General features: G+C 38.9%; 1 protein-coding gene across 2 annotated transcripts; it reads left to right on the top strand.

The window, feature by feature from the left end:
* Positions 1 to 12,059: 12,059 nt before the first annotated feature.
* LOC124170827 (ligand of Numb protein X 2-like) lies at positions 12,060 to 113,890 on the top strand. Of its 2 annotated transcripts, XM_046549809.1 has the most exons (10): positions 12,060 to 12,214; positions 62,392 to 62,498; positions 82,309 to 82,431; positions 84,472 to 84,574; positions 87,823 to 88,031; positions 91,798 to 92,145; positions 92,854 to 92,976; positions 93,795 to 93,982; positions 102,265 to 102,423; positions 105,125 to 113,890. In XM_046549809.1, exons 1-10 carry the CDS (start codon positions 12,103 to 12,105, stop codon positions 105,258 to 105,260), a joined length of 1,608 nt encoding a protein of 535 aa, XP_046405765.1. In that variant the 5' UTR covers positions 12,060 to 12,102; the 3' UTR covers positions 105,261 to 113,890. The 2 variants fall into 2 exon arrangements, with proteins under 2 accessions (XP_046405765.1, XP_046405766.1); XM_046549810.1 differs by lacking the exons at positions 84,472 to 84,574; positions 87,823 to 88,031.
* The last annotated feature ends 5,458 nt before the right edge of the window (positions 113,891 to 119,348 follow it).

Here is a 119,348-nt window from a genome sequence, read left to right as displayed (position 1 = left end):
GAGTTACGTTCGGCAAAATAATTAAAAATACTATAATAACTACACCTTTGGAGAGAACTGCTTTTCAGTAAGCCATTACAATGCACTTTAAGCACTGAAACAGCTTGAATTTAAGTTCGTAGCATCAGATAGCTCAAAGTAATTGGATTTATGTCATTGAAATAAGGAAATTTCTTTTTGAAATGTCGGTATTTGTAACTTTCATTCAAAATAAATTAATGTTTATGAACTAAAGAACTAAATTACATGTCATATATGATTTTTCCCTCTCTTATTTAAAATTTCGAGTGATTGCTTGCTAGATAAGATTTTCTTTCGTCTAAACTTATTTTCTCTTGCATTTACTGAACATGAATCGCGATTTTGGGTAAACGTACACACTTTTAATAGAGCTTGCAGAGTAAAAATTCACATATTCTATGAGCATGGATTGATCTTAGAAAACAGTTAAACTCCTTAAAAATGGGAACATAGTTCATATCCGATGAAACTCAAATCAGAGGTATGTGAGGTTTGACATTCTTCCGACATGTCCATTCCCTCATGCTCTAAAAACAATTATTCAGCGCGAAACTTTATGCATAGGATAATACCCGGTCCAAGGGAATTTTTCCCATTGCAATTTAAGTGATTTTCACCGCCGTTCTCTAGGGAGACTTGAAATAAGACAAAAGAACTGCAGCGTTAAAAATGGGTTATGCTAAATAAAAAGCACATGATTCATCAAGCTAGACTGCCGCGATGGGCAACATTAGATATTCTCTATCAGTAAGCACTTATTTTTGGACAACTTTTTCAAACACCAAATATTTGCATCGACATTTTCGTTTGGTAGTTTACGAATTTGTTATTGATACTCTTATTACCAGGATGTATGGGAATATTTTTGTAAGCGGTCAGGATACCCTAGCTATGATACTGTAAATGCTGCTCAATTGTATTTACTGTATTGAAATGGAAATTATAGCAAACATGAAGTGTTTATGTTTGCTCGTGAGGGCTAACATTTTAGGTGATGAACACGTCAACGATAGCAAAACTATCTGCAACGACTCTCCTGGTAGTAGCGCAGGGAGGCTTTTGGAGGTTAAACCCCCCACAGAGCTCAGAGAAAATTTTAATTTTAATCCATTTTACTTAATTGGATTGATATTACTAATAGAATAGTGCAAGGAGTAATAAAATATCCCCCAGAAAGCAGTAAAACTCACCTTTTTGAACCATTTAGCTTAAAATTCAGCAATTTAATAATCTCACACCTACTGCTGATCCTGGTGGGTATTCCATAACCCCACAGACCCCGGTATTAGTTGCACCTAAACCCCCCCCAGCCTTAATTCCTAGCTGCGCCCCTGTTTCCTGGTTTTTGTTGACACAGAAATTCCGCGAAATATTGATCAGTTTTAGACTCAAACGAAACTGTTCATTAAATCAGCATAATTTAATCCCACATGGATTATTATTTCTTTACTCGAAACATATTTTTTAAGTCTATATCACCGGAAGACAAGCATGAATATTTTATTCGGGAACAGCCAGTGTGTTTTTTCCATTTGTGATAGTTAAAGATAAAGAGATAAAGAAATGTTTATTGTTCTTGGACTCTTGGCCGAATAAGAACATACAAAGGTATACATTAGTGTCAGAGCTCGAGTGCACAGAGAAATTGGATACAGGCAATAAATGATATAATAATGGTAACAGGGAATACGAGCATATTGGTAAAATTAATTTTTATCATTTTATGTATTAGCATTTTATTGAAAAGTATATTTTTGAAAGACATCAATGAATTGAAGTTTTTAAGTAGTTCTGGCGAACTATTCCAAATCCTTGCCCCAACAACAGAATAGGATTTATTAAAAGTAGTGGTTCGATGTTGTGGATCAATTAAAAAATCTGGTGACATTCGAGTTGCAACATTTCGATTTTCCTCTTTAGACTGAAAAAAATATATGATACATTCAGGCTGTTTACAATTGAAAAGTTTAAATAAAAAGGAGGTAAGCATGTATAATTCCCTCCTTGTTTTAGCTTTAAGCCTTTTTTACTCAGAAAAAAAAGTGTATATATGTTCATCTTTTTTAAGGTCATAAATGAACCAGACAAACATATTTAATTGCCGTTAAATCAGGGTGTTAATCTCCTCAATTAGGTCATGATACACCAGACAGCAGTAATCAATATGGGGGAAGATTAGCGAGGACACGAGTTGCTTGCGGGTATGCGGGGGCAAAAGGTTTTTATGAGTTTTTAGCTGAAACAGGATCATATTAATCTTATTGCTGATGGTTTGAACATGGTTTTGCCAAGGCAAATAAGGCATTCATATGACCCCAAGATTTTTAACGGAGTTGGCATATAATATTTCGGCATCACCAACAATAATCTTTGGCAAAACATCAAAGTCAACATGTTTGAATTACCGAGTAACATAGACTTTGTTTTTCTAGGGTTAAGCTCAAAGTTATTGTCTTGAGCCCATGAATCGATGGCTTGAACGTCCTAACTGACTTTGGAAATTGCATGATTCAGCTCATGCAAATGGCAGTGAAGGTAAATCTGTAAGTCGTCAGCATATAAATTACATAATACTTAATAATTAAATTATATTACAGTTACATGATTAATATACGTAAAATTTCAGTATGAATGCATCTGTGCTATCATCACGGGAGTATTGCGCACTAAAATACTTTTGTCTGATTTTTCGAAAGCTAGCGAATTGGTTATACTCATATTCTGCCGGATGAAAGGTTTAAAACAAACGATATGGAAAAAAGATCAGGAAATAATTACATGATAACCTTTCATAAATATAAAGAGTGATCGATGAAGTACTACACAATCAATCATCCTTCGCCTTTGCTGCGATTCGAACCCGAGTCTCTTAAACCCTTGGATAGTTCGCTACATTTTTAGTAAAAGTGGCTTCCATGACACCAAAACTATGACGGTGAAGACCTTCTTGGCTTTCGTTTTTTTGACGTTTCATCATTTGTTGTGTCTTTCAGAAGCTAAATATTTAAAACACTGGATATTTATCGATATGTTTTACTTTGAATGTGGCGTCGACAACAAAGTAATGGAAAAGTGAAAGTGACGTTAAAATTAAAAGTAAGTGGGTTTTTGAGAATGGTCACGCGATAAAAACTCATTAAGAAAGAGCGCATATCAACTATAGCGTGCCCATAAAAGATTAAAGGGAGGGATTAACAAGCAGCTAATTAGATTAATTAGATTAGGATAATAGTAACGGTGAGCAAAGGAACCGGAAAGATAACTTCAATGTAACATAATAATGGTTAGTCAGCTTAATACTTGGTAAAATGCGGATAAATATTAAGTTAATGTCAACGATTGACCTTCATTCTTCATTTGAAAGATGAACCAAATTTGATGGCTCTTTGTGACATATAATTTCTAAGTTAAAATACTATCATCGTTTGGCAACGATGCAGGTAAGTACTGTAATGTATTAAAAGATGAGAGGATATTGAGAATTTAATTACTGCACTACTTACTGAAATTACATGATGTTATCCTTTTTAGCCTCAAAAACTTCATGAAAGGTTGATATCTCAATAAACAGTTCGTCAGATTTTTTTCTTCAGCGTTTACTTTGACATAAAGTTCAGTTTCATCCTTCTTGAGAAAATATTAGTTCCTCTTGAGGCTTAGTGGCAACGCTACACGACCAAAGGAAATTGACAATTTTATTCAGCCGCGTACCAGAAGCGTCTTAAGGCGGGTGGAGCTCGAGGAGTGTGGACGAGCCCAGAGTAAAACTCGGGTCCGGTAATTTTAAAACATATTCACCTCTCAATGACTTCTTGAAGGCGATGGGAAACATCCTTTTTATTTTAAAATGCTTTGAACAATACTTTTTCTATTAAATTTTTTGTAAATTCCATTTTTTACTCAAATTTTAAACAGTGTTTATGTTTTGGCTAGGTTCACCATTGGGAGGAGGGGCTGAAGCCCGTAACGCCCCCTTCCCCCCGGATATCCCGGTGATTTTGGTGCCCAAGTCAAGTACCCCTGCGGGAGGGAGGGGATCCAGATGAAATTAATAATGCTTTCTCGGGGGTTTTCATCCGAGCGAGAGTGCCCATTTTCTCAATCGTTTCGAGGTCTGACATGCTGGACGAAATGGACACTCCCACCCGACTGCGAAACCCAAAGAAACCTTGTTCCGTCACTGAGAGCGCACCGGAGGCCCGATTCTGGTTCTTTCTGGCTATAGCCAACGCGATTTGTCGGAAATATTAGCGAACGGCGAATGAATATGAGAATACGAATTCGTATTCTCATTTTCATTCTCAGAAAATTATGTTTATATGAGAATATTTGACTGTATTCCTTAACTATTCTTCCCTAAAATCTTATCCTTGCCTTACATAAGTTCCTTAGCGTAGGAAAGGGTGGTTATCATTTTCTTCTGTAAGTAAACCATAAGAAACAGATATCTATCTTATTTTGTCCCATCTGGGTTAGGTTAAAATTGAAAATATTAACCCATAAGTTTCACCGAAGTGACTTTTGAACTCATTGTTTACATCCACGAAAATGATGACAAACAAAGAGATCGGTTTTATGTTACAATGTAGGTTTCCGCGGCGATGGTGTGATCTCTGCGTTTCTTCAGGGTCTATAAACAAGCTGACGCGGAAGAAAACCCTGAATAAATCCAGAAATTAGATCGGTTTTATGTTCAACTATGGAAAACGGCTAATGAATAAGCAATAAGAATACAACAATACGTAATGAACCAATTTGATAGCCTCACGCAATAAACAAAGCATGGTATAATATATTCTAGAAATATTATTTGAACGTACCAACGTGCTTCGTGCTCTTCAATTGTTTCGGACTGCGGAGGCAGTGCGTTGATCGCTAAAATTTTATCGTGCTCATTGACTTATGGCTACTCGCCATTGCTTACGTCACAGTATTTCGCCATGAGAACGAAGTTACTCGAACCGAAGCGATAGGCGGGGCGAAAAGAGCGAGAATAATTGAAGTGAAAATGTTTGCTTCGCTTCGAGTTGCCGTAGGAAAGGAGAACGAGAACACCGCCCATCTTTCTTCCATCCCGATAAAGTTGACAGCTGCCACTGCCAGTCTCCAAGAAAAGTGGCGATAGGAGGCATGCCATTCTTACGATAAATGCAGGCGAGGGGAACATGGGCGTACTCGGCGAGGGGCGGGAGGGGGCAGCTCCCCCCACTCCCCGGAAGGGAAAATCGCAAATGTCTTTAAGGAAAATAATATTTTTTCAAGCAAATAATTTTAAAAACTAATTAATTGCTGTTACTGTTTCCTTAAAATGTTAATTTCATTCACCTTTTCCATTCTTAAATCTTACCTACAACTTTAACAACCATGGCTCCCCCCCCCCCCCAGTTTTGATCCTGGATACGCACTTACGATAAGCCCTGGATACGGAGGGGAATGCATACACATTACATCGTCTTCAATTTTCACGTCACAAGTCGGAGACTGCGAGTGAATCGTTTGACCTTGGCCTAGCGCAGAATAAGGTTAGAGGAAAAGAAGTGGAAATAGGAAAGGAGTGGTGAACTTAAGGTGATTGCATTGAGGAGGCCCAATTGCATTTCAAAGAAGGCTGAATTCTGTTGCCACTTCGGTTGCTTTTTAATCGGCTTTGAAACATGTCCTCGGCGCGGTGATGAGTGCAATGCGATCCACTTTTTTCCAATATTTTGCACTAAAATGTTTGTAATTGCGGGGAATGGCATTGAAAAGTTATTAATTTGATAGATTACGTCAAAATGTGTATAAATTTCGATAAATATCCGTAATTACCCCTTATTTCCACGTGAAACTCGGATCAATTTGTCCGTCAGCGACGCGAGTGGCGACTTTTGTAAACCCATTTAAACGCGCGGTGGGCGACAACACATTTTGAGGCCGATTGAGGATCCTCTTCTGTAATATTCGTGAACTTCTGACGTAGAGCTGAATGGAACATTTCAAAAGCCTAAAATAAAACTTATCTCATTGCGTTCCCCGATTGTCGCAATCCGGGCTCGCCGGGTTCCCGACTTGTATGTGGAAGGCGATGCGATATGCCAATTTTTAAATATTTAATTTATTTGTTTCTATACTACCGGAAACGGCATTATTAGGCTTTAACATCGGGGTTACAGACAATACACAACAGTCAATTTCACACACACTTCCATGCCCAATATAAGGGGAACTTACCCAGACGGGACTCGAACCCGCGACCTTTGATTTGGCAGGGGAGGACTTTACCCCATCGCTACCGAGGCCGGCAATGTAATATTTAATTAATATTTCCCCAGTGCGAATTTGGCCGGAGATAAAATGCCATTAGAGAGGAAGCCTATTTTCTCGCTGACCGATTGTGGTGCCTCCACTTTTTCCCCATAGCAGCATGGCATTTTCTTTTTCCATGAACAGGTAGTACCTACCTGTTCATGTCCACAGTGTATTTTCCAGGGACCCAAGTCTCGAGCCCAATAGGGTGGTTTCCTGCTATTTTTTCATTGCCTAAATCGAAAGATTATTACTCCTGGAGTGCGCATTTCACACTCTTATATTTTCGAATGACGATATTTATTTTTCGCGAATAAAGGAAAAGTGAAAATTTTCAAGCGCGCGAAAACGCGACGGCTAAATAGGAATGATGAGAATAGTCCGTGGGACGTATTTCTGTCGGCGTGTGAGGTGACCTTGGGGCGAGGCTTGAGCGCTGATACGACGCAGGATGCTAGCAGGTAGCGCTTGGCTTAAATAAGGATTATTAATACCTTATCAAACGAAGGAAACTTTCCGAACTTAGGTAATTTTAATGTGTGATTTGTAAGAGATGTTTCCCTGAGCTCTGTGCTTCATGCATGCATTGGTAATCTCAGACAATGTAAAACCCCTATCTACTCGCATAGAAACTAGGTCCCTGTGACGTCACGTGGAGTGGAATCGCATGGGCACCAATCAGGGCTTTTTCAAATGAGGTTAAAATTGACCGTTGCCATTCGTCTCAACTGGAATTTCTAAAACGAAATAATTTGTATATTATGAACACACTAATGGTGGGTCAGGAATCGCAATCAATGCATTTCGTTTTCTTTGATGAAGGAAACTACCCTATTGTACGCGCCGGGAAGGCATTTGTCCGCTCTACGCCCCCGAGTCCGCTTAAACACTCTTCCATCGGGGTCACTACACTTCGACAACAAATCGCGGCGACACTTCCCGCCCCCCCTCACCCCCTCATCGCTCCCAAGACTTGCTCCGCATCTCTAATGAGATTGGCTCCAAAATTCAAATGCAACGGCCAACGCTTCCGTCAATAACGACAAGCCGCACGCACCGCCACGATGACGCTGGCTTCCGGAATCTCACTTTATATCGTAAATCGCCCGGTGGCCGTGGTGACGCGTTCCGTCGTTCGAGTTTGTCCTTTCCTTTCGATGCATTTCATAGTATCCTCTCCTTTTATCGATTGATTCTGGATTTTCTAATGGAATGCACGGTTCGACGGATATTGTTAACTGTAGAGTACGTACGAATTATTTTTATTCCAAGAGTTTATTTGTGAAGTTTCATTGCTAGGAGTGGGTGTGGCTGAAAATATCTTTTTAACTTCCAGGGGCGTCCCTTATTATTTCAAATCTCTAACCCTGCGAACATAGACCATGGTAGGGAGACGAGCTGTCCACCAAACTGTTTCAGTAAATGAAATATCGGAAGCTCTTACCCACGGTATCGCGTGAAGTAAAAAGCACTTTTTCTTTTCCCCTTTTTAAAAATTCCCCGCAGCCATGATTCGATCAATTTTAGTCATCTTCAGTGACAACTCCGGAAAAAATATCCGTAATTTCACTTTATATCGCAAATCTCCGCTAGCCCAAGATATCGAGGGCGTGGCTATATCGAGTCCTTTTGCTTGAGTTTTTCGATTCCTTGGGCTGCAATGTTTATCATCAACTACTTGTTCCGAAGACTGAGCCTGGCTTGTGTAGTGAAAGGCACCCTTAAACTGTGCACGTGACTCACTATGGTAGACGCATTACTTCCCATTTACAGGATGTATTTTATCTTTTTCGTGACGGATTGCTTGCTAAAACCTTATGCTATCCGTTTGACATTTCCAAGCAATGCAGAGGACACGCGAGCAATTATTTTTCAATATCACAATTATAATAATGTCACATATGGAAAACACTGATTTGGAATTTCCATATTTGAGATATAGGCATTTACTGAAGTAAGCATCTACCCTATATGACCTGAATGTTTTCAGAAGATTGTATATGTAGAAAAGAAGTTAATCATCGCAAAATAAGACCAGTGGAGCGGGAACTCTCAACCACAATATCACGAATGGTAAAGATACTTTAGTTCTTTTACAAACTCTGCGACAGTGCACCACCACCAAGTTTTGGCACCTTGTGTCATATGAAGCTACAAATAACCCGGAATCTCACTTTACATCGCAAATCACCCGCTAACCTATCACATTCAAGGCTACCCGTCGTGTCACTTGGGTTTTCTTATTCCTTACACCTCCTTGGTCGGCATTATCTCCTTCTATGGACGGATTTTAGCAAGTTTAGAGGAATTTACACCTCAATCTGGACAAATGTTGTGCCCGAAGAGTTTATTTGGGAAATTTTATCTTTAGAAATAGGTAGAGCTTAAAATTATTTTCACCTTCCAAGACAGACAGTGAGATCCTTCCCCAATCTCTGCAGATTCTCAATTCCTGCGAGGACAAACCGTTGAAGGGCCGAGAAACTTAGCAAGCCATATGTGTGCATGAAATATTCGAGGCATTTATACACGATATCACGTACATAAAGATATTGGACTGTTTTTACCTTTCATTAATAACACGGCATTACCATGATTTTGACTCCTTGTGTCATCTAAAGGTACAAATAATCCACAGGATCACTTTGTTTAAGACCTTCCGACTATGAAATAATTAAATTAAATTAATTATACAAACAAACACTCTTAAAGGTGACAGATGAAGTCTCTACGAGTTATGAGAACTTCGAACCTATCGTGGGGAACAAATATAAAAAATACTTGAGAAGGTAGAGCCCTGGAGAAGATAATATTAGTCAAGCGTGTTGTGGAAAGATTTTTGGGTAAAAATTAAAAGAGAGGTGCTACTTCGCAATCGTCCGTCCATATCTTGAATATGGAGCGAGTATATGGAATCCTGAGAAGTAAGACTCAATAATAATATAGCAATAAAATCATTTATTATTCTAGGTGTTAAATTTTAGCTCAGGCCACAGCCCACTAAATTCTGTGGTATACTGGTACCGGTACGTTGACGATATAACTGTGCTCTGGAATGGTACTGGTCAGCAACTTGATATGTTCTTGAGTTTTCTTTAATGATATCCATCCTACAATTTCATTTACTTGTGAAAGAGACACCAACCATTGCTTAAATTATCTGGATCTGACAACGCGTGTATTTTGCAAAACGCCTCAGATTGCCCGCTAGCACTTGACAACAGGAGAGGGAGTAAAGCGACCTACCTGTTGAAAATAAGGAGTTGGATGAAGCCGAGTATCAAATGGGCGTACCGCTGAAATGGTGTTTGGTAGATAAGAATGTATACATCAGACAGAAATCCATCGTTGCAGTGTAAATGCCTAGACGGCATGAAATCTTTTTTCGCGAGGTGGTGTGTCCCCTTAGAAAATTTAAAAGAGATGTTAGTTGAATGAACTGTATGCCCAATTGTTTCCATAAAATTAAAATATTCTATTAATCAGCTTAATTCCTGTTCGAATCCTTTAAAGGAAATTAAAATTACTCCCCAAAATCTAGTGTTTCCTGCTGCATAGGCAACTGACAAGGGGAGACCACGAAACTTGCACCGCCTTTTTCAATGCCGTATTTTTTATGGCCTTCGGAATGGTGAACACATCCCTGAGCTAGTAGTGGTTCCGTTGAATGGGCCTTAGTTAGGCTGTAATTAATTAATTTGCATGCGGTACTTTTCACAAGCCGCGTATAGTTTCATGATATGCCATTACCCAGCAGGCGGGTCAGATGGGGTAATGGTTAGCGACTACCACCCGGGGGACCAGGATTCGATGCTTCGTGATGACTGTGTATTTTGTTGTCTTCATTGTGATCATACGGCGTCAACTTTTTCATTAATTTTAATTGTAATAAATGTAAATAGTGGCTGTAGTGTAATTTGTAATATTAATAATGAATATCTTTGAAAATATTAAAATATAAAATATTTAGAATATATCCATGTTAAGTAGAAGCCAATTACGCATGATCATTTGGAGTATTCGCTTGTTAAATTAGCGTACCTTCTATCGCATACGCGTTGTAATAGTTAAATAGCTTTTTTGAAACCATTGTAAAAAAATACCCTATTTTTTTTAAATTTCTTTTTAAATTTCAAAGCAATATCCCACAGCCCTACCCTCGGACTGCGCCCTTTCTTAAGTTGAAGGCAGCGCCCATTTAGAGGTCCCAGTCCGGCCCTGGTTACAACGTTCGTGTATTTACAACTAGGGTGAAAAAGATCCATTTAATACAGAAGGCTCCCATATTCGAGGACATTGGACATAAGAGAGGACATAATTGTGTTATCTCCTTGATTTAAGATCTAAATAGTAGAGCCTTTTAAATGCGAGGCAATGTGTTCATCTCACCGCAGATAAAGGTGAATATCACACGGGAGTCCTACAGACGCTGTAACTTAATACTCAACAACTCAGTACAGTCATTGTACACAAGACAGTAGTTTAGGTGACGAAGTATTACTGAAGTAACTAGTTTCTTTTTTAGCTAAAGTGCCAATAGATTTTTATGGATTGATGTAAAATTGCATTTATTTCGTTGAATACCATTGTCGTGTGTTCTTTCCAGGAAAGAGTCATGGTTATAAATGGTAAAGTTAATGTGAGCCCTAATTTTTTTCACACTGTTACTGAACGGTATGCTCACTTCCTCGACCATTATCATTGGTAGTACTGTGACATTTATATCCGATACTGTCTTTTTGTTACCAATGATAATGGATTTAGTTTTTATGAATTTTAACACAAGAAAATTTGGCTCGGCCCATGAGGCGATAGCAGATACGTCTTCATTTACCTTCCTGATAGTATCACCGATTTCATTTGGAAGACAATGGCAAAAGATCTGCCAATTATCTCCACAGATTATTTATTTTAAGCGAAAAATATAATTTGGAAGGTATCTATTGTACAAGGTGAACAAAAGTGGCCCTAGAACTTTGTGGTACTCCCCTTAAATATCGTTAACCAGTTCGACATGTCTCCTTTAGAATCTTTGATAAATCGACGACGTTCATTTAGGTAGAAAAAGAGCCAGTTAAGGGATTAACTTGAAAATTTGAGATTTCTCATTTTTTATGGGAGAAGGGCTATGGAATTTTTATATGCCATATTTACGGGAAGATCGTGGTTTACAATATCGTAAGCTTTACGAAAGTTAAACAGGGCCTACATGATCACCATCTTTTTATGAATGGCGTACTTAATATCTTCCTTTCTACTAAAACGTGGAAGACATCATTAGAAGTCTATATGTGTACAAGACGGTCACTCGAAAAATTCTAGATAAAAACTTAGTCATGTTGGGTTGAGGCGACGGTCTCTTCTGAAGGTGAAGTATACGAGAATGGAATTACAACATAATCATCTGGCAATTTGATTATTAACATGAGTAGTCGATTACTGTCTGCGTATCTGGTAGAGTAGCAACGTGGTTACTCCGTATGAGTACTTAATTACCAACGTGGGTTCTCGATTACAATCTGGCTACTCGACTGCCTCTCTTCGAGTGCACTCCGAGCCTCAACTTTCTTCATATCGCGCACTACATTGCTCGAATATTGTTTCGCACACACATGGCACGTGCTCGTCGCCGCCCCTAACCCCACCGCTCCCCTCCCCACCCCCCTCCCAAGCCCCCCCCTCCCTCCGCCGCAGCGCGCATGTGCGGCGCTCCTCCGCCGAGACTCTGCCGAGGACTCAGCATCCATCGATCCCTGGCCAGTCGCGTTGGCCGAGACGCGGCGACTGCCCACGAGGATGACCGTGTCCGCCGCCATGCACCTGTCGGACGCGCCGTACTGGGCTCGCTGCCCGCGGGACGGACAATGGGGCCAGCGGAAGAGACTCGCCATCAACGTCATCAGCGACGGTGAGTCCCGGCGTCGAATCGGCACTGCGCGCCGTGCCACAACCACGCGCCCACTTATCCGTGTTGACGAGTGGTATCAGCAGACCTTAACGAGAAGCATCACTCCCTCGTAATCTGCCTTCATTCGCGACGAATTACTCGTTCATAACTTATCATATGCTCTAGTCATTTTCAAAATACAACTAGTAGTAATAGACTTCAGCTTTTCTCGATGAGTATGTTGTGTGAAGCACTTACGGGCTTCCGGCCGGGTTAGAATTCACTCCATGCCGACGTTTCGACAGCTGATTTTGCTGTCGTCCTCATGGACTGAGTGAGTTCCTAGATTTGATAGCATTACCCTATGTCTAAAATATCGATTTTCAACAGAGGAAATACTGAGGTAACAGTCATATTTAAGATTGCGCTAAATGTTGACAAACGCCTTATCTATTTACCCAAGGCATTCTAAAATAAGAGCTTAGGATAAGAACGACTAACTCTTCTCGAAGAATAGGGGTTGAAAGGGAGTGATGCGCCCCCTTAATGCATTTACTTGTACTTGTTTGCGTATCGTGCTTCCGTGACTAGAAAGTTCTTTGCTGTGTCATTAGCGTGCGCGGTATAGTTTAATTGCTTCGGATTTGCAATTGCCATCGGTTACGCGATGCAAAGAGGCACCACATAGTTATGAAACGCTATAAAGCTTTCAGATCAACAATTTTTGTAATGCAGAAAACAAACTGTCACTTCTGACTTAGTGGCGAATTTCTACATGTTTTCGCAATCATGTAAGTAAAAGTTGTTAAAATGAACTATGCGTTTTCGCTGTTCAGGAAAATTTGTTCCCGTCGTCAAGGAATTAACTCATACATGGTAATGAGTTTTTCGTGAAATGTTTTTGCAGAAAGGAAATGTACAATTGCATCAATCGAAATACAGCAACCTCTCCTCATTTCTGTACGCACTTTCCTACAGCCAGGGTTGTTGTTGCATGGTGAACTTTTACCAAAATTTTGCGGGTATAGAGAGACTTGTACGAGTTTATGTATAGTGCTACCAGGATTTAAAGGGTCTTCGTTTTGTCATAGGCATTGAAGAAAGTGTTTCAATACTCCTGCTTGCCATTGTTATCACCCCTTAATTTGTAAATGGAAAGCGGTGCCTTGGTGATTCTCCAGTAGAATGCAAATATAATCAAGTTACGGATCAGAAAACGGAGTCTTTATTTTTTTAAGGCGAGTGTCATTGGATATTTTTTGGAAAGCAGCTGAAATTAATGTTCAACTAATCAAGTGAACTGAACGTCAACTGGAATCCATAACATAAGGACTTAACCGAAACTGAGTTTAAGTGAACGATGTTTCGTTGCTTGCAGAATTATTCTGTCGAGTGTTGCATTCTTCGTGAATCACTAGGTGCTGTACTTCTAATGGCCCGCAAGAATCACTGAGTTCCTACAGGCGGTATCATAGCACGTTTATCAGCCTCAATACGATTAAGATACCATATTAATCATTGTATGCATTGTCATATTGTATTATTCTCGATTTTTTCTTTTTATTCCATCACAGTATAAAATGCGTCAATGCTCGCAACTATTTTACGTCAGTACCTTTCCACTGGGTAAGGATATGCACATTCCTGGAATTAAAATGAGTCAAGATACTCGCTCAAAGGGGTTTTCCCGTGCTAGTTATATGTTTACAACTTCCGCCATTACATTGAAATTTGCAGGGCATATGGAGTCAAAATTCGCGTTTATCAAAAATGAGGAGGAGAGGGAAAGCACGGCGTAAAATGCAGGGCTGATGTGATTGCACGCGGTCTCGTGACCCTTTGGCTCGTGGCTTTCCATGGACCACGGGAGGCCAATGCATCCCGCCGCGCCGTCTGCTCTGGGGCCGTATTCTGTAACTCCAAACCGATCGGTGCGGCACCGATTCGTCGGGTGCGACGTCACACCGACTCCCGGTAAGAAGTCGTGCGATTCTGTACGAACCCGGTCGGTGCTGCACCGACGAGAGGACGGGAGATCGTCGGTAGCCGTACCGACAGCAAAGAGGTGTCGGTACGGCCACAGACTAGTGGGTTTCATGAATTCCCCGGTGCGCATTGTACGTTTTATTTTGTTTTTACCTCATCACCGAGTAAATAATGAGGTTTTCTCCAATGTTATCTTTTTCTGCCCCTTCGAATACGCCTCTATAATTCACTGTGTCATCATCTATATTAATTACCTTGACAGAAATATAAGATAATGGTTAATAAAAATGAGGTTTGCTAACATATAATGACTTTCTCTCATTTATGTTACCGCACTTTCACTCGCTTGTAATAGGCTTTATTTCTCTCTATCATCATTTATTTGCTCCTTTGACATAAAAAAGATATTTTTGATTAAATATGAGTTTTGCCGCAATGTTATCACTTTATATTACTCTGAATAGGCGACTGTTATTTCACTCAATCATCAATTTGGCGTTTCTCTCGGCATAGAAATAAGATCTTTTTATTTAAGTATGAAGTTTGCCACAACGGTATCAGTTTCTTTCATTTGTAACGGGCAACTATATTTCATTTCATCGTCAGCCATTGATTCCCTTGACGATAAAAGAAGATATTTGTTAATAAGTATGAGGTTTACCGCAATATTATCATTTTCTCTCACTTGGAATGCGCAACTTATACATTTCACCCAATCACAATTTATTTACTTCCTCGTCATTACACTTCTTTTAATTGCACCCAGATCCATATTTTTATAACAATTTCCTAACTTGTTCCTCTAATATTACATTTGCATTTGAATCCTACGTTCACGTTCTATGGTATGCTATTTTCGTCTGCTACGGTGCCAATGGCATAACCTTCCGTTGATAACATTTATACGGAACTTACTTAATGACAACTATATTACCAAATCATGAATAAATAGCATTATATGGAACCAATATTTAAAAAAAGAAACTACGATCTCAAGGATAGTTTCAATAATTCATTCCAGCAACAACAATCTCCATCACATACAAACTTTATTGTGATGTTGTAATATTGTTTCCTTCGATTCTGTAGGTACAGCATTACTACCACACATTATATAAGCATTGTTAACAACTTATCCAATATCGTTTATCTTAATCTAGCAATAAGTCGTAATTTCCGCAAATAAAAAGATTGAGAATGACGACAACAAACTGTGCCAATGAGTCTTCACTTTTTTTTACCCTTCTTTCATTGGTGGAGACACGTGAAACTTCGGATATATTCGGATTTTCCCTGTTTGGGAAGGAAGGGGAACCGTACCGACTGGTTTGAAACCGACGACCTTACAGAATCGCTGAAAGTGTCGTCGTCGGTGCGGAATCCGTTGTCGGTACGGTTTGATGTCCAGTCGGTGGGCTTGAAAGGGAAACCGACCGGTGCGGCACCGACGAAATACAGAATACGGCCCCTGGCCGGCTCCTAGGCATCGTAGGGTGCCCATCGCAATAACGGCGCGGCGAATCGTGCGTTTTCGCATTGTTGGAAGGAGCTTGCTACCACGGCGGAAAGCGGGAACTCGGAATGTGGTATCAGCAAAGATTGTTTTTTATGGAAGTATTGACAACGAACATCGTTGCATTTATCCTAACAAAGTTACGGTATGGAATATGCGTACAAGTCAATTTAATTAATGATGTGGAAACGAGGTGACGTAAAATAGATTGGAGCATGGGGTCGTACAATCCATTACATCAATGTAGCTGTATTTTTCATGAAGTCAGTATAGAACACGGCTTTCACAAGATGAAGCACCAATTATAGCCGCTATATCGTGTTCCCTTTGGCCACAAAATCTACATGAAAAAATGTTGAAAAAGGAATAAAGATTGTTGCAAGTTTACTTTTCCCCAGCATTGATGGTGAAATGAATAGCATCTCATGATGATAGGATTTCTTCTGTACTTGCCGTCGTAATAGTGATCCCTCTGAAATCCCATGGACGATCCCATCGGAATGAAAACGAAGAAAAGAAAATGACTGAAGCATGCATTTACTCATATATATATATATATAATACACACTGCACATTGCACGGTAAGGGCCAGTGAGCCAATGCCGCGAGAGAATATTTCCCTTATTTGACAGTAAATAAGATGCATTAATTTCCTTGCGCTTTATATTAAAGACAACTTTTTTTGCTATAGTTATTTTATCTCTTTGTAATTTCTTCTTCCTTTTCACTTTGTTCGATTTAAGCGTTGAACATTGATTCGTTGGTTGAAATGTGAGTAGGTTTTTTCGTCATTATTCTTCAACCCCTTCGTCTTCGCTGTTGTGGCTTTGTTGGCTTAGCTTGATATCTTCTGGCTCACTCTTTATTTTTAAATCTATCACGTTTTCCCTGAATGACATTTCCCTATTATCTTTTGAACAATTTTCATCTTAGTCGCACATGCTAAACACATCATGCTATTGAATTCTTGGAGATTCCTCCAACTTTCAATGAACCCAACTTAGCCCCATTAGGTGTATTTTGTCCATTTAAATCATTAAATTTTATATTTATCCTTTCCCATTCAATGCTCGGCCATTTCACCCTCGTGAGATTCTTCCGCGAACCCGTGTGGATTTCATTTGCGTGAAACTTTAGAAAAACACCCATCTAATTTTCCTCCACCGTCTAATGTCCTACACTGGCGAGATTTCCACGCTAAATCTTTTGGATATTATATTGCAAGATGGGGGATTTTCTATAGATGGCTATGATGCTGCTTGCATGTACGGTGAAAAATATAGATTTCAGCACGAATATAGCTGACGTTATCACTGAAACGGGTGTAAGATGCGACATCGCGTAAGAATCGTGAGACGTGTCGAGAAATATCTCCATTGCACAGTGTCGTGTCAAGGCATTTCACAAGGCTGCACATGAATCAATTCAGTATGAAGGCACCTTGTACTACTCTTCTGGGTTGACGGTAAACTGATGCTGCAACGGCACCCAAATTAATACAGTATTTGGATGACATAATCAATGCTGGGGACTCAAAGGATTGAATCTAAAATGTATGCATTGAATGTTCCTCAGTTGATCTGCTCTAATTTAAGCTTTAAAAACCAAGGAATGGCATATGTGAAAGCTAATTATATCAACTATGTTAAGCGATTCACATAATCGTAATAAAAATCCCCGTAGGAGGCTAAGCAAAGATTCGGATTTTCAAATGAAATGTTGAGAAAATATAGCATGAAATGCTTATACTTCTATTTTACTTGGACTACCAGGTACTTTCCCGGCGAACAAGGTCGTTAAAGATGTCTCAGATTTCGCACCGAGTATAATTCTACTAGAGCAAGTCGCTTAAATTTCCCCCAGGCGATGAGCAAGTGCCGCACTGAAACGTGGAGATGAAAACATGGAGAATCAAACCTGGCGCGAAACATCCAATGATTCTGATATTTTTGGTCAACTAAGTACCATGTTTTGGTATTTTCACGAAAATATTTGTTCATTTTCTGATCGGGGGAGTTTCATTCAGGAAGAGAATATGAGTTCCCCCTCGTGCTGAAGAGGGATTTCGTGGAGGTGGTTGGTGGGTCCTTTTCAAAGTGGGGAGTGGGGCGTGTGTACGCGGAAGAGCCTCGCTCGTGTCAACAACCCTCGGAGGACGCTTTTCCTCCAGCCACTCCACCGGCCTCGGAACGGCCCTTAAACGACTCCCGTTATTTCTTTTCCTCAAAGAAGTCCCTCATTGTTCTGCATCCAAATAAACACTATGCTCGGATGTTAGCGATAAAATTCATTGATAGTGAAGAAGCCATGGTCCTGTGCTTCAACAATAATGGAGATAAGAGTTTTGTCCATCTTTATTCATTTTCGTTCGCTGCAATTAGGAAGACGACTTGAAAAGGCATCTTCACCCATAATTTTTTTTAGTGTCGATGAAGTAGAATTAGATGAGCTGAATATGTCCTGCTTTAAAACCGAGAAATCTGTTGTTCTATTGATATAACCATGGCATTTAATCCATCATTGGAAGACATGAGCTGATTTAATACTTTTTGCCTCAAATTACCGATGACAAATCGATTGCTGGGAAAGGAATAGTGTGTCGCTGGCCATTGTGATTTGGGATATCTGCACTTTGATAAATTCCACTCTTTTCTGTGAAAAATTAAGTACAAAACCATGTCTCAAAACTCAACCGCCTTTCCAGCTAATATAATGCTAAACGTAAAACTTTAGACGCATGAATAGCCAAAATTATTTTTCTCACTAATTAGCCCTCTTTCCCTTTTAAGTTAAGCTCAGTGGCTAAGATAAGATATACTTAGCTTGCTGGAGCGAATAGCGTAAAACACGAGATGGCCTGTAGTAATAAACGTATCGAATCGTAAGGAGAATAAATGTAATAGTGAGTGTTAAGGCATCCTCAGAATGACGTTCTGAATATCAAAACATTATTTTTATCGATAGTTAGCTCTCTTTTCTTTTGAAGTTACAAAATAAGCTTGGTTGAGCAAATGGCACGAGATGTCCAGGAGCTTGAGGCTTCTCTTCGTAGAAATAGCTAACATTCACTGTGGAATAAAATATGTATTTTTCTCCGCTGTAAAATGAATATTTTTAATGATGTTAGATGAATTACCATTAGATGCGAATATTTTGACATTTTCACGGAACTTCTTCTTCAGTTTTTTCGGCGAGGGTTCTACAATCAGGAGGAGGAAATGGGGCTCCATTCACGCTTCGAGAAATTTGGTCGTGACTAGGCTCCCTTTCAAGGGCTCTGCGTGCGTGCGCGCTCCCGTGTCAACAAGCCTCCGTGGGGCCGACCCGCCTGTCCCCTTTCCTCCGCCCCCTCCGCCAACCCACCATCCTGTCCCCCCCCCCCCGCAATTCAACTTCCAGGCAGCGCAGCGTCGCCGCTTGAGCTCCTCACCCCGCGGGATGCACGCCACAATTTTGCATTCAGCGAAAGAGGGAGACGGTTTGGGCGGTCAAGGAGTTTGTCGCATCGAGCAGAACGCCTCCGCGGGAGAGGGATAAGCATCGCGGCGAATGGCGCGTCACTCCCACCAACGAATCCGCACAACCTCGTGTGCATGCTGGAGTGTTGCACATGAAAGTCAGTCTACCTGTCTGCGTCATTGTTCTTCGCACGAATATCCCGCGCCCAATCCAGTGGATATTTTGCGGAATTTTCTGAAATTTGGCGATGTGAGGAAATCCAAAGAAAGTCGTTAATTTCGTGAGAAAGGCCCAAGGTTCATAACAAGCCCTATAATGAAAATGCTGTAATCAGTACAAATATATCTTCATTTTATCTCCTAAGTGCTAAAGTGGCATCTATTAGTATGCTATTTTCACAGGTTGACGTAAAGTTTCCTATTTTGACAATCGATTGTAATCCATCATAGTTTCCCCATATCATTAATTGTCCATCGTATTAATTTAATAATATTGGTAACAATGAGTCCTCGATGCTACAGCAGAAGTGCTTGTAAAATATTCGATTTCATTGACACCTTGGCTGGACAGCCCTCCGTTCTCATACACAGAAGACAGTGATTTCCTCGATGTCTCGTTGGTCTTTTTGCAATTGCTGTGCTCTGATTGGGCTGAAAGTTTTTGGAGAAAATGGCAGGCAAATTGATGGGAATCAAGATTAGCATTTAACTTTGGAGAAAATCGTAATTGATTCAGATTTTTCTTCATCCCCCCTTTTTAAAATATTTGCTTATTTTGGATATTTATTATATTTTTCAGTGTATGAATGAATGGATGATGTTCCTCATTTCATCCATAGATTTTCAGTTTTACACATATTTCCAAAAATTTTGCATTTATTTCAGCAAACACGTTGATTTTTTTCTCAGAAGCTATCAACAAAATATTTTCTAATCACGGCATTAAACCCATGATTGGAGGGCATGAGCTGATGAAATCCTTTTTGCCACAAAACACCAATGACAAATTTATTGTAACCAAAGGAATATTAGTGGTGTTTCGCTAGCTATTGTGATGTACTTATTGTATCTGCCGGATAAATTCAACTATCATCATCACTGGTCAACAATCCTAGGATTGGTTTGACGCAGCTCTCCACTCAGTTCTCCTATCAGCTAATCTTTTCACTCCTACGTATTTCTTCTCTTTCACATCTCTCTTTACTTGTTCCATATATTTTGTTCGAGGTCTTCCTTTTCCATTTTTGCCTTCCACCTGTCCTTCGACGATTGTCTTCATCAGGCCATCATGTCTCAAGATGTGGCCTACAAGGTTGTTCCGTCTTCTTATTAAGGTTTTCATGAGGCTTCTCTTCTCTCCTACCCTTCTTAGGACTTCCTCGTTACTAACTCGGTCGATCCATTTGATTTTCATCATTCTTCTGTAGCACCACATTTCAAAGGCCTCTATCCTTGCTTTCTCCGCTGCGGTCATTGTCCATGCCTCGCTTCCATATAGGAGCATACTCCAGATGTAGGTTCTTATAAATTGTTTCTTTACATCCATATTTAAGTTTCCCGCTGTAAGCAGGTCTCTCTTTTGGTGGAATGCTCTCTTCGCCTGGGCTATTCTGCTGATAATTTCTTTCTTGCTTCTCCCGTCACTAGTTATCTTGCTTCCCAAATAACAGAATTCATCCACTTCTATCAGTTTTTGCCTCCCTATTTTAATGTTGGTCTTGACTTCTTCTCTTCTGCTGCATACTAAGATCTTGGTTTTCTTCGTGCTTATTTTCAGTTGATATCTACTCATTACCCTACCCATATTAATCAGAATATTTTTCAAATCCTTCTCTGTTTCTGCTATAACGGCTATGTCATCGGCAAATCTTAGCATGCTTATTTTTTCTCCATGGATATTCACTCCCAATTCCTTTTTTTTTATTTCATTAATGGCTTTTTCAATGTAAACATTGAAAATTACGTGTGACAATGTACAGCCTTGTCGCACTCCTTTCTTAATTCTTGCTTCTTCACAGCTGGGCCCTGATTTTATCACGGCTACTTGGTTTTTGTATAAACTGCGGATGATTCTTCTGTCATTATAAAGAACCCCAATTTCCTTTAGGATTCCAAGCATTGTGCTCCAATCCACGTTATCAAATGCTTTCTCTAAGTCCACAAACGCAACGAATGTTGGCTTGTTCTTTTCCATTCTCTTTTCTATGAGCAGTCTTAGGGCCAATATGGCTTCCCTTGTGCCTTTGTTTTTTCTGAATCCAAATTGGTCCTCATCAAAGTACTCTTCTGCTTTTCGTTCTATTCTTCTATAGATGATCCTTGTCAGTATTCTTTGATGCATGTGTAGTAAGGCTTATGGTCCTAAAATCTTCACACTTCTCCGCTCGTTTCTTCTTAGGAATAGGGATTATAATGTTCCTCTCGAAATCCTTTGGTATCTCACCTGTCGTATACATTTCACTAATGATTTTGTATAGCTGGTTCAACGTCTTCTCTCCTGAATTTTTAATTAGTTCTGCAGGAATGTCATCAATGCCAGACGCTTTATTCATCCTGAGGTCTCTTACAGCCGCATCAAATTCCGATCTTAAAATTGGGGCTCCCATGTCATCGGCATCCACTTCCCTCTCGTTTTCGATAGAATTCGTTCTGAGGCGACTTCCTTTGTACAAATCTTCCAGATATTCCTTCCATCTCTTCCCTTTTTCTTCGTTTTCAATCAATAGTTCTCCGTTTTTGTCCCTAGGGGTATTACATCTTACACCCCTTTCCTTAAAGTGGTTCCTCACTATCCTATATGCGGCCTCTACTTTTCCATGTTTAAGGTTGTTTTGCACGTCTTCGCAAATGCTTTTCATCCACGTTTCTCTAGCCTTCCGCGCTTTACGACATATTTCGTTCCTTATCCTCTTGTAACGATTCTGTCCTTCCTCTGTTTTCGCAGCCTTGTATTTTCTTCTTTCTTCAATGAGATCTAATACTTCCTGCGTGATCCATGGTTTTTTCATAACGACTCTTCTTTTACCAAGAACTTCCTCAGCTGCCGCCTGCAGACCACTTCTAATGGTTTTTCAACTCTCTTCCATTGGTTTGTTGGTCGGATCCTCCCCTATTTTATTTTCTACAGCCTCTTTAAAAGCCAGTTGATGCTGAATCTCCCTCAATTTTTCAACCTGCCATATGTTTTTCACGGCTTTCTTCAACTTTTTAAATTTAAGGTGGCATTTCATCATAACTAGGTTATGGTCACTATCGATATCTGCCCCTGGATAGCTTTTGCAGTCCTTCACCTGGTTCCTGAATCTTTGTTTCACTAGAATGTAGTCGATTTGGAATCTCCTGGCATCTTCCACGTGTATCTTCTTCGCAGGGGATTTTTGAATAAAGTGTTGGCAACCACTAGCCTGTGCTCCGTGCAGAATTCAAGTAGCCTTTCTCCTCTTTCATTTCGGTTACCCAACCCATATTTCCCAGTTATTATTCCGTCTTGACCTTCGCCGACGACAGCGTTCCAGTCCCCTAAAATAATAAGATTTTCTTCCCCTCTTACCTGCTTGATAACTTCCGCTATATCTTGGTAGACATCTTCTACTTCTTCGTCTTCATAATCTGACGTAGGCATGTAAACCTGTACCACTACAGTAGCTACGGTTTTAGTATCTATCTTCACCATTACTATCCTTTCATTAAACTGCAGGTAGCTTTTAACACGCCTCCCGGCGCTCTTTCTAAGCATTATGCCTACTCTAGCATTACCATTTAGCGATCCCGTGTGTATCATTCTGTAGCTTCCACTCCAAAAGTCTCCTTCCTGGGGCCACTTCATTTCGCTGATGCCTAATACATCGAGGTTCATTCTTCGCATCTCCACCTTCAAGTTCTCTAGCTTACCGCAGGTACGAAGTGATCTGACGTTCCATGTTCCTATCCGTAACATTCTATCTCGTTTGACCGATGTACCCTCTCGAGTAATCCCCGCCCGGAGATCCGAATGGGGGACTAGTTTACCTCCGGAATATTTTACCAGAGAGAATTCCATCATGTCATTATATAAATTGAGTGGAGTAGCTGTGACTCCTCGGGATGATAATGTGGTGGTTTCCCCTTGCCTTCCACATCGCAGTACTACAGCCGTTAAAGTAAATGTTACCACGCCCGTAGTGGAATGTGTGTCGCTGTACCGACCAGTATGGTCTCCACCTTCGCACATGTGAAGAAGAGCTGCTGCCCTCTTCCCCGGGTGATGAGAGGCATAATTATTGGCGGCCCCCAGTCGCCAAGTCACGGTATCTTCACAGGTTTTGGTATCTTTTAAATGGCCTACCTTACCCAAGGGTAGCCCAATACCCCCTCAGAATACCGCCGCTTTTTGTCCACGACTGCTTATTCGACGAGAGAACTCGCTTATCTCGCAGCTAACCTCTATATCTAAAGGTCGACCCACCATCCGCAACCCGGTGGACGCACTCGGTGGCTTTAAGCTCAGCCGCGAGAATTCAACTATATTCTGTAAAAAATGAAATAAAAAGCCATGTCAGAAAAATTATCCGTCCATGCTGCTTATATGATGCTAAAATAATAAAATTTGACTTATGAATAGAAAAAATTATTTTTCTCGCTAGCTAATCTTTTTTATGTCAAGCTCAGTGGTTACACTCTGATAAACTAAGCTGGCTGGTGCGATTGGCGTAAAAGACGAGATGGCCTGGAGTGTGAACAGAGGCTTTGCTCATCTTTGTAGAAGGCAGAGTTTCTTTGGTGGCAAGAGACACCCACCTCTTCCGTCTTTACATTCGCGGCGTGAAGGGACGAGAGATTGAGTGAGTTTTGACTCGAGCGCAGGTGTCCAAGATGTGTGTCTTCGCACAAGAAAACAAGTTGTCGCTGTTTGTGGCGAAGAGGCACGACAGCCCGGCTCCTACTTCGGGCGCATCACTCCACCACAACCGGTGCCATTTGCACTGGCTGCACTGACTGGATGCTGATGCATGGATCGTTCAATATTTCAGGTATCATCCCGAAGTATTCATGGTCTCACGTCAAAGTGCGACTGTTTCCCAAATTCCAAATATTTACCTGTATCAACTGAAACCGATGAAGCGGTAGTGATGTGTCTCGCGCAAAAGTTCAATAATGAGTTTAGTTACTGAGGTTTTAAGAATTTTTCTTCTCTATATATTTGCATTTTAGTGAGGACAACGGTAAGAATAAATAAAAACGTTTTATTAGAATTATTAATTACTTACAGAATATTGTAGAATATTTCAATGAAGTGGTGTTACGTTCCACATCCCAATGTACCTTAAACTCAGATTTTTTTCAAGTGCACTCACAAATTTATATCCGAAATTAGTTCTGTAATTATCGAGTTTTTCAATAATCAACACTTCGCAAGGAATGACAAGATTATCTTTTAAAATTTATCTCATTTTCGTACCATATATTTTAAATGGGGACCCTTAGAATCCAAGAAGGATAAGTGCAATTTTTTGGAGATAATTGCAGATAATGGTTGGTGGGTACACAACATCGCTGAAGCAAAGAGGTACATTTAAATCGGTGGTTCTGTATGTATATACTTATCAGTGATTCACTTGTATTCCTTTGCCACATCAGCATTGTGTACCCCACAAACCATTATCTGTACTTATCTCCAAAAATAAAAAAAATGCACTTATCGCTCTTGGCTTCTAGGGTCCTCAATTATCGTATTGTATTTCATTTTCATTGTTTGCGTAGGCGATATCTACGCTAATCACATAAGAGTTGGCTCATGGTTGATTTGAATCATATCATCAAGGATGTGTACTTTTCATATTCTAAACTAATAATATCATCATATTTAAAAAAAATAGAAATTCTATGGGTAAAAATTGAAGCATACACTAGTTTTCATCTAATTTATATCATCTTGTGGTACACATTACAATGCGATCAGTTATAATAAAAAAGTTTTCCCCTTATTAGTAGCCTTGATTTCGTTTATATTCCACCCGATAAAGTGTGCAACTACTCCTTTTAATACTCTCGGTACGAAATGCACACATTTTCAACTTAATAGAATCACACTTACTTTAATTTCTACCATTTGACTGCACATTTTGTGCACACAGAAGATAACCCATACGGTAATTCGTAAAATCAATGTCAAAATTAACAAACTGATAACTTTTCTAGTCAAAATGTATTTGGCCAACCTAACCCGTCACAAATGTGATGGCAGAAGTAAGATGGCCGAGCGTTTTGGCTACTGACCGAAGGTCTTGGGTTCCAAACCGCGGTGAAGCCTTTGCACGCCCTAGACAAGAATGGTCGGCCTCTACTCTGAATTTCACGCGCTTGTGGCATTAGGGCCGGTAGCACGGCACATCCACGCGTGCACATTAATGTCTTGATAGAAGAACGATTTTGGTGGACCGGAGCAGAACATGTACAAATGCATGGACCACATTAGAGCTGGTTCTATTTTTTGTTCATGTATTCGTTTAGTTCTGGCGGTTACACGGCGCAGTTTTGCGTTCATTCTCGCGTTCATACATTTACACATTAACTCGTGTATGTTAATCTATCGTGTAACCAGGCCTTTAGTCTACGGCGAGCCCATCTTCCACCTACCCTTACCAATATTCGGATCGTATTCCTGGGTTAGTGAAAAAAATCCAATGTGGAAGAAATAGGTATGAGTATTTTCATTTAGTCATGGATTTTACACTTTGCATAAGGCTATCCGTATTATTTCATACCCATTTCATATCCTTTCATATCCTTTACTATCGTGAAATGAAGGAAAGATTGCTGTTTGTGCTCAAAATCCGGCCATTTATAACGAAGAGTCAGCGGAAACGGCAAAGCCACGACTGCGACCGAATCAATGAGTCAGCCACTTCCCTCCGCTGCCATGTCTCTCTCCATTGACGCACACATCGTTTCCATAATTTAACTGTGACACGGTAGTGATTTTTATCCTCGAATCCTCCCCTCACAATGGACACGATTGTACAGATTACATTAGTCAAAATATAGTTCATTGAACGTATTTTCGATGCATTCAACATTTAGCGCACCACCTTCTAGATGCAGAAAAGTTTCTCAGGTTTTCCACCGATTGATGTTTTCCATGTCTCCCGACGTTTCGATTCGCGACTTGCTGTTCTTCCTGAGGGGATCTTCCGAATGCCGCTCTTCGAAATTTCACAAGTATATATACACCCCCTCCCTGGTCAAATTTCGAAGAGCGGCATTTGGAAGATCCCCTCAGGAAGAACAGCAAGTCGCGAATCGAAACGTCGGGAGACATGGAAAACATCAACTGGTGGAATACCCGAGAAATTTTTCTGCGCCTCATACGGCGGGAAAACCTAATAAAGATAATAAACCTTCTGGATGTTCTGCACATAAAAATATTGTTTAATGTCCTTATGAATTCCAAATAAACACACTCATACCTCCTGCTTTTCAGTATCTTAACCTTTTGATGCGAAAGGAGATGAAAATATAGAGAATACACAATGAATTCACTGGAGTAGCCTTGAGTGGTAGACTTGATGCATTTTATCGAAGCACGCGCATCATCTACTGAATCACTCGTTCGTTTCAATGTTTTGCCAAACGCTTTTTATACACAGACTCGCAGCACGATTCACTTTTGGCCCTCGGTGGCGCAAATTTTTGCATGATGTGGACCCTGGTAATATTGTTTCCATACTTCTGTACTTGTTTGTCCAGCTTGTATCTTTTTGCAAAATATCCTCTTCATCTGGGATACATATCCTGCTGACAGTTTCTTCCTTGTATCGCTGTTGGTTTCTTGGCTTCCCAAGCGACAGAACTGTTTCAAGTCTTCTTGTTTCTATTTCCCTCTTACTTATTCTGAGCCCTCACCCCTCTGCCACTAACTGGTATCTAGGTTTTCTGATTAAGGATGTAAAGGCAAAAGAATTCCTAGCTGGAAACGAATTTCTGGTATTATATTTGAGCGGAGAGCTGAGGTAAACCTATGCTATGATTTTTTCCCAATAATGATGATTTAGAATTTGGAATCAAATGGACTCATGAAAGTATATTTCCATAAAAAAATAAGTCGTGATTTTGAAATTCCCTGCTAGTTTAAAGGCTCAAATACACGAATTTAACATGAGTTGCCATTTTATCATTTATCTACTGCTTTTTATTTAAACAAAATATAGATTATATAAATAAGGATTATATCGATTCATAGCCACGTGTGCGTAGTCCTGTTGATTTCACTTCATCTTTTACATTCTGCTTGAATCATCACGTCTTGGGGTCAACCTTACTTTACCCCGACGTTACGAAATCGCAAGGATTGTGCTCAGAAAAACACTTGTAGAATATGATTAACTTGTGTGATGTTTCGTGATCATGCTCGCCACGGAAGATCCAAGCTTACATTACATTTCTTTTTTTTTATTATTACTTTCTCAACCGGTTCTCGCCTGACCCCATAGTCTAATAAGTCACACTAAATTATTAAATATCACTAAGAAACATAATCAAGCTCTTGCGTCTTTTAAATATCATAATATTTAACTGTAAAAGGAGAATCACAGCCAAAACGTGCCTGACATCAAAAAAAATCATTTCATGCTCGGCTACCCATGTTCATGAACTACTTATTCTCTGCGACCCATTCACATAAATACTAGAGCTTAGTAGGTGAATGAGATTGATGGGGTAAATAGCTCTCCGCGGGCTAATTTAGGTTTTTGCCATTTCACTCGAGAAATGGAACTCTCGACAGAAAACGAATGGAATTGCAGCCGTTGAATGAGCTAATTACGGGAAATGGCTGGCCAAAATGAAGTGCTTCCTGATTGGATAAGGGATTTCACTTAGCTGCAATTTCTATCTCGTTCTCCCCATTGGAAAACTACCTTTGGCAATGGACCACTAATATGACATGGATGCCACTTTTTCTATTTCAGAATTTTTTTCAATGTTGCCAAACCGGATTTGAACTTATTCAGTCATGCCTAAGACCTTGAAAATAAATTAAACTTATATGCTATATACTCTTGTATGTATATTGGGTGTATATTGGGTTCCACTCATAACGCTATGAAGTCTTTCGTAGCACCATGAAGGCCTAAAAACAGATGGTGAGTAAATGAAAAGTGCTAACTCGTTTTTGAATGCATTGTCATTTCGTGCTACAAGTGCGCACTCTTGAATGATTGTCATGGATATTAAGTTGCCTGAAAAAAATAAGCCGTGATTCTGGAATGCCCTGCATGTTTAAAAGACTAAGTTAACGGTAAATAGACATGAGTGTAGCTCGAGTCGCTAATTTGGTTATTTATCCAATGTTTTGAATTTAAACAGAATGAACAGAACTCAAAGACTCTTAATTAAAAAACTCAACTGAAAAAACCAAAAAGTTTTAAAATTTAGCATTAAATTCATATATCAAAAATTTTCAGACATACAATTAAAATATTTTCCTTTTATGAAAATTTTAAGTGACATTTTGTCTAAATTTTCTACCAAAATCATCAAAACCATGATGCTGGGTTTTCACAGTGATACGTATGTTCTATATAAAACATGTACTTATGAAAAAACTTTTAATTTGTCAGCAATTAATACCTTAAACTTATGACAATTATTTATGCAGAAAAATATCCGTCTTTAGATAATATGAAACATCTCCCACGGTCTCTAAACGTTTACCATCCCAGGATAACGACCATGTTGCCTAGTCAATTTCTGAAAAGAAATTAGAATTTACGAGATACTACGTCCTTTCTGTCCACCATTGGTCAAAGGAAAAATAAATTAAGGAGGCCAATTCCTGCAAAGATTAATCCTTTGAGTTGGCTCACCGTGTTACTTTAGGAAAAGAGACAGTAGGTAATGGAATGAGCGACTGAAATGTACGACGAATTACAATTTATCTCAGCACATCAATGTCTCCTTCCCGTAATTCAGATATTTATCTGATGACAGATTAGCTCCTCTCAATCCATATTTTAAATCAGCATTCGTGGATTTTAGATACGTGAGATACGTGGAAATAGCGCTTTCATTTAAATTTTATAGCAATTTGTATTACAGTGCATAGCATTTTGTAGAATCTATTTTTTTCTTTATTTTCATAATTTAGCACTAGTAGTTGACGACAAAGTGTGATGAAACACAGTTATTTTTAAAAAAATACGGAAAAGTTTAAGCAATTATGGAGTGTAGCAAAAATAAATTAAGGATCAAGACATAGATGTTATTTAAAAATGACATTAGTAGCCTGAACATCATTTGCACTAGTTGAACATCAACATTGAACAAGTTTCAAAACACTCTTCCTCCTTCAACCGGTTGCGTCTGTCAGTCGCAATTAGATTGTACAGGCCAAAAAACCTCTCTGCATCCACTTTGCTAGCTGGTGTCAGATTGCGTGGATTTCGGCATTTCAAACTCGGTTTTTTTCCTGGCAGATTTTTAGAAATATTTCCTTAACATCGAAGAAGCTCCCAGGGTTCAACCTCTCTGGTGGCGGCCGATGAAAAGACATGTAACCATGTGTGAAACGTGTTGCCCAGCGTCCAATGGCGTGGCAAGGGGCGGGCTCGGCACTAAATTTACGAATTTTGCCATCGAATAGGCAAATTTGCTGTTTAAATATCATAAAAGTCCAGTCATTTGTCACAGTTATTCACGTGTATCGCATCAATATCGCATTTATCACATATGCGATTTTCACGTGTCACTAATCATCATCAGAGGTCACCAATCCTAAGGTCGGTTTTACGCAGCTCTCTACACAATTCTTCAATCAGCTAACGCCTTTCCACGCCTACGCATTTTTTTTTTTCCAAATCCTTCTTTGTCAGCTCCATTAATTTTATTCGAGGTCTTCCTTTTCCATTCTTGCCATACACTTGTGCCCCCACCATTGCCTTCATCATGCCATCATACCTCAAGGTGGATGCTGGAGCAGAAAGTGATCCGTGCATGAATCAGCGTGTGAAGCATTTCCTATTAAATTTCCGCCTACTTTCATTTACGTAAATAAATTGCTTTTATCCTGAACATTATTTCCATGGGACCAATTTCCAGCTAAATGAATTTCAAGAGATTGTAAAATTGGCAGCATCGACCCTCCAACGTCCATTTTTCTGAATGCTTCACACATATCTATTCGGTATACCATTCAATGCTCGCATTCGTGTAATTGTATTAAAATTTGAGCGAAATAATTGATTTATCTACGCTGCTTCTTATTAATTGATTGATAGCCGTTGACTGTATTACTGAGCAGGAATCCTTTTCAAAAAGACACTATTCATTTTGAAATCGAGATCAATCGTTTAAGATATTTTTAAATGATATTTTCTAGCACAAATGTGCTAGATATATGCTCAATTTTATGGAAGAAACCTTATGAACATATTATAGCTAAATTATTTTAATATGGACTTATGGTAATTGACTGGAACATAAGGGAATACTTTTTAGCCTGAGTCCTTTAAGTCTATCAATGCGCAAAGGCTACGCGGGAGATTGGCATGCCTAACTAAACCTTCACATTCAGTGAAATAAGCAGCAAGAAAGGGCATATTTCGTGAGATTTAAATTTTTTAACGGTTACTCTCAAGGCTATAGCTCATCACGTCTCGTAGCATTTAAATTCGATTCGTCTTTGATTACTAATTGAGTACCTATTAACATATCATATTCGGCAAATGGATAAAATGAATAAAGCAAATAGCTATGGCTAATTGTCCTATCATTATTTTTCGCGACTCGATTTATCTCAGTTAGTTCATATTTGCTAACTCTGAAGAAAGACATGGTGTTCACCCGGCGAAATAACTGAACGAAATTCCCTCGAGTTTCCAACAGGGTGAGAGAATGCATCTGGTCGGCCTGGTGATCGTTTCCAGGTCCTTTGCCATGTCCGTTCTGAGAGAACTTTATTATATATTTTAATTTCCGGATGCACCGAAACGGCGCGCAATGGCCTTTACATCGAGGATTGTAACAGTTACAACTGTACAAGCTTGAAAACCCATTCCCTGGATGAAGTTAACTAGCCCAGGAGGGGCTTGAACCCACGACCTTTCGGATTAGCAGGCGAGGACTTACCTCGCCGCCACAGAGGCCGGGAAATCGCCCTGCACTGTATCCACAGTTGTTCGCTCTATTTCATTTTATTTCCTGGAATACGGCTATTCAGAATTTTTCTTCGTTGCAGCTCGTTGTTATTTCATCAGGATTCGATGCGCTTCCAGGCGATCTCGGACAGTTGGTGGAGGTGGCTAGGGATCGGGATTATTGCCTCTGAAAAAGTGAATAGCGGCGTCCGCCGTGGTTTCCCGCGCTCCGTAATAATAGAGGTGGGGGTGGGCGGGGCGGGGGCAGGAGGATGCTGGCGAAAGACGCCTCCGTGGCATCGATCCGACCACTCTGTATCCTTTGCGGTGTGTTTTGCATACATTAGCGTCGAAAGGATTCCGAGTTTTTGTTGGTTTCCCTGGATAATATGAAGACCAAAGAGTAGTGCAGAGAGTCTCCTATTAAAATGCAATTGCGTACAAAAACATTTTCAGATAAAAAAAAACAAATGTACAAGAAAATATTCTATAGTGAGTGGGTAATTGAGCCTAGTTGGGTAAGATTAAATTTCCTTTGGTTAAGTAAGAAATAAAAGAATTACTTTTATAGAAATTTATTATTTCTTGTGGAATGAATTCGATACTATTTTGATAGTAAAGTACAGGAACATGTGAACAAAGTACATAGTTGCGAACGGAGTAGCTTATCAAAAGATACTTCATAATGTACCTTCTTTCCTTCCATGATTTAAAATTTCTACTTCTACATAATGCCCTGAAACTCATTCTCAAGTGTGTTTTCTGGGGTACGTTGTAGAAAAGTGTGCATTTAGTCAGGTAAGATGCCATTAATTTTGAATATAAAGGAAAGAAAGGCATATTCGGTGGATGTATGTGTTTACCACTCCGTAAATGATGGGCGTCATGTGCCACTGACGCATAATGAGTGCATTTAACCTTTGAAGGTTCAAGGTTCAAAACTTCACTGCAATGGCATCCGTGGATTGCGAATCGATGACGAAGCCATGCATGCCAGATAATGGCTGAGCTGGCTTCACTAGTCACTTCTTTGAATTGTTGGGAATGAAGTTATGAATCATCAGAGCTTAATACTATCGGTAAGATGACCTCACCTTTACGGTGAAGATATCCTTTTACGATGCCTGCATCAAATAAACCTAATGACACGTAATACATCTGGCCGTGGCCTATGCAGAGCATACCACGTACTTATGGATCAACCGACAAATAATTCATTCAAATTGGAGGATGTGGCGAAACTCTTGGTCACGAAGATGAATGAATTTATTTTTTAATATTTCTGTTCTTCATTACTTGGTACATTGGCTGTCTATTGCACTTGGGACCTATATCCATTGTGTCATTCGGGAAAAGCTCATTGAAATTATTGTGAATGGATTTAAATAGATCGTCACTGCTTTTGTTGAATTTCTTAGTAAGAAAATGTCCCCTAATGAATGGGATTTACATTTTTTTAAGCATCCAATATTAATTGTCACATAGTAATAAAATGGCCACCAACCTTCGGTTATGTACTTTGCAATCAATATTATTGTAAAATAATCCTATTATGTTTTCAATCTTCGCGTGGGGTGTCCTAAAAACAAAGCGGACAAATACAGCACTGAATTCCAAAGCAAAATTAGTGCCAGGGATGGCAAGTGAAACGAATTGGAAATGTTTTGTTTCGACCTGGAACTTTAGTTTCGACCCGGGACGAAACTTTACTCCCGGGAACGAAACTAAATTAATCAAAGCCCCGCTGCTCATAGTTAAGTTTCGATCCCATAAGTTGAGTGGAGGGGAAAAGAGGGAATAGTTTCGACCCATTGCGGGTGAAATACGTGTAGAGAGGTTGAAGCATTAAGCTTAAAAATCGTTTGCGTTTATCGTTCTGCTGTCTGAGGTCAAAATATGAGTCCCCTACGCATTTAATGGCGGCAGGCCGAACCTCTACTACATTCAACCATACGTGGTACTTGGTGTGTGGGTCGAAACTAAACTGTTCGAAGGTGAAGCACGTGGTCCCTCAGGTGCGAAACATTATCTGTGTTTCGTTTCGTACCAGAGGTTTAGTTTAGTTTCAACCCGAAGTAATTTTGACTCCGATTTTGTTTCGACCCCGAGTTTAGCTCCCCAGGTTTAAATCCATTTTGTTTCTACATTTAGTTTCCGGGAACGAAACTATTGACATTTTACTGGTTTCTACTTTCGTTTCGTTTCACTTGCAATCCCTGATTAGTGTCCCCGTTTCATACTGGAGCGCTATATGACTGCATTGGTTGAACATATAGGCTTACGTAGAGTACCTGACCATATTCATTCCAACTTTTATTTACTTTATCCCGCAATTTATTGATTTTATACATCACGCAGTAAAATACGCAAAATCGTCTCTTCTTCTGTGTTTAACACGTTTTGTTCAAATGTGTAGTTTGGCATTTAGAGGAGGAGGCCGACATTTGGTATGTTGCGCCATGATAGAAGGCTAGGAAAGGAAGGATGGAGGAAAACCCGGCGTCAGCATTAGCCTGCCCCTGCTCTTATCGGAAGGCGCCAAGGGGACCACGGCTTAACGTACCATTCGACGGTCGGAGAGCTATTCCTGAATTGGCCTCCACATAACACTCACGCAGGGATTTGACCATCTTTGATAAATCTCCACTCAGGATTGGAACGCTGACCCATAAGGTGGGACGTCAACACTCTAGCAACTCAACATCAACCCGATCCCTTCATTCAAATGTATTTGCTAGTCTGTTCGTTGTAAGTTTCCTACTAGTAGATAGCCGTGGTGTCCTCTCCTCTATGTTCATGTTCTAGGCCTAGCGAAATTCCTCGAACGTTGCAAGTAAAGGAGAATGTCTATGACCTTTGCATTAATCTCTACGTGTATTCGTGTGATGTTATCGTGGCTGTGGCCCCTGTGATGGGCAAATGGAGATTCCTTTCCATTCGGCTCGTTCGCCACTTTTGTGTTTTCGTTGTTTGTGATTCTTTGACAGATACTTGAGATAAGTATTTTTCTGTTTTTCTATCCGACGCCTACTCCTTGAGGAATTGACGGAGAAACTTCGAGGGCTTGAACCCTTCACTGATAAGTTGATGGCGTCACTGACTCTTGCTGAGCGGCTCACCGCTTCTTCTCGTCCAAGCGCATCCGTCTCGCGTCGTTCTTTTTATTTACACTCTAGTGAGCGATTCTTCCCGTTAAGGATGGGGACTCTCTGAACGAGTCAATGAGACATCTTTTATCACGTCATCAACTCATGAGAAGTGGGCGGCAACTTTTGATTTTTTTCATTTTACGGACACGGGGCAATGATGACTGAAGGAGGAAGACTTTTCTCGTCGTGGTAACAATATTTCCCTCCCATTCATTCCATTCGTTGGATGAATTGCCATTTTGGGCCTTTGTGAACGAGACCATTGCGCAACAGACATGAAAATCGGTTGATTGCAAGTACCTTGTGACCACCATCATAAATCATGTTTAGAAACTTAAAAAAAAACTCCAATTTTCGAATGATCTAATTTTCATAGAATTATGGAAGATGAAACTGAATTAGTATGAAAAAATTAGTCAAAAATACTCTGACATTCTGTAGCTTAAGTGAAATCAACTGTGTCGTAGAATTTAACTCTCACCATTGCTTCCAATTAAGTCTCCTGAAATGTTAGCCTCGACTCATTTGTGCTTTTGGCATATTATTATTATCTAGCGAGCCCTACTCTGATTAGATAATGGTGGCTTACGATGGGACTCCAGAGGTAAGGCTTTTGGATCGGAGGGTCCTTGGTTCCAGCCCTGGTTGAAGCCTCCGCACACTTTCAAAGTGAAACAATTCCTCAAGTGCGAGGTGGCTCAGAGAAAATGCATTCGAAGTCCTCAGGATTCTCCTCCCGAACCCTGAATGCGTGAAGTTCATAGACGTGTGACGTACTTTCAAAAGATTTTGGGCAAAGTTAGCGGTCCACTTCTGCTTCTGTAAGGTATTTGGTTTTCCTTATTCCTTTTGTTACTCTTTTACATAGAAACCAAGAATGAAAAACGGGGCTAGTACATAATTAATGCACACGAAATAATCATTAAATCAAAAGGAAACCGAAATAGAGTGATAAGTTTGCTTTAATCAAATAATTTCTCCCGTCGAGTGCGTAAATCTTCATGCACGAGCGAAATATTTGCGGTGCGAAGCCAAAGACTAGACAAGGTATAAGGGTAACTAAATTTCCTTGAGAAGCACAAATGGTGCCCCTAACTTTGTCCTAAAATTTTTGAAAGTGACTGCAACTCAACCCCCACCTACCCTAGCCAACCTGCGGGTTTCATCACTGACAATGAGTGATTGAGCTACACTCTCATTTCTTCGATTAGTAACAGTGCTATTTGAATTTGTGAGTGTAAGATCTATTCCTGACCTTCGTTGCGACGAACTTCCCTGAGACAGCCTTGTCAGGGTCTTTACGTGGCAGTGCTTACACGGCTCCATCGTTCAATTTTAAAACATGATCCAAATTTAAAACGCATGCATGGTTTGATCCTAGATTAGTCTTTTTTTCGGCCCAGACTCATGATGATTGACTTCTCCAAAACCTTGGTAAATATTTGTCTCAAGTCCTTCCCTATTTTTGGATCAAATTTTCATTCCATTGTAGCCGTCAATAATGAAAAATTCTGCTCCGTTTCGTGTTTTTAGAAGAAACACAGAATTGTATTAAATATTTTAATTTCGGAGAAATATGTCATAGTTTATTATACGCCACGCGTATAAAGTCGTTGAAAAACTCGGAAAAAAGCACCTATCGATCGACTATAAATCAATAGTTACTCTCATGAATCACCGTTAACTTATCTAAGTAAAAGGGTTATGTCTTTAAAAGAAATATTATTGATTGCAGCACTGCTGGTAGCGTTTTCAGCACGCATTGAGACGGGATTGAGAGAAAGCCTTATACCGTCTTGAGGATATAATTTTAATTTTCCAAACGATAAATCTCTTGTTTTTTTAGCGTTTCGCAGAGTCACCCTATATTATTGTAGCCTCACACCTCAAGCCGCAACTAAATGGGCGAAGCAAGAAATGCCTCGGTCCAAGTTGGTCTCATACTCTGGTACAAAACTTTCGCAGATGACCTGAATACGTGAGAGTGTATTCTTGGTCGTGAGAGAGTGAGGCTTACATTTAGCGATTAGGTTCTCATAGCTCGTCACCGATGGCTGCCGGTCTGCTCGCACACTCTTCATTGAAACTCACACAGACGATGGGCTGGTAGCTAATAGTATTGGAAGAGTACTAGGAGTACTTGGAGTGTCTTGAAACGGCGGGGTGGTGGCGGCGATAGGTGGAGTCTCATCCGATGGCACGAAACCGAATCCACTCCTCCCTCACTAATTGATGGGCGATTCATCCCATGGGGAGATATGTCATTCCAAAGCTGGCACAGTTTTACACGAAGGCGACTGAAAGGAAAACTTTGCCATTGTCGTCACCTCAAATTGTATTAGAAAGTAAAAACAAAGTATATTAGTCAGTAATAAATTTGGTACACTAAAATTATTGTTATAATATAGTTGAAAAGGTCATGTTAAATGGAAGACTCAGGCTTTCATGCTTCGCTAGAAGTTGACAAGACGTTATAAAATCGGCTCGCAGATTAGGGAGAAACGGAAATCTCTAATTATTTTGTGGCCGGCTCTTGGAGTGGGTAATGCTTTTCGATAGGCAGAGGAAAACCAGGGTTACGAGAGCATTTCATGGGAGCATGCAATAGTTGACTCGCAACTCGTGGTAGTGGTACATATTATTTTATGATTTTTTACATTCGCTTTTTATATCAAGGTTTACTTAGCATGAATTTTGACATCGGGGGAATAATGTCCTCATGTCATTAAAGCATGAGTCCTGACTCAAAAATTGGAATTTCACTAGATTACATGGGTTTCTTGGTGAGGGTGGATCAGAAAAATCAAATTTTTCGATTAAACATGGCCCATTGGGTAAAAGTTAAGGAATCAAGCTCAAATAAGGCCTATAACATCAGAGGCCTCTAGATGAACTGTCGACCCTCGCTTCTTGACCTTTTATGGGGAGTTGGGGTTGAAAATCCGTTATTGCTTAATTAAATAGCCATCCCCAACATATTTAACCATGCTACTGTTCTCTGGGCAAAACATATGTCTATTTTGGCGTATCTGCGACGATTGAGCGCAAATCCAGACGCAACCTAGACGCAACGCGGCGCTCATAGACGAATATTTCAAAGCCCCAAGCCAAAATACCAATAATTGAAAAGTGTTTTGAACGCTTTATAGTCATTTACAACTTGAAGGTGGGAAAACTAGGACGCTATTAGCAAGTTTCCATCTCTTTTTATGATTTTCTTGAATTTAGACAGCACGGGCTGGTTTCTACTTTTTTATTTCACTGTATCCGGAAATCCTAGAAAGTGTGGTTTTTTCATGGAGCCTGCAAGGCTACATTCCGTTATTTTGAACTCTAACGTGTATTTCCCGTAATCAAATCGAAATTTATTTAGTTATTATAGCTATTAATCCTTTCCCTTGGGCTACAACCTTGTCGCGGTAGAAAGGCTTGCGCGTTCCAATGACCCCTAGAGCTGCACTGGCAGGACTATTTCTAAATTATTCTCGGTAGGGCCACCCATGCCAGATAGGTCGAAGGGTAGGAGCCAGACGAAAGGTAGTCCACGTGATGGTGTCACGTGAAAAACACTGTTGGAATGGAAGTGGGAAACCCTACCAACTATCTCTTCCCTGAACACATGGAGTACAACCAAATGAGCCTCGGAATCTCATCGCCCGGGACCCGTCCGCAAAGGGATGGGTGTCGGGCACGGCAGCGAGGTCGGCAAGGTCCTCGGGGTCGTCAACATGCGAAATCCTTGCAGAGAATTATCATCATCAGCAGCAGCAGCAGCAATGAAGAAGGAAGAAAAGAAGACCAAGAAGATGGAGATGAAGAAGTCGGCTGTAAATGTAGGGACGTGGAATGTGAGGACTATGATGAGGGCGGGGAAATTAGAAAATATCAAAAGGGAAATGGATAAAGGGAGGATAGACATCTTAGGATTATGCGAGGTGAGGTGGAGGGATGGGGGGACTATTGGAGTGATGGGTATAGGGTTATATATAGTGGAGGGGAAGAAAGCCAGCGATGGGTAGCATTAGTATTAAACGGGAAGATTGGTAAGCGTGTGGTAGGTATAGACCAGGTAAGCGATAGGATTCTGGTGGTAGAAATTGAGGCGCGGCCCACCAACCTTGTGGTGGTCCAAGTTCACATGCCCACTAGCAATCATAGGGAGGAAGAAGTAGATGAGGTGTATGAACAGCTCGAGGAAATAATTAGAGACACACAGGGTAAGAAAAATCTGGTAGTGATGGGGGACTGGAACGCCTCAGTCGGGGAAGGGAGGGATGGAAACGAAATAGGAGATTTTGGTCTAGGAATACGGAACGACAGGGGAGAGAAAGCAGCAGAATTTTGTAGGAGAAACAAATTATTCATCACAAACACGTGGTTCAATCATCATAAAGGGCGAAGGTACACGTGGAAAATTCCAGGGGATGCGGGGAGATATCAAATAGACTACATCATGGTAAGACAGAGGTTTAGGAACAGTGTGAAAAACTCGCGCAGCTTCCCTGCAGCGGATGTGGATTCGGACCACAATCTAGTGCTCATGAAATGCAACGTAAGATTCAAAAGACTTATGAAAGTTAGGAAGGCAAAGAAATGTAACGTAGAAGCCCTGAAGGGGAGTATGAGGAGAGAATATCAGGAACTAGTGGACATTAGTATACGGGAGATTGAAAGTACCAAGACGGTATAGGAAAGATGGGATAATATAAAAACGGGAATAGTCAAAGCGGCGGAGAAGTCAATTGGTTACGTTGACAGTAGAAGGATAAAGAAGCCGTGGATAACGGAGGCAATGGTAAATTAAATGGAGGAGAGGAGGAAGTGGAAGAACGTGGACACAGAACAGGGCAAAAGAATGTATAGGGAATTGAATAATCGATTACGACGTGAAACTAAGAGGGCAAGGGAGGCTTGGTGGAAAAGACAGTGCGAGGAAATGGAAAAGTTTCAGAAGGATGGAGAAGTAGGCGCGTTGTATGCCAAAGTTAAGTCGCTATCGGGTGGCAAAAGAGGACAAGCCATGTCTAAAATTAAGGCTAAAGATAGGAGAATGCTAACCGAGCGAGAAGAGGTACAGAGTAGATGGAAGGAATACGTGGAGGACCTGTATGACGGAACGAACAGACCAGAGAGATTGACTCTAGAGGAGGAAAGTGCATCTACATCTACATCTACAAATTACCCTGCGAGCCACCTCTAGGGTGTTTGGCAGGGGGTGATCAATCACCAGCATGCAGCATGCATTTGGACTCCCACATGCACACCACACCGTCCAAGAAACGTCCCGTATAATAACAAACTATACTACTATATGCTGTTAGAAATAGAATATAGAATAGAAATTCAGAAACATGCATTAAGTTTTACATAGGTTAGTAGGCTACACTACAAGTCATGCAATCTATTTACGCGCTCTATTGCTGCCGTTATAATCTCTTATTGATCGTGGAAAAAATGACATTCGGAATCTGTCTGTTCTGCAATCTATCTCTCTTATTTTATTTATATGATCTGATCTTCCGTAGTACGTTGGCGTCCGCAAGATATGGTTAACTTCGTCAGAAAAGACACTGCTATTGAATTTATCTAAAAGGTTTAGTCTATTTTTCAATCTACGGTCCGACAGAGATTCCCATCCGATTTTATCTAAGAGATCAGTTACACTAACAAGACTATCGTAACGACCTTTCACATACCTGGCAGCTCTTCTTTGCACGCGTTCTAACTCTGTTATTAAGCCTTTTTCATGAGGGTCCCAAACACTGGCAGCGTATTCCAAATGTGGTCTAACGAGGGAAAAGTAGCTAATTTCTCTCAATTTGTCGTCGCACTTTCCTAATATTCTTTTAACAAAACCCATTTTACGATTAGCTTGACCGGTTATTTCTCGAATATGTTTATTCCACGATAGATCATTATTGAGTCTAACCCCTAGATATTTCACAGATTCAACTGCCTTTAACTGCGTGCCCCGAATGACATAGTTACGCTGTAGGGAGTTATTCTTCTTCCAGAAATTCATTACGACGCATTTTTCCAAATTTAATTCTAACTGCCAAGCATCGCACCAAGCTTGGATAGCAGCAAGGTCATTCGTTAGTTCATCTATATCTTTGCTGGAACGGATTTCTCTGTAAACTACAGCGTCGTCTGCAAATAATCGTAACTTACTCTGCACTACTTCGCCAATGTCGTTTATATAAAGAAGGAATAGGAGTGGGCCAATGACACTACCCTGAGGAACGCCAGAAGTCACTCTAACCTCATTGGAGACTGCACCGTCTAATACTACTCTTTGGACGCGGTCGCTCAAAAATTCTCTAACCCAGGAAATGACATCTTCGTCTAGACCATAAGATTTCAGTTTTATTATTAACTTTCCGTGGGGTACTTTATCAAATGTCTTTTTGAAATCAAGAAAAATCGCGTCTACTGGAATGTTGTCTTCCCCGGAGACTAAAATATCGTGGGCGAAAAGCGCTAAATGAGTTTCGCAGGATCTGCTTTTCCTGAATCCATGTTGATTTCCCATTAATAAGTTTTGCGCGTCTAGGTGTTTCATTACCGAGCTGACTACGATGTGTTCAAGGACTTTGCAAGAGATGGACGTTAAAGATATCGGCCTGTAATTAGTTGGTTGTTCCTTGTCTCCACTTTTAAATATAGGCGTTACATTAGCGATTTTCCAGTCATTAGGTACTTCGTGTTGCTTGATGGATTTACTGAATATTAACTGCAAGTAGGGGGCAAGTGGAGGAGGATAATCTTGGGCCGGAGATATTAGATTCAGAAATAGAGAGAGCACTCCGTGATATGAAGGCTAGGAAAGCAGTAGGCGTGGACAACATCCCGTGTGAGCTTCTGAAAAATCTAAGGAAGGAAGGTAAGAAAAGGTTTTTCGAACTAGTGCGCAAGATCTATGAGGAGGGATGTTGGCCGGAGGATTTCGTGAAGACTGTTTTAATTCCGCTTCCGAAAAAGAAGAAAGCTGTGGAATGCGGAGATTATAGGACTATCAGCCTAATATCCCATGCGGCGAAATTAGTGCTGAGGATATTGAACAGACGAATGGAGGCGAGGGCAAACGAGTATTTGGGCGAAGATCAGTTTGGTTTCAGAAGAGGGAAGTCAACTCGTGATGCAATAGCAATAATGTGGTCCCTCGTGGAGAGGAGGCTAGAATATGACCAGGACGTATATGTGTGCTTCGTGGATTTTGAAAAAGCGTTTGATAGGGTGAACTGGGTAAAGTTAATGGATATTCTCAAGAGAATAGGTGTAGACTGAGGGATAGACGACTGATTCGTAATCTGTATATGGCCCAGACTGCGCAAATGAGGGTAGCGGACGGAGAATCTGGGTGGGCAAGCATTGGTCGAGGGGTGAGGCAAGGCTGTCCTCTATCGCCGCTGCTCTTTAACGTGTATGCTGAAGAGATGGTAAGGGAAGCGTGGGATGAGTTAGAAGCTGGGATAAAAGTGGGAGGAATGATGTTCAAATCAGTGAGATTCGCGGATGACCAGGCGTTGATCAGTCAGTCAGCAAGGGGGCTTCAGGCTCTAGTGGATGCGTTATGCGAACGTTGCGAGGAGTATGGGATGAGGATTAATCACAAGAAAACTAAGGTAATACTGTTTTGTAAAGCATCACGAGCGAGGAATGTGAGACTCAAGATAAAGGTGGGTGGTGAAAAACTTGAGCAGGTTGAGCAATTCAACTATTTAGGCAGTACGTTAGAGGAAAACGGATACAGTAGTAAGGACATCAGGAATAGAATAGCATTAGCGAAGGAGGCGTTCATGAACAGGAAGGAGCTTCTGAGAGGATCGTTGTGTAAGAGTTTAAAGAAAAGGTTAGTGAAGAGTTTGATTTGGAGTGTAGCTCTCTACGGTGCGGAAACGTGGACACTGAGGAAAGAAGACGAGAGAAGATTGGAGGCATTTGAGATGTGGGTATGGAGAAGAATGGAGAGGGTGAAATGGACGGAGAGGAAAAGGAACGACGAAGTGCTGGATATGGTTGGCGAGGAGAGGCAGCTTTTAGATGAGATACGCAGGAGACAGAAGGTTTGGATAGAGTTAGTGCTTAGCGGTGAGAGGATGTTGAAAATGGTGTTGGAGGGTAGAATGTTGGGGAAACGAGGGAGGGGAAGGAAAAGAATAGGATTTTTAGATAGATTGAAAGAGAGTAGGCCTTACAGTGAATTAAAGAAGGCAGTGCAGGAAGGAAAGGGAGGCTCCCAGATCACCTCTCAAGTACTCCATGGAAACCTATCTTAATCGGTAGAATACTATAATAATAATAATAGCTATTAATTATACATTGCTGAATTTAATTCTGTTTTTTTCCCTTGCTTGAATATATTTCTTCACTAAGAATTTTTTTCTACTTATGTTATGAGCATAAAATAAAGTCTATGCGGCTACTTATTCACAATTTCAGTGATTTTTTATGCAAATGATATGATATTAAATCAACTAATGCCACTAAAAATGTCGGAAAAAAGAGAATGATTTGGATTGACCCGGCAGTGCAAATTTCAAGTAATAGCATTCCTTTCGTTTCATCTGAAGTCAAAGCTCCACATGAGATATAAGTTGAGTTGTAAGCTATTAATTGCATATATTTTGAACTAATAAGCATAATGATTGTTTTACATCATAGTTTCTCAGTTATTTCCATGTTAAATCGCTTTGTTTTATTGGGATTTTGTGGTTTTGGGCATTGGCATTTCGGCGAATTGGGCGAGTGGCGAGCGTGGAGTGGCCTTCCGTCCTGTTTCCCGTCAACGGAGTCGTGCTGCGCGCGCATCTCGTGACTAATACGTGGCAAATTGAGTTCAAGGGGAACAGCAATGGCGGAAGAATCATTTGAAAACAATTAATATCGCACAAGTCTTGAACATGCTGGAATGTTGACCTCCGTTCACGCAGTATTTCCTCCCTGCCTGCTTATACTCGTGAGATTTGGGTGGTCCAAATAAGTACAAGTCTTAGTTTCATAACAATTCATCATTAAATGCAGCTCACCAGTTTCATCAAAAATGACTAAAAGCTATTTTTACAGAATATCAGCTGTATACGACCACAAGGAACTGCTGTCCGCGTCATTGGGCATTTAGTCGTCAGAGCAGGAGTCATCGTTCCAGCAGTATTTTATTCCTCTGACTGACTCTCATCTGGTGGTTGATATCAAGGTAACTCGTCATGGTATTTTGATATGTTTGTTTACAAGAGATGTCAATTATCGAAATAAAACCGCGTCCATTTAGAGTCATCCATTTTCCTCGGCCGCCATCGACCACGCCACGCGTGGTGGAAAAGATCTTGTTACCCGATCTAATGCGCCGTTTCGTCCTCGGCCTCTCTCAGGTGACCGACCCATCAGACCCTTAATCCCATTTCAAAGCCTGCATAGTACGTACCATCCCTCTAAATTTCTCGTGGCCTTTATTGTTCCTCGAGTTTTTTTACGCCCTTACCTTTCTGTTCGTAAAGGTGGAATGAAAGATTTCGGCCAATTTCATCTCCTGTTTCCCGTTTTATCTCGTCCCTGAAAGACCCATCAGTCGTGAAAGGTATTTTACCGTTTACCCATCGTTGAAAGAATAAGTCGGTCAGCTCTTTATGGAGTAGTGTCCACCAGTATTTTCCTTTATAAACATAGTTATATATTCGACATATCTTAAGCTTCGTATTCCTGATAAAAAGATTTCTTTATTTTTTATTTAGCTATGATATGTATCGTGTGTAGGCAACAGGAATTGTATCAAAGATAAAGATAAAAAAGAAAAGATAAATTGATGAATTAATATTGTAAGTGCTCAGTGTGCTGCCAAGATCGACCATTTCTGGTCTTCAAAGGGGCAATACACAATTTGTAAACGACTGCAATGCTTACCAGGGAAAAGTTAGGATATTTAATATCTCTTTTCATTGACATCCATTACCATCATTTTTGCTGTGCTCTATTAATTTTTTAACCCAGTGGAGTATAAAAATACTTACTTAACTAGAATTTGTTTTTAACTCATAGACGAAAGTCAAATTTGAATAGAATTTTCAACAATGAAATGTTAAAAAACATATAAATCCATTCACGAGTGGTAATGGGACATGTTAATTTCTCTAGCTGTTTTAGTAACAACAATTTTTTTCAGCTCAGAAATTTCTCATCAAATCATAAATAGGTATCTTTGAACAGACTGTAGAGATTGTAAAATTCCTTTAAAATAAAATTTGTTTCAATTTAAAAAATTGGCTAAATACACCTGTACTGGTATTGATTGAATAACAAAAAATATTTAAAAATATATTTTATGTTTAATAACTTATTCAGGATAATTGGTATACTTCGGTCACATAGTATTTGGCACATTGAGCCGCGTCAGTAAAAAGTTTAAAGCAGCATTCGTGTTCCAATGGCAACCTATGGTGTTTAAAGTGAAAAAGCAAATAGTAATTTGATTTATTTAAACCCTTTCAATTCCCAAAAGTAGTGCTAATTTAATATCATGAAGAACCTCATAAGACGATGTACCTCATGCTTCTTCCGTTCATGTCATTAAATGATCGTACTCTATGAAAACAGAGTGAGATGGTATTAGGCATATTCACATTGGTGTGAGACATGGAAGTAGTGTTAAAGCATACAATGAATGCATTTTTTCACATTTTGAATAATGGAATGATAATATCACTAAGATAATAATATTAATATGAGGATGAACAGGTGCCAATTTAACTCCAACGACTGCGTGAGCTTAAAAATAATTTTGTGCTAAGCATAGAGTAATTCCATCTAAAACCGCAAAGCTACCTACTAACACTTTGATTTATTCCATCAGCTACAGCTCATATGTAAAATCAGAATTGAAGAATTCAGTGAACTAAAGCAACAAAGGGGTAGAGAGAGGAATATTTTCATACGCGTATAGTAGTAAGCAGTTACATATTCTCCGCTTAGAAATGGGGACAACACTGAATTTTCAAGTGTGAGAAGAATGTTTCCTGTCAGACCCATGCCCCCCCCCCCCCCCCCCCCCCCCCGGATAAAAATCCTGGATCCTCCCCTGCCTGGGCTCATGCGTTTGGTGTCGGGAAGCGAATAATAATACACATGTATTAAAGATTTCGTACCCTGAGATTTTTTCAATACAATCAATTCAGTGAACAAATATCAAGTAATGAATTTGTGCGTCCAGAATATGATCAATGTCTGGTGATGAAGAGAAGTTGGAGGCGATGACGCGGGTGGGGATGGAAAGACCAAATGACTCCCACCCACAGCCTCTCTTAGAGGCTGCTCAGTCCGTGAAGTCAATGATAGCCGATGACTGTCCGAGGGGAGACTGGTGAATCACTGACCCTTAGCATCCCTTAACGTGCAACATTCTCCGGATATCTAAAAATCGAAGCATAAAATAAATGCCAACCAATTTGCATTTTCAGTTTCATATTAAACATGCATGCATTCAGGCTTGCACGTTGAGCTTAAAGCCCTGGAATTAACATCGGAAACCTTCTAGAAAGCTTACTTTATCACCTTGAAAATGAGAAAGAATTTCGAAACCATGGTCAGTAGTGGAGTTTTATATCAAAGTGTGGAAACTACCATTTGCAGTTTTTACCATGGGTATAGTTATGGTTCAAGGAGGAGAAGGTTATTGATTACTCTATAAATTTTCATGCATTAAGACAATGTATAATAGCTGAGCTTTTCACGGTGAATAGCATGGGTGAAAGCTTCTCGGGTTTCCAACCGAGACTCTGACCCGGTTGGAAACCCGAGAAGCTTTCATCCATGAAGTTGAAACTTTTGAAAACACCATATTTTGATAGTGACAGAAGAACGATGAATAAAGAAATTTGTTCTGGTGTAGGTTAAACATAATTGATAGTCTACATTTATAGCAAAAGTAAATATTTGCTTCGTTACTCACGAAGATAGATGTTTTCTGTGAAAATGACTGTCTCGACCGAGATACGTTCTCAAATGTCTCTGTAGCTTATGGCATATTCAAATGTTTGAGAAATACATCTCATCTTGAGTCTATAATGATGCGCTAGAATTAGAATAGAGGTACTAGAATTTTTACTTCATCGGGAATGAAATCTGCTTTGTGGTTCATAGGATGGTTTCATGGTTCAAAATAGAGGTATTTTATCTCAGCAAATGGGACAGAATTCAAGGAGAAATGTGTCACACATATCATAGATGGAGCTTTTCATAAATTGCTTCTATTAATGTGAAACAAATAAGAGTATAATGTGGCTTCATCGATGCTCATAGTTGTAAAAGAATGGTTTTTCGATCTTCATGTGCCGGACGTAGCCCAGTATCTACTTAACTAGTATGAATTAATGTCAATAACAGCATTGTTAATAATTAAAAAAGGTGGAATGGTATGTTTTCATTTGATTTTAATCATGATGTGAATTTTAAAATGGACTTTATATAAGATTTTCTTTTATTTTAACGTTCCGTTAACGACAATTATTTTGTAATCAACATGTTTACTACACTCCTAGAATCGTCGCGATTACAGCTTATGTTAATGTTATAATTTTCAAATGCAACATGACAAAATAAAGCATGGAAAGGCAATTTCTAATGCCAGGGGACGAAGTACTACCAGAAGTAATATTGTTATTTTCGCAGGCATAACATTTTCTTCATTTCTTAATGAATCCCAATTAACATTTTTATTTAACTTCAATGAAACCGTTAATTCCATCACTCTCTCTTCGGCTCTTTCCTACTAGGCGGACTCATTTCTAGGAGAAACAATTAAACCCACCTGCAGCTTCATTTTTCTGTACACACAGTTTGTAAGACATGCATGGTACTAAATATCGTATACTATTTTGTGAGAGGCTTACTGTCATCAATAAAGCGGCTAATGGGAACACATGTGACTCGAGATCATACTAAAAGGTCATCCTTAAATCATACTTATGGGAACGACTGCATAGATTATTTCCTCCACGATCATTCAATAGCTTTTTGGGTCCATTCTGAACTTACTAAATTACCTGCTGCCTCTCCGTTCTATTAGCGAATTGGGTCAAGCCTCGCATTTGCTCCGCCATTATTCTGGACATTTACCCACGTAAGCTTGTTATTAACCGTAGGGACGTAAAGAATGGGTGTAAGGAAACCACCGATTGGGTTTTTTTTATGTTTTAATGGCAGATAGAAATGAAACATGGCCGCCTATCCTGCATGCGTATAGCTCACACGTCTGCGACTTACTCTGGAGCGAGCTCTGCCCTCGCTCATCGTCTTCAAATGCAACCACTGGAAGTAGACATGGAGTGGAGGGGTAATCGAACCACGGACCACCTTTGCCTTTCCAGGTAGAGCGTAGTGGGCTGCGTTGAAATCCAAAAGTCCTTGGTTCGATTTCCAGTCTAAGGGAATATTTCCCATGACGATTAGTAGTGAATAGAGAGATAAGCCTTTCACCGAAGGGTTCAGTATTGGGCATCAAATTCAAACCAATCTTCAAGCTGAACTTGAGAGTGAGGAATTTAGCATTTGAAGGCCAAAATGAAGAATTTCATTGGCTTCCCTGCTCCACATTGTGCGTAATACGAAGGGAAGTGAACGTCTCGCTCGGATTTACGACCAAAGAACTATTTTAATTATGCAAATATATAAATTTTTAACCAATTTTAAAGCGAATCTTTTTTTTACCTGAACGGAACATGTATCTACATCTACATACTACCCTGCAAGCCGCCTAAAAGGCGTTTGGCGGGGGGGGGGGGGGGTGACGATACCAGCCGCTTACACATATAAAGGAAATGCAAAATCACGATTAGCATTTATTGAAGTCCTTTATGGTTCGGGGGAAAACGAATTCCCATATCTATCCGTTCGGCTAAATATCTCTCTTAATTTATCGCTTCTATCGGACCTAGAAATGTACTGGGGCTCTATTATTATGTTCTCCGTGTCACTCATAAAAATATCTATTCTCAATCATTCAAATAATCTAAGCATAGCGCGCAGCCTCCGAGTCTCCAGCGGCTCCTGGCCTTCTTCGCTTAACATCTGGGTAGCGCTGTATATACGCCCGTAGCAGTTTTTGGCTAACCGCGCAGCCTTCCTTCGTACTTTATTCAGTTCTCGGATTAAGTCTTTCTGCACCAGATCCCATATGGTCACTGCATATTCAAAGTGCGGTCGGACTAGCGCGAAATAGCACTTCCCTTTAACTTCTTCATCCGAAAGTCTTCCCACAATACGCTTGACGAATCCTAATTTCTTCAAGGCTATGCCGCAAATATTCTTTATATGTGTTCCTCACGGGAGATTATCGGTTATCGTAACTCCCAGGTACTTCTCTTCGTTTGTTGCCTTTATTTCAATACCATCCACAGCGTAAACATGGTTATAGTTGGACAAACTGTGTAAAAAATGTACCGCCGTGCATTTGCTCGGATTAAGTTCGAATCCCCGCTCTTGGTTCCACAAATTAACATTGTCTAAATCCGATGATAGAATTTCATAATTATAGTTATCACTAATTTTGCGAAGGATGACAGCGTTGTTAGCAAATAAACGTATTTTACTGCTAATTCGGGAAAAGAGGTCATTAATGTATTTAATTAACAAAGGGAGCCGATTACGCATCCTTGTGGAACACGTGATGTCACTTTAACTGTATTAGAGCTATTTTTGTCAACGATCACTCAGAAAGTCACATATCCAGTTTACCACTGTTTCGTTTAATCCGCATGACTGTAATTTGTACAAAAGTTTATTGTGAGGTACCTTGTCGAAATCTTTCTTAAAATCTAGAAATAATGCGTCAACTTGTCTTTTCGATTCCCCATATTTGAGAGCGTCGTGAAGAAAGAGCGCGAGCTGTGTTTCGCATGATTTGCTTTTTCGGAATCCGTGCTGACAGCCATGGAGGAAGTTACAACTGTCCAAGAAAGTCATGATATTGCATACGACGATATGCTCAAGTATCTTTCCTATAATCTATGTTAATGAAATTGGACGATTATTTCCTGGGTCATGTCTGTTTCTTTTTTTGAATATCTGTGAAACGCTTGCAATTTTCAAGTCTACCGGTAACTTTCCTTCAGACAGTATCTTCTTTAATATTAGGTATCGCTAAGTAAGGTGCGATCTGTGCAGCTAACTCCTTAAGGACACGCACGAGTATTCCCTCCGGAGCCGGAGATTTACTATCATTTATTGATTTCATTGTTTAGATATCCCATCGCGTTGCATAGACATTTCTTCCATAGGTACATGAGATGTCTAAATTTAATTCAGTATCGTCAGTAGTGTATACATTTTCAAAGTAGGACTTCAGCGTGTTAACTTTGCCAATATTTTTGGTAACAAGTCTACCGTCTTTATCAAATAACGAATCTACGGTTGAAGATTTTCCCGGAAGCTCTCCCGCATACGGCCAAATACATTTCGGATTTCCATCGAGTATTTCTTAACATCATTTCATCAATTTTCGCAGTGCAGTTCGCATTTATTTCTTGGTTATTGAGCGTTGCGGAGTGTAAATTCCTTTGCTTCAAGTTCCTTCAATTTATTACCTAACCCATTGGACTTTTTGTGCAAGTTGTGTAGTTTTCTGTGTTTCCTAAGGTCCCTTCTGACACCATCGTTGTACTAACGTGGTTCTTTATTATCACATTTCAGTTATTGCGGAATATGTTCGTTGGTTTCCTTCGCACAGAATTATTAAGATGTGTAAAGTATGAATGCATGAACCAAATTAGAACAGCTTCTACTGTCTTTTCATGCATTCGCACCCAAATTCGGGTGCATTTTAGTGAGCATTCTGGTGCGTGTGTACTTAGACATTAGCTCCTTCGTGATAATATATCCTGTGACCAGGCCTTAAGCCTGTGAGCATGGAATTAGCCTCTGAAATATTAGGTACCTGGCTAAAGAAAGCCAGAGTACTTAATGTACAGATACTGATAAGGGTCCTTACATTGCCAAGGAGATCCGTGGTAATTGACAGAAAAGTTACTTCCAGAAAAAATAACAGTTGCATCGAATTATGAGTTGATTACCATATTTTTTATATTTTCATACATTCATTTTATAAATTTCAGAATACGATCTCTTTTGGTTGAATATGAAATACAAATTATTGAAGTGCATCATATAGCTAAAAAACGTACAAGTCATATATCTATATACAAATGCAAAAAGCTTAATCCTCTTCAATTCTAGATTAAAATTCGTTTTTTGCCCGATAAACCACGTTGTCTTGTAAGCAGGTTCCATGTAATATAAATAAAATTTACATTGTTTTATTTGGGTTTAGGTATTTCTTTAAAAATTTCGAAATTATGTATATACTTAGTCTTTACAAGATGTCTTTGTCCAGTAACCGTGCTTTGGTTTTGTATCTTAACCTCACTCTCACTCACTGAAGTGAGTTTATTAAGGCTCTGGAATTTCATTAAAAATACTTAGGACTCATACATCTAAGTTTCAACTTCCCAAGTTTGTGTAAAATCATTTAATTTTGTTTTTTTTACTGCCACTTAGAGCTGTACTTAGCTCATTGTGATCTGGATTGTTGTATATGGTTTTGAAGTAATTGTTTACAATAGAAACACATTTGTGTGGCTCGTCAGTATGATCGTTGATTCCTGAGAAATATTGGTATGCAAGACGAAAGAATTGTAAGATTACAAGATCCTTCCCGGGCCACTGTGTCGGCGAGATGAAAGACCTTTCCTGCTTTGCCGGTGCGCGGCTTTCAGTTTCGTGTGAACGTTTCTCGACATGGCGCTCGACCTCCTCATGGTGGTTCGATCTGAAAGACATGGGTGGACAACCAATCGGCTGATTATGGAAAGTCAATTAATCTGTCAAAAGTCTTGGAAATCGGTGTTTGTAATCGCTCATAGTTGTAAGTTGATTTAACCAACTAATTTAGAAGGCTTGGTTTCAGCTGTGATTCAATTACAAAGAGAAGTAGCTATAAATTAAATGAATAGAACTCTTAAATAATTAGTTTGATTCAATGGACCGCAAGTATTGCACGAGAGGAAAAATGTAAACTAAAATACCACTTCTTAATTGAAGGTATTCTCTATTCATCATTTGAATGGAGAGGTCCCCTGACCCGTCTACTATCTTATCACCAGTGGTGTTAATCAAGGAAATGAATCTCCTCTCATATTTTAAGCATAATGTTTGGGTGCATTTAAGCCATAAGAAAGAGAAGGCATTACGGACACGTACTCCCGATCGGCCAGCCTTCTCTCGTCACGCATTGAAAAATTCATCATCTCAAAATTTCCGGACAAATCAACGCGATCATTTTCAACATCTGCCTCGCTCAAAATTGAAGGCTTTTCTGCCATATTTTTTAAGATGTAATATTTATGAATTTGAGCTACATACAAATTTAAACAAAAAGTAAATACTTTGAACATGTCAAGTTGATAATTTTATCTGGAAATGAGTCATTGCGATAAGTCGAGAGGGAGTGATCTATCCTCTTAAAGTAGTTAAATATAGCAAAGATTTCAAAGTAGAGGAACATTCTTTAATCCGAAATTAATGCAAGATTCGACTTTTGAGGGGGGAAAGCGTTCCCCAGGCTACTGTGCGCCAATATGTCCTCTCCGTCATTCCTGGACGCGGATCATCGCTCATGCCAATTACACTGCCGCGCAACTGCCCCTGAAAAAGCCCCCCCCCCGAACTCATTCCCACCCCTGTACCCATATTCCGCCCCTTCCCCCCTCATCCCTGCTCAAAGTCATTCGTCGAATCTCCAGGATTAATGACATACCCGCCCCCCCCCCACGTCCCTCTACGAATTCCACCCCTTCCCTTGGCCGTGATGCTAATCAATAGGCCACATGGCTTCTTGGCCCATATCGCACCATCGCGCGCTTACTTCCTGCCATTGTTCAGCGCACAGCTGTCTCTAGTGATGAGCTGTCCATTGGTGTTGCCGTTGACGGATTCGCGTCTCTTCGTGGGAGGGCTCCGCCGGGTGACGGCTAGTCTATTGATGGCAGTAATAAAATAGATTCGATTACCATGCGCTATTATAATGACAGTTATTTTACCGGTTGAAGTTGCAGGCTCTAATCTTCCACCTCCAGTAGGTCTGCCAGTTCTGCCACCGCAAATTGGTTTTTACGTTTGCAACCTCTCTATTGTAAAGTTCATACTTTTAGTTTACGCATTAGTTATTGTGAGCTTTAGGGTTTTGATAGTGCGGAGATCCTCGGGTAGGGATGCGTAGGATGATGTAGACCAAGCTGTGTTGCTTACGGGATGTACTCCACGTGTCTTTTCATTCTCTCGCGCGGCAGTTTCGCCGGCGTTGTAGTTCGTTTCTTCAGGTCAGTGTCCCCCGACCGAGATCTTGTAGGCGTTCGGAGAAGCAACGGCGCGGCGCTTCTTCTCAACTGTAACATTTACAGAGCCCATCAATGGCGTACCCTTGATCAAAACTAGGGGGAAGGGGCAAGCCATGGTCGTTCAAGTTGTAGGTAAGATTTAAGCGTGGAAAAGGTGACTGAAATCAACATTTTAAGGAAACTGTAACCGCTCTTTATTAAAAAATATTACTATCCTTAAAGACATTTGCGAGTTTTGCTTCTAGGGGAGGCAGCTGCCCCCTCCTGCCCCTCGCGGGGTACACCCATCCATGCATAACCATTTGCATAACGCTTACTCTGCATTTCTACATGTCTCATCAGTATTATGGACGCCTCGATCTCAATTGTCATTTAAATCAAACGGTATCTTTAATTGCCTCTCTATTCCCTGGAGGCGGCGCGCCGATGATGTCGCCCTTCCATGGATCGCGGCTGAAGGAAATCAACTGCGTGCCGCCGCCGAAAGAAACAATACAGGCAATTTTCCAAATTTATTCATACATTTGTACAATTGTGGTGGATCGTGGAAACGCGTGTGGTATATGTGCCACGTTCACCAGCCAAAACGCACTCGGGAGGCCTCGAAGTCGTAAATGAGGAAAATCCTTCATAATAAATAGGAATTCTTTCTTAAAAGGCTTCGTAGGTATACTGAAATTACGACGCGTGGAGGCTAATGGGTGCAGAGCATATTTCTGAAAACATAATTGAGTAGGCGAGGAAAATGGGATGGAAGGAGAAAGGGAAAATGTCATAGCGGTATGTTGGATGTTTTGATATTGCTCCCCGAGTTTACTCACCCCCGCCCCGGCTGCCTTGCATGGCGTCGTCAATGCTTGAATGCAAAGGGGAGCTCCCATCACTGGGATGCAAATGGAGAAATATCGGAATGTAGAAAATCATTGGGTCAGTATGCAGATAATATGCAATGAAAAGTAGAAAAAGGAAGAGCTGTGATGAGATCAGGGTGGTGGTTCGGCTGCCAGGGCATGAGGCCAGCGTCACAAGATCACTCAAAAAGCTTTCTTTGGTTTTCCCAAGATGTAATATTATTACCACCGAATATTTGACAATTTAAAGGTCTAGTGAAAAAGTTTATAAATCAGTTAAATAGTGAATCTTCGCGACATTTCGAAAATTATCGACCTTATATGCGAACATGAACTATCTCCTTCATCGCGAAGTTTCTAGATACTTTTAGAGGGCGTTAAGCAATAGCTGCATACATTTAGTAGAATGAAAATATACTGTTTAAGTATATTCTAAAAACTAGACCCTATGAGCGTAATATTAATCTCAAGATATTTTTGCAGTATTTTTCTGTTGATCAGATTGGAAACAGGCAGTTTTTGAGTAATATTAGGATTCAGCTTATGGAAAAGTTTTTTCGACACAAGACAACGGGAAACTTTACTTCAATCGCGCCTTCATCTCCACATTAAAAGTAACACGTTGCATCATTTATCGATACAATTCAACTAGTTCCTTAATAATGTACCATGAAATATACCCCTAAATTATCTTTTTACGCTTCAAATACCTTCGGCTCTTTTAATCTCAATATCTATCCCTGTTATGCACAGGGCACAATTCACCAGTGCGCCATTGACGCCGCGCCGCCGATGGAACACTCGCCGCTCATCTTGGCCTCCGCACCGCCGACCAAAAGGAAAAAAGGCGCTCATTCCCAGTGTTGACCAGTAATGATGGTCTCCATGGAGCATGTTGTATGTCCCCGGCTTTTCCTCCCTCCCACACTGAAATTCTCGGCTTTGATCGTGGGTGCTCGTAACCATCTGGTGATTTCAGTCTAGAAGACATCGAAAGCAACACAATCGGTCTGCATATCGGCGCACATGGACCACCAATTTTTTTTCAATTGAGGAATAGGGAGTAAAAGTAATGGAATGCATCTCCATTGAAAGGACCATTGAGTTGTGATAAAAATCGATGGTTACCCAAACCAATGTTGTGTTTCATCATGATTATGAGCTGGATAATCTATATATATGAAAGAAGGTGTCTGTTTATCTATCCGCTATGCGTTTCTACACTGCGGCGCGAATTGCGACCAAAGTTAGTACATAGGTTGGTGCATCTCATGCTCTCGAACCCCGTAGTGCTACTTTTGGTTGCATCTGACGCGTCGTTTCCTTATTACCCTTTATCACGTCACGTCATACAACTTCTGTGGTTGAACATCCTGCCGGGTATGCACACCTCTGAACACGCTCAAAGAGAAATCATACATATCCTGTTAAAAAAGTTTCCTATAACTCTGGGTACTATCTGTGGCACTTTCGAGAACCTCCCACCAGAATGTTCCGGCGAGGGATGTATATGTATACATCCCACGCCAGCGACCAGTTTTGCCTTGTACCGTGACAGTGCCACAACAACAAAAATCTTTTCATCCCCCGGCGCAAGTGAGTAATTTGAAATACCATCTCCCACACTGGTGACTCCGACATGATATGAACACGCAACCTTCTGATGTGTAATTTAAAGTGCCTTCTCCCGCATAACCTTCCCAAGCAACGGCGCGCCGGGTGTACTGCTAGTTAGCAGATAAATTATTAATTTCTAATTTTAATGTTTATATGCTGGCCATAACTCCGTGACACTTACAAGTAATTTAAAATGATTGTTTGGGGAGTGCGTCTCCCGCCGCCTGCTTGAATGTGTGGGTGCGGTTGGCCGGCGGGCCGTTCCTGGGCGGTGAGAGCGGGAGGGTGGACTTCCTTTTTCTTGGCAGTCTACAGTCCGCTCTCGAAGGGACAGCACGTGAAAGAAAGTGTGGAAAGTGTCTTATAATTTCTGTATCTGTGTGCGAATAAATCATCGGGCCACTGAACAAATGGTCCTTCGGGCCGGATCCCTATTTATTCGCGACTGTGTGATAAGTGCTGCATGAGGCTACAATTGCAGAGGAACAATTGTGAATTACACTGCCATTCGACCGGGGAGGTGCCTGTGAACTTCGTGCCGTCGCTCCGTCACGCCGCAATGAGTTAACCCGTACCCAAACTTTTGGATGGTGGACTTTGTACCTCACTCCTCCCACTGGCTCCCTATCCTCCCTCCTCTCGCAAAAGCCCCTACTCCTCTTCCCGCGCGAATGAGCGTGCTGTACTTCCCCTCACCTCGCTGTCTGTCTCTCCCCTCACTTCTCCCACTGACTCCCTATCCTCCCTCCTCTCGCGAAATCAGCTGTGCGCTGCTCGCCCTGGTTAGCGAAGTTTCTTACGGGGCTGTTACTCGTCTGTTTTGCGCACTTTTTTAGGCGCAAAGTACTTTAAGAGTTTATTTTCCCACGTCTTCGTTTTGATCATTACTTCAATACCGGCTACCCGTTAGGATCCTAGTAAACATTATGTCTATGACGAAGAAGCAACTGATTGCGCAGCAGGAACAACGGGATCGTGCAATTACTAGGTTAGTGCCGAATTTAAAGAAGAAGGGTGCTGCAAATATCACTAAGGAAGCCATTCAGAGTAGAATCGACTCCCTTAAGCAGTATTGGAACGATTACACTTCCACACACTTTGAGCTGGTGACGCGGGAAGATGTGTCGAAGGAGCGTTATTTAGTGGATGGACAATATGCGAAGACGGAAGAGATTTATTATGATACGTGCGCTGAACTAAGCCATGCTCGCCCAGTTACCTGATGTACCTACGACCTCATCTGGACAAGGTGGAGCTGATCAGGCCGATCACGCTAATTTCCAACTTCCCATCCAGCTTCCGAGAACAACGTTGCCGAGCTTTTCGGGTACATTTGCGGATTGGGAATCGTTCTGCGATCTATTTACAGCAATAGTAGATGGATTACATCGATTTTCTCCTGCTACAAAGTTGCAATACTTAAAGATGTGCCTAAAGGTTTCTGCAGCGGAGTTTGTAAAAAACATCTCTGTTACAGACGCCAACTACAAACCGACCTGGGAGGCCCTGAAAGCCAGGTACAGTAATCCACCACTGTGCTTGCACACTCATCTGTCCACTCTAATGAATTTGCCAACGATGATGAAGGAGTCAGCATCGGAATTGCGGACTTATGTTGACCGAACGATTCAGGTGGTTCGAGCGCTAGAAAACCTGAGCCGTCCAGTGGCAACATGGAACGACTGGCTTGTCTTTATCACGGCTCAGCGTTTGGACAAAGAATCGCCAAAGTCATGGGAGTCGCAACTGACCACCAAGGACCGGTTGAGTAATCTCACACCAAATAGTGAAGCGAATCCAAACTTATTTCCCAGTTTTAGGGAGCTCGTAGAGTTTCTCGAGGGTCGTATCCGTGCCTTAGAGATGATAGCTCCTCTTACGAGTTGGGTCAAAGGAAGTAACACGACGCCCAAATTTTCCTCGTCTGGGGCGAAGTCTTTTCACGTTGAGACTAAGCGACTATCTCCCACAAGCACCCATAATTGTCCTATATGCTCAATGGACCACTATATAGCCGTCTGCTCCAGTTTCCTAGAAAAGACTCCTGTTGAACGAAGAGATGAGGCTCGAAAATCACACCTCTGCTTCAACTGTCTGGGTCGTCATCGCTTCAAGGAGTGTAAGTCTGTTAAGCGCTGTGTCACTTGTCGTGGACGACATAATTCTTTGTTACATACAGTAACGGTTGGTAACGATTTGTGTGCTGCTAACGATACTGAGGCTGAACCTCAATTAAAGTCTCCAGTTGAGGCAAATGGCATAGCAGTCAACACACTCACGGCCAACGTGGCTGCTCCAATCCACTCCGTAATTCTCGCTACGGCTCAGGTACTGGTCACAGGTCCTCGAGGGGTCCAAGTACAAGCTCGGGCGCTGTTAGACAACGGCTCCAAAGTATCCTTCATTACCGAGGCCTTAGCACAGCTTCTTCATTTACCCCGTCAGCGAACGCAGATTCCTCTGTCAGGTATCAGCGCAGCTGAGGCTGGCACTGCACTGAACATCGTTCAACTCTCACTGTATTCCGTTTATTCGCCATCTTTCTGCCTTGAAGTTAAGGCATTAGTACTACCGCGGCTCACGAATCAATTACCTACAAGAGAGATAATTGAGACAGATTTGTCTTTGTTCTCCAATTTGCAGATGGCTGACCCACTATTTCATAAGCCTGAGACCATCGACCTCATCCTTGGTGTAGATGTGTACGGACTATTACTACGCCAAGGGCTGCAAAGATCCCCTCACCGACAGATCATCGCTCAGAACACTGCTCTTGGATGAGTCATCTCGGGACCAACTTTAGGGAGCGAGTCACGGCGGGCGGTATCCACTCCAAGACGGTCTCCCGTCTCATTGCATTGCGCGGCTGTACAGAATCTTCAGCGATTTTGGGAAGTAAAAGAAGTTCCTCCCTCCACGAGAACTTTGCGCCCCGAGGATGAGCGATGTGAGAAGCTCTTCAAGGATACTCACTCTCGTGGGTCGGACGGGAGATATATCGTTCAGCCTCCAATCGTATCAGAGCTTCCTTTAACTGTAGACGAGACTCGTCGAACGGCTCTTAGTTCACTTGCGTCGACTGAGCAACGATTCGTTCGGGAGCCCGAGATAGCCGCTGCCTACCGAGGCTTCATGAAGATGTATGAGGAACTTGGGCACATGGTAAAGGTTCCAACTTCCGATTCTCAGATAAAGCTGGCTTGGTACCTACCTCATCATGCTGTCATTCATACCCCATCTTTGAAGCTTCGAGTTGTGTTTGATGCATCTCGTCGTACTTCACAGCACTACTGTCTGAACGATTTTCTTCTATCTGGTCCTCCTCTGCAAATGGACCTCGGGCTGGTGCTAATCAACTGGCGACGTCACCGCTTCGTATTTACCGCTGATATTGTAAAGATGTTTCGTCAGATATGGGTACATCCTGCTGACCAGGACCTGCAAAGAATTGTCTGGCGACCGCATCCTAACACTCCAGCGGTGGAGTACCGGCTCACCACGATCACATATGGCACAGCCTGCGCACCACTTTTGGCGATGCGTTCCCTTCTTCGACTCGCCGAAGATGAGGAGCACCGGTTTCCTCTGGGAGCGGCCTGCCTTCGCGAGGATTCATACGTCGATGACATCTTCTCGGGAGCAGATAAATTACTCATGGCTCAAAGGATCGCCACGCTCCTAGTGAAACTGCTGGCCTGTGCAGGAATAGAACTAGACAAATGGGCTGTCAACCATCCAGCTCTTCTGCAACGACGTGCCTCACAGCGTCGTGAAAGCGAGCAGGAAAAATCTATGGACTCAAAGGAACCTATAAAAACTATTGGCCTTATATGGGAGCTAACAGCTGACCTGTTTGGATTTAACCTTCGAGTAACAGAAATCCACACTATGGCTCTCACTAAAAGGACGGTGCTCGCCAAGATGACGCGTCTCTTTGACCCACTAGGCTGGGTCGCTCCAGTCACTGTCGTCGCAAAAATACTCATGCAAGATATGTGGATTTTAAAGATAAGTTGGGATACACCATTACCTACGGATATTAAGGTTCGGTGGACTAACTATTTCAATGCAATTCCTAGACTTTCGAAGCTGCAAATTGTTCGTTGGGTGCAAACGACGCCGACCTCAAGATGCGAGCTTCACGGCTTTGCAGACGCATCGGAGAGAGCATACGCTGCAGCAATTTATCTACGTGTACTTGACGACGCAAATCAATATTGAGTATTTCTTCTCGCCGCAAAATCCAAGGTTACCCCAGTTAAAACTATAACAATACCAAAGTTGGAGATTTGCGGAGCCGCACTCCTTGTTCGTTTGGTCAATCATTTGCAGAAAATAAAAGCATTCTCGTCGCTACCAGTCTTCGCGTGGTCGGACAGCCAGGTAACTCTCGCCTGGCTTCGAAAGCATCCTATTTTTGGAAAACCTTCATTGCAAATAGGGTGTCATTTATACAAACTGTGCTGCCTTCTGCTGTATGGCAGTACGTATCTTCAGAGCAGAATCCAGCTTACCTCCCAAGTCGAGGCTTAGACCCTGATGCTCTTATAAATTCATCTCCATGGTTGCGAGGACCAGAATGGCTGCTATCTACCCTGGAAAATTGGTCAAGACAACCTGAACCTGTTATTGTTCCTCAACTATTCGTCGTTCAAGCTGCAGAAGAGAATGCAATATTGAAACGGTTCTCTTCGATAACCAGGCTGATTAGAGTAATGGCCTACTGCCTAAGATTCATTGCGCGCTGTCAACGATCACGAATTCCTAATACCAACTTTCTGTCAACTAGCGAGCTCGCTGCCGCTCGTTGCAAGGTGCTCCAGCTAGCACAATCGTTTGCCTTTTCTGAGGAATTGAAATTACTACGAGCGGGCAAGCCTCTGCCCAGGCGTAATCCGCTACGGGGCCTGAAGCCTTTTCTGGACGAAAACGGTATTCTTCGTGTAGGGGTCGTCTAAAAAATTCCACTCTTTCATTTTCTGCCAAAAACCCATCCATCCTTCCGAAAAGATCCCATCTAAGCAAACTTTTAGTCCAATTTGCTCACCTTTCCTCGCTTCACGGCGGACCTACCCTTATCCTCAATATTTTACGGAGCCAGACTTGGATACGGGGGACGTGGCACTTGTTAAAAAACTCACGCGGCAGTGTGTGATATGTCATCGTGCAAAACCACGCTTCGGCTATCAGCTGATGAGCGGCCTTCCTGCAACGCGGACGACACCAGCGCGCCTCTTCAGTGTAGCTGGACTCGACTACGCAGGCCCATTTTACCTGCACAATACCAAAGGCAGAGGACATCGCTTATACTAGGGCTATGTAGCACTGTTCGTGTGCTTTGCTACACGAGCAATTCATCTGGAAGCCGTCAGCGACCTCACAACTCACTCGTTCCTGGCTGCCTATCGACGCTTTGCTGGACGTCGAGGTGTTTGCCGCTCGCTATACAGCGACAATGCAACCACTTTCCAAGGGGCCGCCAAGGAACTGCGGAGGATGTTCGGCGCAGCTTCGGATTTCTACGCCGAAGTTGCTTCAGTCCTGGCCAATGATGGAACAAGTTGGTCTTTCGTACCACCGAATTCTCCACATTTTGGTGGTCTACGGGAGGCTGGGGTAAAGTCAACGAAAAATCACCTTCTCAGAGTAGTTGGTGAACATACCCTCACGTTTGAAGAGTTCTCAACAGTTCTCATTCAAATTGAGGCCTGTCTCAACTCCCGACCTCTCCATCCATTGTCCTCTGATCCAGATGACCTAAATGCTCTGACCCCAGCCCACTTTTCAGTTGGTGGTACTTTGTTTCTAATTCCAGAACCTGAGTGTCCCAATATTTCAGGTAATTGCTTATCCAGATGGCGTCTTCTTCAACGGCTGCAGCTGAACTTTTGGAAACGCTGGTCACGAGAGTACCTTCAACACCTGCAGCAGAGGACCAAATGGCGTGATCCAAAGGAAAACTTCACTGTAGGACAGCTCGTGATCGTCCGAGACGACCGCTACCCACCTTCCAAGTGGCCATTGGGCCGCATAACCGAGGTTCATCCTGGACCGGATGCATTAGTTCGCGTTGTAACAGTGAAAATGGCGAATACCACGTTGCAACGTCCGATCGTGAGACTCAGTCCGCTGCCAATACCAGCGGGACAGTAGCCGTGATACCGGCCGATCATGGCGGGCGGACTGCTCCCTGTGCACTGCAGACAGTTCTTTCGTCCTTCAGACGAGGCGGGCGGAATATTTGGGGAGTGCGTCTCCCGCCGCCTGTTTGAATGTGCGGGTGCGGTTGGCCGGCGGGCCGTTCCTGGGCGGTGAGAACGGGAGGGTGGACTTCCTTTTTTGGCAGTCTACAGTCCGCTCTCGAAGGGACAGCACGTGAAAGTTTCTCCTCCGAACCCGAACGACACGATGCCGGGCATTAGAGACCTTAAAATGTATGTATTGATGAAATAGGAGCCAATGCATGGAATATATTTATTTAATAGTTCTAAGATACGTAATGCAGTATGAGTACGAGGGATAGACCAAGGTAACTAAAAGATATGAAAAGCAGGGGAAAGGTCTCCCGTCTGCCGAAGAGATTTAAAAAAAAACAAGGGATTGATCAGCGAATGACTAATTAAAAACAGTGCTGAGGACACAGTGTATGAAGTTGACTTCGAGTTTTTCTTTAGGTGTTGGCCTTAAATGTTATTATCTAAGGTTGTTAACGTACTCAATCCAAGTTTTCTTCGTGAGTATTAGTGCACAAGGTGCTCTAGCATTTACGTAATTAAGGAATATTTTAGGGACTTAAAGTTTAACTCCAGTACATAGACTGCTGTAGTTCTACGAACAAATGCCAAAGAATTTATTCATCTAATGCTATGATAAAAATTGTCCAATGTAAAAATTTTCCACAAAATATCTTCGCCATATCTACAATTTTGAAGAACTAAAGCTATTTTGTTGAAAGAGAATATGTATTCCCTTTCCTTATGATATTTTATGTATTTTATTTTTACTCAATATTCCTTCCCAATAGTTTTCTGCAAATATCATGCATGAAGATCTAATCTTGGAGTAATTTCCTCGCTCTTATGATAAAAAATGTCATTGTCAACTCTTAATCTTTGAAAATATACTTGTTTTCAGGGATAACCAGGCTACCAGTCCTGGAAGGAGAAGTCTCTCACATTGAAATTCCCCGCATTTCAAGCTACTTGGGTATCACCATCGTAGGAGGGGCGGACACAGCTCTAGTGAGTACCATAATACTCTTTTAAAATACAATTCACTCTCAATAATTGATGTCTGACCATCATAAGTTGGCCCTTGGGCATTGAAACCTTCGTCCAATAGGATGCCAGCTTGCACAGCGTCTTCGGTCGCGGCTGACGTCTCGTAGCCTCTATCCCAGCGTTGTTAGTTCTTGAAATGATTAATTTATTATAATTTCAATTGTTTTCGGTAGTTTTTATGAAAATGGTAATTTTATTAAAGCAAAAATAGCTTGAAAAATATTAATTAATACGGCGGAACAATTTTATGCGATAGTCCAAGTTTTGTATCACCACATGAAATAAATGTATATGTAAAATGATAAATGATTCTGTTGTATTTCGTTAATATTTTTATTATTTGATATTTAAGAAGCCATACAGATACAACCATTACAAGAACTTAATCAACAACAACAACAACAATATTTTTACCGTAACATGGTAACCTATAAACATATAAGAAACATTAAACATATGAGAAACATTAAACATATGAGAAATTGCACTCTCTAACACTCCTCCTCAATTTCTCATTCATCTCTACCCTTATCTTTTAATTTTATTCATTTAACACAATATACAACTTTACGTCATTAACCTTCAGTCAGACCAAGTTCTGCTCTGTGTTTTGAAAATGATGTATATGGTAACCCTTTGGTGAAAATGTCTGCTACTTGACAATCAGTAGGTATATATTGAACATCTAACAACTTCTTATTGACTAATTCTCTTACAAAATTATATTTTACATCAATATTCTTCATTCTCTTTTGATCCCATTTTGACAAAGAATTAATACAAGCTTGATTGTCCTCATATATAACAACTGGATGTTTCACCTGAATTTTCAATTCAACTAGTAAATTATACAACCAAAGCAGTTCTGCAGTAGCTGAAGCTAGGGCATAAAACTCAGCTTCAGTCGATGAAAGTGCAGCTGTGCGCTGTTTTCTTGAGGCCCAAACAACTGCATCTCCATAAACTTTGAAAACATAGCCTGACACAGACTTTCTATCATTATGATTAGCATAGTCTGCATCAGCATATCCAACAACATTGCTATCATTAAGACCTTTGAAGATCAACCCATAGTTCTTAGTTCCTTTTAAATAACACAGAACTCTTTTCAAACCAGTCCAAAGAGCTTTCCCTGTCGATTTCTGTAACAATAAAGTCTGTTCATTGTCTGTCAGTTGGCTGTTCGTTCCCTGTTCCCTGACCAAGAGAGAACAGGCAGGCGACTGTTCGTAGAATGTAAATTGGAACGCCTTGTCTGTTCCTTGTCTGTGAGAAAAGGGTTACTTGTCTGTTCCCTCCCTGTTAAGAAAGCGGCATTCTCTGTTCCTTACCTGTTGGACCACAGACAATGAACAGGCAGGGGACTGTGCGCTGTCAGTTCATTGCCTGTTTTCTTAGGTTGTTTGTTCCCTGTTCCTTGACCAAGAGAGAACAGGCAGGCGACTTTTCGTAGAATGTAAATTGGAACGCCTTGTCTGTTCCTTGTCTGTGACAATGTGGGAAGATGGTTATTTGTCTGTTCTCTCCCTATGCGCATACTTTGTTCCTTAACTGTTCGCTGTTGCTAAGTTGGACATAATAGACAAGAGATAATTTATGTTAAAATAGAATTAAAAGTTGAAATTCATTTGAATGATTGTAAGAAAAAATTTTATTGTGCTTTTCCACATATTCCATTAGTTATAAAAATCTTGAATAGTTGCAGAAAAGCAAGCTTTGTCATCATTAACAGAACAACCACTACATCAACAAATATTTCACATGCCTTCATCAAAGAAATATGTACTTCCTTAAATTAATACAACTCGGATTCTGCACTATGTCAATATAATACGTGTGATTTTGAAAGAGAAACACGCCTTTAAAGAATATTTATGAACACGATGATTTCACTTCTCACAAACAAACCTACAAGAAAGACAGTCCTCTGACAGTGTTTGTTGGTTCTTATTGGCGACGTAACGCACATACGCATAATACAAATACAATACAAATCTCAGTACTTGCTCAAAAACTTAAGAGACACAATAAATTATTAAATAAACACACTCAAGAACAAATATCACTTCACGACTTTCACTATCACTGAATGGATGCACGAATTACTTAATTCGTCACTGCGGGCATTTAGCACAGGTTAAATAATAATCAAATAAATAACTGTTTTCTCCGCAACCAACACCTTCACCACAACACAGTCGACCATGTGCTCGTAAACTGTCCGGATAACGGTATCGGTTATTGGCGTCCTTTGCGTTTGCTATCTTCTATAGGTAGGTAGCAGCACCACGCTATCTTTCCGTCCTTGTTGAGAACCTGTTCACTAGCTGTTCACTGTTTTCTGTTCGTACCCTGTACCGTGAAACGGACTATGAACCGGCCCTTGCCTGTTGACTGTCCGTTCACTGTTGTCTGTTCGTTCACTGTTGTCTGTTCGTTCCCAGTCCGCTGAAACCACAGAGTACATACTCTTTGGCTGAAACATACGGCCCCTGCCTGTAATTGGCGAAGTAAAGTATTTAACGTGCGTAAGCCGAGCAGATAGCTAATATAATTTGCGTGCTCACTTCAATAACCGTCATCCGTGGTTGATGGTATTCGTGATAATGAATTCAACCGTATATAATTACTGTTTAAGTAGATGATATTTTCTTTGGATTCAATCAAACTTCCTTGTACTCAATTAAATTTGGATTAATCCAAATTGTTGTCCAAATTCCGAAACTTAAAACAATTGTTCGTACGTTGTTCATAATCTGTTCTCAAAATCTCTAAAAGGTTCCAAACTGACAGCGAACAGGCATCATTTTTACGTAAATCGTTAGGGTGTTTAGTGTTTGTTCTCTGTTGTCTGTTCATTCCCTGTTCGGTGAAACATACTACCAACCGGCCCCTGCTTGTTCACTATTGTTCCCGAAATGCTTGTTGCCTGCCTGTTAAGGAACAAGCTGCAAACAGAGTACAAACTGTTGGTAGGCTGTTCGTAAGTTGTTCCTACTTGTGAGTGACCCGAGATTGTTCGTTGGCTGTTTATACTCTGTTCACTAATCTCCAACAGGCTATCAACAGACTTCAAACGGACAGCGAACAGGCATTGTTGTTTCAGAAATCGACAGGGTTAGTGGGATTGGTCTGATATTGACCATAAAAACTAATTGATGCCAAAATATCTAGCCTTGTTGCTACACATGCATACATAAGTCCTCCTATCAACTCTCTATATCTATTATGTTGAATTGGTTCTGATTGAACATCACAGAATTTGCCAAATGCCAAAGGAGTATCTCTTGGATTTGCTGTAACCATATTAAATCTCTCAAGTAATTTTTCAATATATTTAGTTTGACTTAGAAACATACTTCCCTCTCTTCTTTCTATCTTTATACCCAAGAAACAGTTTAATTCACCAAGATCTCTCATTTGACATTCTTCTCTTAATTTTCTTACAGTACTCTCAATTGACACCTTTTCATTACTGGCGACAATTATGTCATCTACATACAACAAAACATAGTCAATAGTAGAGCTTAGACATCTTACATACATACATTTGTCACTTACAAATTGCTTATGGTTAAGTTTGGTTATAAACTCATGAAATCTAAAGTTCCACTCCATAGGAGCCTGTTTAAGTCCATACAATGTTTTCTTTAACTTACAAACCAAGCCTTCTTTAACTTTCAAACCTTCAGGGGGTAACATATATATATCTTCTTTCAACTCTCCATTTTGAAGGCGTTCTTTACGTCCAATTGATAGGAATACATATTTTTATGATTAATTACACTTAACAGAGCTCTAAGTGATGAATGCTCAATCTTGCTCGAATGATGCTCAATCTTGCTACAGGTGCATATGTCTCTGTATAATCTATACCTTGTTTTTGTGAACATCCCTTTGCCACTAACCTAGCTTGATATCTAATTATTTCTCCATTACTATCTCTTTTTAGAGCAAAAACCCACTTGCATTTAATCGGTTTTCTAACTGTTGGACATTGAACTAATTACCAAGTTTTAGTTTTCTGAAGTGCATTCATTTCTTCCTGAACAGCCCTCATCCATTCCTTTTCATCGATTATGCCTTCTATCTCATCAAACGTTTCAGGAACAATCTCGGAAAAAGCTATTGCATTTAAAACTAAATTAGAATTTTCTTCAATCGCGTGAGTTAGAGGTTTAGTGTTTTCATCAGTAAGAAAATGAGTCAACAAGCAGTGATCTATTTTATCTTGATCCTCTCTCTGAATCAAGTCATTATAAGCTAATGTCACATAACCTCCAAGATAAGTAGGTCTTTTTACTACTCTTGTGCTCCTCCTCAATCCTTGATCTTCTTCCACATTTTCAGTTTCACTACCGCTATCTTCTACATTTTCATTCTTACTCTCACTCCAGAGTTCTACATATTTTTCCCCATCAAATTAATTTTATTTTCATTAAATATAACATAACATGCCGAGATCATTTTATTCTCAGTCAAACTCCACAACTGAAACCCATTGGGACAATAACCTATAAAAATACATTTCTTAGTCTTTTCATCAAATTTTCCTCTAAGTTCATTTTTGTTCTTTTGACATAGGCAACACAACCAAAAACTCTCAGTTTCTTCAAATTTTGACGAGTGCCATACCAGAGTTCCGCTGGAACTTTTAAAGGATCAATAGCCCTAGTCGGTATTCTGTTAATTAAATACACAGCTGTTAAAGCTGCTTCAATCCAGAAAGATTTCTTCAAGTTACTACCAATTAACATACACCTAGCTTTGTGCTTAATTGTTCTGCTCATAGGTTCAGCTACTCCATTTATTTGAGAAGTATAAGGGATCGTAAGTTCCCATTGAATCCCTTGTTCCTCAAAGAATTTAATCAATTCATCATTTACATATTCCCCACCATTATCACATCTAAAGTGAACTACTTTACAATTGAATCTACTTGTTGCCATTGCTACATACTGTCTTACAAATCCTGCAGCTTCTGATTTCTCCTTAAGTCCATATGTGACACAAAAATGGGTAAAATCATCAACAAAGCTGATCAAATATCTGACTCCAGTATAGGCAGTTGGAGTAATAGGGCCAGTTAAATCAGACTGAACTCTTTCTAGTTCTCTTGTTGCTCTATCTCTGGTTTGAGTATGTGGAACACTAGTTTGTTTTCCTGAAATACAAATTTCACACATATCTTGACATACCTTATCAATGGAATCAATACCGTCCACACATTTAACTAATTTCTTCATTACTCCATCACTGATATGTCCAAGTCTCCTGTGCCATAAATCATCAGAAATAGTAGCATTATAACACTGGCCCCGTAGATTCAACTCTAATTTATACAGACTACCATCCCTTGTACCAACCCCTACAACTCTATTATGTTTCTTATTAACTATTGTAAATTCACCATCATCAATGAACATTTTATTACCTTTGTCTTCAAGTTTAGAAATAGAAAGCATATTACACTTCAATTGGTCAACCATCAAAACGTCTAAGAAATTAATATTTATAATCTTACCATTTACTAGTGTGGAAGCATGAATGTCACATATCTTTTCAGCAATTATAAAATCTCTGGTTCTAGCAATGAGTATTTTTACTGGTTTTTCAAGAATTCTAATATTACTAGCTAGGGTATCAGTTCTCACCAAATGTTCAGACGCACCAGAGTCCATAACCCAGTCATCATTAGATGCATTCTCCGTATCAGCTTTACCCTCAATACAGCATGCTTCAACTTCAGTAACAAAATTATAAGTTACTTCTTCAGTATTTAGTTCATTAGTTTGGTTATTTGAATTGGTATTAACTCTCATATTTGTAAGATGAGCTTGATGACTACCTCTATTATTATTATTCATACCACCTCGGCCACGATAGCTGTTTGAATTCCGATCCTGATGGCCACCGCTGCACTGCTGATGCTGATTCTCACGGCCTCTCCGAAAGGTACCGCATCCCTCACGTCCACTGCGTCCTTGATGCTGTCGATAGGCACCACCTCCTGGTCGGAAGCAGTCAGCAATTATGTGTCCAACAATTCCACAGTTATTGCATGGGAATCGGAAAATTGGCTTTGGTGAAGTCATACCTCCTCTTCCTCTGAAACCAGCAAACATCGTTGGCTGGAAATTCACATTGTTCAGTCTCTTCTTTCTGTCATGGCCTTGCTCATATTCTTCTATTTGCTGTCTCACTATTTCCATATTTAAATCTTGAGTTGCAGCAACAGTTCGTAATGAAGTTACCACACTGTCATATTCACTTGGCATAGTAATGAGAAAATGGATAATCTGTTGCCTTAGATCATACTTGGTTCCCACTTCATAAAGTTCACGAACAGTCTTATCGAATTCTGTACAAAATTTCTCAAACGTGTTTTGGTTAGGCAAATATCTTAGATTTTGAAATTTCTTGGTGAGACTAATTACACTCGCCATCGACCTTTTCTCGTATCTATTTTTCAGTGCAATCCACATTTCGTGAGCAGTAACGAAACCTTTAACTATTTCCAAAAGCTACATTTTGATTCTTTCAGCCCTATATCTCTTCGTTCTCTTATTATCTCTCTCATATTCTTCCAATTTCACTTCTCTTAATTTCTTATCTGCTGTGGTTTCACCGTCTGGGGCAGTTGCGTAAGTCGCTATTATTTCTGAATACGGCTTCTCTATTATATACCTTAGGTTCTTTTCGTCCAGTATTAATTCCATTAAGAATTTCCAACTATCGTAATTCTTCCCGTCAAATTGTTGCATCTCAAATCTGTCTTCTTCTTCCATTTTTAAGGTCTCCAGTCAAACAGATCTATGTTCACTATCTTCAATATTCCACAAAACGCGCGAGACACCGCGGCCAGGCACTGAGTTTAGCAGATCCACATAAAACTTTTCTTCTTTTATATCGTGACTGGGCCCGTAACCTGTTGTATTTCGTTAATATTTTTATTATTTGATATTTAAGAAGCCATACAGATGCAACCATTACAAGAACTTAATCAACAACAACAATATTTTTACCGTAACACGGTAACCTATAAACATATGAGAAATTGCACTCTCTAACAGATTCGCCATGATAAATTGTGAAAATTGACATTACAGAGAAATGGTTGAAGATTGCCCGGGATATCCGCAGTTATCGTCGTCAAGGAAAGGCAGTCATTAGTGCAACGCCAAATAGAAATACGCTGTTGTTGAAACTTGCAGCATTTTTGATTTGAGGTTATTTCCTGCTTAATGTATTGTCATTCCCCACGCTTGGTACAAAATTCACGTATAAGTGAACGCTCTCCAAATTTTTTAATAGTTAATCATGCGTAATTTATGTGAATTTTACCTCCATTGACACGGCAGTATTGAAATAATGCACACCATCGGAAGTGCTAGCATTATCGCTGATAGAAACGGAAAGGAGATCAACAAGTGCGAAGGAAATTCAAGAAATTTCTAGCAACAAAAAAGTAATAATCGACTTGTAATCGGAGTGAAATAAAGGAAGTACATTTTCATGTAATCAGTTAGGCGAGTTGACATGCAGTCATCCGCTTACCTGTACAGGTAAATACATCACGATCTTTTAGCGCACATATATAGGCGATGTAAGAAATCAAAATTGCTTGTTAATACAATTTTAAAGTTTAACTGCGCTACCTTGACGGATAATTCTTTTTCTCGAGAGATAACGGAAATCTAATTAACGTTGACAGTATTACCTAATGTAAACAACACATGCCATTTTTGCTTTTCACCTCATTATAGCGGCATCCTAATCTCAATGCGCCTGCACAGGATACAAGGAGTATATTCTGAAATTTTCATCGCTCTATCTTCAGTAATTAGGACTCTATGTTGATGAGTGAGTAAAGAGGTCACTCAAGACTCGTAGCACTATGCACGTGTTAGCAGTCGAAGCACTTATGAAATCGTCAGTTATGATTGATACACTAAACCACTGCTTTCGTAAATGTGAAGTCATACTTTAGCCTTCATTATTCGTTGAAATTCAACGGATTCCTTTCGCCTTTATTTACAATTTAGCCTTGTTAACATCATTCTTCAAATTTCTTGAAACAATAAGCTGTAATTACACAGTTTCACGAGTCGTAACTCCGCATTCTTAAAGTTGTGGAGCAAAATATTAGGTTGAAATATTTCTAGAGCCACGTTGATTTACTAATATAATTCCTAACCGAGAGATTTTGGTGAATGCTCAATTTCCTGAAAGCGAGTGGAAAGGGAAAATGGTCAAAATTAAAGCAAATCCATTCACAAAGTATGGCAGTCCTAGCTCATTTTCATGTTTTAATCTGTATACCGTGCACGTTAAGTGTTTCGGCGTAAGTATAGAGACACGTCCGTTGGTATTATGAACTTAGGTCTTTAGGTTAGGGCATTGAACTGAAGGTCAACGAGACGACGACGGACGAAGTTGGACTGCTGATCAAACAGTCACTGTCACTCGACACAACAAGCCTCGTGATGATAGGTGGGCCAGGAAGGAATTGGCCTTCCCTCCCTAGAAGTGCGACCTTCACACACCTGTGGCTTAGTACGAAATAAGATCTATCCTCACCCATTGCAACTAAACTTCGGTTTTGAACCGTCATTGAGACTCAGCACATTTAATCTCTTATCTAAGGACAGACTTAATACGTTCGTAGGCTTTCAGATAACTGATTGACTTTTTTAAGCTTGTAGGGGTGGATTATTTCTGTATTGCATCAAAGTGGTGGAATGGAAAAGAGAGGATAGTACGAAGTATGGAGTGGTTGAAACCGAGGGATAGGAGAGACAATATGACGATATCCTGATACTCGGGATAGAAATGAGTCACCGGACGCGCCTCTATGGAAACTGAACGCGGAAATCTGCGAAGCGCCTGAGTGAACATACATTTCATTATATTTTCTCATTGAACCTTCCACACTCGGCCCATCGAGAATTGGAAATTAAATTAATCGGAAATTTAAATCTAAATTTTACGTAATCATGGACTTCTTATGAGGACAACAGCATACTAGATTTCTTTATTTAACTTCGGGTTGGGTGAGTAAACGAGTGAGTCTTGTGAATTTACGAGAAAATTTCTTCGCCTAAATAAATATAACTTTTACGAATCATCTAAAACATTGTATGCTTAATAGAGCATAATGTTTTTGCGGTTGCATGTTGGTGCTTATAATACCAAAAGACAATTATCTTTAGTGGTTCGAGCAGCAATACTAATCATATCTCTTCCATCTGTCAAAATTTACTCGAAATGGACTGCTCTGTAAGTTATCGGTAAAATTTGATTCATTTTATATTTACTAATATTTTACTTCTCCGGAGTCAATGTATGAGTGACATCGTAAGCTTTCGATGTTCGTTGTGAGAGTTTTCCCCTCGGAAGTGTTCGGAATGTGTATCGATGCACTCATGCAGCAACTCCGCGTCACAACTTCCATTAGCGTGATGGGTTTCTGTGCCACCGTTGCTGGGCATATCTGTGCTCAGCTCCCCTCAAACATTGCATATCACCGATCTCCATTCACTGATCACCCTCAAATCAATTGCTTTTTTCATTAAGGGATGAGAACTTACGTCAATTTCAAGATTAGTTTATCCTTACATATCGCTCGTATGTAAAGTATTCTGAGGTGGAAACTCAAACAAGTATTATTTTACTAACGAATGACCTTGCTGCTATCCAAGCTTGGTGCGATGCTTGGCAGTTGGAATTAAATTTGGAAAAATGCGTCGTAATGAATTTCTGGAAGAAGAATAACTCCCTACAGCGTAACTATATCATTCGAGGCACCCAATTAAATGCAGTTGAATCCGTGAAATATCTAGGCGTTAGACTCAATAATGATCTATCGTGGAATAAACATATTCGAGAAATAACCGGTCAAGCTAATCGTAAAATGGGTTTTGTTAAAAGAATATTAGGAAAGTGCGACGACAAAGTGAGAGAAATTAGCTACTTTTCCCTCGTTAGACCACATTTGGAATACGCTGCCAGTGTTTGGGACCCTCATGAAAAAGGCTTAATAACAGAGTTAGAACGCGTGCAAAGAAGAGCTGCCAGGTATGTGAAAGGTCGTTACGATAGTCTTGTTAGTGTGACTGATCTCTTAGATAAAATCGGATGGGAATCTCTGTCGGACCGTAGATTGAAAAATAGACTAAACCTTTTAGATAAATTCAAGAGCAGTGTCTTTTCTGACGAAGTTAACCATATCTTGCGGACGCCAACGTACTACGGAAAATCAGATCATATAAATAAAATAAGAGAGATAGATTGCAGAACAGACAGATTCCGAATGTCATTTTTTCCACGATCAATAAGAGATTATAACGGCAGCAATAGAACTCGTAAATAGATTGCATGACTTGTAGTGTAGCCTACTAACCTATGTAAAACTTAATGCATGTTTCTGAATTTCTATTCTATATTCTATTTCTAACAGCATATAGTAGTATAGTTTGTTATTATACGGGACGTTTCTTGGACGGTGTGGTGTGCATGTGGGAGTCCAAATGCATGCTGCATGCTGGTGATTGATCACCCCCTGCCAAACACCCTAGAGGTGGCTCGCAGGGTATTATGTAGATGTAGATGAATCCTTGGAGAGTCTTCAAAGTTTGGAAATATATGCAATTTATGCTGTATTAATTTTAAAATTAATTTTAAATAAGATACCGTTATTGAGGTGTTATCAAGCTTTTCAATCAGTCAAGGATATCAATGAGCATTTTTGAGGCCGGGATAAGGCTTTTTTAATCCAACGCTTGTAATATTTTAATGCTGTTACAGTCGGATCACATCCTAGCGGTATTCTCAGCACAAATGACTGGTCCACGCAGTTCTGATTCTCCTTCTAATCATCCAGGCTTCCTCTTCTTCATAACCATGAATATAATGAATATAATGAAATGACCGTGACTATAATGAAATCTTTTAAAAGATCTTTTACAAGATTTCATTATAGTCACGGTTATGAAAAAGATCCCGTAAAAACGAAAGACGTCGCATTTCTTGCGAAATCTATTAAAATTACATCGCAACACGCTATATAGATAAACGAAACACACAACCTTTTTACGTTTATCTGTCATTTATTAATAATAAATAACGATGATAAGTTATTTATCAAAATTACTAAGGTACTAGCTAATAAATGACATATAAACGTACCGACGAAGGAGCACTTACTTACTACACGTGTTCTGAAACTTGAAAAACTACTACGAGGAAAACTTTATTTCTCAATCGACCCAACCCACTTGGAGTGATGACATGTTATTGAAGTTATATTTGGGAATCAATAGATGCTGTTTTGCTAATGAATATCAAATTTGAAAAAAAATTATATTTGTGGGCCTTTATTAACCATAAAAATGTACCTATTACATTAAAAATAAAGGAAAATTTCTCTATAACTTTGAACGTAGGTTTTCGCAGCGAGAGGCATCGTTGCTAACGGCTTCCGGGTGCAGCTGCATCAGTGTTGCGCTTTGTCGTGCAAGCTTTCGCGACCGTTACAGGGCGCATCATCAGGCGATGAATGAATGAATGAATGAATGCAAGATGAATGAATTTCTCTATAAATTCAAATAAAATTTTTCAGTTCATTATTTCTTGAGCCCATTCAAGAAGGTTAAACGATGGCAGAATCTGCGAGTGGTAATCGTGTATAAATCGTGTAAGAGTCTATTCACACCATCGCGAGCAATAGGATCAGACCACTATAAATATAATCACATCTCACCCAGAGGTGGATCCAGGATTGATTTCTGGGGGGGCACAAGCAAGGTCGTATCCAGGATTTTGTTCTGGGGGAGGGCCTAGGATACCTCGTAATACAAACGAACGCAATGATAACGGGACCGTATTAAAAATCTTGCACATTTTCTAGGGGTCTGGGAGGGGCAAGTGCCCCCGTGCCCCCCCCCCTCCTAGATCCGCCTATGAATTCTCACGTATAAAAACATTTAGATGTCTCAGGTAATGCATCAGAAATAAAGGCCAAGACACATAAAATGGTATTGTATTCTCTGTGCTGCCCTACGTAATCTAAAAATTATGGCACAAGAAAGTTGAAAATTGAGCCTCCCACCCCTTTTTACGGAATAACAATGAATTAAATTGAGAAAAATTTGCTCAAATATACCATACAATTTCCTTGATGAGGTTTTTTTATTTTTTCACATTATATTATTCTTTAAACACATATCTCCCTTAACAAAAAACTTGGTTCTCCCACATCAGGGAAATTTTTTATCATTTTGAAAATAATGTATTTTTTATTACTTTTAGTTTTTTTTCTATGTCATTTGAGTAATTAGTTTTAATATGACTAATCCATTAAGGAATCGTATGACCTGAATGATATAGGGTTTCAAAACGTAAAATTAGCCTAAAAATATAGAATTGCATTGGAGGACTATTTTCTGGGTAATTTTTCATGGCATAAAATATTTTCTTGAAAACTCAAGCGCAAGTAATTTTATACACCGATGTTACGGCGCTCCTCAATACAGCCACAGGTGCGCTTGGGTAGCGGTGCGGTTAGCTCCATTGCACCACATGTGCACCCCGCGCGGAAAAACCCTTTGACGGGCTCGTCGCATCTCACGCAGCTGGCTCACGCCTTCTCGAGCGTTCCACGTGACCCGCTCGTCTCTCCTTTGAAACGGCCTTTCCGGTGCACGGCATTATCATCATGTGAATACAGAGATCTACATCTGCATTATTCCCTGCGAGCCACCTCTAGAGTGTTTGGCAGGGGGTGATCAATCACCAGCATGCAGCATGCATTTGGACTCCCACATGCACACCACTCGGTCCAAAAAAACGTCACGCATACTAACAAATTATACTACCACATGCTGTTAGAAATAATAATAAAATTCAGAAACTATAATTAAGCTATAAATAAGTTATTAGGCTACACTACAGGTCATCTAATCTATTTGTGAGTTCTAACGCTGCCTTTACAATCAATCTTTTATAGATCGTGGAAAAAAAGACATTCTGAATCTGGCTGTTCTACAGTCTATCTCTCTTATTTTATTTATATGATCTGATCTTCCGTAGCATGCTGGCGTTCGTAAGATATGGCTAACTTCGTTAGTATAGACACTGCTCTTGAATTCATCTAAAAGGTTCAGTCTTTGTTTCAATCTACGGTCTGACAGATTCCCATCCGAGTTTATCTTATAGGTCAGATACACTGAAAGGACTATTGTAACGACCTTTCTCGTAATAACAACGACTTTTCACGTATAATATGCCCTCAATGAGACTGGGCGATCCAAAATAAATAATAATCAGTTGTCATGTCATCCCAAAAAAGACAATGATGCTTTCCCGGCGAATAGAGTCAAAGAAGGCTATTCTAGCTCCCAGACGTTTCGGAACTCGATTTGTCGGCAGAATGGAGAGAGAGCACCCGGCTGAAAGCCCAAATAGCCTTCTTTGACATAAAAGGCAATGTTCAGAAAAAATTGCAGAGAGCTCGTGCGATACTATGGGAAGCTTTACGTAGCCAATGAGAGAAATCAGTGGAGAGATTCCCTTCCCAGAAATCACAGTTGCTTATTTTGTTATAATTACAATACAGAGGTCAAAACAAAAAAATAATTTTACACTTCAGTTTTACAATGAACCAAATAAAAATACGATAAATACAATAAAAATTCACATAATAAATTATGCAAATGGTCGAAACTCGGTTTCGTTAGTCGCCATTCAGCTGTCAATTGTAGAATAAAAAAATAACTATTGGCTTTACATTCTCTAGTGATAAGCTATACACCAGGTCCTATACAGGAATGACCTTTTAAAGAGGGATATTTTTGGTTTAATTTTATTTGCATTGCCAGTTTAAATAACGGACGTGATGGAATTTTTTCAGATAAAATATTTCGGAGATAAACAAGTACCCCGGATTTTGTGGATTTTCGGGCGGAGACGACCCGACAGGGACATCGGTCAACTGTGCGGAATTTTTGAGGATAAGAATATAATGTGAGATCACTTAGGACCTGCAGTAAGCTAGAAAACCTCAAGGTGGAAATGCAAATAAAATGAACCTCGACGTGTTACAAATAAGTGAAATGAAGTGGCTTGAAGAGCGAGATTTTTTGAGTGGAAGCTATAGGGTTATACACACAGGATCTCTTAATAGTAAAGCTAGGATTGCGATAATCCTCCAGAAGAGCACCGAAATACGTGCGAAAAGCTTCCTCCAGTTTAACGAAAGGATTAGTCATGATGAATACTATGAGACTAGTTAGCTAGAGACTAAACCGGTAGATACCCTAGTGGTCCAGGTCTACATGCCTACGACTACTACCACGAGGATGAAGAAGTTGAAAACGTTTACGATGATATCAGGGAAGTAATAAAATATGTAAGGGGTGAAAAAAAAAACCTTTTAATTTTAGGGTCTTGGAACGCTGTCATCGGCGAAGGTCAGGATGGAGAAATAACCGGAAAATATGGATTAGGAAATCGAAATGAAATAAGAGAAAGGCTTCTGGAATTCCGCACAGAACACAAATTAGTGGTTGCCAACACGCTGTTTAAGAATCATGTGAAGAAGGTTACATGCAAAATGACAGGAGACAAAAGAAGATTTCAAATGGACTATATTCTAGTGGAGCAGAGGTTTTGGAACCAGATAAAGGACTGCAAAAGCTACTAGGGGGAAGATATCGACAGTGATCATAATCTAGTCATGATGAAATGCCATCTGAAATGCAAGATATTTTTGGAAAATCGGTGAAGAACTCTTGGAAATAATAGGCAGTAAAGGAGCCAAAGAATCAGTAATCATTTTAAGAAGTAGTGGAGGGAAAGATAGGATTAGATCAGACTGAAAATCAGTGGACAGTCGCTTGAAAATACCAAAATGGGCTTAAGTAGCCCGCTTGAGAAGTTTTAGGGTAAAAATATAGCAAAGAAAAGCCCAAAAGAATTACTAGACATCTTTATAGAACAGAGAAAGTACAAGGATGAGAAAATTGATGGAATACCGGCTTAGTATAGGAGAATAAGAGACGAGATTAGTCGCAAATCGAGGAAAGCTGGAGAAGCGTGGGTGATGACCCTATTCGAGGATGTGCGAAATAACCCCGTACAAGGGAAACGGGAAACGGCCAATAGAATAGCGAGGAACTATTTCAAGGAACCGGGTACAAGATGTAATTCCATAAGAGACAATTATGAAAATATTTTAATGGAAAACGAAGACAAAGCCGAAAGATGGAAAGAATACCTGGAGGACTTATACCACGGAAGCAAACTCATAATCGGAGAGTTATGTAGAAAAGGATGGAATGGGAGCCAGCATGTTAAGATCGTATTTTGACGCTGCAATACGAGACCTACAAAAGAATAAGGCTCCAGAAATAAATAATATTCCAGCAGAGCTTATCAAAAATGCAGGGGAGAATACTTTAACGCAACTGTACAAAACCATCTGCGATAAGTACTCAATAGGGGATATATCTTGTGAATAAGAGAAGAACAACATCATTCCCAATCCCAAAAAGACAAGAGCAGAGAAATGTGAAGATTTTAGGACAATCTGCCTGACGAAACATACGTCGAATATGCCAAAGAGAATCATCTACAGGAGAATTGAGCGAAGAGCAGAAGAATACCTGAATGAGGACCAATTCAGATTTGCGAAATGCAAGTGCGCAAGAAAAGAAAGTTGGCTCTTTGGTTACTTATTGAGGATAGAATAGAAAAAGTAAGGAAACGATACATCAGATGCTCCATATGAAGCATGTTTCTCTATGGAGGCGAGGCTTTCACATTGACAGCAGCACAGAAGTCAATTTTAAAAACATTCGAAATATGGTGCTACCGAATTATGATGAAGATAAAATGGATGGATCGAGTAAGTAATTAGGAGGTGCTCAGAAGAATGGGTGAAAAGAGAAGACTTCTAAAAACTGTAAAGAGAGGACTTATTTGGATACATTATGAGGCAGGATGGCCTGATGATAATGATCGCAGAAGGACAGTTGGAAGGGAAGAAGAGCAAGGGACTGCCCCGAATAAGTTGCATAGGGTAGGTTATAAAGGATGTAATAGAGAAGAAATACGTCGCTATGAAATGCAATGTGGATTTTCGAATTCTATGCCTATAACTTAAGCGTGGGAAGCTATATTAGTTATTATTCTTAGTCTTCAGTCGATGAAGTTTAATTGGCGGAACCTATTTTGAAGCATTCATGAAAGTGAAGAGCATTTCCTTTATCGCACCTATCACCTTAATAATGATAAAAATACTTCTCCATTGATATCAAGCGGTCAAAGTTGAATGTTCGATGAACATTTTCATGGTTTCAGCATCTTCGTTCGTTACTGTCAAACGCGTGGACTATGAGGACTCTCCTTATGAGGATTTTTGCATTTTTGATCATAAATTCAAGGTCATGGGTTCTGAAAATATTAAAATAACTTAAGAATTCTGTAAAATCCACGCTACATTTTTATCGGCCAATCTTTACGCAGGTACCTATCGAGTGACATCGATAGTACCAGTAAAAAATTGCTCCACGATTCTTTCTGATATTTTTTAACAAACTATGACATTTGAAAGCAATTATCGTTTGAATAATTGACTTTGATGAATATTTTTTTCTTTCTTCGGGCTGTTTTTCCATTAAATGTTAAATTTTCTCGATTGATCTTATGTTTTAAACAAATTGTATCATTTACTTTTGTTGAATCGATCAATTTGGTTTTGTTTGCATTTTTTTCAATTTTTTCCAGTGTTTAGGTTGATTTAATTTTGCCACAAAGACAAACGTCCATGCAATTACGCCTGATAATGCTAGGTTTGTATTCATAGGTGTAGCCAGGATTTATGGGAGAACTCTGCAGAGGGTTGGGTGAAAGAAGTTTGCGCTCGGCCCCGCCCAACAGGTTGTGAACGCAAAGTATCAAAATGCTCACGTTTGGTGCCTTGCTCACCTTCACCTCCCTTGTCCCTCCCTCCCTCGTCTTAATCCACTCACTTAGCACTGAAAGCTCCATTCAAGTTTTCCACTGCTTTGTTTCATGAACCTTGCGAGTGAGCTTCTTCAAATATTTTCCCCATCTCCTCTCCAAATTCCTCACTCACTTGGTGTCTCTGGACGTTTTCTCTCTCTCTCTGAATAAACGAGAATGATTCCAAACCCGATGATACTTTATATTGAGGCGGCTATCTTGTCTCTCCCATATTTTATATTATTGTTTTTCCTTGGTTTAAAATGTCTTTTTAAAATGAAAATTTTCGTTGTTTCGCTATTTAGCATTGCTTCTTCAGGGCCAAAAGCATCAAATCCTCAAGAAATAATGGCATGATTTTTTTAATATGAAAGAACTCGGGGAACAGAGGTCCAGTTAAAAGTTGTGTAATTACAGCAGAAATTTAAGGGCAACGTCATACTTGGTTTAATTCAAATATTCCATCGTAATTAGTTTTCTATCCTTAAAAAAGATGAACTGTCAGGAATTGGTTCAAAAGCTATCGAAAATGTGTAAATATTTTAACAAACTACGACATTTGAAATCAAATATAGTTGAAACAATTGACTTTAATGAATATGTCTTTCTTTCTTCGGGCTGTTTTCCGTTAAATGTGAAATTTTCTCGACTGGTCTTTTGTTTAAAACGAATTTTATCATTTACTTTTGTTGAATTGATCATTATGATTTTGCTTACGTTGTTTTTCAATTGTTTCATCGCGTTTTTGTAAACTGGATTATTCCATGGTTTTTTTCGAGTGACTAAATATTTATGAGCGGGATCGTTCTCAAGCCTTGTGAATGGATATCTCGTATCGGGCGTGTTAAAAGAGCCTCCTCTTCTGCGCGCCTGCCTCCCCGCTCGAGTGGCCTTCGGAGCCTATGTGACTTTGTGTCGTGTCGTCGCGCTCACCTGTGTTGATGTGGCTTGAAGGGTGCTCGCTCTGCAAATGTGCATGAATATTTCAACATTTTTCCTTCCTTTCGGTTGAGAATAGGACAAAGTCAAGTGAAAAAAGTCGGAGAATATTAATTTTTTAATCGCTGCACGTGAAAGCGTAGGATAATGAGTGAAACTCACAGAGCGCCTGGTTTTCTCCTAAGCATCTCTCCTATTAGCTTGGATGACGCTGTTTTCTTATTTCCTCGGGGATTATTTCATTTCGGTTGGACGTCAATGTTTGTGATGACCTGATTTTTCACCCTCGAGTCCTGCCTCCCAATTACAGAGAGGTGGCGTTACCACGGCCCGCGTGCATGCATCTATTGTTCGTTCGCTCTCTCGGCTCATAAATTTTACAAAGAACGTATGCGAGAAGTGCGGAGTGGCTCCGCTCCTGATGTTTGCATTGAAGGGGTTGGGTGCCTACAAATTCTGCACTTGACAGAAGTTATTCTTTCTTTAAATTGTAGACTTTGCGACACACCATAGTTTCCAGCTCAGCATATTTTTCTCAAAAGGCTCGTACTTGTGTTGTAATTTACGAGCGAAAATATTGTGGCCGAAACGTTTTATGGCATTAATGAAGAGGAAAGTTTCCATTTTAAATTGAGTTCATTTTAATTTTTTTATATTTAACAAGCATGAAATTGCCCATTTCCGAGATTTACTTCTTTCGACCTGTGTCTGAATAGACTTCGTTTAAAAACATGAAAGAGAGTGACTTAATAAATTATATGTACCAGCAAGCATTATATGCCATGAAGGCTGTCCCAATTTACCTCCTATTACATAAATCACTAAAAACCCGATGGTGGATATAGTCATAGCAATTTTTAATTCCAAATCCTCTCATTTTCATCTAAAATCATTTCCCAGTAACTCCATACTAAATATATTCCCAGTAACTGCAAACAATTTTTTCAGGAATATCCATCTTATAGACGTCCAGGTATCTTTGCCATTATACACGGATATCCATTCTATTTTTCCTGGATAATATATTATAACTATTAATAAGTACATTTAATCATATAATTTGAAAGAATTTGCTCATAATTTTAGGAGTCTAATCCGTGCGGCGCGTTGGCTTGCCTATTAGCAATGAACGGAGCAGATTCCTGCAATGATCAGGATTTCTCAATGCCGTTTTAATATTAGCTTTATTTTTTTGGAAAACTACCAGTATTCATGATTTTATTCATGACTTAATGGTATAATGGAATTTCATGCGAGAGCTAAAGATTTCGGATAACATTTTCTAGTACTTATGTGTGATTTAATTAGTAACTGTTATTTTATTTTTATGATATTGTATTGGAATAGTGGTAAAATAAAAAACATATTACTGTCACGCAGGCATATAATGGCGAAAAACGTCGCACTTTATTAACTGTGGAGAATAACGCGGCATGTTTTAAATAGGATACCTTCAAGTAGCGTCCACTAACGTCAACTTGGATGCGTTGGTCACATTTTGATGGAAAATTGTGGTATCACGGTTTTTTTAGTCATCATTTATAGCGCTTCCTAAATCATCTTCCCGGTCATAAGACAAAACATTCTGAGTGCATTGAGGTTTTGAATGATGTTTTAACTGTAACTTCTCATAATTTGTGTGAATTTATATTTTTTCCAAGTAAAATTTATAGCAAATAGTAACAAATCGTGAACATTTTTATTGCTTAGTAAAATTAACTGCCTCATTCGATGATTAATGTAGCTAAATGCGTTGTATGAACATTTTTAATTTTTGAAACCTCCTTGTAATTGTACTTGTGTAATAAGTGTCTTTTATTTCTTTTAGCGGTGCATAGTTGTACAAGATGTGTATCCGGAAGGCCTTATTGGACAAGATGGAAGGCTAAGACCAGGGGACCAGCTGGTGGAGATAAATGGTGCTGATATGACAAATACGTCTCATTACCAGGTTTGTGTTTTCCTTCTGGCTCTCTCTCACTATCAATGTGCTCATAAAGTCGTTAGTTCGTTACTCATTGATCATAATATTAATATTTATAACAACAGCCCGGACAAAAACAACTACGCCTAAAATCTACTTCTTATGGATGATTTAAAATTATACGGAAACCCACCAATTGAAATACAAAAAGATACTTAGCAACAAATTTACTAATGTCGTCAGGATGGAGCTCGGTATGAAAAAATGCAAATCTACGTTAAGGAAAACTAACAGCCACAGATGGCCATAATGTCCAGAAAGCACACTCCTCCTAAATTAACAAATTACACAGAACTTGCTGCAGAAATTAAGTCAGGTGGAAAATGCGGTCAGAGGATGCTCAATAAAAATGACAAAAATAGGAATCACACCATATGAAGTGCTACAACAATGAAAAATAACTAAACTTGGAAACCATGTTTCCAAAAATAAAAATATCCGTCATCCTGGACACCCGCTATTTTGTCCGACGGTTCCTTTCCATAGAATAAATGGATAAAAAATAGTTGAACTTAACATGGTCCGTTCACTGTGTCTGTTCACCTTGCAAGATAGCAAGATGGTGAAAGAAAATAATAATAATATTAATAATAATATTTTCCAAAAGTAACAAAACACTGAAATTCTGGTTTTAAAATTTCATCAAATTTTTTGGGAGCATCTAGGTACACCCAGAGCACATTCTGTACCGGAGTTACTATCATCTAATTGGTATTATTAAGTTAATATCTAACATCGTATGTCCTGGCTCCTATGCGTCTGGCCCTGTACACATTATTTTTTCTTTCGTCCAGTGGTTAAAGATCATTTTCACCATAGTATGCTGAAAAAACTAATAGTCAACCATAAACAAACTAATCAAGTTTTTCTTTTTCAATTAACACTGAAAACCAGCATCAAAATTTAATCCTAAATACTGATTAAAAACGTATCTTTATTATCTCGCTGCATCTTTTGTCCCTCTATGCTTGGGTATATCTAGGTTATGGTCACCTTGATAATTTTTCTGAAGGAATCCTATGTTGCTGCTACTTCTTTCACGGCTGCACTCCTACACTTTCTTCAGTTAAGTCCTGATTTCAATTTTTTCAATTAGGAAAATTAATATGCATTTATTCCATACCGTTATGTAATGCACACCGGAAAGAGCATTTGTTTTTTATTCTGAACACCCAGAATGAAAATATGAGTGCATTGCTTTGTTATATCACTCAATTTTGAAGGTTCGTATCGAAAAAAAATCCCGCTAATGTAGAATATTCACACACCGCAGAATCTACTTTCAGCTAGCGTTATGTTGCTTATGCATTCTATTATTTTTAACTGCTCTGGAAAAGGTAATGGAATGAAATACTTTACCTGACAATGTATAAATGAGCGTTATTCAAGCGGATAATGCTCGCTGCTTTTTTTATTTTTGAGGATATTTTTAAGAAGAATAGAATATATGCGCGCGATCGCCGAGAATAGAGAGTACATTTTATATAAATCAAAACACAAAAACTCTTACCTATTTCGACGTAAGCGTACGTTTAATGCGTATGCACGCTTTTCATCGTATTATTGGTAATTGATCCGGAAACCTATGTTTTTTTAATATACGCAGCAAAAACCTAAGAAATTCAGTTCAGAATGCGATAAGTTTTACGCTGCCAAGCCTTGCGGTTAAAAATAGTACTATCGAACATATTTTATTCTTGGATCTCTAGGGATAAATTGATTATGTGGGAGTTTATAATTCATATTTAAAGTATTATGAAACTTTTTAATGACTTACCTTGCACAGGAGATCGTAAATATTTTTAAAATTATCATTGGCCATTTCGCCAACATTGTCTGTTTTGAGGCTGTATGAATAATTGCTTACTTTAAAAACTTCTTCTATATTTTTAACTGGACATTATTTCAGTAGATTTTTACTTATATCGTTAAACAAAAAGCTTGCCGTTCAACATGAATATGACATAAAATGTATTTGCTCAATTCAAATGGGATAATTTTTTTCAGGCTTGCCAATCCCTTAGGAAAATTACCCCTGTCCTTCGATTAGGGGTGTACAGGGAAAAAGTGGAAGCCTATAATACTCGCTCATCTGGAATGTACATCGAAGGTAATCATCCTCTCTTAAAATTTTTGTACATAGTATATGCCATTTGATACCCCTCAATTGCCAAATTTCGGATTCTAACCCAAAATTTGCTTGCTCTATTTTTTTCTAGCCAAAGCAATACCGGTGTTCTACGATTTTTTTCATATTCAGTATTATTTCATTCTGTTACGTTAATTATTATTTCCAGTTTCCTTCATCCTTTATCTCATTGCATCGATTATGAGTGAAAATTTCGGTACAATTGTTTATTTATGCATTGTATTTTACATTTTTCACAGGCGTGCGAAGACAATGAAAAATATAGGAAATCTGCGTAAATTTTTTTAATAAAATAATGGAAATTTGCATCTTCCAAAACAGGAGAGGGGAATCTTAAAATGTATAGACTGGTCATAAAATGAATGCAATGAATTTTGACTCTGCAGATATGAGGCTGTGGATGCGATCCGATTTTTTTGCGAGAGGCTCGAGGGTCAGAGGCCGGATGTGTCGATTGGGCGGCCGCCATTTGCGAGAAAACCCTGAGGAATTCGTGAAAAGAGGGAAAACTATATCGATTGGCACGCTGTCGTTGCGCTTACGGCTCACGATGATTCCCAATACTTAGGTCGGATGCAGGATCAAGTCTGGAGGGGGAGGGAGTGTGTTCTCTCAGTGTGTGCCGAGACATCTCCAGGCACATGCATTCTCCTGAAAAAGAGGAATTCAAGTTTAATTCCTCTTTTTCAGGAGAATAATTCCTTTTTTAAGAGAGGAGATTTGGATATTGGGTTTCTGTGGTGCCTTTTGGCCCGGGCTCAAATCCCGGCGGTGGCAGAGATTTTCCATGGACGACCCAATCCCTGCATGAATGCATTGTAGAGTACAGCTATTCCCAAGGACAGCTCTTCGTCCAACAGGTGGGACACAAGGTCGTAATCCCCTGGGCGACTTAAATAAAGAGCACGCTCTTTCTGGCGCCGGGTTTCCCTCCACTCTTCCTTCCACTAATGTACAAATGACCTGTGCTGTCGGTCGCCTCTATATACCTCCCTGCCTACGGAATCCTGCGAGATGCTGAAGCTGTCTCTTCATACTCAATTCTGACTGTGGGTGGGATGGTCGCCTTTCAACATACACCTATTTAGGTAACTTAGCATTTTCCGTCGGGGGATTTGTCCTTCTTGCCACCTCCTATTTCCCGATATTTGATATTCTTAAATAGAGATGTAACCGTGTATCGATAGAATTTGCCTCTCCTATTTATGCTTCTCATGACCTGTGGCAGCTTTGAAATCCATTATTGTCACCAATTAGGCATGATTTCCTAGTTTTGGATAGGCCGTTGAAATTAATCATTTTCGGGATAAAATCTTTTCTAAATAATAGTGGGCGATCATTTGGACCTAAGATATACATTTTTTTGAAATCGGGTAAAATTAGCAAATGCCGCGGGAGCCCTAAAGTTTAGAATATTGTAATATTTGGGGGGAATTTGCAAACAAAAACCTAAAGAGAAGCAACGATTCCAATATTTTTCTGAATTATAACGATGAAATTTTAAGTTTTAAATTATTTAAAAAAAATTATGTGGCTTTTAACTGTGTGAGAATGGTCAACAAATTTTAACTGTAGCCAGCCCGATTACTATCCTAAATTTCTGAGTATGGTATCACCTCACACTTTGTCCACTGAAACCCGAATTTGCGGTATGTTAGATATTTTTTCCAACATTATACCGTTAAAATGATCCAATGATCCTTTGGGAGTAAAGCAATCCCCAATACATTGTTTATTCTGATGCAAATACAAGTTAGGGCGAAACACACGACATTAGGTAATAAATTTTAACTTTCTCACTGCCTTAAAATTTATGAACGATCAACTCCGCAAAAAGCCATGTCTCTTTCGTCTCTTTTGGCATGCAAGGATCTACGTGCCAAAATAAACGTAAGGCATATTTTGAGTTACAATTGCATACAGAGAGCCTAAAATACTGCTACAACAAACATAGCATATATGCAGTCGAGAGAATTTTCCTTGAAGGAATTAGGAAAAACTGAGATCAATTAAAGGTTTTGTTCCATAAAACGTAAAATAATATATAAATTTCATTTTGCTCTATATTTTATAATTTTTCTTGACTCTTTCCGACAGCTGAGTAGGCTATTTCCTCTGGCTATAAGGCATATGGTATCCTTAACATCTGGCGATAATTAACAAGTACTAGGTATGAACTCGACTAACAATTCAATTCAGTCGAAAGACTGTAGGATAGGCGAGTAGCTGGCCTTCACTCGGAACCCGATAGTATCTTCAGTCGTGTTAGATATGGCACAGCCTTTCCTTCCTATACACCATATGATCTCAAAGAACGCTGAAATTACGGAAAATCACCGTCAAGAAACTTTCCAATGAAAATTGCAGCCTTTGAAGTATTATACAGAGCGAGGAGTTTTTGGCACTCATTTCTCTATCAAAAGCCATGCTAAAATTTGATCGCTGAAATAATATTTGATTTGTTGTGTACCCTGCATCCAAAGGACAAAATGTGAAGTGATGACACTAGCCTTTTGGGTGCTACACGACTTGCCTACACTCTTAATTTGTTGATCATTCTCACAGACCATAATATTCATAAAATTAGCTTTAATTTTGCTAATAAAATGCAGATCCATAATGTGCTTTATTCATTCATTATTGGTAATTGCGCAGTTTTAAGACTACTTCTGAACGTGTCTTTTTTCTAAAAACCACTTGAATGTCACAAAATTTTAAACTGTCAAGCTTCGGCGGCATTATTATATTATGGCATTATATTATGCGATTTTGAAAAAGAAATTGAGTCGGAGGCCCTAATGTTAGTACATTGGAAAAATGAGAACCCAAAAAAATGTAACTTTTTGGAAAACCTTAATCCTCATTCAAAGTTGGCCGTAAAAGTGAAAGCCAAGAATTTTAACGTCTCATTTTTTACAATTTTTTTTATCTAGAGAATTTCACCATATTATTGAATACGTATTTTGAGTTTGCAGCCCAAAATAGAGATGTTGAAGCTATCCCTATCGGAAAATTTCACTTTCCTTCGTGCATGTAGGTCAATGCATCTTTGCGTGCAACTCATGACCTTGCATGGTGAAATTGCATGCTTTTCATGCCCCTGTGTCACTCTCCCTAAAGCTTGTGTGTTCAGCGTAACCGTAGTTTAGCCAATAAGCCTTTGCTTAACCATATTTCTTACGTCTATTTCAAACGAATCATTCTTGCAGAAATACACACAGTTCAGGTAGATGGAAACTCTGGAGGAGCCACGGGTATTAGAATATGTGACTCGTTGTTAGACGAACCTGCCTTATTCATTGCTGAAGTGACGGACCCAAAGCTTCTTCCTCTCGTGCAACCGTATGACCGAGTTCTCTCAATAAATGGACAAGATTCATGTGATATCAGCGCTCAACTTGCGACTCAAAGAATCCAGGTATGCCATAAAGTTTTATCATAATTATAAACATTTATAATTCAAAATTTATTTTAGCTAGATTAAAATTTGGTTGTGCCGCATGAATTTTGATGATGCATGCACATGTGTAATGAAAATAAACCCGAACTGTCGACGAAATATTTCAAAAGCATATTTTCAATTTAATATAAATATATTTTATATAATTCAGATAACATCGTGGTATTTTCTATCTTCTCTATGCCTAGAGTGTGGACTACATTTTTAGTAAAATGTCCCTTTCCTTAAGTTTTCACCATTTGCGAATGTGCTTCATTTAAACATAATTACTAATCGCTGGAAATCACAGAGCAAACTATGGACTGCGTTTTTGTTCATGTACGTCAATAAATCTCGTTTTTAACTCTTTCACTTACTTGAAGTCAGATGAAATAATAGATGTTTAGGCGCTGTTTTATGTAAAAATTTTCCAAGTATCTAGCATGTATGGAGTTCTCGTGCATGTGCAACTCGCATTTATAAAAGTTGAACAGACGCATCCCCAACTATACTCATGTAATTATGGAATTTCCCACATTTACAGCCTCCTCCGTATCTTCCTTGAAAGAGCAAAGAATGTTGGAAAAATATTCGAGGGGAAAGTGCTCCTCCCTTTTGTTTGAGAGGGACATTTGAAGAGAAGATCGATTGCTCCACTTTCGCGACTGATATTTACTTTTTGGAAATGTTTCTACTCAATCGGAGAATAAGATCAAGTCTGACTTCATAACTATTTTAATCAAATATTGAAAGATGTGGTAATCAATACTGGTAGACTGGTGATATTAATGACTGCACTTGTAAATAAGTAAAAGATTCGAGAGAACAGCGCTTTTCCTAACCTAAAGAAAACCTAAAGGTAACTTTTGAGAAACTCCTCGTTAACTCCTCCACGTCTACGATTTTCAGTGCGACCAGTTGTGCCCTTTTTCATTATAATCATCTGAGTTTTTGTGATTTACTATTTTGCCCTGAGATTTTAGATGAAGAAGTTCCCTACATTTTTTAGCACAAGTATTCATCACTTACACACCAACAATAATCGTGACGTTTGCTTTATTGCTAAAATCCGATGGTACATGTGCGCTGTTTTGTTAATGGTGATCCACCCTGGCTTTCATGCGGCACAGAGCAGCTCTTCTTGTCCTTTGCGTCGAGGATGATGCATGCTGTATGCTTTGCTCAACGTCTGGCGCTGGAGTCTGCAAATGAGCATATGAGTCATGAAGTAGGATTCATAGCGACACTTGCCAATACCGATACCCTTCATCCCCTGGGTCACGTCAGTGTGGCAATATTCTTCAGTATTCTGATATTTTCATACTTTTAAACTAGTAGCGTCTTTATGATGTGATTTCAAGGTGTATCAAGGATTGTGTGGGGATACAATCCTGAGACCGGGTATACAAATCCAAGACTATTTTGCTCCGGAGCTCGGGTAGGGGTTTAGGGAAGGGACTAAGAAAGGGAAAATCCAGACACATATCCTAGATGACACATTCCTACTATCAGCCAATGTTGCGGTATCGCACTTTTCTTTGAAAGCTTCATCATCCGCTCTGTATATTTTACCCGAAACGTCTTTATAAAGTAACAACACTTCCCATTTGCTGCTACAACGTCTTATTCTCTCTTAATTTTAGGTTTCTCAAATCAAAATGCATTCATTGAAACAATTTTATTTAATTTTGGATTTTTAAAAGCTAATATAATCAATCGATTTCAATATTTCTCTGAGAGTTATCCCATGTTAAATACAGCCGCAGATAATCTTTGATTTGCACTAACGGAGCATTAGTAATATTTGACTGTACCTGAGAACAGGCCCTACGACAGCTGATGCAAAAGCTCAATTTATAGTGCAAAGAACTTAAGCAGAGAAATATGATGAAGAATTTCAGCCAAATTAGTGTAAAACCTTTCCCAGCGAAAACAAAATAACCCCGTATTCCGGCTCGCAGTCGAACTACGAGAATGTCAGGTGTGAGAGCAGCAAATCCCCTTAATCCTCGTGGCCACAATCGGTTCCACTTTAAGTCCCCGCACCTGCCTCCAGCAATTGCCCCAATATTTCACCCCATATTCTTCACTCCTCCTCCCACCCCTATGCCCCCCACCATTTGCATTCTCTCCCGATGAACTCCTTGATAGAATTTTCCATCAATCGCATTTCTATCCAAGAGATGGCTCGCGAGACGAGCACTATTTCGCTGGAAAATCATTTCATGTCTAAAATTATTGTAGTTGATCAAACATAATTAAGAATATCGCATAAATTATCAGTCTGTGTCAATTTTAATCGGCATAAACCTTGCCAAGAGTCGTTTTTCGAGCGTCTTTTTTATGCAGCAAAGCATAACGGAAACTTCAAATTTTGATGCTGAGCTTCAAGTTATTTTTTTACTCATATTAATTTTGAAAAACTATAAAGTTTATTAATAAATATAAATCCACTGTACTAAAAACCAACCAGACGCCCAAGACTGGGGCATTGGCTACGAGACGTTTGGCTAGTTTGACTGTTGAAATTGCCAACTTAGAATTGCCAATAGATTTTGCTTTCCATACTTCACAGGGTTTATTAGTTCATTTGTCATCATAGTTAGTCAATCACTCTCAGATAGGTTTGATGCAGCCGAACTCATTTATACTACCAGCCATTTTTTCACACGCACTTCTCATTAACTTCACTATTACCTGTTCCTAATATATTATCCGAAGCCTTCCTGTGCCATTCTTCCCGTTCGCTTCTCCGACAAATGTTCGCTATTTTCATAAGATGTGCCCATGAATACAGAGTCTTCATGAGTACATCTTACCTATGGTGTGGGCAATAGGGACTCCCGTCTTTTCCTTAGGTTTGATAGATTGTCTCTCAGATTTCTAGCGTTGAAAAATGCATCGACAAACAGCAACGATATATTATTCGATGCTGATGGTGTAATTAGACTTAAAGACTCAAAACTAAAATAAATTACTGTGACAATAATGCCTCTTGTCTCCCTATATCTGAAGACGTACTCATTGCTCACTCATCCGATCAGTATGGCCGTTGTCAATTTTCTGTAGCATCACATATTGAATGCGAAAATTCTTGATTTCTCTGCGGCTGTTATCGACACACTTCTGTGCGTCCATGCCTGAAGTCAAATTTTTCTCTAGTATACCTCTGAGAAAGGATAACGGGTTGACTTTAATCTCAACAGGTGGCTGAGCACGAGAAAATATCCTAACGCTGTCGCGCACTCTGATCTGGCAAGCTGAATAACGTGGGTTCTGGTCTTTTGAAATGTTTACGTCTTTCGATGTTCTCGTCTGTTAATTTTTACCATGAGTTTATAGGCATTGCTCCTCAATTACCCTAAGGTGACGTTACTGCCGGCTGTAATTAAAAATCTAGGTGAATCATAGCGTCAACATTCTTCATTAATCCATTCATTGAAAAAATCATTCGATGCACAAACAACTATGTATCCCATTTTGGATAAAATAATGTGAAGCAGAGACATAGTTTACATATTTAGCATCCAATTATATTTTCATTTAGGATATTTTTATTAATGTAGACTATTTTCACCAATTTTACATTTCCGTCTCATGGAAATTGGTAAATGGTATTTATCAATGCTTCAAGTTTAGAAGAAAATCATTTTATATACAAATTATGCACCTATTTACTTCTTATTTCTAATCCTTAAGTATTCCATCACAATGAAAAATTGAATCTACGCCATTCATCTTTCAGGAAGGAAGGAGTGTGACTTTGGTGGTTTCAAGAAAACGATTGGATACAGAAGATATTTTTGATGTGAAATCTAAAAATAAATCTGGTGATACTTTTTTTAGTAAAGAGGAGACCTTTAAAAAATACAGCGAAGGACTAAAATATAGTGGCAGTGGTGATGCTAAGAAGACTTCTCATCCTAAACTGACGCCATCTCATTCAGCGCTTTCATATGAATATTCGAAGAACCATAATCTTTTAGCGTTGAAAAATGTACCGACAAACAACAACGATATATTATTTGACGCTGATGGTGTAATTAAACTTGAAGACTCAAACCTAAAACAAAGGACTGTGATAATAAAAAAGGTGAGATATTTTTAAATAAATGTTGACTGATATTTTTGAGGCATAAAATTAGAGAGACTCAGTCATCGTGTGGATTTCACTGTTGCATCACATGGCTGTTCTGTTATTAGAAAATAAAACTGATTTGGTTCCTTTTTTATTACGAAAAATAAAATAATTTGTAGAGATAACCCAAAGATCGGATTAAAAATTAAATGCCGCTTAAAATGCGTGGGAATATCTGAATCAAAATCTTACTGCGTTCAAAGATGTTATAATATTTGTTGGTGCACAATGTACACAAAATCATTCATTATTTTATTTATAAAAAGTAAGAAACAAATTCATTGCCTCTTCATTTTCTACAGTGTATTCTTGCAGAATTTCAAGTAACGAGCAATGGTTTTTATCATTCCTCGGCTTCACCTGCACATGTAAATACGAAGCATTCTTTATTGCTAATTAAATATATACGGCATTGCTAATTTTTGCAGCGAGTATCCATAAACGGAAACCTTCTATTTCTCTCGAGGAGTTTAGCTTTGAAGCCAATGCTAAGTCCTATGCCTCTCTACCGATTCAAGCCGTTTTTGATAAATATTTTTGACTTTTTCCCTCCCATGGTCTCCTATGTTTTGTCAAATAATGGAGTAAGCGGCATTATAAATTCATCAATCATGAACTGGCCGTGATTGAGCATTGCATTTCCTTCTGATTTCCGCAATACAGGGTGTGAACGAGAGTCTGGGCATGAGGATTGGCGGTGGCATGGGGAGCAGCGAAGGCAATATCCCAATTTATATCGCCAACATTCACCCGCAAGGATGTGTCGGCAGGACGCAAGAGATCTTGGTGAGTATTTGTTCAACCCTCGTGTATAAAAAATTGGTTTCCAGTTCGAGTCATACGGTAAAATTGTTGAATTGGCCCCCGTATTACAGCGTCAGCAGACGATAATATTGAATTATCAGCCTATTTTTTTCATTTTCGATATTTTGAGATTTTATTTCCTAATAGCGTATCATTGAGCAACATTTTCCCTAAAAAATGAACAAAAGGTGGTTTTCAGTCTGTTTCGAGGACATAGAACAATTTGACACGATCTATAAGCAGAGTTCTGAGTATATTCCTTAACTCTAATTTCTTACTTAATAATTTTATTTAAGATTCACCCCTTTTTATTGTTTTTTACTTTTATTGCTCACTGGTTTTTATCCATAAGGCGAGCATATGCTCCACCATTTTCGAAATAAATGGCTTTTCAAATAATATAGTGCGTTCCAAATAAGGCGGAGTCCATTTGCAAATTATTATTGTGTAATTGAGTTGTAGTCTGATGGTGGGATGGTGCCGAACTGTAGCATACAAGTTGAACCAAAATACTGCATGCACTCTATTTCCTCAATACATTTCATTGAATTTTGTGTACAAGTTCCACTATTCATTGCACTCACGCAACGCTGTAACGGTGTCTTTGTCATCGAAAAAGGAAGTTATTGCTGTATCCTTGATTTCATTTTCCCCTCCACCAGGGTGTTTCCAATGTAATTAGGTCAACGAGGTGGATTCTCACTTTTCGTTTACTCAATTTCTAATGATAGCATAATTTTTAGAACTACTGTGTAGTATAAGCAGCAAAAAATGTCAATGTTTGAAATACTTTTTTTCAGAAAGGAGATATTCTGCTCAGTGTTTGTGATACGAGTTTGATTGGGCTGACTCATGGCCAGGCTGTAGCTACTCTTAAGGCAACTGTTGAGATGGACCAGGTTAAGTTAACTATACTGGAAGGCCCGGAAACATCATTAGGATCATTCAACTTTATACCATCGTGGCTATACTGGCAAAATCTGCCCACGTATGTATGCTTGAAGCTTATTTCCTTGTCATATGAAGTCACCCTACAGGTGTAAATTTCATATGTGATGGCTTATGTGTATCATATCTCAGTTTCTCGTTATTAATTCCACGGTTCAATAATGACACAATGATCACGTTTTCGTAAAGACACATTTTTTTACGCGATTATTTGTTATGTTTAACGTTCTTGTTTACTAATTCACTTAGAGATGTTACAGAAATGATTTGGAGCCCTTATATATTGGAAAGACAAAGAAGTATCTATTAGCTCTTAGAGATTCTTGAAAGTAATTTTTTGGATTAAGTGATTTTGTTCCAGCGATCCATTTTTGCTAAATAAGTTTTACGATAGAATTTTAAAAGTAGTTTTAAAAATGTTGATACCTAGACTGTATAAATTAATAGCAAGGTTCCAGTGAACTGCATTCACCAGGATACGTGAACCCAGAATGTTTGCCTACAGGATTTAATTATTAAATAGTGCAATCCCACCGCATAATGTGGAAAATATGTTGTAATATTGTTCTAGCATCTCCCCTCCATGTGCTTGTTGGAACATTAGTGTTTCTGTGGAGCACTGAGGTATTTCTTACAATGCCTCTGACACTACGAAAATAGAGGATGTAGTGGTGTCTAAGAAATACCTCAGTTTAACCTCCGATACTTATTTATAAATCCTATATCATGAAATATTTGCAATCCATTGCATACATATATTTCTCGAATACCCTTGCGTCACGTGGATGATGCTATTTTCTCTAATAAAAACAGCTCTAATGTGCTTTAAACAGCTTTTCATCCCTCCTTCTCCCTCCTTTCCTTTCTCCCCTCCATAACCACGTGACCAGAACGGCTCTGAGTAGTTTCACTTCAGCGTGCTGAGCACGGCGAGGCCGCCCTCACAATGGCCGCCATCACTCTTCTACTGATAGTTGCAGCGACATATGCCGTTGCGAAAATATCTTTTCGTGACATCACGTCTTGTCATCTGGGTATATGTCCATTAGTTTTAGTGGTCCTTCCACACAAGCCAGATGTTGTTTGCGCGTCTTAGTCTGAGCGTTTTCTGTAAATTCCTTGGAACCTTCAGTTTTTTCGAATTCGATCTCATTAATTAAACCGAATTCGATTTAGTTAATCTTTGCCAATTATTAAGAAATGAAACTAATTGTGTTCTTTATTTTATCAGCGAATGAGAAAGTTAAATGATATACTAATAGATGGAGGAGCATCCAAAATATGTATTAATAATTAATAACAATTTCTTATATACTTTACAATTAATTGAAATCATTAATTTTTGGAAACATAAACCTCATGGTTTTGATGCGGAAAGTCGAAGTGTGTTCAGCCCAAACGATGAATAAGAGGATGCGTTGAAGGGAGACGCATTCGGAAAGACGAGCGACTTGCCCAATGTGAAGGAGATTGTTTCTTAACGATATTTCAGAGTCAAAATTGATTTTGGTAATTCTAATATTGAGCCTTAAATCTTTAGGGCATACAATTTTTCAAATCGGAGAACTATCTGTAGATCGCATGTGCAGCGTCAAAGAGCGGCGCACAGTGGTCCCAAATCGAAAAAAGCTGGCCAATATTAATTACGCTGTTTTTTTACGTATATATTTCATATAAACAATTATATCCATAATTTTTGATCCGCTAATTCTGAATTTTTAACTATTTTCTATGCATTTGAAATACTTTTATTGCTATTTCACATATTGTTTAAAGAATTAAAAACTCAAGACAGCCAATGCAATTTGAGATTTTTTCCGCGATAGTAGATACAAATGATGCATCTTGTAAAACTGAATTAGAAATTTAAAAGCATAGATTTAATGAATTCCACTGTTTATTTTTGGAAAATGTTTTAACTTTGAATCTTTGAATTAATGGCGAATGAACCAAGAGAACATTTTCAAATTTTCCATATGCTTTATTGTATTTCATACTAATTTAATGGTATTTGGAGTTTATATTGTAAGAATATGATAATTATTATTGTACTGCATTAATTATGTAGATATTATAATAACTAATTATAATAAAGTACTCGGGCCTATACTATAATAAAGGGCCAAGGGATTTGGAAGCACTTTTAAACTGGGTCCTTTCTTTCACAATTTTCAATGAAGGCATAAATACAAGTATTTAAGTGTCGTAAACGATATTCCATAATTCCTATGCACTCAAGTTAGACGCCAAATCTAATGCTATGATTGCAAAGAGCTCTTTTCTCGGAGGGGATTCAAATTACCGGGCACATCATTGGCTACGATAATTTTAATGAGATTTTCCATTGAATTGAATAATGCCCATAAATATTGGATTTTCTGGAGCGCTACCACGCGCCAGCCCGGCCTCCGCCCGCATCAGCGCATTGCATCATTGTAGTTAAATCAATGCTGAGGTCAGGGTAGCAAACAGTAGCAAAAATTTTCTTCTCTGCTACGCTGCATATACTATCACCTTTGTATTCATGTAAAAGACACTGCGACGGAAAGTGATGCCTAAACGGTATTGTACATTTTATTTGAAAAATTTACTCTTATACGGTAATGTTTATATTTATAGGTGAAAATGTTTTTTGGCAAAATATATATTGCGAAAAGTTTTTCCCCCACGAAACTGAACATCTTCGAAGTCGTCCGGTTTTACGCAGCTGTCATTTTTACGCTGAATGCTCCATGTTTGACAGGTCCCTGTAGCCGCTCTCATCAACGAAAATTTCACCTTGTAGACCATATCCTGTAGAATCCGAATACAACATTCTAAAACTCCTTACCCCTTAGCTTCGAAAAAATGACTTTTGGCCAGTTTTTTCGATTTGGGAGCGCTATGCGGCGCCCACGTCGTTGGATCCGGCTTCCCCAGTAGTCTTCCAGAGTAAGTACCATGGTGTCGTCGGCATTAATCCAACGAATAAGTTGCTCATCTATTTAAAATAAATTCCCTCGTGATAGCTTTTTTTGTTTGATTTTCTTCTCCTGTAATTTCGGTATATTTGTCAGGGATATTTTAAAAATTATCCTAAGTACGTTCACGATTAATTTTAAAAGCGTGTATAATACAAGTATGGCAATTAATTATGACATTCTTTCCTATGATGAGAAAATATTCTGGTGTCAAGTAATTCTGGATATATTAAAATGACTGGTCTTCTAGATAGAGAGGGATTTCCCACGCAGATTGAGAAAAAATTCCGTGTCACTATCCATTTATTCACACCTGACAAGAGCTCATGATTTCCCGTACCCTTAATTTCAGCCTAATGCTTCAATATCGTGGTCACCTGATTGAAGATGACATGTACTATTACCATTTCAAGCATTTGTTATGCCACTCACTTTGCAAAACTTTATGTGCCACTTAAAATAGTTCAATTTACTCCATTTTCCAGGTAAAATCACGTATCAAGAGTGTGTTGTGTTGTGGTGTGAAATGAAAAAAGCATATCTTATCCTTTGAGCTGAACCATATGCGAGCATGTTCTCTCTGATCAAAACTAACTCGCCTCTCTCAGGTCCATGAATCTATGTCCACCACCACCTCTTCTGTTGGAAGTGCCTTGTCATGTCACCTCATCTCCTTTCAGGGCTCTCCCTCACTAGCCGCTCGCTGTGCCCCTTCGCCCTCGCCGTCTCTTGACGTCGTCACGGGACAAGTGAGGAGAAAGTATTCTGCCGACACTTAATCAGATTCAGCATCCAATATTTTATAGCTAGTCTGCTCGTTTCCCGAAATGCTTTCTAACTATGTTTTGATCAGATTGAATTGAGCAAAGTCAGTGAGCCTGAGATACGATTCTTCTGTCCTCTCCATTCTAGTCTGGAATTTCAAAGGTACACGCAGGTGCTGAGACTTACTTGCTCAATCTTTTATTCCATTTTGTATAGTTGCTTTTTTACCCTTATGCCATGTCAATATGCTTGCTTTGATATCACCCACGCTAGCACTATATATATTAAAGTTATTTTCATCTCCATGAATCTCCTTTGATGAATCAGTTGCCCTCTGTCATGGGTTAGGTATATGCATTCTCTCTTACCTATTAATTACTTTTTTAGTCTCTAATTATTAATTTTTATGTGGAAAGCTTTTATTTGTTTTGGATCTATACGTCATTTGTTTTCTTTTTTATGGCATTTTAGAGTCGTTTAAGCATGGTTGGCTACAAATTATCCGTGTTTGTGTTTACTTCTGAGCGTAGTAGGTATAGTATAGCTCAAAAGTCCAAATTGACCAATTTCAGTAGGAATAGCTGGAAAGAGGAATTTCAATTGAGGAATAAAATCTTTCCTCAGTTGAAATTACTACTTTGTTATTATTTTTGTTGTTGTGAAATGTGATTTAGGACAGCTTAGAATAGAACATTCTTATGCCAATTTTGAAGGACTAGGCTGCTAGGCTACGTATAGAAAGTTTTCAATAATTTTTCTGACCTCATTTGTGCATTTACACTTTGCTATTGAACGAGTACAGTAACATTTAAAGTGAAAAAACTGGGCCATGAATTGTGTTAACCCCATGAAAACATATTTACAAGACTTTTTAGATAAATGAAGGAAATTATTCGCATAATTGTGATTGAGAACAACATATTGATTGATGACTTGATTTTCTCCCAAGCTCCTTTCCTCAACTCTTTCAGCCTGCGAGTTTTTCCTCCCGTCAAATAACCCCACTGGCACTTCAGCCCTCAATATCTGGTCGTTTTCACTGCTTCGGGCTTATTTCCTTCGTATTTTGATGTCTTATATCTTGTAAATCACCGTTGGACTTTAAAATACTTGTACTTTTGGAGGTTACTTTTTTGGAAAAGTTTTGGGATTTTCTCTTATTCCTGAAGTACTGGTATCTCTAGTTAGCCGAGAACTATTTCATCGCAGTTTGAAGTTCGAAACCACTGAGGCATGAGGCATTCTCTCCAATTCACTATTGCTTCACCAACTCTCGAGTTGACTGGAGGTTGGAAATAAACGGGCCATATAAGTTTGAAAATGAAATGTTTTCAGAACTTCATGAAGCACATCAGTTCAGGCTGAGAAAAAATTTCAAAAACTTTGTTCGACTGTTCCCGGACTGACTGAAGCATATTAATGAACTCCGCGAGAAATTTTAAAGAGCTGCGCAATAAAAAACGAGCTTTTTCAAACAGAATTCAAAGTTTTATGTTTTTACAGTCTTGGAGGAAAACTATGTCACGTAATCTTCTTCTATTCCAGACCGCAAAAATGTAAACATGAGTAATTCCACTGTAACTCGACCAGGAGGGTGTTTTCCTATTGGGCCATCGACTTCGATCAAATTTGACAAATCGTCTTCATTTGACTAGATTTCAAAGGCCCATTGTAGTTTTTGTAATATACCCAACGGTTTACAGGATATTGAAATTTTGTAAAATTGGGATTTAACGAAGCCCTCTTCGCATTGTACAATCGTTTTCAAAAGTATGTAGACACCCAGGAGTCCCACTTAACTGAGGGGGCCGGGTCGGTGAAAACTTGAGAGGTTGGCACATAAAGCGACCTGCATCCCGCACTCGTATGCCACCAAGAGCCAACGAGGACGGAGGTGGGTGCGACCTAGCTACCGAACCTGGAGTCAAACTTCAGGAGCAGAAGCCCAATCAGAATTGAGATTAGCGGATGGTACAGGTATGTACTGAGGTAACTCACGCCCACGCTCACGTTGGGCTGGTTAGTCCACACTCACCAGCCCAACGTGAGCGTGGACCATCCGCTAATCTTGATTCTGATTGGGCTTCTGCTCCTGGAGTTTGACTCCAGGTTTGGTAGCTAGGTCGCATCCACCTCCGTCCTCGTTGGCTCTTGGTGGCATACGAGTGCGGGATGCAGGTCGCTTTAAGCGCCAATCTCACAAGTTTTCACCGACCCGGCCCCCTCAGTTGAGTGGGACTCTTGGGTTCCTACATAATTGTGAAAACTATAGTACGTCTTACTGTATCTCCGGAAAGAAGGAAAATTTAAAAGCATGCAATATCCATTTTTGAATTCTTGAATTAAAAAATATTTTATGAATATGTGTTATGAAATATAAACAATTTAATATTGCTTATAACAAATTTAAACTTTTAAATCTATTTTTTGATCATGTAGCTGCCCCTTTGATTTTCCTCTTTGCATCCTCCTTTTCCACTCATACTCTTCATTAAGTTCTGAGAAACTTACTGAATGATATGATGTAACCAGATACTTACAAAAGCTGTTATCTTTCTTCGTAAAGAGGCGCTTTGTCGCCATTGAACCTGATGATGATGTTAACTTTGTGGAGTCTTTGGGATGAGGCGCTGTTCGACCACCCGATGGTCGCCCATATGCTCTTCATACTCGAGTTTTTTTCTCATGGCGTGCATTTAGCCTCCATAACCCTTTCATCACCTAAACTCATCCATTCCTGCCACCTGTCACCATGAAATCCACATGAGTCAGGGAGATCCCTTTCGATTGAGGTAATTTTCGTCGTATGTTGTGCACTGATACATTTTCCGTCTTTGATCTCTCATTTCTGGCTCATGCGATTCTCTTTTCGAAATTTTGCAGGTAATGATTGACCGAAGTAATGCCTTTGAACCATTTAGTTCCATTTCCTGCTAACCACATTTCGATTAAATGAGGGAAGACACCAAAGATAATGCTACCTGTTATCAATTGCAATGAGTTTCAAGAGTTCCATGTCTAATATTTAGACCATAAATTACCTCGAGCACTTGTGCCTATATTGGTGACATCATGGCTTTGTGGGTAAGGAATTGAGAATTGGGAATGCAGAATGATATGCAAAAGTGATGAAGTGATGATTGCCTTTCTGCCGACTGGTATAGTCCCAATAAACCATGTAAGATGCCTTCAAGTTGAGGCAACGTCTTATGATATTTCTGCAAATCAATGGCAACGCATGTAGTTAACATGGACTTAGTGTATGTATTAGTTCGTATGTTTCATGTAGGCTTATTTGGTGTCAGTAGAATTAAAACTATTTTAGAGGCTGTCCTAAAAATGGAATTCTAACAATTATTCACATTTTTCAATTCAGTTATTGTAATCACCGCTTTTCCTGTGATGTTAATCCATAATTTTTTTATCGCAAAATATTTATAGGTGCTCAAAAATTATATTTAACTTCTATCATTCGTGATGACAAATGGTGAAAAACTATAGATGTTTTTACAAGATATAAGCTCAATTGGTCCACTGGAAGCCTAGCTAGGTATTATTATAATGTTTGAGCTTGAATGCTTTCAAAATTTTAGAGTGCAGTAAGTTTTTCATGAGTGATTTGAGATATCCATGGTTTCCCTCGTAGTTATCTACTCAGGCGTCCATTATTCGATATAGATTCCATGGAGACAGAGTAAAGAAATATACAAAAAATGCATGTCTTTCAGATTATTTTTCGTACAAGTATAAAGAAAAAGTTTCCCTTGGATTGAACGACACGCCATATTTTCAAATCCTTAAGAAATGATTTCATCTCGTATGATATAGCTCTGTAAAGAAATCATTTTCAAGTTTGTTCAATCTCACGGTTAAGGCTGTGACTGGACATGGTGCGAGACTTAAGCTAGAATTGCAATTGCTGCATGTTAAACGGTATAGACTTCACTCGTGGATTCGAAGTTGCCAAAACCCTCTCCTGTTGAGTTAAAGGAGAACATAATTTTCACCATTATACAGAACCTGTCTAAATGGTTTAAATGAAATTTACGCTGTCGTAGTCGTTATTATGGTTATCTCCTAATTTATTAAAGGCGTCATATTATATTTCCAACGCCTTAACTCTGCTTCCAAGCCCCTAAGTAAGAGAGGACGACATTCTCCTCCATGCTTTTATTCAAATTCTTGAGCCTTTACGGCAAAGTAAGTAACGCTGTGATGGCAATTTGTGGATTTTGAGCTGATATTTGAGCTAAACGTTTTTTCATTGTATTTGAAAGGTCAAATTGCATTGAGGAAGCAAAAGCGTATAAAGACTTTCATAATTACCGGACCACGTTCAGATATACCCTAAAAATATTGCTGATGAGCAGAAACATCTTGCTCTGTAGTCAAGTATAACATACTACCCTTGAAAATAATGAAGATAACCGGCTTTAACTGAGGTGAACTCTTTTTCCTGGTATAAACGTATAGAAAAATTAGTATACCATAATATATTTAGCATTCTGATAGTGTTATTTAATTCCCGTCAATGTATAACCTGCAAACTTTAAGCCTAAGACTAATCATAAAATAATTGATCATTTCAAATTTACAGATTCCTTCAGTACCCAAAAACAGTGGTATTACACAGGAGCTCTTCTGAAAGCCTTGGATTTAGCATAGTTGGAGGCGAAGATCCTATTCGAGGTCCTGAACCCATTCATGTCCTCTATGTCGTACAAGACTCACCTGCTGCCAAGGATGGAAAACTCAGGTGATTAAAAAAGTCAGAGCATGAATTATGCCAAAGTAAATGTATTCATTCGATATTGTATTCACCTATCGTTTAAAAATACTTAAAACCATAAGAAGTCATTATTAATTACTCTAACTATCAGTAACAGGGTTTTACCATAGAATTCGGTCAAATTTAGATGTTTTGGACTTTTATTTAAAAATAATATCGGTGTGAATGTCAAAATGTTTTCTGAACGTTAAAAAATGAAATGGATGAAATGAAAATGATCGGAACATAAGTGTTATGTGCCGTCATTTGTTGAATTGAACTGAAAAAGCGAACTATCCCAGCGGCGAATTTACTGTTCACAAAATGGCCAAATAACATTCAGTGAGCACCACATAGGGGAATGAGGGGCAAGAGTTCGCATCTAACAAACAATTATTAAAATTATATATTCAGGTTCAAACAATAATTTTGATTTTTGCTCAATTTGTTCGCAGTTACATATACTACATATACTACAATTGCTGTAGAAAAAAATAATAGCTGACGTTATTCATCAAAAAGTAAGAGAAAAACAAATAGGAATCTTGTCCCTTCCGGGGCAAGTGTCCTCATCACAGTTTTCGTGTGTCGCTTCCTCCATGTTTTGCATTCATTACATGCTATTCAATCAACAGGATCTGAGTACAATTTTACACAACTTCCAAAAGTGACAATCAGTTTTTCCGGTGAAGTGAATGCCCAGTTTGCCGTCCACTAGCCACCGCTTAGCACCGCAACTCTTAACCTTGCTTTTAGATATCTTCATGTATAGTTTCTGGGTGATGGAGGAACTCGTAAGAATTTCAGACTGCTTTGAGTTCTTACGCCGACCATGCGCATACAATGCTTTTGGATGTGGTCTAATGTTCTCAGGAGAGAAATGTTTTATGCATATCTGTGAATAAAACGCACCTGAAATTCTAAAATTAAGCAATATTTTTCAAATCCCGATCAGTACATCAATATTTTCTATTGCACAAACCAAAATAAGATGTTTACGCAGAGACAATTCATAAACTTCTACAGCAGCTGCCATGGAACGCATGGATTCTCCATTGCTCCTCCTCAGTGTGGCTACCTCCAAAATTTGTTGCCCAAATGTTTTCCAGTCGGTTTTTCTCCTACAGTTCCGCATTTTCTTTCAATATAATTACCAACAAAGTGCATGTGATATTTATAACAGAAACTATGAGTTCATAGAAAAAGCAATGCTATGAAGTAGGGGAGGGGTCAGTGCCCGAAGTCCTCATGCGGACACTTGCCCCAGAACTCTTATCCCAACGGCACTTGCCACTTGCTACCTAATGAGCCAAAACAGAACTACATGATGAGCTGCAAGCAAGTTAACTGCATGAATTTTGAGGCAAATAATTCATACAATGGATCAAAAGACAAACATAGCAGTGAAATAAACGCCCAAAGCACAGATAAGAACTACGCGGTCTTACAATATAGGTAAACGTTGAGTAAAAATGAAAAATAAGATAAAATCACGTTCTGTCGTTCGTTGCCCTCCCATAAAAGCACTCTCCGGCTACATTTGGTCACGTAAATGACGCTGATTGACTACAAGTGTCATCATCCCGGCATTTAGAGAAATATTTCGGAAAAAGATTCTTGCCCCATGCGGACTCTTGCCCCTCATCCCCTAAGCGATCCCAGATAGAAACGTTTAGCGTAAGATTTTATGCCGCAAAAGAAGTGGCTTTTTTCTAGTTTTGAGGAAATTTTATCCAGGTACTGGAATTTCACACACTCAGAGATTGAACCCGAAGGTTGGTGAGGATATAGCTCACCCCAGACTAAGTCACAGGCGTGAATATCACACATTCAGGTTGGGAGGCCAGTTCCTCTCCCTTGGCCGTGTCGCACTTGGAGGATATTAGGCGTCCGGACGCTTCACCAATAACCGATTGGAATCAGTAAGCCAAATATTTAGGACTTCATGCATATTATTAGAGCATTACAATTATATTATCGCCAAATCTTTGAGAAAGGTCAGATTCTGATGTAAATTAAGTTCTCAGGCACATATTTTATGCTGAATTGATATGAATGAGTAAACCACTAATCAATAATTTTACACCACTTCAATCCGACGAAACGTATCATTTGCCTCTCTTCATTGCCATCCCCCATCCAATTTTGCGTTGAATTCTGCACGTATTCAAAATATCCCCCCGAGGGTTAGCCAGTTTTTCCATTAAACGTGGCCAAGGAGAAAAAAAATCTTCTACTGATTGTTTCATATTTTTAATCATGAAGGGCAACTCTAACGAATGGTCATTGTTTGGTAAAATGTGTTCAGTTTTACCTGCATTCAAAAAACGGTTCGTTCCCTTTAGAGGCTAATACACAAAGATACTCGAAGTTCATAGTTAATTATTACTTACTATTAATTTATAAATATATAATTGATATAAAAATAATTGAGATGGAATGCTTCCTACATTTATTAATACCTTTTGAATACATACATTCTGAAAAAATAATAATTTTAATTTTTCCAATTCCATATTAAAGGTTTGCATCAAACTCGCATATAATTTGTAAAAAATGCGTTTATCACTGCTCAAAAATACTAAGAATGTTTTCATTTATTGAAAAAACATTTAGCTTTTTGTATTGGCATGATCATAATATTTTCACTTTACCTTATAGTTGAAAAACCAATTTTTCTCTCCCGCAGGAGTGGAGATCGCCTCATAGCAGTTGATGGCCACAGCTTAGCAAGTGTGAAGCATTCTACTGCAGTATCGATGCTCAAAGAAACAGGTCCACGCGTTACACTCCAAGTAGTGTCATGGATGGGAACGGAACTCTAGGACTATTGACTAGGATATATTGCTGCCAAAGAACTAGCCAATATTTTTGTCAGTATTAACCCATGACTTGAGTCACTGGTTGTTACAAGATAAAAAGTTTATTTTTAGAGCTATGAGGCCGTGAAATACTGAAACATCCCTCTGTGGTGTTATATATATTTTACCACCTTTTATATACCTTTATTTCATGGTCATAACGTTTAAACTCTCTTCACGTCAGAGCAGTAAATTAATTCCTATAGAAAATTCCTTCTAATGCTACACTAGAAAAAAACATTTGGCACGACTCGAAGTTTATAACGAGCGGCAGACGGCATATTTGAAGAATTTTTAACAAGTCAGCATTTTGCATCCATAGCTACTTACGTACCTACGATAAAGGAGTCAATTAATAAACCTCATATTTTAGTGGTAGCATACATTTTTCAAAGAGTGTAGTGTTGCATAAATGATAATTTTAGCAATGTATTTACTTCTTTCCTTCAGTACTAGTGAAGAAGCCATATATTCTCAGCTCGCTCGGCTTCCCACAATCAGACTCAAAGGTGAAGACTTAGTCTTTTGTTTTCTTCAGGATTAATACTCATCGTTTTTATTCATTACTTTTTCTGAGCTTCGTTATTGCACGCGTCCTTTTCCGATAAGTGTTTGATGAACAGAATAGCTTTTGCACCGGAGTGATAGACATAGTTTATTTTAATATATTCCATGAGGAAATAAAATATTGTTCTATGAAAATGCCGAGTATCAGCAATATAGCTGAAATTTTACTGCTAAAATGATAAGGAATATGCAATTAGATAAACAAGCATTTAATATCTTTTACCATTTTCACATTTTTATTAGATCATATACTTTTGTCATTATATGCTACCATCAGTAATGAAAATCGTAAAATTTTACGTAGTGGAGAAGTGATAAAATGACGTTTCTCAGTATAGTTAATAATTTACTTAGGATGATGATTTGCTCTCCGCCTTGATTAATGTCTTCATGTGCAAATCTGTCATATTTTTATAGACTTGTATATTATTTAGAATGGAATTCATGTACTTCACAGGTCGTAATAACTGTACACATAGGCTTCAGTCCCATATTCGTCGGAGGAAAAGTTGTGCTCAGCCATTTCCTGAACTGACCTCACTCTACGTAGCTTTCCTTTGAACATAATTCCTCAACTGAAATCTTTTTGAAAATAGCCGTCTGTTCAAGAGTTAGCATGATAATAATATTTTCTGATGAAAGCAAAAATGCCTATTTATAATTTTGATAAATACTCGTGTAAGACAGTTGTAGGCGTACAAGTCATTGAGTTTTCTTTTGGATTCGAAATGGATATCTTAAGCATAGGAAAGATGCATGATTTAATATCGCTCCAAATAGGATAAATATTTAGTGGTTCAATCGTTGTGGGTCGAATATAGGTATTCAACAGTCAAAACTAGAAAGAAACAAGCACTCAAATCAATAAATATGCAAGACTTGCAAGAAAAATGTGGCTTAAGGTCTAGTCCTGTCAAAATGTAATATTATTTTCATGTTTTTATATGTAAGCATAGGTTGCTTAGGAAAACAACCTCCAGAGAATACTTATTCTGAATGGCAATTACTGATTTCTAAATCAAGGTTAACATTGAGGGTAAATAATAGTAATGCATTGCTCATCAATTTTGCTATACGTTCTCCAGAAAGGATAATTAGACTTAGAGGATTTCAATGAAACGTCGGAATTTCTAAAATAATATCAGTTTAGAGTCAATTTTATGAAAGAATTTCTCTAAAGTTCCGATGTTAATAATTGGCTCAAGTTTCAGATTTAGACCAGATTTATAAAAAAAGAATAATAATTTCAGGGGTACTAAATATATTTAGGGGTCTATAAATTTTAAAGTGGTTGAAGGTTAGAATTCCCAAGAACCCATCGCTTGTGATCTTTTTAGCGAAACGTAAATAGACACCCAAAACGTGAGGTTTTGGAATTTCCCATGCGTGTATCAATTGAACTTGCCTTGGCCCGTGGTGAAATGTAGCTGCATTAACTTCAGAATATTACTAAACCCTGATAATTTAAATATTTTAATAATGGCCGACACCAAAATGGACACTTGAAGAGGTCACAAACGATGAAAGAGCGCATTACTTTCGCTCGAACGATTGCATTTTGTCTCCGTATCCTTAAGAATTAAACATGTTTAAAACTTAAGACTTAGTCTTGAATTTTTCAGAGCATTTGCAGTTCGCCATCATCTAGAATATCCTGTATTTAGAATGCGAGCAATCAGCATAAGAACCCGCCATTTAAAATAACGATGAAAAAGAATTATTTGGCTCAGCCGAGACTGGAACCATGACCTCCAAATGTTTATGCCACCACCAATCCTTAATGAATCACTGACACCACCAATCCTTAATGAATGGTATACTAGCTGGCATTGAATCCCGAAGTTTCACAGCTTGCCTATACCAGACTGGAAATCATGAGATCTCATTTCGAATCCCATTTATGCCTCATGATTCTTTCATGGTGAAATCCATGTTTTTTCAACAGTTTTGCACCGAAAAGCTCGACGGCGTAAAAACTTACTTGTTATATGCAGTCTCATTACCTGTTCTGAGGTTGAGGTAATTAGAGTCTGGTGAATGTGTACAGAATCTTTCGAGATAATGGCAGATTTTCTATGACGACAGGAGATCGTGACAAAATGTGAGTGCGAGTAATGCTTTTCATAAAGAAAATCAGTTCAAATGAGATGCCTGAGCATGTTCTCACGTTAGTTGATGCTCCGTGCTCGGCGATCGTGTTGAAGCCTGAAGGCTTTTCGTAAGCACGGATCATCTTAGCAAGGTTTGCTTAAATTGTCTGTTAATATATTAACAAAAATACATCGGTAACGCTCCAATTGGCTTCCCCGGACCTCCTGGAGTGTCGATGGAGTATTTGGTCGGGTTTATTGTGAGAGGGGAGGTGCAACGCGAGTGGTCGATGCAGTGAAGTGTGATCGGTGGATTTGATAAATCGATGGGGCGAATATGTGCGAGGCCAGCCAAATTATTTGTCTTCACTTCATCAACCTGAAGAGACTTCATGGAACGTTGGCGAAATATTCTTGTGATATATTCAACTCCGAGAATTCGTGTAAGCCCACATTAGAGTAGGTTTGTTTAGGCCTTATGGTTGAGCCTACTTTGAGTAGAAGCTGGTGGCAGGAATGATGCATCATGTTTCATCATCATTAGTGTTTTACTGGCACTCGAATGAGATTCCCTTGAGGCGTTCCCCGCCAGTCAGTCACACAGTTTTTCCCAAACACCGCGCCGATCGTACCTGTGCCTTCTCATCCTATTTACGTGGACACACAATCGGTGAAAGAAGCAAATGGATTACGAAGATAACTGTACGATCATACTGGAGGCTATAAACTCGCAATTATGTCAAAACTCAGAGTACATATTCATGGAGTGCTAAGCGTCACTGCACTGTAGCCAACATTGAAGCCACTTGACTTTGAAAAAATGCTAACTATATCATTGAATGTGGAAAAGTTTCTTTTGCTAGCATATTCTGAAAGGAAGCGTATTTGAAATATCTTTTAAACCACTGACTTGTCCGCACTTGATGACGATGTGAATGTGTGAAAACACCTTACGAAAATAAAATAAAACTGAGGTAAGTAATTTCACTAAAATCGCCATTATTCTCCTATTGCTCATACAAAATATAAATCGTATAATGCTTCTACATGGGAATTTGCTATGCTGGTAGTGCAAAAATTGAGTGCGAATTTTTAGTTTCTCGCCACGTCACATGCCAGGATACAACTGAGACATTGACTTTAATAAGCTTACCCAGGCCATATTACGCTTCCATTGACTACCTCTTTCTCGTGGAAGGATTAGATTATCAATAATATTAATAGAAATTTAACGAACTAGAATGTTAAAATACATCAGTTAGATGTAGTTTGCTACTATAATAATTATCACTATCAGTAGCAGTAAGAAGTAATGGTAATGATGACCTTAGGGTACTTATGCATACTTCGAACGTATGAACGTAGATTTTACCATTATTACTTTCGGTGATGACTGAGCAAAAGTATGACAACCATTGCGCTGCTTCTGAACTTTACTGTGATTTCCAAAAGAACACCAATTTTATTTATTCTCCCATGGAATCGAATGCGTATTTTAACCTAAAATTTATAAACAACGGAGATTGTGCCTTATGACCATTGGCAACATATTCACAAATGAATATTGAATTCTGGGTACCGTGGCTGATATCAACTTTATTTCACTCAAACATAAAATATATCAATTGCATGCATTGCACATATCAAATGTCCTTTTTTATTCACGATTAATAGGTGATTTGGTTAACTTTGACTTTCATGCGGAAATATGCCATTTTTATAATTGACTGTAGCAAAATGAAATCATCAGAGAGAGCATAGACCATTTCCAAGCATCGCTACTTTACTGGCCAAGAGACATAAAAAATGGAATTCATTCATTCGGTATTCTCCTATTTTATGTAGAGGACGTCACTCCGGTTTATCCCATACCCGCATTGAGCGTTCGCCTAAATCTCATGAACGGTTGGCTCCTATCCTGGCTGGTTGCTTCTTCTCTCTTCCTCGCATATCATTCACAGCTTGCCCTGCTATTCACCATTCTTCTCCTCCTCTATGCTTGTGCCAATGCTCTCCACCCCCTCCCTCCTCCCCTCTCCCACTCCACCTCCACTTCAATTTCCTCATCACTTCTATCATCTCGCGGTTCATCCTCTTATTGCGTCCTCCAGATTTCCTTTCTACCTCTCCTGAATTGTTCCTGTCAATGCGCCATCCTTCTATTTGTACTATTTAACATTAATTATTGGCAAAGCCTTCCTCTTTTTGAAACTAGACCGGTTTACACTTTCTTTTTCCTTTTCTTAAGCTTTCATTTTATATTCTCTCCACACCTACATGTTGAACTCCCACGGTCTACTCTAGTTCTCCATCCTCAGTGTCCACAGTTTTACAACATTTAGCACCGTGCTGCATGTTAGATTCGACGCCAAATTTCTTAAAATTCCTAAGTAACGAACCCCTTTTTGCAATTTCCTCTTCGTGAGCAATTTTCCTTTCCTAATATCTTTTCTAATAGCTCCGTTTCCCTAAAATTTTCTGCCCGAGTAGTTTAAGTGCTCAACCTGTTCAAGTTTGTAGCTTTCTACTTACTGTTAGAAGCTTAAGGTTCCCCGATTTAGAGTTTTGGAAAAACCTCTCCACTTCCATCCTCTTGCGACTGAAAAATGCCTAACTGTTTCTCTCGTGCATTCCCAAGCTTGTGCAAGCCTATCAGCTGCTAGCTTGCCGGAATTCGGGAATCTTACTGACGTGATAACATTGAAAAGCTATTCTGCTCGCTTGAACTCACCGCTATTGCGTCCCATCATTCCTAAGTCTGAACTGATCGTCGCACAAGTACTCTCTACCTCTCACCTCCATTTGTCTGTTCATAATTCTCATCTACCCACTTTTCCAGTCATACCTTTCAGTTTAACTTCCGTGGATGTCCAAATTCCGTGGTCTTCTTCTTTTTCACCGTGGAATGCGACCGGTTGACGAGGACGATTTTGAAAAACCTCCCTTTTTCCTTTTCCAATCTCCTCAAATTTTGTGAAGTGTGTATAACATTTTGTTCACCTTCTTGATTTTTTCTTTTTCCACATCCAGAATTCACGGTTCAAGATTATCCTCATCCACCGCCCTTTCGTAATCTATTTGTAGCCTCTCTGACTTGATCCTTCCTTCATATTTTCTGACAGATAAATTGAACCATTTTCCCATTCTATCCATATCCTGCCATTTGTATTCCTAACTTTTGGCTAAGGCTGTCTCTTTTTGTGTCCATATTGTAACTTGCCTAATATCGAGCCTTTCTCTCTCACTCCCCTAATGGTAGTGCTTTACCTCAACATGTTCATTAATGCTCAAGGAGATATGTCATAGAATATTTTAATGTCTTTTTGCAGCTTTTTAGCCTTTTTCTTGCATATTTAAATTCCATCCGTATCGTACTTGATGATTCGTTTAGAATTTCTCTCTGTTGTCAAATGCCATGCATCAACTCTAAACACTTAGCGAAATTCGTCTCACGTATAGTGTATCGTATATCTTTCTCTGATTGATCAGATGAGTGCTTCCTTGACAAGAAAAAATGACTGAGAAATATTTAAATTTTTCATAAATTTTTAATTAGATTCCTTTCTTACGAGAGGGTGGTTGAAAATGTGAAATTTATTTAGAATATTAGATTGTAATAAACTTATTTCATGAACTTATAAGCCAGAAAGTGTTTCTGTGAATTTGTTATTGTGATCTGATGTGACCTTAATATGCGCAGATTCATGCTACGTTAACCAAATCTGTAAGTACCTCACAAACTTCCGTAACGATTCCATTGCTTGAAGAAAAAGTTCTTCCTAATCTTAGGTAGGCACTGGGTAATGATTGGATAATATAGCATCATTTTACGCGTCTTCTCTAATAAATTCTAATTTCTGCAGTGAAATAATACGATTATGTGATAATACATACCGATACTTTAATGCGTCACAACGTCTTTAATGCGTTAAGAAATATGCATCCTGTTTACTGCAGTTGTCTGATGACATACCTCCTCACTGGGTTATCAGCCCTTTTAAAACTCGATTTTTGGACATTCTTGATTATTATACATTTCTTGACCACACGCAAATGATCCTTTTCCGGATCCTAGGCAAAAATTTAATTTTGAAACACATGATTTATCTCCTTAGAATAGGAACGATTGATTATTTTGGTGATTTCAAATGCCGTTCATACACCTACAATATTGCCTATTCAATAGTGTTCACTTAGGAACAATTACTTTCCTCAAGGTCTCAGAGGTTTTAGAAAGCTCTTAGCAGAAGCCCGCGAAACGTCGTAGTGAGGTTGACAGGAGTCTTTGAACATTGTAGCGAAAGGCATTTGCGTAATTCCGTCACCCGTCTTTTACACAGCAGACCCTGAGGGCCAGACCGAAATGACCGCAATTTTTTGTGGGGGTGAGCGTAACAACACCGATTTTCCATTTGAACGACGAATATGGAAAAATTCCGCATTGCCTATCAAGATTTGGTCATGTTCGGGTAATGTGAGTGCATCATCTTTTATCGGAAATTATGATACCTTTATAAAATTGTTCGAATGGAATGATGTTAAGTCCTTCGCAATAATTTGGAAACGACTGCAGAAGTTTCTGGAGTATTGAAGCTGGGAGTATGGTAATATCCACGCTTGGGGTCGTCATGAAGGTCTTTTGGGACTGCCCTTGAAATCATGAAGAGGTCTTGTCGGATTATATTTCTCCGTTGAGCTACGCTTCTCACAAGAACTGTTTTTGAGCCCAATTCTTATTGTTTATGAATAATACCATGTGCATCGTTTATTGCGATGCAAATAAACCCACCGCAAGGTGCCAATTCATCTTAAGCCAAAGGTGTCATAAATCAACCAGAACTGGAAAATTTTAAATTATTACTAGTCATTTGAAGGTTTCGTTTATTTAATTCTTGGAAATTATTTATTTTAGTCAAAATTAATGTTTTTTTTTGCCCCGAGGCATAATTTCGATGGAATATAGCTAAAACATTTGTCCCATACCTTACTTGAATATGTGGCTATGAGTATATCACAGAATAGCATCATACAATACGCGGGAGATAAAAAAATACGAACTAGTCAATGTTTTATCTCGTAAATACAGTTATCTTTAATGAGTATTTGCCAAGAAGTAGATACAGTATCTGCGGCATATGTCGAAGAATGGCGAATGCCTACTTGCCTATTCAATAGTGTCCAATTAGGAACAATTACTCTCCTCATTAAAAGAAAAATGATTCAAATTTGACTCATGAGGAGAATGAAGTTTGAACTGTTGAGATATTGACGTGCTTCCGCAAATACACTTCTTCGTGGTCTCTGATTGAAAAGAGAGTAATACCAATGTACCTTTTTGCGTGTTAAACTGCCTTTTAGTATAATGCGATATATTTCGTCCTTGCACAATGTAATAATGCTCATTTTAACAGCGCAAAAATGCTCGTCGGAAGGATGAAAATTGGAGTTCTTCGTCATGAAATGTTGCCAAAATTGCCATTTTTTAAATATGGTATGTCTAAAGAAATTGAGGAATCAGCCTATTTTAAGGAAATAGAATAGTTATCCTAGGCAAAAATTTAATTTTGAAACACATGATTTATCTCCTTAGAATAGGAACGATTGATTATTTTGGTGATTTCAAATGCCGTTCATACACCTACAATATTGCCTATTCAATAGTGTTCACTTCGGAACAATTACTTTCCTCAAAATGTAACTGAAATGCTAGCAATAGTGCTAATCAGTTTTTGGCACCAAATGTATTTTTTGCCAACATTAATGTTTTTATGAACTGAAGTAAGTTGCTGTAGGAATATATTTTATTTGAAACCATAGTTGATGTAGCAGCATTTTTGTACTAAAGTGTAAATATGTGCACGTACATAGTTATTGGTATTTGTATTGCTACAAAATGGTCATGATAGATTTATGAATAAAATCATGGTTTCTCTATAATGTTCTCTTTTTCCATAAAAAATGCAAGTGCATGCATGTTTTTCTCCACAATTTTTTTTTCCTAATAAATCTTTTCTTTATGCAGATTAACTAGTAAAAGTCTCTTTAGCGCTACATCCTGAGTTTCTTTCCAGCGATACCAGGGACCATAAAGAATAGAAGCACAGTATACATAACCTTTAACAACGGCCCCCTCTAATCAGCGGTCACTCCTATCAACGGCCATGTTTCTCGTGGCGGAATAAATTACCCTGTCATTCTCTCGTAAAATGATCCCGTAGTCAGCGGCCACTTCTCTTTCCAGCTAAACCATAAAAACACGCTTTTTAGTATCAGGTAAGTAATAGGCTTCTATGTTGGGAATGGGCCGCTTCACCCCACTGAAATTATTGGGGCCACTGTGGATTCCAAGGTGTTGCGACGATTTGGACGACGCCACTTTGGTCGCCGTTTGAAAATGATATTCATATCAAATCCACTAAGGAAAGAGGCGATTTCAAACGAAATTCGCTTATTCCGCTTCCATTTTTTATTTTCTTCGCATTCTCCTCCAATCGTTTTCGTGCACAGATATCTTCACATCTGTCATGCCACATAACATTGAGAAAGATCATTTGTATGGACCACTGATGTGGACCAGACCGTTTCTGATTTCACCGGAGGAGACATTGCACGGCGTTGTTTTGAGATTGTTATTTCGGGTTGCGCAAGCGACTCTTGAGTTGCATGACGCTAGTTGTCCAGGGGAGGCTCCTCAGCAATTTTTCTTTATTTTGGAACCAACTAATAGCGGATTTACGCATGCAATGTTTCTATCGACTCGAAGATATTCTGCGCTGTCTCTTTCCGCACAAGTATTTGGGTTGTGGTTAGGACTGAGAGAAGGATAGTTTTTAGATAGGTAGGTAGATCGTTTCTCAGTTATTATTAATTACTCAGAATGCTCATGATGAGATAGAAGAAGAGACTCATCTTATATTCATCGAACTACAAGAATAAATTCTCTTCATTAACAGGTAAAATTATTCGTCAGCCACTTTTTTATGTTTTGGTTCATAGCTAAGTCTTTGGAACTTATAATGCAAAAATCTGTACCAAATAAAAAGATGTGATAAATTGACATGTAAATAAACATAATTGCGTTATTGTCACATTTTTGGTGCAAAAATTCTCACGAATAAATAAGTCGATTGTTATAAATTATTTCAATTTTTTAATCATTTCAAATTTCCAACTCTTTATTTCTGTTTGGAGATAAGGAGGTATATGAAGAAACGTCCTCTTCTTAACAACATTCTGTTTGATGATATTTCCTCACTCTTGGAAGCCTCGTTATCCAGTATTAACCGTTACTCTCCCCCGCCCCCACGGACACCCTCAGTGTCACCAACAGGCCGGCAAAAACCCGAAGCTACCAACCAATATTAACAAAAAATATTTTATTGATGATCTTGTACACCTTATCATTCACGGTCCCGTGGAAATTCATCACTTTAATATTATCATCCGTGAATAAATTCACTTAACATACATTGTATTGACGCACACACACACGAAGTTTTCAATGATATTATTTACGAACTTTACGAAGAAAAATTAATTACCAAATTTCATTCTTGGGCACGCCGAAACCTAGACGACATTAACTCTTCCTTCCCTATGAAATCCGTATTTTAACTCACCTTTTCATCACTTAAGATACCATAATAAAACTCTGCTTCACAAAGATGTTATTTGCACTCTCCTCCCATGGAAATCCATAATTTTAAACATTTCACGCCTTAAAACTTTCAGTCACCATCGATCCTTACCACGTATGCACACGAATTGTTCACCGATGATAGGACTCAATGAAAAATTAGTAAACATCAAATTTCGTTAATAATCACGTACAACCTAAAAGGTATTCCGCGGGATAAATGGATTGACAAATTGCATTAATGGTCATAAGTCACTTGGAAATGCTTGATTTAAAAACCGCACGATAAAAAATTAGTTAACCCATATCCTTTGCACGCTTACCCAAAACTTTGAACCTTATCAATAGTATCAAATCTCCAAATTTAATTGATGAGCGCGTTAAACCTTAGAAGATATTCTCATTCTCACCCCGCCGTAATCCATAACTTTAATAATAACGCGCCTAAAACAACACGCATATCATATATTCTATCCACGAAAATGAATAATTTTTCAACCATTATAGAACCTTCAGAGAAATAATAGTTAGCCACAAATTTTCATTAATGAGCACGTAAACTTAGAAGGTATTCGCACACTCATTCCTAGGAAATCCATATTCTTTATTGATCCATATTCACTACATGGAAGTGCATAGTTTTAATATGGACATTCTATATTCTATTTAAAATAGATACCTTCTGGGCAAAAATTCGATTGAACACACCTTCGTGATGAGCAGGTAAAACCCTAGATATTATGTATACTCACATTCCTAGGAAATCTATTTTACAAATAATCACTCGATTAAAAATTTCAAACGTACTTCCTTTCCAAACATGCAAATGAACTTTTCACCCATATAGGAACACTCCAAATAAAAAATAAACATTAATTTTCGTTGAAAAAGACCTTTGAGGTCATTAAAAACTCCTTCAGGATTCACTTTTTAGAAATCATTCGTATATCAAATGCCGCTTTACATACTTAATTTCCAAGCGTCATGTCATGTGATTTTTTACGCATTAAAGAACTCCCAAATTAAAAATAAAAACCAAGTTTCGATGAAAAGCAGCTAAAACCCTGTAAGTTATATACACTCATTTTTCTTGGAAGTTCACATTTTCAATTTTTCACTAGCTTCAAAATTTTTCTTCAATTGATTCAAAAGAACCTTTCTTTACGAATAAATATAAATACCAAAATCTCGTTGATGAGAAGGTAAACTCCTAGAAAATATTTTCGCTCACATTCCTTTGAAAAATATATTGTTAGTAATCGTTAGTTTAAAATGCTCACTTAACATACTTCTTTTCCATGTATAGACACGAAATATTTGCCCACATAGGAACTGGGTGTATAAAAATTAAGTGCCAAGTTTCGTTGATGAATACGGTTAACCTTATTAATAGTAACACTCACATTCCCAAAAAATGCACCTTTTCAAAACATTTCTCTTAAATTACTTCCTTTCTCCGCATAAAAAAGTCATATTTCACCCATATAGAAGCTCTACGAATAAAAATTAATTACTTGTTTTCATTGACGAACGTGAAATGTTTTGAAAACTTGAAATGTCGTGAAAACCCTTTGAAATCATTCCCACTCAAATTCCCTGAAAATCAGCATTTTTTGTAATCACTCGTTGAAAAATATTTCACGTAACATACTTCCTTTCCGCGTATGCACACGTGTTTTTCACACACATAGGAACTTGCTGAATACAAAATAAACGGGAATTTTATCGATAAGTATGCAACACCTAGGAAGTTATTCACACTCACATTCCTTCGAAATTCGCATATTGTAGTGAAATTGATTAAAATGTCGCAGTTGCTTTAAATATTCCACTTAAACAATCATAATAATTAAGTAATAAATAATAATAAAAAATACAATACATCACTTAATTTCCCAACAATCAAACAGTATTTTCACCAATGTGGGAACCCTAAGAATAAGAATGAAATTTCAAATTTCATTGATGAACACGTAAAGTAAAGTTAGTATTCACAATTACATTCCAAGGAAATCCACGTTTCTAACTGGCTTAAAAGATTTCACTGTACACGCTTCCTTTTCACACTTACAAATGAGGTTTTTGCCTAAAAAAAGCTAACCGCGCCAAGACTAAAACAATAATGTATATTTTATTAATGAGCACGGTAAAGTTTCACAATCCAATTTCTTGGCAATTTATTTTTTAGGTTGACTTAGTTAGATATTTTTTCCTGAAAGCTCCTTTCCGAGTTACACGATACACGAGTTCTCTCCCAATCAACTCTCTCTTCTCCCACCCTCCGAATGAAATATAACACACAAAATCCCGATGATGAGCACGAACAACTTTAGAAGTTATTCAATCTCAGATTACTTGGTAATCCAATTATAATAATGACCTGTTTATAACATTTCGATCGAAAAAATTTATTGCTAGAAGTTTCTAATCTTGCCATTCACTTGTCCCTCGATGATTGTCTGCATTAGTGCGGAGATGATAAAAATACGATTTCGCACATATAAATTGTTTTTTTTTACAGAACACAGTTTTTATGCGAAAATGATAAAAATACGAATTCGAATTGAAATTGAATTTTGATATTAGAACATTGTTTTAGTGTGGAGATGATAAAAATACGAATACACTCGTGGAAATTGTATTATTATGAGGAACATAGTTTTAGTGCGGAGATTATAAATAAACAAATTCAAAAATAGAAATTTAATTTTTATTACAGAACACAGTTTTAGTGCGTAGGTGATAAAAATACGAAATCAAACATGGAATTTTTTTTTTCATTACATAATAAATTTTAGTGCGGAGATAATAAAAATACAAACTGTAGAATAGATTTTGACTATTTATTACAGAACACAGTTTCAGTGCGGATATGATAAAAATACAAATTCACACTTAGAAATTGAATATTATTTACAAAACACAGTTTTAGTACGGAGATGATAAAAATACGAATTCGCACAAAGAAATTCAAGTTTTATTACAGAACACAGTATTAGTGCGGATGTGATAAAAGTACGAATTCACACAAAGAAATTGATTAATTATTACAGAACACAGTCTTAGTGCGTAGATGATAAAAAACAAATTCTAATTTTTTAATTTATATCATAGAACAGTTTAGTCCAGAGATTATACAAATACGAATTCTTACTTAGAAATACAATTCTTAATACAGAAATATGTTTTAGTACGAAGGTGATAAAAATACAAATTCACACATACAAATTTTTATTACAGAACACAGTTTCAGTGTGGAAGAGATAAAAATACGAATTTGTATATAGAAATAGAATTCTTTTTACAGGACACAGTTTTATTGCCGTGATGATAAAAACACGAAATGACACATGGAAATTGAAATTTAATAACGGAACACAGTTTTATTACGGAAATGATAAAAATACGAATTTACACATAGAAATTTAATTTTTATTTCAGAGCATAGTTTTTCTGCGGAGGTGAAATATGTACGAAATCACATATAGAAATTGAATTTTAATTACAGAACCCAGTTTTAGTGCGGATATGATAAATAAACGAATTCACACACAGAAATTTAATTTTTATTACAGAACAAAATTCTAGTGCGGAGGTAATAAAAATTATATTTCCCTCAGAGAAATTTAATTTTTACTACAGAACACAGTTTTAGTGCGGAGATGATAAAAACACGAAATGACACATGGAAATTGATTTTCTATAACGTATCACAGATTTAATTGCGGAAATGATAAAATACGAATTTACACATAGAAA

This window comes from Ischnura elegans, chromosome X (genome assembly GCF_921293095.1).
Source record: "Ischnura elegans chromosome X, ioIscEleg1.1, whole genome shotgun sequence".
NCBI classification, from domain to species: Eukaryota; Metazoa; Arthropoda; class Insecta; order Odonata; family Coenagrionidae; genus Ischnura; species Ischnura elegans.
This window is presented reverse-complemented; position numbering and strand designations above follow the sequence as displayed.

Coding starts and splice junctions, on each gene's coding strand:
- LOC124170827 (XM_046549809.1), top strand. CDS start 12,103: ATGACCGTGTCCGCCGCCATGCACCTGTCGGACGCGCCGTACTGGGCT. Junction 88,032..91,797: donor TTGCGACTCAAAGAATCCAG/GTATGCCATAAA, acceptor TTCATCTTTCAG/GAAGGAAGGAGTGTGACTTT. Junction 102,424..105,124: donor GCCAAGGATGGAAAACTCAG/GTGATTAAAAAA, acceptor TCTCTCCCGCAG/GAGTGGAGATCGCCTCATAG.